Raw genomic sequence first — 126,515 nt, forward strand, 5'->3', positions numbered from 1 at the left:
ATTACGCCTAATTTAGCGCGTATCGGGCGCGTGTATAAGAAATGTCCAATTGCGCGCTTTTGTCACAATGCGCCAAATTGACGCCTGTTACCATGGTTATCTACGCTATTTTATTCATGAGTCCACTCTTTGAAGAGTGGACTCATGAATAAAAACAGTGGACTAATGAATAAAATAGCGTAGATAACCACGGCAACAGGCGTCAATTTAGCGCACTGTGACAAAAGCGCGCATCAGCATTGGACATTTTTTTATACACGCGCCCCATACGCGCTAAATTAGGCGTAATTTATACAAGAAATCTGCATAAGCCATGGACTCAACCGTGGGTTTTCAAAACTATCTTTGTGAATTCGGGCCCAAAGGTTCCAAATTCGGGACATAAGGTTATCTGATTTTTAAGAGTGTATGGAAATGTGTTTATTTTCAGGCTTTCTCCTTATGCTTTTATCGTTAATGTTTGCTGTATCTGCAATGGTGTATAGGTAATAAAAAAAGAAAAAATGGGCTCCAGGAGCTAGGTCAAATTTGCCTCTACCATTCTTTCCTGTAATGCCAGGGTAGGGTCAATAGTTATGTTAGTTGAATAAATACAGATAAAAGTAATGAAATCGTCGTTAGTTTCATTCTTTTAGGTAAAGAGACGAGAAAATATCGAAATCGATGTAAGCTCTGTTAGTTTGCAATTAAATATTCATATGAATGATTTGACATTATATCTTTGATAGCTAGGATGTGTTTTTATGATTTTTTGAATGCAAGAAAGACTGCCGACGAGGGCTCCAGCTTGATGGCATTTCATTTAACATTTATTAAAGGAGGTGTGATAGCTCAGTCGGTAGAGCTGTCGGTAAGGCATTTATCCTCATTACCAGGTCCCTCGGAGAGGACCTTAAGCCGTTGGTCCCCTGGTTGCTTGCTCACAGGCATTCGTGCTTTCTTAGCAGTCGGGTAAAAACCCTCGGTATATTTAACATTATCGTCGTTGTCATTAGAAAGACTGAATCCGAATGCGAGTCAGACCAACATGACCAATGCAGGTGCAACCACTGCTCTACTCCACTGCGAGGACATCAAAACATAATACTGTGTCCTAGGTAACTAATTGAATGTATTGGTGATTGCGGTTGATACATTATTACCCAGTGACTCGGGTGATTGAACTACAGCCTGGCATTTGCACATCTCATTTTACATTTAATCTAATTAAGTTTCTTCCCTCCAAACATGGAGGCAAAAAGAATGGAGAGACAGCGATATGCAAATAGATTCCAATTTCTAAAGACGTGCAAAAGAATACACAGGTGCAGTGTAGAATTTGGTCGCGACCTATGATACCGCCAGCTCCATACGAAAACTGAAAAGTGATTTGTGTCGAAAATAGATAACTGGGGTATTTCCATTTTCCTTTGAGAATAAAACATAGATATTGAACACATGGCGAAATATACATCAAAGGCTTACTGTGTCATGAATTTAGGCGAAACATTGAATGAGAACAGTTTTGAAAAGTAATAAAACCTCATAATTTGACATTTTTAGAATAAAAATTTCACAAAATCCCGCAAAATTCCACACTATAAAAATATTATGAATATAGCTTGTGGATTATATTGATTTTTTTATGTGTGTCAGAACAGCGGCCAGTCGAGTTATTTCAAATCATATTTCAGGAAATATTGCAACATTTATTTTAGCTGTTCCATGTAGAAGTGGACAAGGTGTCTGCTTATATTGTCCGACCAGAGGCAGCGAAAAGTAAACCCCTCAAAAAAAGTTTGAAAATCTGAGTTTGGCAATTACTTTCTCCTATAACTCCCAATTTTACACAATGCATATTTGATATCATTAAAAAGATCATTTTATTCTCTTTAAAATGATACCATGCTCGTTATGATCATTCCATCACGAAAAGAGCAAGATTCAAGTGTTGGATGAGGTCTGAATTGAAAAGCTATACAGAACGAGCAGAAATAGCCATGGACGGTCAATAAAGAACATGATTCTTTGTGTCAATAGGCAAGAGATGAAAATCCATTTAAATCAAGCCCCTGGCCATTTCTGATGTTTTGTTGTGATTTATGTAGTGAAGGTTCTGTGAGATAACACGGTTTGAGTCATGGTTTGAAATTCCTGCATATTTGTTTGTTGTTAAGTGTTTGCTTGTGCAGAAGTGTGTTTGATTCCATGTTAAGTTGATGTTAAGGTGCATGAAAACAAAAGAAACCGCTGAAAAACTAATACCATTGTCACATTTGTTCTACAGCGGCCTTACGGGCTGTTTTCGACTCGCCGTACGGCCGCCGTAGAACAAATGTGACCATGGTATTACTCATCACCACGGATAAAAAGAATAGTGACTTTAAATATTGTGTCATTTTGCAACTTTTGAATTTTGACCTTGCTCCACATTTTAAGTCACTTTACCTCCATGTGGACCAAAATCATATCATGTAGGGTATCATAATAAAGAGAACTAAATGATCTATTCATTGATATCAATTGCACATTAATATTCACTAAAACCGAGGAGAGATTATCGATCAAAGTCAGATTTCCAAACTTTTTTTGAGGAGTTCAGTTATCATTACAAAAGCATGTTTCCTTTTGTAATTCACCTGTAAATCTGTAGTTTTGCATGAATCTTTTGTCTACAATCTGCAAGAAACATGCAATGAAACACATGTAACATGTTTTATCATTGCGGCATCAAAGTGGCTATAAAGGGAAAGTGTTTGGAGGTTCTCCGTGTATTAAAACTCCTTGCTCCAAACTATGTTGGAAAGGAGAGAAGGGGACAATGAAATGTGTACAATGGGCAATCCATTAAACAAATATATGGTTGGGTTTTGTTGGGAAATTCAGAGGAGGTAATTGGTAAGATACTCTTAAGGTCAGTATTGAAAAGAAAATACGAGAAAATCACTATGCATCTCGGATTTTTTATTATTATTATTTTTTTTTTTGGGGGGGAGGAGTATTTATTTGAAGAGACAAATATTAATTTTAATCTGTTTGTATTTTTTTTTAAATCTTGATACCCCTCCGACGACACAGTTGAAATTTGATCAAGGCACAATCCCATGATCCTACACATCCCCTCCGCCTATAAAATTACAAAGTATGTATTTCTAAGGGATGTGGGCAAGATATACCACCCCCATAAAAAAAAATTGAAAAATAATAATGATAATAAATAATCGTTCTCAGAATAAAAATAGCGGTATTGCATGCAGTTGTATTGGCTAATTTTCTTCCTCTCCGTATCCCTTGCTCCTTTTTATTTCTTGCTCACTTCTAATCACTTCCAAATTTTCAGGAGGGGTTCGCCCCCAGGAAGCCCGGAGCACCGCCACTGCATCACTAAAATTCAAAAGCAAACTCCAGCATCTAATCTCCATCAATCCCAATGCTGATATATGTATTTGGAAAGGTAGAAATTTCATATTGATTTCTGAAAACTGAGGCATCCGAAATACACTTTTGTTGAAACCGCCTACTTACGTCAGAGAAATTTGGCATGGTAGGCAATTTGGAACACCTCATTTTTTTTCACGATATAGTAGAAAAGTATCTATTTTGTCTGTCCTATATTTTCACACCATGCATTTTATACCATCGTGATAAGCCCATGTTACGGTGACTCGTTGGAGAATAAAAATCGGCATAATATCGATTTTTTTTTACTACCAGCAACCATTCTTTTGTAGTTTAAACATTACAAAGCGTGGCGATATTCAAAAAGTGAGAATATGGAAGAAAATGACAAGAAAAGAAAGGAGTGTAAAAGAGAAGAAATGCACCGTAAGACCTATGTATTTATTAAGAGCTTTTCTACTCTGAATAGATTCTTTGGTTTTCTTCCGCCAATGATCCCCTTTCTCCATCTCCCTGTCTGTCTTTCTCTCTCCCATGTTTTTTTCCTCTCCCAACCCCTTCTCTCTCACATTCTCATGCACACGCCTTTGTCTCTGTTTTTCTGTTCTGTATTTAGCTTCTACTGTAGATCTCTCTCTCTCTCCTCCACACACACCCACGCACACACTCTCCCTCGACTTTGTCTGTCTGTGTTTCTGTATTTCGCTGCCCTCGATCTAGATCTCTCTCACCCACACACCCAAATGCTTCGCTGCCCTCGATCTAGATCTCCCTCACCCACACACCCAAATGCTTCGCTGCCCTCGATCTAGATCTCCCTCACCCACACACCCAAATGCTTCGCTGCCCTCGATCTAGATCTCCCTAACCCACACACACAAATGCTTCGCTGCCCTCGATCTAGATCTCCCTCACCCACATACACACCCAAATGCTTCACTTCCCTCGATCTAGATCTCCCTCACCCACACACCCAAATGCTTCGCTTCCCTCGATCTAGATCTCCCTCACCCACACACCCAAATGCTTCGCTGCCCTCGATCTAGATCTCCCTCACCCACACACCCAAATGCTTCGCTGCCCTCGATCTAGATCTCCCTCACCCACACACCCAAATGCTTCGCTGCCCTCGATCTAGATCTCCCTCACCCACACACCCAAATGCTTCGCTTCCCTCGATCTAGATCTCCCTCACCCACACACCCAAATGCTTCGCTTCCCTCGATCTAGATCTCCCTCACCCACACACCCAAATGCTTCGCTGCCCTCGATCTAGATCTCCCTCACCCACACACCCAAATGCTTCGCTGCCCTCGATCTAGATCTCCCTCACCCACATGCACACCCAGATGCTTCACTTTCCTCGATCTAGATCTCCCTAACCCACACACACAAATGCTTCGCTTCCCTCGATCTAGATCTCCCTCACCCACACACCCAAATGCTTCGCTTCCCTCGATCTAGATCTCCCTCACCCACACACCCAAATGCTTCGCTGCCCTCGATCTAGATCTCCCTCACCCACACACCCAAATGCTTCGCTGCCCTCGATCTAGATCTCCCTCACCCACATGCACACCCTAATGCTTCGCTGCCCTCGATCTAGATCTCCCTCACCCACATGCACAAATGCTTCGCTGCCCTCGATCTAGATCTCCCTAACCCACACACACAAATGCTTCGCTGCCCTCGATCTAGATCTCCCTCACCCACATGCACACCCTAATGCTTCGCTGCCCTCGATCTAGATCTCCCTCACCCACACACCCAAATGCTTCGCTTCCCTCGATCTAGATCTCCCTCACCCACACACCCAAATGCTTCGCTGCCCTCGATCTAGATCTCCCTCACCCACACACCCAAATGCTTCGCTGCCCTCGATCTAGATCTCCCTCACCCACACACCCAAATGCTTCGCTGCCCTCGATCTAGATCTCCCTCACCCACACACCCAAATGCTTCGCTGCCCTCGATCTAGATCTCCCTCACCCACATACCCAAATGCTTCGCTTCCCTCGATCTAGATCTCCCTCACCCACACACCCAAATGCTTCACTTCCCTCGATCTAGATCTCCCTCACCCCACACCCAAATGCTTCGCTTCCCTCGATCTAGATCTCCCTCACCCACACACCCAAATGCTTCGCTTCCCTCGATCTAGATCTCCCACACCCACTCACCCAAATGCATCCTTGCTCACCATCCACGCTCCTTTTTTCAACTGCCACTCCAATCGTTTTATCATTATAATTATCCTCGCAGTATTGAGAGATAGAGCACCTATCAATTTCGAATGGTCATTCATGTTTTCGAAGCTCCAACCTCCCCAAAACCCGGCCCCTGTAGACGACTATGAATTAACACAATGCATAAAAAGGTTTCATTAGAGTTAGAAATAATGAGCTGCCAACACGAAAAATACTAAATCCAGAAAGAAAAACAACCACGAAGCGGGAAGGCGAATTAAACGCCCCATTTCCCCCCCCAAAAAAAAAAAGAAACCTTCCCGAGGAAAACGGACAATCACTATTATTGAACCTCGATAGCAGCCGCGTATTTCGCGAAAAGAAGGGGGCACGTGAATCTCGGAGTATTCATAAACATAAAACTGCGTCCTCACATTTTGTAATCACACTTCTTTTTACACAATCTTCCGAGAAAAGTGGGAAAGAGATTCAAGAGAATAGGAAAGTCATTTCATAGAAGCATGACATAATTAAAATAATTAAAATTTTGGGCAGGATAGAAAAGACAGTGATAAAATCGCACCCATCTCATACCACTTCTTTAAATTAACCATTTCATGCATACTCAACATATTTTTTTTCAGCGTTGAAGTCCTGCTCTTATTATCTTTATTTCTTTCCTTTTTGTTTCATATCCTTCGTGTTTGTTTCCCTTGTCATTTGCTCTTGTTCTTTGTTTATTATTATCGTGCTGTCCTATGTCCTGTTACCTCTGTGTCCGTCTTCGTAGGCAATTCTACAATAATTATTTAGAAAGGTCCACACACTACAAGCATATGCTTTTTACTGGATCCCGCCATTTTCTCAGATCTTTACATTGTGAATTATAATTTGCTTTTATATAATAATTGTTTTACTGATGATTGTATACCTTCCTCAATTTATATTGTTTGTATAAGTTTCATTTGCAAATGTCATGGCAGTCATTTACGACCATTTTATTTTGTTCTGTGAAAATGATATAAAGCAAATTCGAATTTGAAAAAAAAAGAGATAGGACGTTGGATCGGAAGGTCATCACTAATGGGTGATCATAATGTGCACCCCAAACCTAATTAATTGTATCGCAATTATAATCATTTGAGAAGGAAAGTGCAAAAAAAGATATCGTAAATCGATTTCTATTGAAAGTGCATGAGAGGATCCATTTACCCTTTTGAAATCCTGGGAACGGGCATTATAAATCAATCGTACGACTGCCAATAAAAAGTTGATAGATAAATGCAATAAATCTTGCGTGTCGGCTGTACATGGTGAAAGGAACGCATGACTAGTTTCATGTTTCACATCATTCGGTGTTTGTGATGATGGTGATTTTATTTGTTTGACCTGATTGCTAGGTAAGCTTGCTTGTATATATAAAAAAAAAAAACCAGAGAACCGAAGGCTTGAGGTCCTCTGCGATGATCCTGGTATGAGGATAAATACTTTGTCGCAGCTTAAAGGGGAATGAAACCTTTGGAACAAATAGGCTTGTGTAGAAACAGAAAAATCAAAAAATAAGAATAAAGAAAGTTTGAGAAAAATCGGACAAATAGTGAGAAAGTTATGAGCATTTGAATATTGCAATCGCTAATGCTATGGAGATCCTTATATTGGCAATGCGACAAGGATGTGTGATGTCACTGATGAACAACTTTCCCTTTGGTGGACTATAAAATACCCTCAAAATGTCTCTTTTTGCTTTTTCTTATGATGATACAAACTCTTTATCCATGATGTATTCTTAAAAAAATATGTATTACATGCCCTCATGTAGACAGAACACATGATTTATGGATAAATGTGATAAAAGAGGCAATTCTAGTGAAATATATACTAAAGTAATGGGGAGAGTTGTTCACAAGTGACATCACACATCTTTGTCGCATTGCCAATTTGCTATCTCCATAGCATTAGTGATCGCAATATTCAAATGCTCATAACTTTCTCATTATTTGTCCGATTTTTCTCAAACTTTCGTTGATCTGTTTCTTTGATTTTTCTGTTTTCACACAAGCTATCTTGTTCCAATGGTTTCATTCTCCTTTAAGGGCACTAACGCACCAAGTGGGAATCGAACACGTATCACTAGATTGACAACGATAGACGATAAGCCAAAGATCGACAGACGTTCCTATGTTTCAAATTCAGCTGCTGCTATCAAATCGGTTGAGCATGCAGCCTGCATATATGTGACTTTAGTACGGGGAAACACTCTACAACGCACAAATTCCTTTGAAAATGCACGTCAAATCACAATGGAGAGCTGAGAGGCTTTTGTGGAAAGTTGGTGGACCGGGACAGCATCGGAGTCTCTTGACTCTGGACAACGACATACTTATTTGCAATTGTTCGTCAGGTGCAAATGTCCTGATGATCTGCTAACGTCCCAGTCCACTTACTTTCGACAAAGGCCTCTCAGCTCCCCATAGTGATTTTAATTGCATTTTCAAAGGAATCAATGCGTTGTAGAGAGTTTCCCCGTAGTAAATGCGAAAACTAAATTTACGCGCGTATGACGTTACGTAATATGACACGCATCTTTATTACACCCCACCCCTCCCCCTTGACAATCAGTTTAGTCATGACCTTTGACATGGAAGGAAGACAATATACTTTGAAGTTTAATTAGGTATTAGTTTATATTTGCATGTCTTGATTCTTATTCGACTTCATAGAATAAGAAGACAAGTGCTCTAAAAAACCACCTCCGTGCGTAACAAAAACGAAAAGGTACATGCCTTTTATTTCGGTGATTATCTTATGATTATCTGATGGTATAAAAATAACATATTTACATCATTCTATAAGTCATGCTATGAAATTATGAGGTCTATGCTATTCCAGATCATCATGGCAACACGGATTCCGAGTAGGCTAATATTATTAAATTTTTTCATGAGTCTCTGGCGCAGTATGCCATATCATGAAAATAAAAATATATTTCGTTATAGTTCTCTTGCATGATTGGCGGGAATGATTATGTTCCTAGAGTAAGATTTCACTTATTACGTCAATTTCGATTTTATTCTAGCCTTTTTTGCAACAAACTTGAAAGACCGTTGTGATCTACACGAGTATCTCGTGGGATGTTGCCTTCCTCAAGTCTGCGAGTGAACACCTCAGACATCCTTTCAGTAGATTCCGCGCCAAAGTTCTGTAAGAACGTTTCGTAACCGAGTAGATGATCACATTGCAGAGTGGATTCAGAAGGAGGGGCCAACACACTAACGCTCGGATGATGATCGAAACATCATCGGTCACCATGGCAATGTATATTTGGCAAATTGTAAAGGGTGCCCAAGCCACGACATAGGTTCCTGTGACCATGAGGGTCATACGTATCGCTCGGTGGTTGACCGCCGTCTTCTTGTTTGGCGCCTGGGCTGTTCTGCAGTCCTGTAAGCCCGCTTCGTCGCTTCCGTCAATCTTAGAGATTGGTCTTTGATTGGTGAGTTCCTGGACCTGAATGCGCCTCACGTGTCTCCTACTGATGCAGATTATCCTGGCGTACATGATGGCCAGGATCGGGCCAAACGACCAGATGCACACAGAAAAGATAAGCAGCGAATACACAACGAATTTCGGCTCGTTGAAGGACATGATGCACGCCCCGAGTCGCGAATAATCCACGATCCCCACGCCGAATGGGTTGACGAACATTATAATGAGTAGGAACACGAACTCGGCGAGGCACAGACTTGCTGCGATGATGGCCGCTTTTTGCCGGTCCATGATCGCCATGTAGCGGAGTGGGGAGGCTATGCTGAAGAAGCGATCCAGATTGAGGAGCAGCAAACTGGCAGAGGATAGACCAGCAACGAGGGTCATACCGAACCCGAAGATCTTGCAGACGACATCCCCGAAAGGCCACCCGTCTAGGATGGCAGATGGCAAGGCGGGTAGGAGAACGACGCCGAGGATGAGGTCGGCGACGGACAGGCAGTTGTAGAAGACTTTGCTGGCTTCGTTGATGTCGGGGAGGCGAGGGATAACGATCAGGTTCAGGATGTTGGTAGCAATGATCAGGGTGGCAAAGACAAAGATGACGAGGCCTTGAAGAACGAAGATGAGACTGGAACCACTGTCTTCCTCGCCTGGGCTTTGCGTGATGTTCAGTGTCTCCATGACAAATGTTGACCTGCAAAACAAAACAGATCGCATGACATTATATTACTATAGAGTTTATGTAAAAGCACCTTAGGAGAAAATTATAAAAATGTCACACCTTATCATGTAAATACCCGTACGTCATGTACGTCGATGGTATATATTTGCTAAAATTTCCTGGGTCCCGTAACACAAAGGTTAGCGAAGAATCGTAGGGGAAGGCGGGGTAAGTTGTGACAGTTTTTGCTTTTTGCATGTTAGAATTGATATGATTAATAATCTTGTCGAAATAAGTACCTTGCCTTGAAATTTAATTCTTCTGAAATATTTTCCACCTATATATAACTTTCTATCCCCACACTGAAAGTCATCTTGACCTTTGAAAAAACGATGTCAAATGGCTCAACTTGCCCCATATATGGGGTAAGTTTGAGCCACCTTCTGGGGTAAGTTGAGCCACAAAAACTATGTACAAAATGTATGAGGGGAGAACCAGCATGTCAAATTTTTGTTTTAAGTCTTTTCACTTGCTAATTCTCTATGAATACTAACATCCTTTTAAAGGAAAAGAGCATTCATGTAAATTTGCTCCTTTCAGCCAGCATTTCAATCGATTTTTATGGTTTGTTTGTTTTTTAAGATACATTACCATAGGAATTATCATGGCTCAACTTGCCCCATGCTGTTTGGCTCAACTTACCCCAGTCCGAACTTAGTGCGATAATTTTGTATCCACACATTTATCATGCATCCATCATATAAAAGACTATGACAAGAATGAAGATCCATACCTGGACTAATAATGTTGTTATCATGTCTTTATTATATTTAAAGACGTGTGTGTTTATAAAGCACTTATCTATTTCACACTCTTTTTTACTTTTTTGGCTGAAATTCATATTTTTCCCTCTAAAAAACTACTTTTTGTTTCAAAGTTGAAAACAATATGGTGGGGTTAGGGGTTATTCTATGGGTCATCAATACATGACACCACCACAATGTCTGACTCATTCATTATTGGCCTGGGGCTGGTGGCTCAACTTGCCCCTATGCTCAACTTACCCCGCCTTCCCCTACGCATGATTTTCAGGATTGATTGTACATTGCAGTCAATGCAATCAATCGTTAAACAAAAATGTTTGATGATGATTGCTAAACTTTGTGTTACGGGGCCCATGATGGATGTTTCATAAAGCTCTTCTTAAAGTTACGAGCGACTTTTACGATGGACGATCTGGTGACCCATTCTTAAGCAGGGTTTCCACTTTGGCGAGTTAACATCGCGAGTTATGGCGAGTTATAGCGAGTTGCCAAAATGAGGCACTCGCGATAACTCGCATAAAGCTCACCATGAAGCTCGGGATAACTCGCGACAACTCGGCATGACTCGGCGGAGCTCGTTCAAGCTCGGGACAACTCTCCTTGAAGTCGTGAGCAGTTTCAAAATTTTTGAACATGTTCAAAAATTTTGCTAACTCGCTGTAACTCGTGCTGAACTCACCTAAACTCGTTGTATACTCGCAGTACTCGTAATAACTCGTAAGAAGCTCGAGATAACCTCACAATAACTCGTAATAACTCGCCACATCTGAGTATACGCGAGTGCGTTCCGAGTTTTCAAGAGCGAGATACGAGCATTGCGATCGTTTTACGAGTCAAGTGGAGGTGCCCACGAGATTAGCGCGACTTTAGATCGAGCACCCCGAGTTACAGCGAGTTTCGAATGAGTTTATTCCGAGTGCGTGGCAAGGGCTCAGAGGCATGCCGACTGAATGATAAATGTCCAGTGATCTATATTTTCCCCACATATAAACCCTTAAAAAAAGTTTGGAAATCTGAGTTTGGCCATTAATTTCTCCCAACTCCAAAATTTACACATTGCATATTTAACATCATTTAAAAGGTCATTTGATTTTCTTTACAATGATACCATGCTTGTTATGATCATGTCATAAAAAAAGAGCGAAATTGAAAAGTGTTGGATGAGGTCTGAAGTAAAAAGCTGCAAAACGAGCAGAAATAATCATGGAGGGTCAATACAGAACATGATTCTTTTGTCTGTGTCAATACAGATGAAAATCCATTGGCCCTGCTTTTTCATTTCATAATGTTTTCTTGTGGTTTATGTTTGTTTGTTGTGTGTTTGCTTGCGCAGAGGTATGTTTGATTCCATTTGAATGTTGATGTTAAGGTGCATGAAAACAATTGCTGAGAATCTCACTCATCATCATGGATGAAAAGAACAGTGACTTTCAATATTATGTCATTTTGCAAATTTGAATTTTGACCTTGCCCCACATTTCAAGGCACTGCACCTCCATGTGAGCCAAAATCACATCATGGAAAGTATCATTTTAAAGAAAATTAAATGAACTATTCATTGATATTAATTTAACATTGATATTTACTAAAACCGAGGCGGGATTACCGATCAAACTCAAAAGAAACCGCTTAAAAAACTCACTCATCACCACGGAAAAAGGAACAGTGACTTTCATTATTGTGTCACTTTGCAACTTAATTTTGTATTTTGACCTTGCCCCACATTTCAAGGCACTGCACCTCCATGTGAACCATAATCATATCATGAAGGGTATCATTTTAAAGAAAATTAGATGATCTAATCATTGATAGTAATTACAATTGATATTTATTAAAACCGAGAAGGGAGTTTATTTTAAAGTGAACATTTTAACTGACCCACGCAATGTACAATTACTTTTCAAAAGGCTGCATTGTTACAACTTTCAACAAAATAAGGAGAGAAATATGCCTCGATCCAAAAGACCCAAGAGTTGTAGCCATTCAGGTAGGGAAACAGCGAATGAAGATGACATTCAAACAAGGGTAGAAGAAGTGCAGGAATAGACAATTGAAACGGAAGAAAAGTTCAATGACGAGCAGGGGAGCAGAGCCACGGTGAAAGAACAAGACATCAAACTAGACAAGGTCCAAGTGGAGCGCCTCTGGCAGTCTAACCTGCATCACGCTATCCAATATAGTAGCAGTGCTGACTTTGAAAACTACTATAAAATAATTATTCACAAAACACCATTCATACAATGATACAATACTACGTTCATTGACAATAAATGACATTTGACCTTTATCATGTGACCTAAGACTTCAGTTGTCAGTGATACTTGATTACCCTATATCCACATTTTATAAACTGTATCTAAACTTTGAAAGTTATGACAGCAATATAGTATTAATCTCCAAAATGGCCAAAGTTCAATAACCTTAAATGACCTTTGACTTTGGTCATGTGACCTGAAACTGGCATGAGATGTTCGGTGATACTTGACTACTCTAATATCCAAGTGGATGAATCATATCCATAAGCTTTCAAAGTTATGATGGTAATTCCACAAATACCCCCAACATGGCCAAAGTTCGTTGACCTTAAATGACCTTTGACCTTCGTCGTGTGACCTGAAACTCTCACAGGATGTTCAGTAATACTTGATTACTCTTATATCCAAGTTCAACAAATTTGCTACAGAGCAAAGAATCATAATGGATAATTCTGAAATCGAGAGAGTAGATCATTATATCTACCTTGGGCAACATGTCAGAATGGATCATGAACAACTGGAAGAAGTTAAAAGGAGGACAAGAGCTGGATGGATCGCTTTTGGGAATTTCAATGACATTATGAAGAGCAATATGCCAATTTGCCTTAAAAGAAAAGTCTTTAATCAATGTGTTATACCGGCAATGACCTATGGTTCCGAAACCTGGTCTGTAACAAAGAAAATGGAACAGAAATTAAAAACCACTCAACACAGTATGGAACGTATAATGCTAGGGATATCAAAACGCGATAGGAAAACCATACAATGGATTAGGAACCAGACTAAAGTAATAGACATAATCAAAGCAATTAAATCAATGAAATGGAGATGGGCTGGCCACCTTGCAAGATCACATGATAATAGGTGGACCAAACGCATCACAGAATGGAGACCATGGCTAGGATCACGAAATCGGGGTAGACAGAAATTGAGATGGAGTGACGAGCTCACAAAATTCATTGGTATAAATTGGATTGCGTCAGCACAAGACAAGCACCTTTGGCACCAACTTGAGGAGGCCTTCGCCCTGCAGTGGGCTGAACATGGCTGATATGATGATGATGATATCCAAGTTTTATGAATCAGATCTATAAACTTTCTAAGTTATGATGGTAATTCAACAGATCACCCTAACATCACTAAAGTTCATTGACCTTTAACCTTGGACATGTGACCTGAAATTCGCACAGGATGTTTAGTGATACCTGATTACTCTTATGTTCAAGTTTCATGAATCAGATTCATAAACGTTCAAAGTTATAATGTTAATTTAACAAATACCCCAATTAGCCAAAGTCCATTGACCCTAATTGACCTTTGACCTTAGTCATGTGACTTGAAACTCAAGCAGGATGTTTATATATTCTTTAATAACCTTATGTCCATGTTTCATAAACTAGGTTCATATATTTTCTAAGTTATGATGACATTTCAAAAATTGAACCGTAGGTTAAGATTTTGATGTTGATTCCCTCAGTAAACATGGTCTAAGTTCATTGACCGCAAATGACCTCTGACCTTGGTCTTGTGACCTGAAACTCAAGAAGGATGTTCAGTAATGCTTGATAAACCTTATGGTCAAGTTTTATGAACTAGGTCCATATACTTTCTAAGTTATGATGCCATTTAATTTCAAAAACTTAACCTTCGGTGTTGACGCCACCGCCGCCGGAATCCATCTTTGAGTGCCCAAAATGTGCATATCTCGTCCCTTGGTCGTATGAAACTCTTATCACTCGTAACAAAATCTTGATAACTCGTTCATAGCTCGCTTTAAGTCGTATAAAGGTCACCGCAACTCATACTAAGCTCGGCCTGACTCGTTTCGCGCTCGGTTCACTCGTACAGCGAGCGTAGTGAACTCGATGTTGAGTCTTTTGTCACTGAAGCAAATTCCAGGAAAAAATGTAAATTTCACGCGAGCTTGTGCGAGCTATGGCGAGTTAGAGCTCGCGCAGCTCGCGTATGACTCGCAACTCCAACTCGCCAAAGTGGAAACCTTGCTTTAGGAAATTCATCAACAGCAATGAAAATCTGATTTACCGAGAGAAAGGATCACCAGTTGCTCGCAACGGAATGGGAAGGATGATCTTGGGGGCCCATCCATGAACTCACATCATTCTGTGATTTATTTTCCGTTTTAAAATGGAAAGATCTCTATTTCAGACGGCGCCGGATGTGTGAATTATTAAAATGTGTTGGCTGTATTGCTCCCCCATATTTTAGTGAACGATTTATTAATTACCTAATTATGATATAAGTCGACTAGATCAATGTCCACTGCCTGAGCCACAGCCTCCCTTCAGGTAAACAGTGCTCCTCTGGCACGATGACTTTTCAGTACATCGGGACTGACCACGGAGTAGAATAATCTTAGGAAAGATCATCGCCAGACAATGTCCCTCAACTCATCCCATGCCTCTTTTAACGAATGAAAAAATCATAAGCCTTGCAATGCAAGAGGTGCAACATATTATAGTAGTTGATAGATTTATATTCTAATTTAAAACAACATTATAATCTCTACTTACATTATTTCTTAATCAATTGAACAATACTCTGTTACCAGTCATCCTCCCTTTTACTGTTAAATCGTTTTTGGCGGTTTCCAATTGCCTTAACCTTTCTTTTTGTCTTAACTTCCTCGTATTTTCTCCACCTACGTTTCTTTTAGGGACGGTACAAGACACAGTAACCTTTTCTTGTAAGTGATTGTATTTCAATGTTTATGATATCAATCTGTTTTTTAGTAATACTGTAATACCTGTATATGCCATTTTCATTTATTTATTCTTTCTTAATAGTGTACATAATGATTTTTGTTTATCTCGGTGTTCTCAAGGACAACAGTTTTTCAATTTGACAAGCAGAAAAAAAGGTGTCACTAAAAATGGAAAGTCATTTGGCCCGCGTAAAATTTCAAATATTTGCTTGGACTCTCGAAGGGGGGGGCACACTTGTGCATTTACGACATAAATCACATTAAAAATATTGACTTTGACTTTCAAAAAGGAGGAGGCGAGGGCCGGAAATACACCATAGATCAATTTATTTTCATTTGGTCCAATACCATTTCGTCCAATCGCCAACTCGTTTACTATCATTTCGTCCAATAACCACATGGTCTAGTTGCCATTTCGTCTAATAACTAGCTGGCCTGATAGGAATTTAGTCCATAGACCATTTGGTCTAATTAGACTTAGTGTTAACTGGGCAAAATGAATGAAAATAGAACGAGTAGTAGACCACAACTGGTTATGAGACGAAACGGTCACTGGTGATTAGACGAAGTGATGATTGGACCAAATTATTATTGGATCAAGTGGTTGTTAGACGAAATGTTGATGGACGGACTGGCATTAGACTAAATGAATGTAGACCATGTGATGAGTGGACGAATTGGCAATTTACCCCTGGATTCACCACTGGTCACCTGACATGATAAAAATCGCAATATCTTAATGATATGCAATAGCGTGTTTCATCTTAAAGATTATGACCAATGTCGTGATACATTGTATACCGCACGCAACAGGGAATTAAGTGCGACTCTAAGTAAGACTTAAGTCTTTGTGAAACCACCCCGGTGTGACAGCACCTACACGGTTCCATCATTCATTCATCATAGTGTAATTAATGTAAATAGCACTGCAACAAGTAGTACAGTTTTCCATGTCATTATCCAAATAGGCTTAAGTCATGACCTGCGTTTATGTTAAATTAAGCAGGAGCATGTTAAGCTTTCACGTGAAGCTGGAGGCCTACCGTTGGGAAGTACCGTTTGAATTAAACCACTGATCATGATATCCTCTTAATGTACTTGATTAGATTTACGATTAAACTCTATCGTCAATATTGCAAATTTTCATTAAATATTCAATGCCAACGTGTCCATGGTCACGGTTTCCTAGTAGATAGGAAAAATAAAAAAACAAACTATACTCATGCGTTTATTTAGAGTGTAGATATCTTTGCATAATGACATGAATGAGAGCAACCATTTTTTCTTAAATTTCATTTTAAGGAAATCATAATAGCGAACAATGCTCAACAATACTATAGCCTCAAAACACGTGAGATGTGAAAAACAACACCTATGTTGTTCAACAATGCAAATTAACAAAACGCAATAAAAAAACGAAAATGTTTAACATTATGAAAAAGAAGAAATTAAAAACTCGCAAAAAATGCAGGTTTTCAATGGAGATGTGTATTTAAGACGTTCATGATGATGAGTTTTGTGAAGTCCATTTAGTGCATAACTGATAATAAAAAAAATGCGTAAGGATTATTTTTACGTAGAATACAAGTCATCAATTATATTACTTGACAGCGTACTTTCAAAATGACCAATATCTAAATACCAAATACATATAAATGAATGTTGGCATAGACCGAAAGACATTTGACCTCTATCGATAATATCAAGTTGTGGCAGTAATTACGTCGGGAATAATATCACCCTCCCCCTTCCTCAACTCTCTCATTACATCTTTCTTTCTTCTACACTCTTTCTCCTCTTCTCTCTCTTTTTTTCTCTCTCTCTCCCTCTCTCTGACTCTCTTCCACCCCCATCTCACTATCTCCCACTTTAAAAAAATGAAGTGCACGGGGACTTACGGGAAATCCCCCTCTTTAGTTCTTTTGTTTATCTATCTTTATTTCCATCTTTATCTTAAACACTATTCCCAACAATATTTGTTCTAAACCTCTTCCGAGCGATTTTCCTCATTCGATTTATTCATATCACTTTGCTGTATCAGTTTTGCTTATTCTCTTTTTATTTCCATCTCTGAGCGCTTTCATGATGCTCTCAATGATCTATGGCTTGTATAATTGTCCAATCTCAAATATAAAAGGCTAATATTGATTCACCCTTTCGATTTGGCTTTGCTTTGAAATCAATCTTACTTGAGTATGTCAATAAAAAAGTAATGAAGCAGTCTATACTATAGACATTCCATTTGCAAACATTATTTAATGAAACTTTGCTGAAGAGCATTATCATCATTGCTATATACGAAACAACATGAATAAATTAACCAAACGGCAATAAACCAATTTGATTTAAATCATTAATATTGTTTCAAACATTTACATTATTGAAAGACAGACATTAGCGTAAACGAATCCTTTGTTCGTAATGCTATTACTGTCAGGAAATAGGCTTGTTATATCTATCATTTTCACATTGCTAGATTTTCAGCCCAATGGCCAGTCACGGGCTACAGGTTTACCAATAAACTTGACACCTTAAAACTATCAGCAAAACGTGTAAATTAGATGGATGGGTGGATAATGATATAGCCAAAAGTATTGATGAAATTTTTAGAATTGTTTTACTTAATTGATTGATATTTTATCGTACTATATATATATATAAAACCCTACTATTTGAAGGTGGCATTTACATCTTAATGGTTCGATTACATTCTGACGTTGGCCACATCCAAATCAAACAAAATGCTTGAAATGTCACGTCTAAAAAAACACTTTCTGTGGTAAGAAAACGAATCCTCTCAATCACGTATCTATTAGCGTGAGGTCTTGATCAAATAGCCAACAGTCCAGAGGATCACATTCAATTATTACTCATTAACAAGCTCGGAACCAGAGGGGGATGGAGAGGGGGAGTGATGTTACCAGCTTTTCTCTATTGTTAAAATCCAGTGGCGTATATAATGAATTTTAAAAAAAACTGAGGGGGCCATGTAAGGCTCGGGTTAAAACATAGAGAGCAAAAGCTCTAAAAAGTCGCGAGATAAGTCAAAAATTTGCCTCTCTTACACTCTAAAAAACGAAGAGCTAATTTAGCTCTTAAAGAGCGTGTATAGTAACTGCACTTCGAAGTGCTGATTTGTCTAGTTCAAATTTCAACCAGAAAAATCAGCACTCTGAAGTGCAGTCACTATAAACGCTCTTTAAGAGCTAAATTAGCTCTTCGTTTTTTTAGAGTGTACTACGAAAGCGAATTTTGTGATAAATTTCGACAATTACATTTAGAAAGTAATAAGATCACCCTTTTTCCCTCTTTTCATTTTTGTTTCTTGGTGGAACTTTTGGGGGTACATAATGGTTGCCCCCCAAAAATTTACGTCAAGAATGTACGTAATCGCTATCTACTCCGTCCCGTATTCTGAACTCGGGTTTGACGTAGACCATGGTCCAACTCTGTGTTCAATTGAAGGCAAAACATGTCAAAATTTGTTCACATGGTATGTTTTTGAACATGTTTACTGTATTCTTTCATATTTCTTAATGGCGAAAACCATTATCTTATTTGTCCTTCCCAGACAGTTAAGAATAATTTGGGAGTCATATGAGCTAATTAAGTCGTCTCTCCCCCTATCAAAAATCCTGGCACCGCCCCTGGTGTTTGAGCAGGGTCGGATCCAGCACTCGGGGGTTTCATCGACTCACCATGATGAAATTTATTAAACTTTTTATAAGTCGACTTGGCAAGATAATACATCTCGCCATGTCGACGCAAAATTAACATTTTTAACGAGTTTTCGCACAGCGACGCGGAAGGAATCCTACATCACAGCAAATTCATGCAAGTCAGATCACAATGAAGTCTTTGTCGATAGTCGGTGAATCGGAAAAGCAGATTCACCCGACGTTTCAGAAATGACAAAAAAAAATCGCAAATGTGTCGTTTTTCCGACGAAACTATACTGTTTCGATTCACCGACCGTCGACAAAGTCTTCATTGTCATGAAGGGCTTTTGACAATAGATCTTCTACGTTCCAGAAAACGTCTGCACAGTGATTGCGAAAACTCTCTACGCTGTAAAAAGAAAACGCTATTCAAATTTCTAAGCACGTTGTTTAAGCCCGCTGGTGTTAAAACTGACACCAATTGGTGTTAATAGAGGACCACACCCTGAGGTGTTAAAGTTACACCCTAAAGATTGAACATAACACCAAAGAGTGTACATGTAACAACCAAAGGTGTTGTAATAACACCTATAGGTGTAAAACTAACACCAACAGTTTAACACCTGTGTAAAATAACTGGTGTGGTCATCTATGTACACCGGTTAACACCACAATTTTTGCTGTTCGTCACTCTAACAACTACTGTTGAAATTTTTTGAACAAGACAGTGTTTACAGGTTTTTAAACAATTCATTTAAAAAGGTATAAACGATTACAAAAAGTTTAAACAACTTGTTAGAGTGACAGGCTTATACAACGTGCTATTTTTTGTGTGACGTAACTAGTCATGACGAAAAAAAAATCTTATGATTCGACATGGCAAGATGATTTATCTCACCATTTTGACACAATAAGTCGATTTGGAAAAATAACATTTCTTGCCATGTTGATATGCTAATACTAGTAAATCGAAATGGTAAGATAATAAATATTTCGCTATCTCAAGTAGAAAGCACTGGTAGGCCCTGGATCTTGCAATGAACCAGGCAGGGATGAAATTGACCTTCCGGTGTGGTTTTCATATTCACCCGAAATCCTTTAAGTTCTTTAACCCTCTCCTAATGATCACTGAATTCATGTTTCGTTGCATTCAATCAATACATGACGTCATGGAGCAGAATACCGCGACTGATCGTTCGTTTCACGTATCCCTGACAACGCTCTCATCATAATTGATTCCTATTCCTAATTCCTTGCTGTTTGACATAAAAATCATCGGAGCATTCCTCATCCATCTTTAGCTACAATTTTATTCGAAAATTAGACAGCCATCCCAACTTTTATCAATTCAAGCCCCGATTTTTTTTTCTACATATTACTTCCCCCGTATAATATTAATAAATTCTCTTATGCATGAAGCTTCAACTGATGTACTGCATTTACAAAGGACTTTTGTAAAGGGATTAGTTTTAAGTAAGCATTGATTATTTTCTTAAACCGCTTACAGTCCGTAATTTCATTACGCACACCCTTGATCTCATAATACAAAAATAATTCTTTGCTCTTGCTGTATTGACTCTTGAGTGATAACTTCTCTATTACATTCATTTTAATCAAAATGTATTTCTAAAATGAATTCAAGGAATCTAAAAAAAAACATCTACCTTACACCAGTATTAGCAGGAACGTAATGATAACAACTTGCACTTTAATGGATAATAGATAATGGCGAAGTTATAACGTGGAAAGTAAAAAATAATATTGAATTATCTTTTCCTTCAAGTCAAATTATTCTAAGTTATTAAATGGAAATGTGTTTTGTATATACATTGTAGAATATGTTTCAATCAGGGGTGGATCCAGGTTTTCCCCAAAGGGGGAAGCACATTTTTTTCGAGGACAAAATTCGACAAGCAAAAAAAAATTTTAACAAAATTGAGGAGATTTCGTCCCAGAAAAATGTAACAAGCAAGAAAAAAAATCACCCTTATTTTCAAAAGTAGGGGGAGGCACACTCCTGTTTCAACGGCATATTTACATCACAAATTTTAATTTTGCTTCTCAAAAGGGGAGGGGGCACAGGCCGGCTAGGCCCTTTCCTAGATCCGTCAGTGGTTTTAATATATTATGAACTTGAAAAGATTGAAAACGAGTAAAGTTTTATATAATTATAAATTTCATTCTTCTGTTCCATTTCACTTCCGTATTTTTTCAAATCATTTCTTTTGATGCCGTCCGCGGTTTTCCTGTTGGCCTATGTGCCCATTCGCGCCTAAAATTTGACCTAAAGGAAGGATGTATTTTCTGAGCCATCCTTTGAATAAAGTCGCTTTTCATGATTTCTTGACCAATATTTACTATCATCATCATTGAAACTATTACTAAGATTATTCGCTACTGATATTTGTTGCCATGGTAACTTTGTGATTTTATTTTTTATAGCAGCAGCAGAAATCCAATAACCTGTCTGAATATTCATATTCATTTTGCAAACCTTTTTTTTTATCAGCTCAATATATCTTTGCAGGTTAAAAAGCATGTTAGAGCGCAAGCATTTCTGAAAATTCTGCCAAACGTAGACAATAAAATCTACGATTCATTTCCCTTTCACAAATATATATCTAACAACTAACTTGTTGATTATGAATAAATGAATGAATAAATAACCAACTAAATGAATAAATAAATAAATAATTTCATAATACGTCAACACATCTAATATCTAGCAAGAAATCTAAAACTCTTTCAATTTTTTGAGGGGTTATATTTTCTTGAATGTCAAACTTAGTTAAGACACTCCGAAATGCCAAGAGGCAAAATGTCTTTTCTGTTATAGGTTTTGACTAGAAAGATTAAGGGGGGGGGGCACTTTTGGTAACCGATTTTTGAAAAAAGATTACTCGCGTAATTTTTATGCCTCTAATAGAATCTGTGCCTTAAATAAGAGACTAGAAATAACATTGGAAAGGAAACTTAATAATTCAAAATATTTTCAACCGGACATGTGAATTTCCTTAAGGATACCATCTGCAGGCTTCAATACCGGCAGATGTTTTAAAAAGACACGACCAGATATATTGATCACTTTGAACTTTTTATTTGACAAACCGCTAAGCTTGAACAGTAAATTGATTAATATTAGACGAATGCGCACAGTTCAGCTTTTATTCAAAAACCAAAATTATCAAACTAGAAAATCCTTAAACGTCCTTGCTGTGGCTGGAAAGAACACAGATTCACAAAGTGTGATCACAGTGTGTTCACATGGCGGACTATGTGAAAATACTATTGTTCACACTGGTCAAATGCTCAAACTCAACAGTGTGAAGATATTTTCACACTGTGGACACCTTGACAGTGTGGCTGTTCACAGACGGTGTGCACATGGTCCACTATATCATGCTGTACACTCGTTCGACTATATATGTGAATATGCGATTCACACTGTTGAAATGCTCAAACTCAACAGTGTGAGGATTTTTTTCATACTGTGGACACCTTGACAGTGTGACTGTTCACAGACGGTGTGCACATGGTCCACTATATTTGTGAATATGTGATATACACTGTTGAAAAGCTGAAATTCAACAGTGTGAAGATATTATCACACTGTGGACACTTTGACAGTGTGACTGTTCACAGCGTGTTCACATGGCTGACTATGTGAATGTGTGATTCACACTGTTGACATGCTCAAAATTAACAGTGTGAAGGTGATTTCACATTGCGTTCCACACTGTGAACACACTGTGGCACACACCGTGGGACACTATGTTCTGTCCAATAGGGATAAGTGTATGGAATGAATGTGTGTTGAAATGCTCAAATTTAACAGTGTGAAGGGTATACATTGTGTTCCACACTGTGAACACACTGTGGCCCACACTGTGGCCCACACTGTGGGACACTGTGTTCTGTCCAATAGTGATAAGTGTATGGAGTGAATGTGTGTTGAAATGCTCAAATTTAACAGTGTGAATGTGATTTCACATTCTGTTCCACACTGTGAACACACTGTGTCCTTTCAAGTAGGTGTTGCCGAAAGAGTTGCAATCAAATGCAATTAAAAAAAGCATACGTCATTTCATTTTCGACCAATCCGAATTGCGCTTGAATTTTGACTTGAATTCATAAAAAGAAAATAACTAAAATCGAATAAAATATTGTTTTCAGCTTATTAAACCACAGATTATCACTGAAATATTTGTTAGTCAAAGAAATGCCTACTTGTAAGTATAGGGTCCCGGTCCCAACGCGTCAAGCTGCATTTTAGCGTATAACTGAAAAATCAAAATGCAAGTCAGAAATGCCTGATTGGGTCAACACCAACTTTCGTTTGATTCAGTCCGTTGAGTTACTAATAACCTTCAAAAAACATTGCCCACGTGGTCCAAGTACCCATCAGAAAATAAGGAGTTAAAATATTTTTTCTGTGCTTTTTTTTAGATTAAAATCTAATTTAAAAAATGTTCTATTTTTGAATGGAACTTTCTCGGCAATAGATAGTAGGTCAAACTGTATGCTTGCATGTCAACCCCGATAACCATTCCTGTAGAAAAGGAGAAAAACATAGTTTGTGATAAAAAAAGGAGACAAAAACAAACAAAAAACCTGCCTTGTAGCATGTCAACCCCGATAGAAAGTATTTCAAACTGTCCGCTTGCGTGTTAATCCTGATAATGTATTCTTGTACGGAGAAAAATGTGCAATTTTGGAATACGAGGAAAAGAAAATTATCTGGAAGCATGCAAACCCGATAAAACATTCTTGAGAAAAAAAGTTTGCATTTATCAAGAAAGAGAGACAGAGAGAAAAATGTATATTTGCTCTTTAGATTTGCAAGAAAGATGATGTCCATGATGTTTGAGTAAATATTCAAAATGAATATATACATCTGGACGGCTAACATCGGATAATGTAAAATTGTATGTTCTGGATTTTTTTGGGGGGATTTCGTCTTGATTTTGAAAGGTTTTCCAATTTTCCAAAGTATGCCAGCATTGACATCGTAGCCTCTTTGAAGAGAAAATTCAAACACCTCACATCTATATTCAGATGTTGTAGTTGTAAAGAGTGTCCCATAAAAATATGTTAATGGCACTTTTTATTGGTATGATATTAAAGTTACAATATTATATTATTTGTATCGTTCATAAATTTTGTTCATGTTTTATTAAAGATATTTGTCAATTTTCCTAAATCTCATTCTTTTCATTTAAAGGACAAATCCACCCAAACAAAAACTTGATTTGAATAAAAAGAGGAAAAATCAGACAAGCACAATGCTGAAAATTTCATCAAAATCGGATGTAAATAAGAAAGTTATGACATTTCAAAGTTCCGCTTATTTTTAACAAATTAGTTATATGAACGAGCCAGTTACAGCCAAATGAGAGAGTCGATGACATCACTCACTCACTATTTCTTTTGTATTTTATTGTATGAAATATGAAATATTTTTATTTTATCGTCATTGTCATGTGAAATGAAGTTTCATTCCTCCTTGAATACTTGGAATTCCATTATTTTAACATTTTGTGCTTCAGGCAAGGAGGTCCTAATCGTCAAATTCGTAAGAATTGAAATAGTGTATAATTCAAACAATAAAAAACAAAAGAAATTGTGAGTGAGTGACATCATCGACTCTCTCATTTGGATGTACCTGGCTCGTTCACATAACTATTTTGTTGAAAATAAGTGGAAATTTGAAATGTCATAACTTTCTTATTTGACATCCGATTTTGATGAAATTTTCATTATTGTGCTTGTCTGATTTTTCTCTATTGATTCGAATCAACATTTTTCTGAGGTGGACTTGACCCTTAAGCATGGGCCCGCACGATGTGGGCCCAAACTCTCATAAAATAAAATAAGAGTGAATGAAGTCATAATTGGACTACTTACTTTATTCAACGTAATAACTAAATTTGGACTGAGAGGTGATGAGTTCTGAAAGAAGGCTCACATCTTTGTGTTCAATAAACAATATCGCATGAAATTTATGCCAGTTGTATAAAACAAAAATCATATACAAAATGATTTGGTAAATTTTACTTGTTATTATTTCCGTCATAAAAGAATACATACCCATATATATACATGTAAAGAGATCCAAGGAGTAACATATTGAAATAAATTCTAAACATTGATTTAAAAAAAAGAAGTTAACAGATTAAAAAAATCAAACTTAAGACAAAAGACGGTTGGATAAACCATATTCAGCTGCACCAATTATATGTGCGGCTGGTCTTCCGTGGGGACCAAATAAAAGAGAGAGAGAGAGTCATAGGGGGAGGAACGTGAGAACAGAAAAAAAAGACAAAAAAGGGGAAAGGAAGGAAGAAAGAAAAGAAAAGGTAGAAAAAAAGAAAGAAGGAAAGGAGAAAGAAAAAAATCACTATCAGTTTGCTTACTCCCACCCAACTACCTCCTCCCCGAAAAGAAAAAAAGTTTCAGCATTTTGTGGGACACGCTGTACAACATGCATCCAAGCGATGAAACTAGGGAACTGTTCCTCTTTTCTGATTTCCAAGGCTAAGGGAATTCTTAAGTTTACATGAGTATACAACAATATATCCATAATTAAGAATGGCCAGACAAAAAGGGGGTTTGAAAGGGTTTTCGTTACCAATAAATTAAATCATTGTCGACGACATGACTCCCAAAACGATTAGGCATATATCACACAAAAAAAATTGTCGCGTATATCTCACCCCACCCCACCCCCCGAAATAAGGAAAAGGTCATCATGAAGTCCAGGGGACATGAGCCCCCCCCCCCTCCCCGTGGATCCTAACATGTGATTACGATATACTGCATGTTGAAAGAACCATCTCATTCTGAAGATTACATCTGTATCTTTGTAACTCGGTGAAAATGAAAAAAAAAGTATAGTGAAACGCGTTTTCATTCATACATTTCAAAGTCCCGTCATTAGCAACAACAACAAAAAAAAAGGAACGAGTCAACTTCGCCAAAAGGTCGTCAGAAATATTAATTATTATTTTTCAGGGACAGTCAATAATCATGAGTCAGTTACTCCGAACGCCATTAAGACTTTGCTACGAAATAATTATTGGATATTCTTGTGATTGAGTGGCGTTTACAAATTGAAAATCTATATTGCGCTGGTTCTGACTCTCTGATCAAACGAAGAAATCGATTTGCTACAAGAGAAGGGCAATTAATTGTTTGTTTAATGACAATATTAATCAAAGAAACGAGCTGAAGATATGAGGTCAGAGAAATTCAGGTTATGGTAAGGTCAAGGTAAGGCTTTATTGACATGTCTTTTCGTTGTCGTTGTTTCAAATTCTGAACATTTATTCATGAGCCTTTTAGACCGGAGTAGGATCCGGGATTCTGTAAAACAAAATAAGCATAAGAAACATGTAGAGCCTTCAATAATCAAAGAGTAGAACACTGCCCAAAATTGGCTGGACACATAAGTACCCTCGTGCTGTTAAAAATTTTACTCCCTATTTTTTTTTACAGTGTTGTCAGGAATATTTTCCCCCGCGCAACAAGTTTTCCCCTATAAGCCACTGCTCTCCTCCCACAACCACCCCTTAGGGACTCACCATTATCCGGGGGGGGGGGAGGAGTCTCCCTCCCCCCCCAAAAAAAAATAATAATAAAATAAAAAATAAAAATTGGTACACTGACAAACCGTCTGAAAGGTGCAATAAAAATTGTCTCAATGGACTAAGGAAAAAAAATTACTCTAAGAAGAAAGGAAAAGAATTGCATCAACCCAAACTTCCAGCCCCCCCCCGGGTACATTATGGTGCGTCCCTTACTCAACACCCCAACCACCCCTTTCTTATCCCCCGACTGTCCCTTCCCATTCCGCAATCACCGCCTTATTCCTCCCTAATCCCCAAACCACCTCATCCTCATCCCGCACTTATCAATACAAACCACGATATCGCAATTATAAGTGCTACAGTTGACGCCTAAATCAATTTTCCTTTCAACACATTGTGTTTGAAAGAGGGAAATTATTAATCAAACAAATTTGAAGCTGAGAGTTTGTTTACAGAAGATCTTGTATCGTTAGTAATTCTTCACCTGATATAGAGAAAAAATAACGCTCACCGGCGTCACGTAATGATATTATAATGAATATTGCCTGCTACGTTGTGAAGGAGCTGTCACATCAGGGCTCCGTAAACACAAAGGTATAGGATGAATTGCAAATATGAAAGAGCCGCACTGATTGGCTCCCGGTCAGTATTTTAAATAGAGTGCGCATGCAACGATGATCTTGATTGGTCATTGGTATTTGTGTTACAGAGCCCAGAACTTTGATAGACACCGTTGTTATTTTAGTTTACACAACGCATATCATTCAGCAGTGAATGTTTTCGCCAAATTGTCGACGCTCGTAGATGTCAAGCCATTTTGTTAAATGAAATCCTATTTCTTCATATCAAGAAATGCCTTTTGTTTACAACACAAAAGTGATTTTGTCACATCTAGAATTTTTATTGATGCTTTGTGTTAACGAAGTGCATTAATTGACTTCAAGAAAGAAATGCTTGATATCAGGAAATCGGATTAAAGGAGAAAACGACTGGCCACACTTATACACTACGTCGGCGTCATCGACATCAAAAGGCTATCGATCATGTGTGACATCTCCAGTAGATTACCCAAGTGACATTTATTATGTACTATCTTGCAAAAAGGGCCGTTCATCAGAACTAGAAGTACTTTCTCGGTTGCTGTTTCCATGGTTACATCTTTCATTTATTGAAAATTGAATAATGGGTAAGATTAAATCACCAACGCATATTGGGGTCCCAACTTGTTGGTATAAAAACTTAATGGATAAATGAGGTGTGAAAGATCGCGCGACGCATGCAAAGCTGAAACTAAAATGGAAAAGTCTTTTCCCCAAGCGTTTTGAGGCCACCATCCAGTGGGTTACAAAATGAGAAATAAATAAAGACTGAACTCGGGACATGCAAATAAGAAATGTTTTCAGTCAAGTGTATAAAATATCCCTATCTATATATCGCAAAAAATAAAGATCTTAAAAGCGGTGTGTATTACACGGTATACAGGTTCTTACTTCTCAAAGAATAAGCGATTAATGCTTAAAATGTAAAGAGTTGTAGAACACTGACGCATAGTCCAAAAATATGATTCTGAAAATAATCTTACATAAATGACCCTCATATCAAAATTATCCTGCTGAAAATAATCTTAAATACGGGTAAATTATTTTCGAAACAGCTTTAACTCTTTAGCTTTGAAACATTTTCCTGAAACTTCAGGAAATGAGTTATTAATTAGTATACCAATGTATACGTTATATGTATACGCTGTGGCCTGCTTGAATCAATCGCGAACTCTGTCGGGAAAGCGATCGAATTGACTCATCCAAATCCCAGTTTAGAACCGAACTATGCTCCCTCCAATCAATCAAAACATGGAGATGAAATTCTAAATTTGATTTTCATGGCCAAAATCTGTCGTTTGGAAAGACACCTTGGCCGAGATAATTATCATGCCATGTTCGATGAGAAATACAGGTCGGTGCCTGAAGATTACTGACCACAATTTATTCCCACCAATATTTTTATATCTATGCGAATGTGGATATTAATTTTGATGAATGGGGATATCAACTTTGCTTCATCGAGTTCCTTCTCCTTTTTTCACTTTAGATAACAGAGCTCATCACTTCCTTAAAGCAAATATGAACCAGGCGCCACCTCAAGTCCTTAGCTACTCATATCTGACCAGGATAAAAACCCATAATGCATCTTTCTCAGCAGTATAGTCTTGTAACATATACCCACTTGAATGATAATGCACCAATGCATTATTTATTACACTCATATCGCAATAATTATGTTACCAGTTATCTATTAACACCACTTTTACTGTAGAGAAATTTTATTTTCTTTATACAAAATGAAATTATCGGCTAAATTATTCTCTGAATGTCTGAAAGGTACATTTTAAGACTAACTATTCACACTTAATGACAGTCCGCACACAGTTCGTTCCCCTTCTCCTCTGCAACTCCGTTTGAATCAATAGAGAAAAATAGAGCAAATTTATTCTTGATTTTATTTTCTAAAAGTTTGATACAAAAAAATAATCACGATTTTTTAAAAACAAACTTTTTTTTAGCTTCATCAGACATGTAAGAATCAGCAGGCGGTTACATCGGCGCTAGATGTGTGTGAGGGTGTGTGTGTGGGTGTGTGTGCGGGTGTGACATTGAAAATATATATTATTCAGTATAACATAAAGATTGATTGTCTTTCTTATACATTGTTTGGCATAGGCTGGCAGTTACACTCTTGATTTTTACAATAAATTGCATCTTTTGTGGGCGCGTATAATTTAAATTAGTGGCGGTATAGTATCAATATTATTTAGCGCAGATTCTACTGCGACATGATTCCCCGAGTTTTGACCTGATATTTTCAGAACCAAGGTGTATGTCCGCCTCGACAATTATTGAGCAGTTCGGCATGAAATCATAAATACGGGTCGATTACGGGTTTTAATTGCTTGCAGCGAATTGCTTCTTCCCCAGTTTATTTTCGAAGCTGCAGCCTTATACTGGCCAACTTTAGGGGGGGATATATGCTTCTTCTTGTTTTTTTTTTCCATTCATTTTCAATGTTTTTATATTTTGGGTACGTAGTTTAAACTTCAAGAGAATATTCAGCAAACATTTAGCCTTTCATAATAATAATCATTGGCCTTTTATTATATTCCGTTCGTTCGAGAAGACATGCATGTTTTGCCAACCATAATAATGAAAAAACATCCCAGAACGATTTATAATTTTAGTAATTTTGATTTAAGTCTGGAACGGATACAAAGGAAACACATGAACATGTGCCCTATATTGTTGTACACCAATTATAACTCGGCAAGTACAGGTGCGCCCATTTCCCCTCTCCTCAAAAGTAAGGTTTATGTTCCTTTTTTGGAGTGATGACAAATTTAGTAACATCCGTCTCATCCCTGACATTTTCATGACCATCATCATCGTCACCATCATAATCTTTTACATAATCACCATCATCATCGTATCTTTCACCATTTTTATCATCACCATCATTGTCGTCACCGTCATCATCGTCGTCATCTTCATCGTCATCATCATCATCATCACCACCATATCCATCATCGTCGTCACCTTCACAATCATCATTGTCATCACCTTATCATCGTCGTCGTCATTATTAACTTCATCATCACCGTAATTATCATCATCTTCATCATCATTGTTGTAATCATCGCCCCCCCCCCCTCTCTCTCTCTCTTTGCTCTTTTTAAGGTTCTTAGGATATTATTCTACCGAAACTGGTGTAGACCTATTTATCGTCCTCGATGGACAGTTAGTAAAACTCTATATTCACTTATCTATATTTGTTAGGGCGGGGGGGGGGGGCTTGCAATACTCCCATTAAAACATATCATACATAGAATGATTATACAGTGGGTAAAATCATTGGAAAGCGGGCATTTCGATTGTTTTTTCACAAGATGGACTTCCTCCTATTTATTTTAGAGGTCTTTTATGAAAATGAAAAACATCTCACATTGTTTGTTGTGGCGCACCGTAAATGAACATACATTATTAAAGAGAGATCAATCACTCTGTTGGCCGAAGCTCTTGGGACCCCAGTAAAACGAAGCTTTGCAATTGATTGTACATTTTTATGTCTTCGATTTTTTCCCATTATGATCAGCATAATGCATTGTACAAATAAATCCTAAGATTAATCGCATTGCTTTGTGTAAACGGCTCCATGTAGCTGATTGTCTGGGTGAAAATAAAAAAAAGTAAACATAATTTCTGCAATCTGGAGCTTGTCTGGAGGAGGGTCTCGGGTCTCATTTTCAAAAAATCACTATAGTAAGAAATTACGATAATTGTTATAAGCTACTGAAATGACGACCTTTGATTGGCTAATTTTAAATTTGTCATATAAATACTGCATTTACTGTGACGAAAAGATTTATGAAAACGAGGTTAGGAGGCGCGATAGCAAATCTTCGGCGGTGGATAGTGCATGCCTAGGCTACATTCACATGGAAACCCGTCATCACATAGGCCTATCAAACTGATGCGTAATCTTCTAAGTTCCCGCGCTTCTTTGAGTACAATTAGTGACTATGGTTTCGAAATGTCCATATTGTCCGTATCATCATCATCATATCAGCCATGTTCAGCCCACTGCAGGGCGAAGGCCTCCTCAAGTTGGTGCCAAAGGTGCTTGTCTTGTGCTGACGCAATCCAATTTATACCAATGAATTTTGTGAGCTCGTCACTCCATCTCAATTTCTGTCTCCCCGATTTCGTGATCCTAGCCATGGTCTCCATTCTGTGATGCGTTTGGTCCACCTATTATCATGTGATCTTGCAAGGTGGCCAGCCCATCTCCATTTCATTGATTTAATTGCTTTGATTATGTCTATTACTTTAGTCTGGCTCCTAATCCATTGTATGGTTTTCCTATCGCGTTTTGATATCCCTAGCATTATACGTTCCATACTGTGTTGAGTGGTTTTTAATTTCTGTTCCATTTTCTTTGTTACAGACCAGGTTTCGGAACCATAGGTCATTGCCGGTATAACACATTGATTAAAGACTTTTCTTTTAAGGCAAATTGGCATATTGCTCTTCATAATGTCATTGAAATTCCCAAAAGCGATCCATCCAGCTCTTGTCCTCCTTTTAACTTCTTCTAGTTGTTCATGATCCATTCTGACATGTTGCCCAAGGTAGATATAATGATCTACTCTCTCGATTTCAGAATTATCCATTATGATTCTTTGCTCCGTAGCAAATTTGTTGAACATTACTTTTGTCTTTTTCATGTTGATCTTCAGCCCTACTTTGTTACTTTCAGTGTTGAGATCGTTAAGCATATTTTCTAGCTTGAGGCCATCATCAGTGATTAGAATGATATCATCGGCAAACCTTAGGTGATGGAGACACTCGCCATCAATATTTAGCCCTGTACTTTCCCAGTCTATTTTACGTATTATTTCCTCCAGTGCAGCGTTGAACAGTTTGGGTGAAATGGTATCTCCCTGTCGCACTCCTCTGTTAATGGGGAATTCATCACTGTCTTTGTGCAGGTGAATGGTTGCAGTTGCTTGGCTATACATTTCCTGAATTAGTTTAATGTAGCTATGGTGCACACCTTGTACCTGTAAGGCTGTTATTACTGCCTGAAATTCTACACTATCAAAAGCTTGTGCAAAGTCTACAAATGCCACACACAAGGGTTGTCTGTATTCGTAAGTCTTCTCTAATAATTGGTTTAGTGTGTGGAGATGGTCTGTAGTAGAGAAACCACTTCTGAATCCGGCTTGTTCCCTCGGTTGATTAAAATCTAGAGTTCCAGTGATTCTGTTTGTTAGAACTTTTGTAAATAATTTGTAGGTGTTTGAAAGTAAGCTAATTGGCCTATATTTTTTAATATCCTTTATGTCTTCTTTCTTGTGGATGAGGATTATGATTGCATTGTTCCAGCTGTCTGGTGTTTGTGTTTTTACTAAACAGAGTGTAAACAGCTTGGCCAGCTGTTCTAAGATGACATCGCCTCCATCTTTAAGGACATCCACCAGCACCTCATCGCTGCCTGGTGCTTTACCACGCTTCATTTCTTGTAAGGCTTTAGCCTTACATTTCTTGTAAGGCTTCTTGTAAGGCTTTAGCCTTACAAGAAAATTGTCCGTATAAGAACCTGAAATATATGGGGGTTTGAAACGAAGTCAATACACAGGTGACTTTTGGTACATGCTTACCACTATAGGTCCCTCGGAAAGGACCTTAAGACATCGGAATTCAGGAGAACTTGTCGTCTAACAATTAAGCTGACAGATCTGGGGAGCATTTTGATCAAATTTGTGGTCTGACAACTTTCCTTGATTTCAATTGGCTGAAAAGGACTGTTACTATGGTTAAGTTATACAGATAAAATAGGACTTGACGAATAAAACGTCCCTTCATGAAATGCTCTCTTTCGTGACTTTCCTTAATTTCCTTAATACTTTTGATTGGATGAGCACAGGTGTCTGACTATTACTATGGAAGTTATCTGATAAAACTTCCGATCCGTCATTTCATTTCCCTCGTTGGTATACTCATTAACTAATTATCCAGTTTTCAGTTGATAATGCACACCACTTATCTGCAAAGTTTTGTCCCCATTCATATTTTAAATTAACTCTTAATCTACTATAGATATTAACCTACTATGAAGAGAATTATTCCTTACCGCTGACAGTCCCTCGAAGAGAAGCTATAATGGCCATCTGTCCATTGGCAGTTTACTAATCAACAGTCACGTTTTCATAGCATATAAGTACTAAACAGCTTACGACTGAACCAAAAAATTCTTAACCGATTTAGTTTAAGGAATTGTCAATCTACTTCAGATGTCTACATAGCGGATTAAACATGCATTGATCCTTACCGCTGTCAGTCTCTCGGAGAGAAGATAATATCATCTGTCCATTAGCAGATTACTAATCAGCAGTCATGTTTTCATAGCATGATAATTACAAAACATTTTTTTCCGATTATTCAGTCAAAGAAAACATCAATCTACTGTAGATATTAACACACAATGTACGTCAGAGATTCATCAGAAATTTTCTTTACTACACATCTTAATAGGTCCTTCGGATAAAGCCTTAGGTCATCGGTCGGGGGGGGGGTTCCTGTTACATTTTTATAATATCATTAAGAATAAAAACCCCACCAAACTACACATTCCTTTATACCGATCAAAATGTCAATCTACCACTGATAGTAACATACTTTGTAGATCAGAGGTTCATAGGGAATGCTTTTTTCTTACAAACGGTAGCTCCCTCGGTCCTCTTTTTGTCTAATTTTCAGTCATATTTCAATATCAGTAAGATGAAACATGTTATTAAATTATTTTTTTTACCAATTAATTCATAGGAAACATCAATCTACCATAGATATTAACATACTATATACGTCGGAGATTTATTGGGAATTCTTTTGTTTCACTGCAGGTCCCGCGGATAGAGCCTATATAGCTATCGGTCAGCTGGCTGCCTAACTGCACTAATTCTCTAATTTTCAGTCAAACAAAAATAAAACTCTAAGCTACACATTTCCTTACCAAGTCGAATGGAATCTCTATCTACTATAGATAATAAAAAGGGTCTCCTATGCAGGTCCTTACGAAAAATATATGGCATTCACCATTATCATCAAGGTCCCTCGCAGAATAACTCTAGCCAGATCCTTTGTTGATTAACAAAGCGTATCCATTCTTCTTGTACATGCCACTTTATTAAAAAAATTAAATACTTCATAATTTTTAAAAATTTTCACGACTCTGTTGAATTGAAGAGGCAATCTTTATTAGATATGAACATATTGGATATTAACATATTAGATATTAACATATTGAAATAGTTTGAGTGGATTTTTTTTCCACTACTGTTTTATCTTAAGAGAACCATAATTATTATATGGAGAAGAGAGTCAGCTAAAGTAATTGATAATTATTAAGGCTTGTTTTACCTGCCTGCCGTAAGAAAGTATGAAAAAGTATGATAATAATATACACAGCAAAAACTGTGGTGTTAACCGGTGTACATAGAGGACCACACCAGTTATTTTACGCCGGTGTTAAATTGATGGTGTTAGTTTTACACCTATAGGTGTTAATGCAACACTTTTGTTGTTACATTTACATTCTTTAGTGTTATGTTTAATATTTAGGGTGTAATTTTAACACCTCAGGATGTGGTCCTCTATTAACACCAATTGGTGTCAGTTTTAACACCGCAGTTTTTACAGTGTAGGCTTATATAGGGGCACTGCCATGGCTTTATGTAATACGAATTGAAGTACGAAGCACAAGCCATAATAATGATATGATGGTGATGAAAGTGATGGTACCGTTAGGAATTCTGTCAACAATTATTGAAGTGTGACATGTCACCCCAAGACCAACAATAGGTCGACCATAATGAATATTGAGATTTTTATTGAGCTTGTAATTCATTTCATAACCTTTAAAATTACATAAAATATGTCAAAATTGACCAACAATAACCATTACAAGTTCTTGGTTTGATGCAGAGGAAATTCAGCAAGAGCTTAAAAAATGAGGGGAAAACAAGGTTTGAAGTTTGGGGTTCACTCAAGCATGAGATGTGCATATATACTGTGTAATCTTATACTTCCAAGCAGTCCGAAAAAGTAGTGTCCAAGAAACTCTTGTATCATTTCTTTTATTCAACTTCACGACTTCAAAATTTTACAGTATGAAGAGGAAGAATTGTTCTTTTCGATAATTTTTTTTTAATCTTCGGTTTTTGGAGACTAAATTACTATTTTGGCTATTTACGGAGAACCTTACCTGGCGACTTATTGGTGATTTTGGGGTGGTAGGTTACAAATTATGTAATGATAAATACAATAATAGTAATGATACTAGAAAGAAAATTAACAGATTAAGGAAGATAATAACAAGTGTAACAATGGTACTTACAGCGATGACAATAGTTTAGATAACAATGATAAAAGTAATAATACCGATAATAATGATGAAAAAGACAGTATAATAAAACTAACGATAACATAATGATGACGACGATGAAATAATGATGAGGAAGAAAATGGTGTTTAATTTATAATCATCACTAATATCATATTCATAAAAAAACTAAATTGACAATAATAATGATGTCTATTCCTTGCAATACACGGGAAGAGAAGACGTTCTCCCCTCTATAAATCTTTAACTTAATATTTCCGCGGAAAATTCTCGGCCTATGAATAATACATTAAAAATAATCCATTATAATGTAGGCCCAATCTATCAAAGGATGTTTTTCGTACTTATATTGCTATACTTCTTACCAATTCCATGCGATACTTTGATCATCTATTATTAATCTGTAATTCCGCCACTCGTCATTACCTATTCATCAATATTTTATCAGAGAAAAACATCCGAATGCAACATTGATATGATTTCGCAGTAATGTTAGTCGACCTTAAAATTAAAATTGCATTGATCATAGTATATATACTTATTTGCTATGATATGGAGGGAGTCGGGAGAATATTAATTTCCTTTAAGTTTAGTTTTTGTTTCATTTTTTATATTTACAACAAAATTTAAAAACATAATTCATACAAAGATCATGAAAATAAACTGTCAAAGTAAAACACTTGCAATTGATTTTTTTTTAATTTGAATCTAAGATTAATCGATGTTCATTCTTATGTTGCATTCCAGAAACTATTTTGAATTAATAGCAACTTTTAGAGGCTTTTTTAAATGTATTTAATAGTGTTATTTTTTTTTCAGTCATCATGGTCATTATGTCATAGATTTCCCTTCACTGTGATTTTATACTTTAAAAACAGGAATGTTAATCATGAGTTAATTAGGGACAATGATTTATTGGTTTCTGTTTTCAAACTTTTGTAATAATGTTTCCATGCATGTTTCATCTATATCTACGTCGAAATTTATGTTGTTGTTTTTTCAACATTAGTATTTATAGGCATGTACGGTCGTATAAAGATGGGAGACTTTGGGGCCTCTACCCTCTGCAGTAAAATGCCACGACCAAGAAAAAAGGGGAGAAAGTAAAATACTCAAACGTGATTGTTTTCCTTGAAATATTATGTAAAATTTTGTCAAAATATTACGTCTCTTTTTTTATAATGGTCTTCTGAATCGACTTGCTCAGAAAATGTTTTTTTTAGTTATAAAATCAAATGGGAATCATTACCTTTAGGTGAACTTATATACCAGATGTCATCCAATACAGAATTCTACTCCGATTCAGCAAGGTCAGTTTCATGTGCTGAAAATCACGGTTATATTTAAAGTTAAAAAAATGTTTCACATTCGATGTCAAGATGGGAAAAGCGCCGATGAAACGTGAGAAATAAACATGTTACCGTTCAGATATTTCCTTGTCCGATAAGATATTTTAATTGAAATTTAACTTTACAAAATTTATAAAGCAGAGCGATGGTCTAAACTCAGACATCCTGATTTCAGTAAATGTAAAAATGAACTCCATTCTGGCATACTGCCTTGAAAGTTCCGTCGCCGAATATTGTGAAAAGTCGTATATAGATGATTTTCCGTCAGTGAAGTTACGCTGACTGTGTATTTCATCCGTTCGTTCTATCGTGATCGAAAGTTACAGCGTCCACAACGAATTGCTACACACGGCACTTTGATCACGTTTCGCGTCGAGATTGGAAATGTTGTCATTTCGAAATTCTCGAGTTGGCATGAAATTAATTGGGTTTCCATTGTCGCCGCTCTGTTCAAACTTGGTTCGCGTTTTATTAGCTATCAAGAAGGGCGGCCGTTCAAATTAGAGCATAGATTCAATCATCCCAGTCATCTCTCCCCGAGAGTCCGTTCAGTATCGATCAGCATCTGAAGAAATAGGACATAATCAGCGAAAACACGAAATTTCTATCAGTTCTTTTCGATTTTAATGAACGGCGGAAAGGTGCGAATGATATAAGTTGATTGATGCCCGCGTCACACGGATGAAACGGACTCTAGTTTGGAGCCGGTTACGTTGGTGTGACTGTAACACAATGCGATATATCAAACTGATTCGAGATTTCTATATTTCGTTCATCAGAATCTATTCAGTATCGAATAGAAATGGTAGCAATAGACAATTTCTGCAAAAAAACCCAACAATTTTCGTTTGTTATAGGCCCGTATTCTGAAGTCAGGTTTAACTTAGACCACTGCCTAAATCTGTGTTTAAGTTATGGGGAGCCCAAAATTCTAAATTTCTGTCTATATTGTATATTTGTTATGTTTACTATTTTGTTTCCTTTTGCTTTCATAACGAAGAATAATACTTCAAAATACTTCAGTTATCATTCCCAGGCAATATTATGAGCAACTTGAGCGTCAAATGAGTTGATAAATTTGACGTGTACTGTTAGTAATTTGCTCTCGAATCGGCTATCCATAGACAAACCAAAACTTTAAACCAGGGTATAATTTAAACCTGAGTTCATAATACGGGCCATAGAGTCTTATCAATAGTAAACAACTAAACATGTGTCTATTTATATAATTATGTTTCATTGTTAATCTCTGCGGTACAAAACTGAAAGTATATAGCTGAAAATGTAGTATAATTTGCAAAGTGGAGTCTTTACAGTGGTGTACCTAGGATTTTTCACAGGGGGGGGGGGGGGGCAAATTCGTCCGCCCCAAAATTTTGGGATTAAAGAAAAGGAACATGATGCAAAGACAACAAGTCTTGACCAAGGTTTCCTCTCTATATCCACTAAGACAGAGAATCACCCGTCCCGATGAACTTCTTGTTGCACGCCAAGATAAAAATAAACTGGAAAACCAAGAATTAAAAAAAGGGTAAATGAGCAAAGGCGACCTGTTACGCAATTGTGGATCACGTCATCATTTAAGTATGGTAATAATCTGAAGAAAAAAAATCTGGATGTGACTTTCAAAGAAACTCTCATCGTATAGAAGATGAGTAGAAAAAAAAGAAAGTAAGGACGTATAGGCGTGTCGTGGTCCAGTGGTCAACCGAAGAATATACATAGTCTCCCGCTTTCAAACAGAGGGTCGCGGGATCGAATCCTATAGCCATGGCGTGTTTTCCTTCAGCAAGACATTTTATCCACACTGTGCCGCACTCGACCCAGGTGAGGTGAATGGGTACCCGGTAGGAAGAAATTCATCTAATGCTCGAGCGCACGATGAAGGTAACCGTGCTAAATAAAGCCGGGGTAATAATACCATTATCATGTTAAGCAGTGCCCGCTGGGAGAACAGTTTTCAGAACTGAAGTGGCTTCGATCCTGGGTAAAATATGACATTATTATCATTATTAACATGATTAAAGGATCGATAGTGATATAGAGAAGGGGATGGACGAAGTAAGAGATAGGAAATGGAGAGAGGGAGGAGAGGGGGATATTGTGGTGAATGTTTTTTTTTCAGATGGGTTGCATCTCTTTGAAGTCATAATTCACTGCATATTCATCTGACCATGAAATTAAATTGCCCCTGTATTGTGTATGTGATGCTGCTTTGCAATTAGTGTGCTCAATGTTGTACTTTTATGATAAAGATGATGTGATATGATGAACTAGTGTCACAGAGCATACAAGAACGGCTTGTGTACACAATCAGTAAATTAATTACATTCGTTTACCTGTTTAATAGCATATTACAAGGCATGGCATATAGGTCAGTCATACACACAACGTGTATAAGAGGGTAGTGGGCTCTTTCCCTCGAAAAGATCTAACGAAAATTGCATGGCCAGGATTCGATCGATTCGTAGATCATTCTGGCGTTGTGACCGGGTTGTGCATAGTTTAGATAAGAAATTAGGAATTAATTCAACTAATCATTCGGATGGTGCGGGAGCATCACCATTATCACGCGCTGGTGGAAATTATGAAGTGGACCAAGTGGTACGTCTATTAGCCAAATGACGTGTTAAATGCCCCCTGAGTACGTCTAATCGATCCGTATCGTAATTTTCTAGCTCTCTTGTAATAACATAATTTGGGGAAAATAAACTAATCAATGAATCGAGTTAAGGTCAGTGTGCGATATTCTAATAGTGTGGATTAAATATTCAGTATACAGCTCGTTGATTCAATAATGACCCGCAATTCTTGACTACTCGTCATTAAGTGGTCATTTGCCTGGAAATTGTGGTCAAATTGGTCACTAAACCGCCCTAAGAGCTACATGCATGATAGGGTTACTGTGAAGTAAAGTACTCTTAGGCGAAGTAACATACACCTGTAATCCATTTCAAGCTATGTAAGAAAGTTATGAATTGATGCCGAGGTCTAAGGTTCGAGCCATGTTCACGTCTTTCGGATGGTGACGTTAAAGGTCGGTCATAGACGTAAATAATCATATCTGATTGATACACGTCTGAACATAAAATTCGATTACACGCATGCATCCTCGCACCAACACGCACCCCCACACACGCACACACACACACTGCTCTTTGACGTCAACGATAGTCTTCTTGTCTTATCATCTGTGACTGCTAGTTGTATTATAATTAGCCCATCTTATATTACTCATTTTCCAACCTCGCCACCCTTTCTCCCCCCTCTCTCTCTCACTCCCTCTCTGTCTCTCTCTCTCCCTTCCTCCTACCTTTTTGTTAAAAATTAACAAAATATTAACCATACTATGAACATGGTGAATATGACTTGATAAAATTGTTTTATTGAAATGTACAAAAATATAATCTCCTTAATTTGTAGTACCATAAGAACAAGAGGTGATTATTTAATGATGGTATACAAGATGCATTGAGCATGATAATTATCTGTCATAATGCAACCCGAATCGTCAACTTCCGGGTGTTTTTTTAACTATTAAGTAGGTGTGGAAATATGAAGATAAATTGAAATACGATCGAATATTTTGCTTTCGGGACGTCAACAGAGTTTCAATCTTTGAATCGTTGACTTGTAATCAAATTTGCAATTTATTGTTGTTTGGATATTTAAGTATGCAGCGCTTAGAAACATTATGTTAAGCGCTAAAGTAATGTTGCATAGTATTATTTTCCTTTTTTAATATTTTGTGGCTCACTCGTGATTTTCAAGTAGGGATGTTTCGCAAAGCTGGTCTATGAAGTGCTAAATGTGATCCGGGTTTTTAATCCAGTTCCAACAAATTACGACAGTGTAGATTATTCTTACTGCTCTCATCCAGGCAACTTATGGCAAATAACATACGAGTGTGAGTGATAGAATAATGACACCACGCTGCAACTTGTGATTAAATTTTAGTCAAATTGAGTGAGAAATGGATTCTGGCGTCTCATATTCCAGTCGGTCGTAAAACCATGCCTAACTTTACGAACGGCTTTGTAGAACAGCCCTCAGGCTTGATTAATGATCCGCGCGCTTCATTGATAATTAACACGCTCCCATCGCGTTCCATCGGCATGCTCGTAATGATAACGTATTTTAGCATCCAATTCGCAGATGTTTTCTGCAACGAAGAATATCTATTGAAAATGCCTGTCATATCACAATGGACAGAATATGGCCCGTGTTCTGAAGTCAGGTTTAACTTAGACCATGGTCTAACTCTGTGCTAAAATTATGGGAAGCCGAAAGTGTCAAAATATTTATTAAGTTGCATGTTTCTGATGTTTACTGTGCTCTTCCCTGATTCATTGACGGTGAAGACAATCATCTATTTATACTTCCCACACAATTATGAATGATTTAAGAGCCAAATGAGCTGAAATGTGATATCTCTACTGTTAGTGATTTATGTAACAATTGGTTATCCATACTTCAACCGCAACTTTGAAGCTGAGTCTAAGTTAAACCCGACTTCAGAATACGGGCCATATGGGTCATTGTCGAATGTCGGTGGGCTGGGACAGCACATCGCCTGAAGATTCGGACCGGACGAAAAAGTAATAAAATGTGTCGTTTACCAGGATGACACTTCTGGTTTGATTCTCCGATTTTCGACAAAGACTGCTTTGTTATGAATGGCTTTCGACAAAAGATTATCAGCGTTATAGAAAGCGTCTACGAAGTAATTGCTAAAATGCCTACGAAGTACTAGTAATCCGTGCCGCTCTGCGTCGCGCGATCACTTTTCGAGGGCCGAGTCGTCTGAAGTACTACGGCGCATAGGGGTCGAAGTGAGCTATGTTGTGGACGAGTTGGAGTGAGGTGAGCTGGGAGAAGAAGACTTCAAACGTATCTAAGGAAACCGTTGCTATGATGTTGGCCCTGGAGTCGGCTACACGGAAGTTGTAAAAGAGGAGGCCGTGGGTTTGGTCTATGTTGACTATGGCACCTCCATAATAAGGAGCGAACATACCTTAAGGAAAAAATAGAGAATAAGAACAAATCAAGTGTGAGGAAGGCAGTTTTTAACAGTTGTTTTTAAACCAGCGGTTTTGATTAAAAGTTTTAGAAATAAAGTGAAATGAGATTTGAGATGATTTTCCTGGTCCCTGACTTGTAAACATGCATTTGACTTTAAATTTCCTTCACGATTTGCCATAGACAAACAATTGCAATAAACCCATTAACTGTTTGTTCAGGGTCTGAATAGTTAAGAAATCGAAAATCTATATAATTTGCATAAATCAGATGTGTTAAGTCTTACAGACACTTTTAAAGCGATTTCATCAGATGTCAACGAGTTTCCTGATTTAACGAGTTGCAGTATTACATGGAGTGATGTAGAAAATGTCGAAATTTGAATTTCTGAACATGTCGACAAACAATTTTCTTTCATAGGTCGACTTGACAGTATATCTCGCCATGTCGACATGCAAATGTTTGTTCTATAATGGAATACATAATATGTTAAAAAATAAAATTAGTCGACATGTCGACATACAACTATACAGATGACATGATGACGTATCCCACATTGTCGACATATTATTACAAATCGACTTGGCTAGATAGCGTATCTCGCCTTCTCAACATAATAAAGTGTTATTAAGTCGACATAGGAAGATAAAATATCGCGCCATCTCGTCAAGTAGATGTCAGTTTAAGGCTTCCGTAGATTGACGCTTACCCGATGTTGCAATCTGGGCGACCGGTTTGACGCTGCCGGTTACCGGATTGACTTCAACCAAATACCAAGGCGGATACTCTTGAGGAAAGAGTCCGGGTGAAACTGCAAACAGCTGTCCTGTAAAAGGAATGAAAGGGAAGAAGATAGAAAAGAAGAAATAGAGAGAGAGAGAGAGGAGGGGGGGGGATAGAGAGTGTGACGTGTGGCGGCATTATAGTTTTCTTAAAAATCTTTAACTTTAAAAATCTAACATGTTCTATCATTAGACACTCCAGTTATTATTGGAAAATTTTTAATGTGAACTATTGAAACATTCAGTATCAATGATTGAAATTGAAGGAAAAGAAGATATTGCCGCGATTTTTTTTATGAAATTGGAATAATACGAGCTTGAATGCTATTGTGCTTGGGTGCCAATGCTTTCTAAATCATTCCATCCAAGCAAGGAACCACGTGACACAATTAATCGCCACTCTAATTGGAGATTGGTTAAGAACAAGAAAGGAAAGCAAATATCGAAAGGCTAGCTCGGTGTCCCCATGAAGCGTTTTAAGCATTTATGTTCCCTACTACCTGTTATGATGGATGGCGCTTTTTCTTTTAGTTACCTGTTTTTTCATATGTGTGGATTGCATTGATGGTGTACTGAGATACATCTACTTCAGTAATACAAGTGATATTCCTGGAAGAAAAAATTAAGTAATTATAGAACACGTGATCAAGACAATTTAAACGATCTTACCCTTTTGACGTTATTATCCAAACAAAGTGGAATGGTCGATGGACTAACAAGATGATGACCTTGAAAATCAATATTCTTTTTGCATTTATGGTATCAACGTCATAAGATGCCATTCAGTTAATTTCTACATATTTTCTTGTTTTGAACAAAATGTTGGCAATTGCCGTTGACGTTCTGTAATAAATTCAATTCAATTCATATTTGGCACTATGAAATGCGTAGTATTTAGAAAAAAATATCTTTCAACTTCAACTGATGGAAGTAACTTGGTTTGAAGACCGATATCGCCCCTAGGATGTTCACATTGTTACTTAAATTATGCTTAATGTCAAATCAAATAATGTATGATGCCGTAAAGTAAATATATCTGTTGTTTGTGGGAACACTCACCTCGATGTGATGTTGAAGCTGTGTATCCTTGAGTTAAGTTTGACAGGTGCGTTCTCATTGCCCATCAAAACGTAGTACATCTGACGCTTGAGGTCGACAGTTGCCCAGAGAAAATTAACGTAGAGGTTTTCGGGCGACGGCTCGGTGAAGAGGTGGATGTGATTGCCCATGTAATCCAGGGTGCCGAACATCAATGTGAAATTACCTGATTGGATATTTAAAAAAAAAATGTTTCTCTAAGTAATGGATGGATGTTCTATAAGATGCTCGTGGCCCGTATTCTGAAGCATGGTGTAATTTACACTCAGGTTTTAAAGTTGTGGTTTAACTATGGATAGCCAATTGTTACATAATTCACTAACAGCAGAGATACAATTTATCCTCCCAAATGACTCGACTCGCAAATCATTCTCAATTGTCAAGAAAATGTGAATAAGAAAATTGATTTCACCATTAAAGAATCGGAAACTGGCACAGTACACATACTATGTAATACAAATTTCGACACTGTTGGCTTCCCATAACTTTAGCACAAGTTACACCATGGTCTATGTTAAATCCGACATCAGAATACGGGCCCAAGTTTAAATGGATTGTCACAGTCGTGAAGATATGTTGCAAAAAGTTGTTTGTGAGTAATACCTTGGTCACATTTGCTCTACGGCGGTCGTACGGCGAGTTGAAAAGAGTCGTTTCAATTTTTTTGTACCAGCTGCATATAGGTGGTTTTAATTGAAATTAACAAAACGGCTGTTTCTTACTCCCCGTACGGCCGCCGCCGTAGATCAAATGTGACCAAGGTATGGAACATTTTCTTAGATGCTTTTTTCAGCTATATATACATGTATAATATCCAAATCCCCCTGACATTTTGAATAGAGTAAGCCGACATGCCGTTTTCTCACTATTTAATGTCAATTATTCCCTTATTGATATCACGAAAACAAAATTGTTAACAACAAAATATCGAGACACCAGATCCATTCTTGATGTTAAGAAATCATTAGGTTGTTAACAAGAGCAAATTCTTGATATAAATAAATAAAAAAAAAGATGAAGTGAGAAAACGGTTGGCATGTACAGCGGCACACACCGGCTTAAATATACAGGTGTGACGACCCAATCAGGACGACTTTACGAGCGATTTTCTAACTGATTTTGTTGTTGTCATTATTATTATCATTATCATCATCATCATTATTATTATCATCGTTAGCATCACCATTATTATTGTTATCATTATTGTTATTATTATTATTCTATGATTTTATTTCTTTAAACCTTTTGGTTATCACGATAGTTTCTGATTTTTTTTCCGTCAGATTGTAATGCCAACTTTTGCTAAAGTGAAATCCGATCTGTCCTGACTAAAATTCTTGTTTCTAACCAGCATCTGAAATCAAACTTGGTTATCAATTTTGTCAAAATCTGAGTTATGGTTATCATTATGAAATCCCGGGGGGGCCACTTACATTGACGAGTGGATACCATGCGCGACCAAAAAACACGTAAAAAGGATGTCTTTTTCACGATTGGGCACGTTACGTACGTAACGTGATAAGGGTGTCAAAAACACAAAAATAATGAAAAAAGGGTATCTATTTCGCTTGGACAATTACGTGTTTAGGGTCGAATTTGCGGGGATGATAAAACAAAATTCAAATGTTTTATAAAGGATGTCCTTTTCGCCCCAACACTACGTGTTTAGAGTCCGATTTGCGTGAGGTGTAGAAGGTGGGGTTGTACTAAACCAAATAAGGTAAAGCCGACGACCGAAGGACCCGTAACAATAAAACATTCCTGTACTTGTTTAGGGGTTCATTTCAGGGAATATTTGCCAAGATTATTGTTTTGTTTCCATTACTTGTTAAGGGTAGGGTTTGACACACCAATACTTGTTAAGGGGTGCATTTTCATAATATGGAAATTACGTGTTTAGGGTGCTTTTCGAGACCCCATGGTCGCGCATGGTATCCACTCGTGAATGGAAGTGGCCCCCCCCGGGTATGAAATCGACTCCTATATGGGGAACTGTGGTATTGCTGCACGCGTATACAAAACTCAACATTCGAACTACTTTGTTATCGAGTAATGCTTGGAATCAATCAATATGAACTCTAACTGATCTCAAATTTAAAGCATATCTGCTCACGACGGAAATCGTACTAAAAGCTGTCATTTTCCATATTTCTGTTTAGCTTTTATTCTGTCATAACTTATTTAAGGAGGTAATAAACACCTGGACTGTTTTTCGTTGGTTGTATTTCAAATGTCAAGAAAGTCGTCCTTTGGTACGAATTCAACGCGGCAATGTGGATGTCGGACTCTAACCCCTCGATCTCGTACTCGCCCGCGAGTGCCATGGCAGACATGTCGATCCACAGAATTTTGTTTGGACGAGCGTCTAGGTTCCCGTTGCGATGTTCGAGAAGGAAAAGATAGGGGATTTCCCGAGAGTAACACGCGATCTGATCCATGACGAATTTGTCGGAAGGTGCGCTGAAAGAAAATGCAATTATGAAAAATGGTGAACTGAAGCTTTCAAATCTTTTTGAGCAGTCTTAATATAGCAACAAAAATGACACAAATTTACCGCCATAGCTAGGGTGACGAAATGACTGTAGAGAGGAAAAGTGCGAAAAGTGAAGACAACGAGGGAAATAGTGAGGTATATTAGGATGGTGATGACGCCCGGTGATGACGACGATGAAGATGATGTAGATAATGATGATGACGGTGCTGATAACGATGACTACTACTACGACGACGATGATGATGGTGAAGATGATGATGATGGTAATGATGATTAACATTATGACGATGACGAAAGCCTAGTCAGAAGATATGACGTTTTTAGAATAAAAGAAAAATAGGATATGAAATTTGAACTCTACAATAAAAACGATTGGTGGGGATGAAATGAAGATTGGGATTTGCCTGTTCAAAAAGAGAATTCTAAACATTTTTTTTTTCTTTAATAGATAAAATATATCTGATTCAAACTTACGTCGGTGACACTGTCCCATACTGTACGTTGGGGCCCATGCCGAAGTACAGCCCCATTCTCGATTCGATAGCTCCGGTATTAAAATCGATATTCACCAGCTTGCTCCCTGTCGTCTGCAAAGGGTCCCACGTGATGCCGTACAGCGAATTAGAAGGCGCTTTCGGTCTGATGGGGGTGACACCGGCTTCGTTCGTGTTGGTCCTTTTTACAGTGATGGGTCTCCGATGCAAGTTCATAGCCCTTTTGATGCTGACTGGAATACTATCCCTTATCTCGTTATCCAGATCCTGATATCCAGCGAAATAAATCAATTATCTTAGGCATTTTTGTAAGAAGAAACGAATTTTGTCTTTATCGAAAATACATTGCTGAATCATGATCTGATAGATGCACACTGCCAGTTTATTTTGCTAGTGTCATGAAAAACAAAACAACAACGGAAGACAAGGGGTTGGGCTAAAAATTGGGGAGGAAGAAAATATGTTTTATGTTGAATTCATAATATTTGATTAAGTATTAGTGAAAATAGATAAAACATTCCTTCCAATGTCTCAGTGAATACAACTGTCATAGTGCCCTTTCCTGTATTAAGAATCGTATCGTTGGGAAAATGTCTTTAAATCTTTCTTACCTCGTCGTCGAGGAGCGATGTCGATTTGGCAGCCTTGATTGCGATGTCGGAACATTGGTAGAATATCTCCTCCCCTGCCTTGTGGCTTACATAGCGCATGCGTAGTACGCAGTGGTCACATGACACATTCGGCATCACCTTCGTATTGAGAATTGAGAAATGATTCAACATCTTCAGAAGATCAGGAGGTAAACGAGGGGGGGGGGGCGTTTCATGAAAGGACTTGTCAGACGTTTTATCCGACAGTTACCATGGTAAAGGTGCCTCTGAGCCAATCAAAATCAAGGAAAGTTGTCAGATCTGACAACTTGTTGGGTCGAAAACTTTGATGAAAAGCTCCCCAAGTGCCCAAAGGGAGCTATTCTTATTTCATATTCACGTGTGCGTTTCCTTAACGTTATTATTCACGTAATTACGGGTCGTGTGGTCCAGTGGCTGGAGCATTGGACTCATAATCGCAAGGTTGTCAGTTCGAATCCCAACTCTGCCATTGTCTCCACTTTGAAAAAATGCCCGAGAGTGATATCTGTCGTCTATAACATCAGCCACTATGACTGATTAACCTAGACGTAAAATGTTTCATAGATAATTGGTTGTATACCAGCTTGGCGTTTACCAGCAAAATGCTGTCCTGCCGAGTTCCTAAGGGAGTTACCACAAACAGAAACAGTAATGGCATACTTAATAATTCTCTTTGCGTTTCCGTATAGTATATCGATCTTTCTAACAGTAAGTGTCCTTTCCACCCAAAATGCCATTTTCCTTTGACAACAACATATTCTAAAATCATCTGCTACTCATAACCCGCCATCGGATGCAATAATAAGCTTCTTCTTAAGCAGTTGCAATCAACGTTGCGAATTAGATTTGTTTTAGTTTCGATGAATTTCATGTTTAAATCCATTCATATTGTTTAATCCAGCATCAGTGGCGTAGCTACGGGGGGCCTGGGGGGCACGTGCCCCCCTGAGATTTGGTGTGCCCCCCCCCCCAGGTGCCCCCCCAGAAAAAATTGGCAGAGCAAAAAAAAAGAAAAGAAAAAAGGAGAAAGAAGAAAGAAAAAGGAAAAGAAGAAGAAAGACAGAAGAAAAAAGAAGAGGAAAATAAGAGGAGGAAGACGAGTGAATGAAATAATGTGAGGGGAAGACTTGCAATTAAAAAAATTCTTTTCATGTTACTATATAAAATTTTTGCTGGCGCTTCGCGCCATAATTGCCTGTTCGATGGGATTCATATCTTGCTCAATAGGCTGATGTGGAGCAAGTTTTGAAGTCAATATGCAAAACATATTTGAGCTCGGACATCGAGCTTTCATTATTTTTTTTTCATTTACAAATTTAAGAGCTCTGTAAAATGTCCGTTTTATGGTCTACATCAGCATTTTAAGCTCACGCTGCGTGGTCACATTGTTCATGTTGTTTGATTTGCCAAGTTTATATTGTCTACGTGTATTCCATAATGTATTCAGAATGCCCAGATTTTAGGTCTAAATATAAAACATGCGCGATAGCCTGCATGTTCTTTATATTATCCAGTTTTACATCAGAATATCAATAATTGTCTGCTCACGCTTCACGATCGCATTATTAATGATACCCAATTGACTATATCCTATTTATAACTTGCAAAATATGAATAGAGTGTCCCGCTTTTAGGTCTAAAATCTCAATTTTCTTCCTCTTGCGCTTCGCGCTCGCATCAATTGATTAGTTACATACCTATCCCATTAATTAATACAAAAAGTGCTTAGAATGACCATTTTATTTTAGGTCGGAATGTCAAAAAATTTGCTCGCGCTTCGCGCTCGCATTGTTAAAATATATACCGTCTTCGTGGGTAACTGTAAGCAGTCCTTAACAGGTCCCTTTTCGATAATGCTAGAACAGTTGATAAAAATTTCTGTTCGCGCTTGGGGGTACATACGAATCTTGTTCAGGATCACACATAACATTGCCCAGAAAATTTTCAGGAAAAAATACATTAAAGTAAAAAAAAAAATCGCTCGCGCTTCGCGCTCGCACGTTTTATAAGGCTTATGAGATTATTTTATGTTTATGTTGTTTTGTAAGAATAAAACTAAGAAGTGACTGATATAGGTGAAGATAATTTCGGGCCCCGTCCCCTATTGGCGAAAGTCGGATCTGCCCTTGTGGACACATACACACACACCGGAAAAATGGCCGGTGCCCCCCCCCCCCTGAAAAAGCAAGGACCCCCCAGTGCCCCCCGGGAAAAAAATCCTAGCTTCGCCACTGTCCAGCATTCTCATGAACGTGATAAAGTGGAAACAGTGGTAAAATCAACCATCGCATTTTTTATTAGTAATATAACTCACCACGGGAACCGTGTAATTTCGTTGATGTCGTTGAAGGTGTTCGTTTGTATCACCAAGAAGGGTAAGCGTTTGGAAATCCGTGGAGTTCACATTTTGGGCCAGCGAAATATCCATATAACCTAGAAGAAATGGTAAAAATACATATTTTTCCTTGAGTCGTGACTAAATTTACATCGCATGTCCACCGTTTACATTTAGTGTCCAGTGAAAATTCATTGAATATGAAAACTACTTCGCCTTTAGATTCTTCATTGAATTGATAACAGTCATATCTCTTGTGATTCTGTTAAGGACCCCGTTTTATAAAGGCTTGTTATGATATCAAATTGACAATTTTTACAAAAAGTTAACTGTCAGCGAATCAAATTGATTGATTTCAGTAGCTCTAAACTATTATTGTAAATTTGTTTTTAAAGCAAGTTCAATGAAAGAGGCCCCACGTCCAAAATGGGCGGTTCTGTGGGGCTGAAAATCGGATTGCATCTGATATTTGTTTTGTTGTTGAATTTGAATGCAACTTTTTTTCTGCTACACTTTGAGTTCTACATTTCGGATATGGGAATCCGTTTTACCAATGGCAATTCTGTCACCGTGGCAACATTAACGAAAACTTTGGATTTGGTTGCCCAGTCACATTACCATGACTAAAAAAAATATTTAAAAAATATTTCTATAGTAAATTAGGTTCTTCATATTTTAACATAAAAATTTAACGACATGATCTCAAAAGAATTAGCAATTTTGTCAGAGGGCTTTATGGTTGGTTCTATGCCATTTGCTCCGGCGACTATTGCTCTGCTCTCAAACCTAGGTATTACTCTATACCCTATCCTAAACCTAACACTAAACCTAACATACGCCCCTATTGCATCCCTAATCCTAGATCTTAGACGAAAGTAGGCCCAGAGCAATTGTCGCGGGAGCCAGTGGCGGACCGTGACCCGGAGGAGACAAAGCATTGGGGGGCACAGCATTGTTCACAAACAATGCAGTGCCCCCAATGCTTTGTCTACTCCGGGTCACGGTCCGCTACTGGCGGGAGCAAATGTCGTGATTTGGGTTGTCACGGAATTTCGGATGAGAAAGTTTTCCTCTTATATTTGCCTCCCCCTGGTCAAACCCCGGATCCGCCACTATCCTGTTCAAGATCAGTCCTGAAAGGTGGTCCCAATGCAATAAAGTCTTCTGTCAGAGTGTCCTGTGATGGGTATTTTGTGGTCATTTTTGCATTTCGCGCTATTAGCCCCCAAGGCTTGATTCATTCTTACCTGGCAACCCAACTTCGTAATGGTTGAAATTTTGTTGGAATCTGATGAGGGCTGTTTTCCCGCCCATGTACGTCATCTTTGGCGCTTCGGCGGGCTGACCTCCACAAGGGCTCTGGTGCCGGGTACAGGTTCTACTTCCGGGCTAAATGGAATACGATTCCATTGGTTAGTATGTAATGATATTAAATGAAAATAACAAATTGTATTCACCGTGGGTAGCCACTTATACGGCGCGAGCGCCTGACTCAATGACTGAAGGTCGTCTTCGGCCATCATGACCAGGGTATCGAACTCGTCATTTCTGACTAGAATACAGTAAATTTATGACTAGAGCAGAGGCCGTGGAACGGTTTTAAAAGTGTGGTGGGGGGGGGGGCTGAGCCAAATGTGGGGGCCGACCATGCAAAAAAAAAACACAATGTTAATTTTAACGTTTTTGTACACGGTTTTGGAAAAAAAAGTGGGGGCTGAACCCTACGGGGGGGGGGGGGGCGACCATGCAAAAAATCACACAATGTGATGTTCCTTTTTACGTTTTTTTACACGGTTGTGAAAAAGTGGGGGCTGAAGCCTACACAGCCCCCCCCCCCCGTTTCCGTGGCCCATGCAGGGAAAACAGTTGTACCCGACTGATCTGACTAATGGTGGCTGATTTGTTTTAATGTGTGTAACTTACAGTCGATATATCGAAATCTCCTCTTTGCCGTGGAGTTATAATGCAGAGATGGCCATCAGAATCAGTTACAAGCACCATCAAGGCAATTGCTAAAACATGGCTCAGTCTCCGCGACATGGTATCCATTTTGTTTTATCAAAGTACTTCCATCAGAGAGTTCGTTCCAGAAGAAGTTTTGAACTTATAACCTGCTAAAAAGTAAAAACAGTACAGAAATGCCACTGTATTCCGCCGAGTATAATTATATTATGCAAAACACACAATGCCAATTTTTCTTGGCAAATCGGTCCCGCGTGGTGTTGACGAAATTCGTCGAGATACGAAGTCGAAATCAAGGCTAATTTGGATTAATGAGAGATTAAACCGGTATATCACGCAACAAAACATACATTGACCTGTTGATTGTCTTGTCAGTTCCTATATCAGACTGCACGTGATGTGCATAGCTCTGTAAATTTTCAAGCCTATTCCCTAGTATTGCATGGGCCTATAGTAATGCGTGCTGAACTGTTAAATAGTGCCGCACAGAACAAAGTAAATATTCCAAAGTTCTAATAATCATTGTATTTTTTCTATTGATGGTGGAATTTGACTGAACGAATAAACGGTAATGCTTTGTTTACACCCGTCGTTGATCCAGAAATTATGAAGATTTTCTCTTCATAGAAATTGTTTGATAAAGTATATGTGAGATAGGGAGAGGTCGGTGGAAATATTTAGAGCGAAAGAATATTGATACAGTGTCGGAGACAAAGTTACAGTATATTTACAAAAGGAAAGGAAATTAAGGTTAGCGGTGAGAAGAAAAAAATTGAAAGAATCACTGAAAGAGGAGGGGGAGGAGGGGAAGAAGAAGGAGGAGGAGGAGAAGGATCGAGTAGATCTGGACCTGAGGCCCGTTTCAGAAAGGATTTACAACTGTTTTAACTGCCATTATGGCAACTACCATGGAAACCTTGATTCTGATTTGTTGCTGAGCACTGTGACCATGCATGGTAGTTGCCATACTATGGCAAAATTACAGCAGTTGTAAGTGCTTTATAAAATTGGCCCCAGAGGAGCAGAAGGATAAAAAAGAAGAAAATGATTGAGGGGAGGAGAAATCGATTATCTGGAGAAAAAATATACCTTTCACTCTTAATCGAATTTTCTTCTGTGTACATATAGACTTTTTCATGAAAATAACATTTGTTTCTTAATTTTCTCAAAACAATGTCAACATAAATGTAGAGGTGCTGTGGCTCAGTGGATAACTCTTCGGACTTTGAACCATAAGGTCCGGGGTTCAAATCCCACCGCAGCACTATAGCGTCCTTTGGCAAGGCGTTTATCTACATTTGCCACTCTTGACCCAGGTTTTGTAAATGGGTACCCGATAGGAAGAAATTCCTTGAATGCTCGATGCGCTCGATCAGGGTATAGCCGTAGAGCCGGGTAATAGTATGCAGGGCTTAGAAACATTCGTACTCGCTTTAGAAATGTTGCTTATTATTATTAAATTGCTCGTCGCATCCCACTATGACACGCCCACATATACGCCCACTTTTATAATTTGTCACGTGTATATATATTGGTCTCGTGACAGCGAGGGATCTTTGTTACCGATCGCAAAATGAAGCACTTGAATGCCATTACCACCATCCCTTATATTAGCTTGGGCTCAGAGTTCACGATGACAGAGGCACAAGTGAATTATTTTAATATTCATGATGCAAATGTCTAACCATGAGAGGGCGACGTCATTATTGTTCAAACGGTGTACTGATAGGATCTGCCCGCAGTGGTGTAATCAGTCAAATAAAAAAAATATATATAATAAAAGAGCGAATCGAGAGAGCAAAAATTAGATCTTTACCCCCCCCCCCAAAAAAAAAAAGAAGAAATATAATTTTGTGTGGGTATACATTAATGTTATTATATAAAGTCGATCCATTCCATTTATTCACGGATTTTGTTTCCAATATCACCATCATCACCATTGTCGTCGTCGTGGTCATCATCATTTATGATCATTTTCATCATTATCATCATCATCATCACCATGGGCGGAAATCCAACTCAAAATAGTAGGGGGACACAATATCAAATGTCCCCCTACTATTTTTGGTCTTTTATGATGGTAAGAAATACATCATTCAAAAATCGAAATAAAACGTGTATTTTGGGACGAGATTGGGTGAAAACCTTTTTTTTTTGCTTGTCTAATTTTTTTTTCGTCGAAATGACCTTAAATATAAACTTTTTTTTTCGCTTGTCAAATTTTTTCCAGCCCCTTGTCCCCCTACCTTTTGGGAGATATTTCCGCCCTTGATCATCACCACCATCATCATCATAATTATCTTCATCACAATCATTATCGTCAACATTATCATCATCGCCACCACCACCACCATCCTCATCATCACCATCATTATCATCATCGTCGTCATCATTTTATTACCATTTCCAAATAACCATTTTCTTGCAAGTTGTAGGCCTATTTGTGACCGCACCCTTCATCAAAATCATAGATAATCTTCTTCTTTTTTCCATAAACACGGAAATCGTCATAATATCTCTTTCATCCACCCTATTTTCATTATGTAAACAGTTTCAAATAAATAAAATCATTTATAGATCAACCGCATACAAATCTAAGATTGGAATGGCATCAGTAGCTTGAATAATTTTACCTCTTTAAAGGACAAGGACCCAGCAAAAGTTGATTGAATAATGAGAGAAAAATTTAACAAGCACAACATTGAAAATTTCATCAAACTCGGATGTAAAATAAGAAAGTTATGACATTCTACAAATTTTGCTTAATTTCACAAAACAGTTGTATGCACATCCCGGTCGGTATGCAAATGGGGGCACCGATGACATCACTCACTCACTATTTCCTTTGTATTTCAGTATATAAAATATTACGATTTTAATTTTCTCCTCAGTGTCTCGCGAAACAAAAGTTTTATTTTGCCCTGAACAAGTGGAATTACCATTGTTTATCATTTTATGGTTCAGTCAAGTTGGTCCTTGTCAAATCTGCCATTGAAATGTTGTATAATTTAAATAATAAAAAACAAAAGAAATAATGAGTGAGGAACATCATCAATTCTCTCGTTTGCATGTGACAGCATTGTGCATAACTATTTTGTGAAAAATAAGCGAAACTTATCATAACTTTCGTACTGTACATCCGATTTTGATGAAATTTTCAGCAATTTGCTTGTCTGATTTTTCTCTTTTGTTAATCAACATTTTTTCTGAGGTGGACTTGACCTCAATTTAGGGGAATGGTTTATATCCTGTATCATGTAGACATAAGTCCTATTTTGTTTGAAGTCAAAGCAGCAATATTATCATTATGGAGGCGCGGTAGCTCAGTCGGTAGAGTGGGGGTTTCGGGTTCGATACCCAAGTGGTGCGCTAGTGCCCTTTGGTAAGGCAATCAATCTTCATTACCCGGTCCCTCGGAAAGGACCATTGGTCCCCAGGTTGCTTGCTCACAGGCATTCGTACTTTCTTAGCGGTCAGGTAAAAAAGTATCATGCGTATCAAAAAACGGGACAGATTTGAAAAGCCTATAAAATTTTAGTTTCAAATTATGATCTCTATATTTTGGTGTCAATGAGGTCTCATCCTTCAAATGCCATTAAAATAATTTAATTTCGTTCATGCTTGAGCGAACACGGAATGTTTTTGTCTGGGGCTAAAAAGGTAAAAAAAGAGGCTTGCGCCAAAATGGCATTAAATAATGAATATGATGATCGGACATCTTGCTAAGCAGCAGACTTCCTCTTAACCTTTTCATTATCTATGCCATAATATTTTCCAATTATGTCAAATTTCATTTCCAAACTTACTTATTTGCTTGAATATTTCGGTTATTCCTGCCATTGAAAGACACGAATCCTTTCCTGTTTGTCCTGTCAAGTACATACTTGGTGAAGGATTCAACTTACCCCTTGAAAATAGGATTCATGCCTTTTTATAGGTACCATAACATAATTTGTTTCACATGATAAACTGATTTGAATAATTACAAATTCTCCCAATTGATAATGCAAATCTTCTTACTTGGGTTGAAAAAAAGTCTTCTTTTCTTACTTATGAAAAAAAATCAAAGCCTTTTAAATGAAAAACAAAATAATTCAGGTAAATAAATAAATTTGTAAATGAAATTTGACAGCATAATTCGAAAATTATGGCAAAGATAATGAAAAGATTAAGAGGAAGTCTGCTGATCAGCCAAAAGTCTAATCATCGAATTTCTCATTTCTGCCATTTTGGCGCAAGCCTCTTTTTGAACCTCTGACAAAAACGTCCCTTGTTCGCTCAACGGCTCAAGCATGAACAAAATTTATTTTCTTAAATGGCATTTCAAAGAGAAGATCTAAAAGCATCTATTAACATCAAAATATAGATATAATAATTTGAAACAATTTTTTTATAGACTTTTCAAAACTGTACCGTTTTTTATACGCACTGTATATATATTCATGATTGAAAATGTTTATTATGCTTAAATTGTGCGGATATATAGGCCTATACACCAAGCGATATTTTCATGATCATCATCGGTGGATCCAGGGGGGGTGCGCAGGGTGCGCGCGCCCCCCCTAATATTTGAGCGGCGCCGAAGGCGCCGCTCAAAATAAAAATGAAATAAAAGTAAAAGAAAGAAAAGGCGCCGCTTGAAAAAAAAAGGAAAGAAAAGGAAAGAAAAGAAAAGAAAAGGCGCCGCTTAAAAAAATATACACTGATATAACATTAGCAACAGTAAAGGAAAGACTATATCCCCAGCAAAGCGCAATCTTATCATCTTCCTTATCTTTTCTTTTAACTACCTTTTTCCCAACAACTTCGCCGGTAGCAGTGCCCTGCCTGCATATAACTGGCGCCAATCAAGAATAATTAGCGCCACCTTAATCTAAATCTGCGCCGGACAAGAATAATCAGCGCTATTAAATCGGCGCCAGTCAAGAACAATCGGCACTGCCAGAGTCTTAACCGGCGCCGATCAAGGATAATTAGCGCCACCTAAATCTAAATCGACGCTGGACAAGAATAATCGGCGCCATCTGGTTATAAATCGGCGCCGGTAAAGAAAAATCGGCGCTGCCTAAGTTCTTAACCGGCGCCGATTAAGAATAATCAGCGCCACCTATATCTAAATCGGGGCTGGTCAAGAATAATCAGCACCACCTGGTTAAAAATCGGCGCCAGTCAAGAATAATCGGCGCCTCCTGGTTCTAAATCGGCGCCAGTCGATAATGAATTGCCGCTGCCTGAATCTTACGTGACGTCGGTAAAATAATCAGCACTACTTGTTTAAATCGGCGCCGGTCAAGACAAATCGGCGCTTCCTTTGTCTTAACCGGCGCCACCTAAATTTAAATCGGCGCCGGTCAAGAATGATCAGCGGCCCTGATTCCAATAAATAGTCGCCGGTAGAATAATGAATAAGGGCCTATTGCCAACCAAATCTAGATCGACGCCGGTCAAGAATGATCAGCGGCACCTAGTTATACATTTTATTGTTGAATGGTCATAACGAATAACAAAGCTTATCGCATGCCCTTACAGAGTGGACTTGTTCGGGACAGTTGCCCACAGATGTCATGAAATCTTTAATTTGTTATTCAAAAAATCCCAGAATCATTCAAAAGTGTAGAGCAAATCCTTTATTTTGATATTATTTTCCAATGCTTTAGTAAGAAAAAGTCAGTCACCTTTCTCCTTTACACATTCCACATCACATTGTGCAACCTCTTTGGCCTTTAGTGTAAGACAGCTACTATAGTGTTTTATAAAGATGATTCGATATTTTAGTCCAAAACTTTGCTAAAACCCGTTGCTTATACCGGGAGTGTATATTACGCAACCAGACGTATATTCGTTAGACCTTAAACCACTAATATGATTTTCAATGTATAAATACAGTTTGTCAATACCTTTGTTTTAACGTTTAAATGTTTACGCCATAAAATTTGATTTATTTTCATCTTCCATGAAGTTAAAAGTTATTCATCTGATCACTCTGGAAGAAGTTTAAAACAAAGATAACGATACCTGTAAAACTGGAGAAATATTTACAAAGCTCTGTCTTGAAGGATCTCTTTCTGAATTCAGGTCATAAGCATTATATCCAGTTTCATCAAATAATTAGATAAAAATTAATCATCATTACAAATTGCATTAGATTTAGTGAAAAGCATCACAATAATATATATAAATACCAAATTCTGTATATAGGCCTATACCTCATGTACATGAAATTTGAATGATGATATATAAACCTGGATTGGTGATGTATTCCAAATGATTCATGATGTAGTATCATTGTATATGCAGAGGCGTCGATCCGGGGGGGGGCGATCGCCCCACCAATGAAAATATTGGGGGGCAAACATATCGTTTTGCCCTCCCCCAATAATTCCGCATGTGCAAAAATACAATAAGATGGTAATGTTACGCAGAAATCAGCAAGCGAGATTGAGCTACACTACTCGTTCTTTATTTGCTCAAATTGTCCGCTTTTCAGATTGGAATATAAAAATTTTCAGCTCGCGCTTCGCGCTCGCATCATTTCTGTAGCAAAACCCCATACTTTTCATGATTAAATAGGTGAATAGAATGTCCCGTTTTCAGTTCTGAACCTCAAAAGAACTCCCGCTTCGATTTGCAATAATCTTTTGTTGGATATAATCTTGTTCTTTTTTAAAAACGCCCAAGTTAAACTGTCATTTTTTTGTCAGATCGAAATATCAAAATATTAAGCTCGCCCCCCCAATCTGAAAAAAGGATCGACGCCCCTGTGTGTGTATATATATATATATATAGTAACAAAATAGTATCTCAATTAATATACAAAAGATATGGCCTCATCGCAATAAAAGGGTTTGTACACGATTTTGAAATCGCACATAACATGCATAATTTGGGCTTATTTCGAAAGGGTGGGTGCTGTCGCGTTAGGGTGCGTCAACGCGAACGCGAAGATTCGTCCAAAGCCCCCCCCGGTTTGGCCGAAAGGGTGCGTTGGGAGCGCCACGTCGCGTCGCGTTCACTGGAACGCGCCCTTTCGTCCAAAGCCCCCCCGGTTTGGACGAAAGGGTGTGTTTAATAATAATGAATAAATAAATACAAATATTTATAAGAAAGCTGAACAAACAAAAAAGACGAGTGATATGTGAAATTTGCATTGGAACATAAATCATCATATGGCACAAACATTCTTTTTAAGGTAAAAAAAACAATGACGGCATGCTGCATGAGGATTTTTCGGTGGAAATGTTTTATGGTGTAAAATTGATACATGTAAAAATTATGACTGATTTCAAGGTTCTTTCAAATAAAAAAAAGTAACTTACCTTCAATTTTATACTTTGCAGGTGTGTATTTATTACAAAGGAAAACATTCGTATACCTGGAGATATTAGGTGTCCCCCAAATTATAAAACTTACAGCAGATGTGTCCTGGAAGGGCAAGGCCAAAATTGATGTCGGGTCAGCATTCACAACGTTTAACTCTTCAGACCCTACCTTACTATATTTTACACTTGAGACCCTGCCTCAGTATATTTTGTGAGATGTATCTGTTGTGTATGTGTGCGTGTTGTGTGTATAATAATAATAATAATAATAATAATAATATGTGCGTGTTGTTTGTATAATAATAATGATAATAATACTTATAATAATAAAAATAATAACAATAATAATAATAATAATTATAATAATGATAATAATAATAATTTTCACCCCAAAGAGTGAATTTATGGAAATGAATTTGGAGTGAAAAATTGGCGCCAAGTGGCTTATTGCAAGGGTGGGTATCTGATGTTATTATCATTATTATTATTATCATTATTATTATTATCATAATTATTATCATTATTATCATTATTATTCTTAGTTGAACTTTTCTTTCTTTTCCTCAAATTGTCAATGCTTTAAATGATTGAAAATCCACTATTTTACGTGCAAATTGGCAATGTTTGACGAAATACCTTATATTCAGCTTTCTTATAAATATTTGTATTTATTTATTCATTATTATTAAACACACCCTTTCGTCCAAACCGGGGGGGCTTTGGACGAAAGGGCGCGTTCCAGTGAACGCGACGCGACGTGGCGCTACCAACGCACCCTTTCGGCCAAACCGGGGGGGCTTTGGACGAATCTTCGCGTTCGCGTTGACGCACCCTAACGCGACAGCACCCACCCTTTCGACATAAGCCTATAATTTGTGTTATATTTGCTTGACTTTCTTTCTTGAATAAGTTTTTCAATCTCTCTATATACATTGTATATGTTTTAGAAAGATTGATGTATATTTTTGTTGTATAAGTGGACTTCAGGGAATGGTTGTATACAGGAAGGGGGGGGGGGGCAAATTCCCGATCAGCTGTTGTGAAAACACATTTTTTCCTTAACATTTCATGAAAACTATGAAAAATTTGCAAATGTGAGCTTGGTCCGTTATTTTTTTTCAAAAATATGTTTGAGTCTTGCACCCCCCCGGAGATATTATCCTACACTTTGAAAGGAATATTTGACAGGGTCAGACTTTACCCCTTTTTCAATATTTTCTTTTATGGCGCCGGTGAAGTGCAAAAATATGTGCGCCGCTCGGCAGTGCGCACCCCCTTTCGCCAAAAGCTGGATCCGCCTATGATCATTGTATCAAATTACAATGGACCCAGTTGTCCTGATACACCCTTCTGATCGACTAGCAATTATAATTTGTTCGCTTTGACAAACACATTTTTGTGTGAGATTTTGTTGTTATTTACTTCAAAGATTCAAAGTTCGAAAGGAAGAAAGCCAGAATAAACATCTTTGTGACTCATCCGGGACTTGTTCTGACGTCACCGACAATATGGCTGCCATCAGTGATGCGAAAGGAACGAAAAGGAGGGTGTGATTACCCATCAATTTCTAGGTTTTCGTGATATTTACATCAGGTTTTACAGATTTCCAGCCTCTCTCTTGATTTCAAATTCTTTCGGCCCTGATTTCGAATCTTAATATCAGCCATGGAGGGTTCTTTCTTGAGTCCCGCAGAGCAGCAATATTACCCCGAGCTCTTCAGCAAATCCGACAAGGAAAGCTCCGGGCGAGTTGCGGCCCAGAGAGCGATGAGTTTATTCAGGTTGAGTCCGCAGCTCTCGGACGACGTAATTCAGAGGGTAGGTCGGAAACCCGGTCCCGGATTAGTCATTTATCTTTAAGTTTGTCTAGTTTTGACTGTTTTGTTAATGTTAAATGAATATATTCTGATGCATATTATTTTCAAAATTAGTAACCATGTTAATAATCAAACTGAATTTGTCAATGATAAAACTTAAAGTTAAAAGTGAAGTGATGTTGACGACTGATGTCTGAACGAAGCTAGAAAATGTGGAGATCAATTATTATGAATCAAACTAGCATGAATCATGTCATGTGATGTGACTGTATGAAATCAGTTCTAGTGGTTCGTTTTTCAGTTTTATTTTCATGTGTAATTACTTCAACATATAAACATATTTCTACATGAAGCAGGTTAAATTAATTTAGAATTCCAAAAATGGCAAAATGCCCATTTTTTACCCCCCCTTTTTTTAGCAAACCAATTTGGCTGCCACTAGTTGCAATTAGCGCTCCTTTTTTAGTATGTATAACTGAGGAAAAAGAAAGAGACGAAAGGTTTATTTCGAAACTAATATCAAATCCAATTTGTGGAAATCTTTATTTCAAGAAAAGAGAAATTAAACCCAGATAAGAAAGGCTTGCTAGACCCTATTTAATGCTCAATGAGATACCTCAAAGTCTTGGTTAAAAGCAATGGGACTTTTGCATTTCAAGATATTGAATTATGTGTAGGAATATATAAATTATCAATGATAAAGCTACATGGATGCACCACTCATTTGCATATCAATTTCAATGGCTAAATGTGCACTTGCAATTTATGGAACTGTGACTGCACTGTGACAAAGAATTCCCATTCAGACTTACTACAGAGGCAGCAATAAATCACAAAAATTCATAAAAAAACGGGCGACTATTTCCAGTTTTGCAGAGCCCTCTTGAATTTCTTATTTTCTTTCAACAATATGGCCGTGTTTGAAGCACAGGAAATGCAATTTCCTTTACCCCTTCCAATTCCAACAGTAAAGTCAGGGCCCTGTTGTACAAAGAGTTACTATTGATCCAATCAATCGTAACTCTATGGAAATCCATCACTCATAATTTTTTCCACAGAAAATTTGCACAATGTCCTCTGTTACAAACTAAAAGGAAGCACAGTGAATTTTCAAGAAAACAATGAATGCATGAATATACATCACAGCTAGAATTTGCCTAGAAAATATTTTGAACAAACATGCATAATAGATGTTGACGTTGCTGGCCGTCCATAGTTGCGATTGATCAGATCAATCGTAACTCTTTGTACAACAGGGCCCAGGTCTTCAGAAACACACCTGGATTTTCATTTTTAAAGCTTTAGATTATTTACCATAAATTAGAGTAAAAAGCCTGTTCAAATATTAATATTGCCATAATTTTTATCTTTTGTAGACCTAAACGAAGAATGTAGCTTTAGGTCCCTCCATTATGTACAAGAGATTGGAAATCATCATTAGCTGGTGATATTCTGAGTTAGCACCTGACTGATTGTCTCCATTCTTGCATTGTGCATACAATATTATACAAATGACAAATAAAATACCACCTCAGAAGCCAACCTGGCAAGCACATGATATCTTCAGAGTTTTCATGTCATGTCATTCTTATGTGGGAAATCTGGGAACCAATTGGATAGTAGGCCTATTCTGATTATTAATCCTATGTTTAACGGTTAACACTAGTCTACACAATACATGTAGGCCTAATTTGAGTCCCCACTTCCATGGGAGATTCCATACATGGAGTATGTCTGTTAAAGATAATTTGTTTGACATAAGTCATTAATTTTTTTCCCTTGTTTTTCCATTCTCTTATCACAACAATACTAATGTCAAACATTTTTGCTGGAGGATTAACATAATTGTATTTTTTAATGAATGAGGGTTAATAAACCGTGGCTATCAGAGTACACCCAATGTATTGGTAAGTGGGGGTACCAATGCCAGAGGGTTAAACCATGTAAAACATGAATTTAATGGTTTGAATTGTATATTTTTCAATACAGATTAATGAGCTGTGTGGAGCTGGGAGATTAGGGTACTACGGTAGGAGTCAGTTTTATTGCGCTCTCAAGATGATTGCAATGGTGCAGAATGGTCTACCTCTCCCTAATTCTGTGGATTTTGTTATGCAAGGTGAGTAAACTTGTTGGCTTTTGGAACCAGATGGTCCCTAGTGAAATTGGAGTTACAGAATTCAGAAGTCCAGGACCTGTATTCTAAAACCCAATTCAACTTGGATCAAGGTCTAACTCTGTGCTGAAATTATGTGAAGCTGAAAAGTGTCAAAATTTAGTTTAAATCATATTTCCTTGTTTACTCTGTTGTTATTATTCCCAGACATAAATATAGCTGAGAGATTGAGCCAGTAATTATATATAAAAAAAGATTTGTGTAATATCTGGCTCTCCTTATTCAAACTACAACTTTATACCAGAGAAAAAGTAATCTCATAACCTCTTTAAGAAATTCTCAGAAGTCCAAAGAAAATGAAAAATAGAGAGAAAAATTCGCCCTTTTTCAAAAGAAATTTCTGAGTCTGTTTCGGCAACTCCCCTTTTACTTAGGCTAGGTTTGTGGCATGAAAAACACTTGGACAGTTGAAATGCTTTCATAATTATATTATAGCATTATATTCATTGATTCCTATAAAAGAAATTTCAAGCTTCATGGAAGCACCATGGTGTTGTGGTTTTTGTACTTTTTTGGCTGGTATGTTCACGTGCTTTCTGATGATCATAAAGCAATGTACATGTATGCAGTCCAAATTCATTGCTCATGAATTCCTGTAATTTAGAGCTTTGCATCAAAAGGACAGTAAATTGCCAAATTTTGTCTATTGCCAACTTGTCACTCATCACATGGTCTACCTTCATTTAGTCTAATGCCATTCCGTCCATCAACACTTTTGGTCCAAAAACCATGTGGTCCAATAATCACGTCGTCTGATCACCAGTTCGTCTATGACCATTTGGTCTCATAACCAGTTGGTCTAATAGGCCTACCAATTTCATTTTCATGCTTCTCACCCAATTAACACTTAATCAAATTAGGCCAAATGGTATATGGACTAAATGGCAATTGGACCAACTGGTTATTATACAAAATGGTGAGTGGATGAATTGGCAATTAGACTCTGTGGATTGTGGACAAACTGATGGTAGACCAAATGATAGTAGACGAGTCGGTGATTGGATGAATTGGCACTGATTAGACCAATTGAAAATGAGACTAGGATGACGTCTTAGAAAATGTTTCTGACTGTACTGGCTTATTAGTCAGAGGATCATTAATCCCACTAGTCATGTGCACAATTGCGGTGAGCAACTGTGTTTTTCAAACTTTGCCATAACTTTCTGGAGGTGTTTTCATACTGAAGGCGAAGTGGAGTTAATACTCCGGAGCAACTTCGGATTGAGTTGATATGCTTGCACTGCGGACCGACATAACACCCCCTCTCAAACTGGCAAGCTCTGCAGCGGTGTATCCGCAGTCATTTTCATGGTTTCCAAGCGGAAACTCCCCATGTGTAAATGAATGAAGTTACATGTACGCGAGAGATAGGATCATTAATCCCACTCATATGCACAATTGGGGTGAGCAACTGTGTTTTTTCGAACTTCTTCATAACTTTCTGGAGGTGTTTTCATACTGAAGACGAAGTTGCGTTACTCCGGAGTAACTACGGATTGAGTTGATATGCTTGAGTTGATACGCGAGAGATAGGCGATACCGCACTTCCAGTGTGGGCTAACTCTGTAACCCTCTTCTCAAAGTGGGTTCTGCTTTGAGTCCGGATCGAAGTAATCCTAGAATTTTCATACTGCCCTCCAAAGTGGAGTAACTCCTTCTGGGCTCCAGAGTAACTCCACTTCGGCTGTCAGTATGAAAGGGGTATAATTAAAAGATGCATCGATTTCTTTGAAATATTGTACAGTGTACCGCGGTATGTTAATTATGCCGATATAAATATGTTGATGTACCCAGGCCACAAATTTAATGAGAAAGAGACTATGATAATTACTGATTAATTAATGATGATTACCGAAATTGTTGGAAAATAGCATGTACATGTAATACATGATTTACTTTCATAAAAAGATTGAAAAGTTAAGTTTTTAAGGTCTGAAACTCAAGACTACCTGTATGGGATGTATAAATCATCAGATTGCAGTTTTTTCATGGGCATTCCAATGATGCCGATTATAGAGCAACTACTTGGTAGCCTTGAATATAAGAAAGATGTACATACATGTATATGTATGCAGCCAAAAATGAGATGAAGCTATTAATTTCATCTATATTCATACAGTATCAATATCAAAGAAATTATGAACAGTATAGGCAATTTCCTCACTTTGGGCATACTGTACATCAATACATGTATGTACATGTAGTGAAAGAAAAGAAATCACTGAAACCACTTCAATGTTCATTGATGTCATTAGCCCCTGGGACTTTGATCCCAATACATATGTGAAATTTGTGTGTCCTACAGAGTATAAATTGAAACAGACATTATTTATGTTCATGTTCCTTTGTGTACATGATAGAGAACATTGTACTCAAGTCAATGCCACTTCTTGTGTGATAAGATGTACATTACAATACATTTTCTTGTGAAGCTTTTTGGGTATTGTAGCCCAATCCTCATTTTTACTATGATTTTTTAAAAATAAAATTGTGCTTTGCCTCAATTTTTAAAAATAATTTTAAGTATTTTTTTTGTGTGTGTGTGGGGGGGGGGGGGGGGGTGGGTAGTCCATCTACATGTATAATCTGATTTTCTTCTGAATGAATTATCAAAATCAATCATAAATCAATCATTGATTGATTGATGACTATGAAATGAGCGAATGAATTGATTAATTAATAAAAAAATATTATTGGAATTGAATTGATGAATGAATGAATGAATAAGGAATGTATATTCAAATGCAGCCCAAATAAATAAAATCATTGAAAAATAAATTACTAATTTAATATAAATTGATAAATGAATTTAATATGAACAATCAAATTCTAAACTAATGAACGAATGAATTAATACCCCTTTTATAAACCCAATTATGCGGCTAATAGCAGCATAATTTGGTTGTAAAATTGGAGGAGGACCAGAGTTATCCGCATTATTTTGATGCTGCTATTATCCGCATAATAGCAGCATTGGGACAAGATTTTGAGTTTATGAACGCATTTCCAAATAATGCGGATAATTGCCATGGTGCGGTCACAAGGTCACCCTTTTCCAACACACCAGCATCGGAGGGGGCGTGTCCAGTTGTCATGACGATTATCCGCCTTTTTCAGGACGGGCGCTCGTAAAAATAATGCGGCTTATTTTCGGAGTTTGTGAACGCAATTTTTATTGAATTATCCGCATTACTCTTAGGCGGCTAATTGGAGGATAGGTTTATGAAAAGGGTATAAGTAATCAGTAGACCAAATGTAAATTTGAAGTTCATGTTTTAGTGTGATACACTGTACACATGAATGGATAAAAGGTCAAGTCCACCCCCACAAAAAGTGGATTTGCATTCTGTTACATGTACATGTAGATGTACAGGACCTTCATTCAGATTGCTTTGAAATTAAGAATTGAATTAAGGTATACACGTAAAACAAATTAATATACAGTACATCCCTGTGTGATCAATAATTCTGAGTGCATCATAAAATGAATTCGCAGAAGGGATAGGGCTCAGGATCTGTGGTAAGGCCAAGGCTGCATGTATGTGTTTCCTCTACGCTCCTCCTTGCCTATTTTCAGCTGCAGAGATTACACCAAGCTCCAAGAGTTGGATTAAAGGCTTGTTGGTGAAGATCTTGTTATAAATTACCTTCTCGTGTGCATTGAACTTCATTTTATTTTTGTACAGGCCGAATGTGTTGTACAGATGATGCGATGTAAATGATAATTAAAAATATATTCAGACAATCTTACATACTTCAATATGCATTTTGTTATCATCACTGTCTTCTTCTTTCTTTTCGTACTCAGCCTCCTTCTCCTTACCTTCCCATCCTCATCCTCCTTTTTCTTTTTTTATTTCTTCTTCTTTTTTCTTCTTCTTTTTCATCTTCTCCTTCCTATTCTTCAGTCATTCATCCAATTTCTTTTTCCTTCTTCTGTTTTTCGATGAGCACTGCGATGAACACGAATATTTGTTTTTTTCATTTAAAACTCTTTATACACATGACAAAGCTTTTTTTTCAAATAATAACATTTTCAGCTCATTTCATCATCTATTGCTCGTCAATGCTCCCTGCGTGTACTGGTGTACATGTACATGTACTTGTATTGAGTTTAAGTTTGCCATGCTCAGTGCCTCTTATTCTTGTTCGTGTTTTTGTTGTTCTCCTCTTCCTTCACCCCTCCTCCTCCCCCTCTCCCTCCTCCTTTTTCTATCTCCTCCTCCCTCTCCTTTCTCCTTCCCCCTCCTTGTATTTTTTCTTCATTGTTCCGTGTGTGATATGTTTCAACTATTAGACAAGGTTGGAGATTTTTTCCTGTTTGTTCAAGCTGTCACCACAATATTTACCTGTATTTGGTCTCATTTTAATATTGGAGGCGTTTGATTAATACATGTAGGTCTAATCTGTCTGCGTGTTCTTCTACAGTAGAGTCATTGGATCAAAGTCACATGGTTTTTAGAAAGATCGTCTCATATAGATTTCTTCCTAAGTCCATGGATAGATTGAGGATTGTCAAATGTTTACAGCAAATAATTTTCAACTGACATTGTAGACATGTACGCATACAGTGTACATGTACATATAGTGTTAATATCGGCCTCGAATCCAGGAGCTACAGATCGAAGCTCCTTGCTTGAATATCAATTTGTGTGGGAGATCATGTTGTTGCTTATTTTACCGATGATTTAAGGAATTTTTCATTGTTTTTGAAATTGGAGTACTTTACAACCATCGCTTTTGACTTTACGCTTTATAGGAAATCAACCTATCAAGCCCAATTACGATTGTATAGACTTGTGATTGCTGAGGGTATTTTTACCTGTCTAATACTCTGGACTCTGGATAATATGTAGATATCATTACAGGTTTGGCCTGTTTTCGTCTGTTGTTTGTTTGCTAATTCTACTACCGGTACTCACCAGCTAAAATTTTTTTAATTTCTTTAATTCCAAAGCTGGACTTCATCTCGATAAAAAGAATATGGTCTCGTACATGTATACACGCAAAGCTTTGAATGTAGATCATACATACATTTTCTAGATTTACTTTTGTATTGATTGAAGAAGCAGTTTGGATTTTATACCAATATGCATACTGCACATGTACTGTACATATGATTTATATTAAAAGGGGAAGTTCACCCTGAAAAAAAGTTTTCTTGTAAAAATAGCAGAAAAAAATCATGTAAAATAGTGGTGAAGGTTTGAGAAAAATCCTTACCTTACCTTACCGCAAATACTGGAAGAATGCTGAATTAGCAGTCAAGCTTCCAGGTCTATCTTCTAATTTTGTCACCTTCCTTCATGCTTCAATAAATTTAAGGAGGCAGTGGGGCAAGTTGGTGAAAATTGACTTCTCATATCTAATTAAGAGTAGTGGGAATCATAATGCTTACTAATTAAAGATGATATTATAATTTTGGGGATTTGTGACGTCATATTATTTAAAGGAGCAGCTGCCTCATACTGTAAGTTATGTAATATAAAATGCATAAATTTCAATTTTTGATGGTTTTTAATGACATTTTTTTGTTTTCTTTTTAGGAATGGGTTTGTCTGTGAAATTATTTGCGTATTGATATACCGATGGACAGTAAAATTCCTTGATTTTCAATATTCTGAGAAAATGACATTTCATTGATTTTTACCATGTGATGTATGTAGAAGAGTCAGTTGCATATGACGTCATACATGAAAATCAAATGATTAAAATTCTAATAACTTTTTATTCTGTGATGTATTTTTCTCAAACCTATGACAATATTTGTTTTCTGCTTTTTTTTAAAAACATACTTTTTGTCAGGGTGAACTTCCCCTTTAAGGTGAATTACAATGTGAAACTTGTGATCGTTTGTAGAGCATACGACACATGTTCAAAGTGTATACAGCAATAAATACATAATTTCCCATTTCTTTATAGCCTCATTTTTCAATGTTATTCCAATATACATGTACAATATGTAATATAATATCCGTATGTTTACACTGTACAATGTAAACCCTAAGGCGGCTGAAGTGTCAAAACCTAATTATTGGAAGCGAAATTACGCCCTGCACTTGATGGTAATTTGACGTTGAGCCCAGAGCGTGTTTATTTTTGTCTTTTGGATGATACATGCATTGAATGGAAAGTTGGGGGCAAGAGGAGTGTTCATAAAAATTTTCATCTACTTCTTATTCTGTGAGTTGGCTTTCTGGTGATTAGGTAATCAATCAATGCTGTGTCCAGAGCCTGTTGTGTAGGCCTATATGTTGCGACTCAACTTTTTCTCTGAAGGTACATGTACATGTATGTGTGATACTTCTAGGGTTAGGGTTTATATTTGTGGTTATATCTGTGACAGATTGTTATGTTGAAAATGACTTGAGGATTTGCTATTTGGCCGTCGGCTTCTAGGAACAAACGTTCACGTTTCAGAGTATACAGTGTATTTTGTAATGTGCAGATTTTCCAGTATACTTACATGTACATGTACATGTACATGTAGGAGCAGTTGTCGTCAGAGTAAATGTTGTAAATATCTGATTCTCTATTTGCTTTATGATAATATATGTTCCCCCCAAAATTGTGGAATTTAAAATATTTTTGGTACAAAGATTTCGGGGCCCCCTTTCTTCATTATGTAGTCATATTTATTCATTTTTTTTCTTTCTCTTTGCCAGCTCGAATAGAGGTTCCACTTCCAGAGTTTGGAGATGAAGTAGCTACACCAAGACAACAAAGTGAATCAGGTGAGTATTGTATGTACTTTTCACACTGCACATATTTTCCTTAACCACGGAAATTGGTGGGGCCAAGCATTAACCAATCACAGAATTCGAAATTGCATGTTAATCATGCGCTGTGTGGCAAATTCATCAATATTCTTGAGCTGTGCGATAGTACGGGGTTAAGAAAGACAGTGTAAAACCAAAAAAAAAATAGTATGGGGTGAAGGATAGTATGGGGTTAAGGAAAATGCAGTGTGAAACGCATAATGCCAAAGTTTATTAAAACAGCATGTAAAAATGACGATGATAAAAATGTTGCTTTATAAAGTGCTCCAAGCACTATGTATTAAAGTATAGGGCTTATAAGATGTAATATAAACAATCAGGAACCCCCCCCACACTAAAAAAAGTAATAATTTAATTTAATCATTAGATTAATAACAAACAAAGAAATATATGATTAAGTATAATATATGAACATATAGATAGATAGATGTAGATATGTAGATACATGTAGATAGATAGATAGATTAGTAAATAAATAAGTGAATATAAAATAAGGTCATTTTCTCCCCCAAATCTTCATATTTTAGACAAAAAAATAAAAACTTGACAAAAACATTTTATATTTGTGCTAGTTACTTCTCAACACAAACATTTTTTTATTACACTTTTTTTTCATTGGTGACATATCATGATAGAAAATGTAACATAAATCATAGATTTGACATTTTTGTCTCACCTGCGAAGCAAAGTGAGACTATAGGCGCCGCTTTTCCGACGGCGGCGGCGGCGTCAACATCAAATCTTAACCTGAGGTTAAGTTTTTGAAATGACGTCATAACTTAGAAAGTATATGGACCTAGTTCATGAAACTTGGACATAAGGTTAATCAAGTATCACTGAACATCCTGCAAGAGTTTCACGTCACATGACCAAGGTCAAAGGTCATTTAGGGTCAATGAACTTTGGCCGAATTGGGGATATCTGTTGAATTCCCATCATAACTTTGAAAGCTTATGGATCTGATTCATGAAACTTGGACATAATAGTAATCATGCATCACTGAAAATTTTGTGCAAGTTTCAGGTCTCATGATTAAGGTCAAAGGTCATTTAGGGTCAATGAACTTTGGCCGAATCGGGGGTATCTGTTGAATTACCATCATAACTTTGAAAGTTTATGGATCTGATTCATGAAACTTGTACATAAGAGTAATCAAGTATCACTGAACATCCTGTGCGAGTTTCATGTCACATGATCAAGGTCAAAGGTCATGTAAGGTCAATGAACTTTGGCCATGTTGGGTTTTTTTGTTGAATAACCATCATATCTCTGTAAGTTTATTGGTCTAGTTCATAAAAAGTGGACATAAGAGTAACCATGTACATGTATCACTGAACATCTTGTGCGAGTTAGAGTAGTATTCAAAGTCAGCACTGCTGCTATATTGAACCGCGTGATGCAGGTGAGACGGCCAGAGGCATTCCACTTGTTATATTTTTAAGAAACGATATTTGAAAATATAATAAACATATAGAATACATTTGGCACGAATATTACTTTTTTATTCAAAGAAAGTTCCATCTCAAATATACTTTAATCACGATAGCATCCCAATAATGTGAAAGAGCTTGACATGCTCTTTCATTTGATACCAAATTTGTCATGGTCGTATTTATATTTCTGAACATACAGTAAATTTTACGATGTTGGCAAGTGAACAATTTCCACTAAATTCCATGGATGTATGTAAACTTTTGGCCTCAACTGTATATACACTGTATATGTATTAATTGATTAAAATTACTTTCAGTTAGATACACATGTATGTAATAAAAAAGTTGAAAAAAAAGAAAAGAAAAATGAAGATCAAACATATAAAAAACAATTTAAAAAAGGATTAAAAAATAAAAATATGTAAAGGATTCCATTTCATTAAAAAATAAAAATTGTGATGAATTTGCTATCGGCTCAGACCATTTTCAGTAGCTTTTTACAAAATTCTGATACGACAGATTGCATTTTTTTTTCATTGTTTTTTTTCACATATCTAGCATAAGTATGTGTCAATGCATTTCCTGAACTTGTTTTTTGTGGTAACACACCGCACTGCACTTTCAAATGATAACTGTCAAACGTCATCTCATTTTTCATCAGGCAGTGTTGAGTGCCAGCAAGTTTAACTTTAATATCTTCAATGTCTAACAGGCCAAGTGCTGTTTGTTTGTGTTTGCCTGCATGTGCGCACGTAGGTCCAACTGATGAATAATTGAAAATCAAGCAAATTAAATGCCCTATTTAAGATATGATGTAAGAAAGCTCAGCAACATTTTTTGTGGTATTCAGTTATTCAGATATGGTGAGAAAAATCAACCCAACTGTTGAGATTGAACTAAAAAGAAAAACTGTGGAAAAAGTAGCATTAAACATAATGTAATCTTGTATGAAGTCTGTCTCATTCACATCCTTTCACTTGTACATGTATCTATGTAATTTTAAGGTGTCCCTTTTCTCCAGGGGGGATAAAGACAGTTTCTTCAGATTTGATTGACGGTCCTGCTGAAATCAAGCAAACTTGCTGAAGTTAATGAATCCAAATAGTTCTCTACCAGGCCCTACCACAGTACATACATGTACATGCTATTTGATCTATATTTTGATCAAGTCTGAAACAGTTGTTAAAAGTGCGCAAAATACATTGTACCTCTATTCTCATAACCTTAAAAAAATCCTTACATGACGTAAAATGTCACAAATTTTTTTAATGATGTCATTTGTGAAGTTATGTTGAATGATAGCATGATTTTGTCCGTGCAACTCTGAACATATCATTTTGAGCTAATTTGAATTTTTATGAGTTGCAAAAGAAATTTGATTGTTTCACAGATTTGACTGCCCTGCAACAGATTTTTAAAAATACAGGGGCAAGTGACTTTAAAAAGTTTGTTGCCTATATGACATGTGCCTCTGCAACATTTTTTTTCATCGGATTTAATAGCAAAATTGCACAAATAATCTTGCTGATGTTTTTGCAAAGCTTTTTTTTGCCATTTTTGAATGAACATTTATCATCATTATCATCATCATCATTGTCACCATAATCATCATCATCATCCTCATCGTCACCATCATCGTTATCATTATCATCATCATCATTGTCACCATCATCATCACTATCATCATCATCCTCATCATTGCCATCGTTATCATTCGTCATCATCCTCATCGTCATCATGATGATGATGATGATCATCATCATCATCATCATGATCATGATCATGATGATCATGATCATCATGATCATCATATTGCTCTGTGATTTTCCCCGTAGGCCCAAAGCATTGTTTATACAGGGTCATACATGTACTTCATCCTTGCACGCTCATGATACACACAAAAGACATTAATGATTCTCTCATTATGGAGCAGTAAAGAGTTCTCCACATACAGTACCTCTCCAATACAAGTTGCATCATCATCGTGGAGAAAGAGAAGCGAGAAAAGCAGTCCATTTGTACATGTATCTCTTATGCTTTCTCTGTGTAATATTTTCTGCATTGTAATAGTGTGCAAGTCCAGCATTCACTTAAAAGAATGTTTTAGAATGTAAGATCTCTGTTTTCTTTGTTGGCCCATGTACAGGTGAATATGTAGGCATGGTAATTGATATTTCCCTTGCAACTGCAAGGCAAGTGCATTGTGTAATCATCCAGGGGGCCGTTTCCTAAAGCTGTTTATAAGTTAAGAGTGACTTTAAAAACGACTGGTGATCCTTTCCCTACGCGCTAAACCATCGCCAATGAATATTCCATTTTAATACCACAAGAAAAATCACCAGTCATTCTTGAAGTCGCCCTTAACTTACGAACAGCTTTATGAAACTCCCACCAGGCCTTTCTAGGGATTATTAAAATAATATAAGGTTTGAGTTAGGATTTTTATTTGCAGAATAAAATGAAACCTTTGTTCATTTTATACATGCAATTATGTAATCATGTGTGATCAAAGTACAATGCATTAATAATTCAAGGTAAAGGTACACTGTAGGTTTATATGTTCAGTTGTGATAGATAAGATTCTAACTGGAAAGCTTTTATTTCCCTCCCTCCCTGACAGACCCTAACAGTCAGATGGAGTTTATCAATCCAGCCTTCAACATCACAGACACAGAATTCACTCTCGGGGACAGGTAAGGTAGCCTTTAGTTTTAGGGCTGTTCAGATTGAACACATTAAGAAAACGTAAAAGAAAACATATATACAGTCATGTAGTTATTAACTTTTTCTTGAGCTAGAATCACAAACATGAATCATGAGTCAAAACAGAATGTATATGTACATGTATGTAGTAGCAAATCTAATGTAGCAATGCTTTCCCTCACTTATTAAAGATAAAAAAAAGGAGTTGCAGCAAACAATTATTTCCTGAGAAAGTCTTTTTCGATCAAGCCAAGGTTAATTGTCATCATATTTAGATCTGGTACATGTACATTAATGTAAACTTATATTTGTGTAATCATGAAATCTTAGCTCAAAACAGGGGTGGTATTCTGAGGTCATTTTATCTTTAAAATATTTTATTTTATCTCTTAAAATGAAATTGGTATTCTGAGATGAGATTTTATCTCTCAGATAAATTTTAGATTTTATCTTGCGTATAAATTTTATCTTGCGTATCTACATATGATACGCAACAGAACAATGCCTGCGTACACATACCCATCGCGTATCTGGCCATTGCAACGCAGATGATGTGCTTGCGCCCATGTTACTTTGAAGAAAAAATAAAATAAACTTAAAAGAGGGTAGAGGCTATTTTATCTCTGCGACGTTGATTTCACCAATATTTCTAGGTGAATTAACACCAAATGGTGACATGAAAATGAAGAAAAATTATATATTTATTGAGAATAACACCTTAACGTTGTTCCTGTACAATCAGAGAGTATTTCATAAGACTTTTCTTGACTAATATTGTCTTTGAAATGATGCTTGAAAAGATGCGATAAAGACTTCGAAAAAAGATGAGAGTATTGTCCTTTTTGTTAAAAAGAAATCTCCGTAAAGACGCGTAAGCGTATAGTGCAAGCGTATTTTAAGTCAATAAATTGACGCAATCTCACCCCTTTGCCACACCTCCTGGCGGAATGGATTTTAATTGGTTGAGTGATATGAGAGAGCTATAAAAGCGCGTTTCTAATTGGATATTGATGAAAAGATTGATAAAACAGAGATAAAATGAAGATAAAATGGTTCTCAGAATACCAATTCGGAGAGATTTTAAGGGTATTTTATCTCACTGATTTTAACGGAGATAAAATATTTTATTTTATCTGAGATAAAATGGATCTCAGAATACCACCCGAGATCATTCTGATGATCACTAACTCAGAAAAGCATATATGTGTGACACTGCATAAATATTGCTTGGAAAAATACCCGACATTTGATTGAATTCCGTGCTTATTTTGCCCAATTCTCATCAACTATGCATTTCAAAATTTTTTTATATACAAACACTTGGGTGGTAATTGCATTGGATTCTTTTCAAACTCATTTTGAAATGGTTTAATACCGCAACTGGTATTTATCTACCGCACCATACCTGGTAATGGAAATTCAATCTTGAAATGTGCAGCATATGTCAAAACTAGTAGAAGGCTTATTGTAGAATCATGATCAAGATTTTTGTTTTATTGTAATGGAACTTTTGTGTCTATGGTGTCTGCCGAATCGCCCATCAAAATGTATCTTTTTAGTGATTTATTTAACTTCCATCATTTATTTTCAAAGGATTTTGATATTTTTTATATGACAAATGAAAAATTTATCAAACACTCTTTTGAGTTTCTTTTAACACTTGAAAAAAAGATATATTTTTTGATATTGTGTCCTCCTTTATATGTAAATAATGCTTTCGTTTAGTACATTTTAATTAACTGGATTTTTTTTAATGATATTGCACATGTTTTTCCTATTTTTCCTTTCATTGGTACCGTTTCTGTATATCCTTTTTAATAATTGATTGCTTTAATATTCACATGCACATACATCATGTAAAGTTAGAATGGCAGGTTATGGTCTGAATGATATATGCAGGTACCTGTATGTTGGTGTGAAAATGAACTTGTAAAAGTAGCCTACAGGTCTATGAGGCTTTGGTAAATAAAGGTTCAACAATGTATAGAAGCACCATCTCTTGCAATTTACAAAAGTGTATTGTCAATTCCATTGCATTTTTAAAAAATTATTTGTGAAAATATAGATATTTTCCTTTCATGTTATTCAACCCCCTTTCCCTGTAAATATTTTTTTTTTAGGAAAATGGTCCTTTGAACATATTGATTTTCATACCATGCTTCAGGAATATTTTGGTACAAAAAAAAATGAAATTATTACACTAATGTACTGGAATAGTGCCATCACATTTTATTTAGTCAATTTATTTATTTATTCATTTGTTTGTTTGTTTGTTTATTTATTTATTTATTTATTCATTTGTTTGTTTATGTATTCATTTATTAATTATTTGTATATTCATTTTTTATTTATTTATATATTTATTTGTATATTCACTGTATATACTTATATTTATTTATTTATATATTCTTTATATATTTATTTATTCATTCATTTACAATGTACTTATTTACCTCTCTGTTATTATAATCAATTTTTGTTATGGGGGAGAGTTGTTTATTAAAACCTAGCTGAGGGGGTGAAGAGAGACTTATTAGATACTTGTACCTTTATAAAGCAGTTCATGATTTTTACCACTATATCATGGATGCCAGTTCGTAGTCATAGCCACTCCTAATAAACTTTGAACCAGGAATCAACAGAATTGTACATGTACAGTTTTTATGACGGAAATGAAACAAAGTACAAAGTAATTTTACAGTATCACTATGTGGGAATTTTCCACTCTATACTTGTTTGATTCCTCCCTTTAAGACCCACTTTCCATGATTCATTGATCATTTGCTTGGGCTATTTTTACAACTTCCTTTGCTACTGCTAGGCAGCTCTGTTTCAAATAAGCATTCAGTAGTCCTGTGTTTGATACTGTACATCTTTTAATGAGAGGGGTTCTCTTGCTGTTGCCTTTCTTGAGGATGCCTTTGACCCCATTCAGCTCTTGGGCCCAGTAACATTAGGACCGTCTGCACCAGCCAGAGTTATCAAATTAGCGCGCCATTTCTGATCTTGCAAATTATCCTGATTTGAACAATCTCGAGATTGTTTGTTATGAAGATGTGATTATCGTGCTAGTTTGCAGGATTAATCTTGAGATTGCAATCCCAAGTCAACTTGGGATTATTTGCAAAATAGCATGCTATTTTACGCATTATCCCGCTAAATCGCAGGTGCAGGCGCGCTCGGGATTATTGCATTGATGCCTCGCTCGAGCAGGAATTGCTCTTCTCACGATGGTGGAGACGGGGGTTTCTTGAATCTCGAGATTGATCACGAAGAGGAGCAATCGGTCTAATATCTTGAGATTTAGCAAACTTGGGCTGGTGCAGCACTGCCTATAGAGCCTAGTGATTGATCTTGAGGCTGAGTTATACGATTGATCATTTTATAGAATGTTCAATGCATTTAATAAATCACAGAAATCAATCGCTATGCTTTACATAAAGGGCCCTGGCAGTGACGAATCCAATGTTCAGATGATTATCTGAGGGGACAAGAAGTCCTTACCCTCTCCCCTCTCAAATGAAGGGTTCTGGGGAGTGTTTCATCAACATTTTCATCCGACAAGTTGTCAGATCTGACATCTCTCTCCGATGTTGATTGGCTGAGAGGTACTGTTACTATGGTAACTGTCAGATAAAATGGGACTTGTCGGATAAAACGTCCGACAAGTCCTTTCATGAAACGCTCCCCAGATCTATGCAAAATTTGGAGGAGAGAGCAACTGTGGGTGCAAATTGGCGGGTTGCAGTGGTTTTCATTGAATATGTGCATGTACAAAACAAAGTGTTGTGGACGGATGGCTTGTGCAGTAATTTCATGGTTATTGCAGTGCCCCCTGTCTCCTATTCAAACTTTTTGCATACTCTCTCTGAGGCTAATAGATAGTCTGTTACAGGGCCACGGCAGGTTTTCCCACTCTAAAATACATGTAATAAAAGTGACAGGCTCACTGCTTACGAGTTCATTGAATAACGTCTCAAAGTACCATGTTAAATGATTTGAGCACATTCTACCTGTCTTAACCTCTATAAATAGAACCATGTTGCAAATTGAGGAAGAAATCAGATACTTGGTGTCTGTTTTATGTACAATGTATATCATGTACATACGGGGGGGGGGGGGGTACAACTGAATTTGCAGCTGTGATGCTCTTCTTCTGTAATTTATAAGTTTTAACACGTACCATAATTTACAGGGGGTTTGAGGTATGAGATATGAATTATATAGTTGTTTATACTTTGGAGGTACTCAGTGCCCTTCAGCATGTTTACCTGTATTATGGTGCATACATGGGGATGAGTACACATATGACACCCCACATCGTGGGACGCCTTGCCGGATCGAGAGGGCTCTTCCCCCATTTCATATTGATCGGCTGTTCATCCCTTGTTATGAACACAGATTTGAGCAAGCCATGTTAGCCAAGATAAGATCCGCCCAGGGTTGCAATTAAATGAACCATGGATGTGCCGGCTATATGTGGTATCATTATTATGTTTTTTTCTTCCCTTGTGGAATTTGGAAGCCCCGATGAATTAGGCTATATTGGAAGGATGGAGCGTGATCTTGGGTTCAAGTTTAAAGGCACTGCATACAGTGTGGTCATTCAATATTATTGTGCACTCCTACATGTACATGTAGAGTATATGACATCACTGCAACCTCAACTGATTCAAACTTAAGTTTTGAAATAAGACAAAAATTAGATATTTTGTTGAATATCCATTTAAGAAAATTTTGTGAAGATTACGTATTTTCTATAGCATGACCAGTAGCTTACATGCTGTGGACAAAGATATTGATTGTTTTGATGATGGATATACATGTACCGATGATGATGATTAATACAATTTCTCTGCAAAAAAGTATTGTTTAAAATTGGAATTGTGGTCAATGTTTGTAATGGATTGAACAAAAAAATAGGATTTACAAACATGGGTTGGGCAAAAATTGTATTTTTGACCAACTGGCTCTGGCCAAATTTGTTGATTAAAACACAAATTCAGATGGTCAAAATTTTGACAAAATGATTGGGGAAAGTCACATTTCTTGATAATGTATTACTATTGAGCATACATGTACATGTATCATGCAGCAGAGAATTTTTTTTTGTACAAGGTCATTTTATTTCCCATTTCAGGAGTGTGTTGCAGTAAAAGTTATTTATAAAACACAACTGAAAAATTAATAGACAATGTAAGTCCCAAATTTTGGCTTCTGATTATTGGTCAATCGCCAAGTTGCAATTGATTCATGGCGAACCGTGTGTTTGATAGTATATGTAACTTGCCCCTGTTCATTCAATGTCACAAATGCAGAGTTAATTTTTATCCACATTTACATGAATGTATTTGTAACAGAATATCAATTTTAAACACATGGTTAATTTTATTAATTTATATATATATATATATATATATATATATATATATATATATATATATATATAAATGTGTGAAGCTGTTGTACATGTATAGCTTCACACATTTGTATACTTTCTCACATACGTGTACTGTATCGAAGCAATAGCTTTGATCCAGATGAGGCATGACGGCTTGTCATTGTTCAAAACCCACCTTCACCCGACAAAGGTAATTGGTATAGTGTCGAAAATCTGTCTTTCTGACGGTCAATCGGATCTCGGTCGGCCTAGCCACTAGCCCGTCTCTGTGGTCTAGTGGTTAAGGCACCGGCGTTCAAAGCTGGGGGCCCGGGTTCGATTCCCGGCAGAGACATTTTTTCGGCATAACCAATTTTTCCAAAGGGTAGATAGCTCTGGGGAACCTTGATTTAAGCTACGTCTACCATTGTTCTCTTGTTGCCACAGCTGTTGTACATGTATAGCTTCACACATTTGTATACTTTCTCACATACGTGTACTGTATCGAAGCAATAGCTTTGATCCAGATGAGGCATGACGGCTTGTCATTGTTCAAAACCCACCTTCACCCGACAAAGGTAATTGGTATAGTGTCGAAAATCTGTCTTTCTGACGGTCAATCGGATCTCGGTCGGCCTAGCCACTAGCCCGTCTCTGTGGTCTAGTGGTTAAGGCACCGGCGTTCAAAGCTGGGGGCCCGGGTTCGATTCCCGGCAGAGACATTTTTTCGGCATAACCAATTTTTCCAAAGGGTAGATAGCTCTGGGGAACCTTGATTTAAGCTACGTCTACCATTGTTCTCTTCATCCATTTCTTTACTATATATATATATATATATATAATTTATTTATTTGTTTATTCATTCATATATTTATTTATTTATTTTCATTCATTATTCTTTAGTTTGTTTTATTTATTTAGTTATTCATTTGTTCATTAATTAATTAATTTGTTTATTTTATTCAGCATTTTTGTCCTGTGAAATCTAAGCTTCTTTTCACCATTTTCTCCTCTCATTCTTTTTGTTTGAATATAGGAAAGGAAGTACTCTTGCCAGTGTGCCGCCCCTCAAACCTACCAGACCAGACAATAGTAATCAATTCATTCAACAAAGTTCATCTCCGACCAATATTACTAAGGTAAATTTTAGCACCATGTGTCTTAAAGGTATTGTTTAACTTTGTGAGCAGCCGATTTAAAAAATTCTCTAACCAAGATGAAACATGTGTACAAGTGCATGTATTACAACTAATAAACCCTGAAAACAACCATTATTGAGAATGAAAAGCGAAAAAAGAACAAGGCACACCCCGATTTTGTAAATAGGTGTCTTATAGACACCTAAATAGTAAACAAGTGTATGGGATGAAGTTAAGATGGTGTTTGCGGTCACTTTATATTTCAATTTTTGAAGCACTAAATAAAAATTTTTGAGCGCAAATTTTTCTGGGCTTCATTTTTCTAAGATATCACAGACACAGGTGACAAGTGTGACCTTCTAGCTCAGATTTTTTAAAAGTCAAACCAACGTTAACCAATCACTTTAACCACTGTAAACCCACCTGCTAAAGTTTAATCATTGGATGTCGATTATTTGGGCTGCATTCATGTGACTTTATATTCATTTCTTGCATTACTTGCAAAAGAGCAAAGGGGTGTTCACTCACAATCAAAGACTATTTATCTCTTCTGACAAGCAATGAAAAGTACTTTTTATTCAACAAAGTTTTAAATTCCTACTTTGCCACCTCAAAAATATGACAAGCCACCACCCCAACTAACTTTCCTGAAAGTAAAATAGGCTAGTATTATTATTTTCAAGAGGGGTTCCTCTTGTTTAAATATTCATTTGACCCATTCCCTGAATATGAAGAAAAAAGTTGTTTCCAATTTTAGAAATCAAAAGCTGGTTAATTTTTTAATTTTATGAAGCTATATGTATATAATATAGGGTATTTATATTGCGCACATATCCCACTTGGTAGGTGCTCAAGGCGCTCCTATATTACCTGGCAAAGCTAGGCGTTCATAGAACACACAGCTTTTTAAGGAATTACTTCCTACCGGTACCCATTTACCTCACCTGGGTTGAGTGCAGCACATTGTGGATCAGTTTCTTGCTGAAGAAAATTACGCCATGGCTGGGATTCGAACCCACGACCCTCTGTTTCAAAGTCCGAAGACTAATCCACTGGGCCACAACGATCCATGTTGATGTATATACATTGATTGCAATCTTTGCCATTCAAATATTTGTATAATAATTACTGAATGACTCAGAATGGATTTCCAGAGATATTCTTAGAGTTTGGGGTAATATTGCTTGATTCAAATAATTTCAATTTTCCCTTCATTCTAGGTTCCATCATCTCCCCCTGTGTCGCCGAACCGGAGTTCACCTTCTTTTCCGACCCTGCCAGTAGTCTCGCCAGCCAGGACCTCAGGTAGCTTAGAGCGTAACCAAAGCCTGCCAGCCACCATGGTCCTTGATACGGGAGATAGAGATGTTCCTATAAGCAGGCTGGAGAAACAGACTAGCGCACCTCCTGCTCCAACGTTGTCAAAAACAGAAGAGGGCTGGGCGTCATTCGAGAAGACAGTCGAAGAAGGTGGGTTGATTTGATTCAGTTCCATTTGATTGAAAGTTGGGATATTGATAATTATATATGAAGCGATGATCACTTACTTTAACAGAAGTCTCTAAACTGCTCTATAATAACGTAGCCTCGTAACCAGAGCTTAGTGGAGGAGCTGTTATATGCTTTTGTGTGTATCCTTTGATATAGAATACATTGGTTTTTTTAATGGCATTCATATTTCATGCGGGCATGTAAGTAAAGAAGTATGCCTCACTGATTTCATTGTGACATGTAGACATTTGTATAAATTTCAGAATTGAAACCATAGACTTCATAATCCCATGTGGCCTCTTTTTGGTGGTGATTATATCAGCATTTTTTGTATAAACAAAATATAGTGTTTTTGTGATTGGTTTGATATTATTCCTGATATATGGCATATTGATTTTAAATTTTTTTGTAATGTTTATGACTAAAAAAGGATGAAATTAATTTCAATTTAATTGTCGTCATTATAACCAGATAGCATGTGAGCATAATGAAAATATGTGGATGCTATTGAAGGCACTTCACCCCAAATTGCAATGATGATGGAGGTAGTCATGATGACATTAAATCTCTCAAAGTGTATGGGTGAACTGGCTAAGATTAAACAACAAACACGTAATGTTGAAAGAAAATTCAGTTTATAAATAAACATTTATGTAGCCATCGCATCCCCTTTAAACCAAACACTATTATCTTTACCGTGCTACAGATGAAGGTCCAGACACGTCATGGGCGCTGTACACCGGTGCTGTCAGTCCCTCATCCAGTTGCTCCTCCATCTCGGCCCCCGCATCCTCCCATCACACCTCGGAGTCTCCCATCGACAGCAGGAGCGGGGTGGCCGACAGCCAGGAAGGGGATGCGGAGGAGGAGGAAGAGGAGGACGATGAAGAGGAGGAGGCGGAGGAAGAAGAAGAAGCGGAGGAGGTAGAAAGGGGAGAGGAGGAAGCAGAGGAGGAAGACGTGTGGAGCATCAACAAGGAGCAGAGGGATTACTACGCAAAGCAGTTTAAGATGCTCCAGCCTGACCCCATGGGACTTCTTCCAGGTAGAGTATAGGGGATGATCTTGGGTGGGGTAGGATGAGGGGAGGGGAGGGGATAACAGAGATCAGAGAGAGTACCTTACAAAGCAGTTTTAAGATGCGCCAGCCCGACCCAATGAGGCTTCTTCCAGGTAGAGTACAATACAGAGAGATGATGTTTGATGGGGGTAGGAGGGGTAGGAGAAGGGAGGATGGGTGGGAATGTAGGAGAAGGGGTCGAAAGGGGGATAGTAATGAGCCAAATCAGTTGAAGATGCTGCAGCTTGATCCTACTGGTTTCCTTTCATTTAGACACCATTCTCACTATACTTTCTAAAACTAGTTTATTGCAAACCTTTTCAGGAAACAAGTTTTGTAGATCGCTTTGCTAGCGTTCCCATTTGATCACCCAAAAGTGGGTTTTAAAACCACTCCACATAAAGCCGTCTTGTTGCTACGGGAATGCTCTCTGTGGGGTGACGTGTTTTGTGTGAAATTTGAAACCTCAACGTAGACTTTCTGCATACAGTGTGTGGAGTAGTGCACTCAAAATGTGCAAAGATCACTTCCCATAGAACGGTTCTGTCCTCACGCGAAAGCCAGTTTAACAAGGCAAAGCGATCTTCAAAACTACATCGCGAGGTGGTTTTCTAAACCGGTTTGGAAGATCGTTTCAAGACCGCTTCAACCGTTCTCATTACATGTTAAACTAGTTTCTAGTAAACTAGTTTTAGGATGGTAGGGAGAATGGGGTCCTAGAGTACAAGGGACAATCTTTGATGGGGGTACTAGGATTAAGGGTGAGATGGGATTAACAGAGCAGAGAATGTACTACACAAATGATCTTAAGATGACCCTATCTTGACCCCAGAAGCTTTTGCCAGGCAAATTAAGGGGTGATCTTTGATTGGGACAGGAGGGTTGGCAAGGGGAATCACAAAGAGCAGGGAGGGTACTATGAAAACAAGTTTCAGGTGCTGCGTCCCGACCGTATGGGGCTCCTTCGATGTAAAGTAAAAAGGACCTTCTCGTTGAGAGTTGACTGAAGGATGGGATAGGGGAATGCCTGAGGTACCAACAAAATTGAACAGAGGGGTAGGATAGGTGTGGTCAAAGAACCTGTAGATTTCAAAGCTCATACATGTAGTTAGATAATTTGTTGTCCATTGTACTTTCCTGCATAGGTGACTGTGAGCAATGTACAATCTTGTCAATCTATTGAAATTAGCATAATACAATCCAACCAACTATTATTCCTAGAGAAAACCCCTTCTGAATTCGTTTTCATGACATTTTATCTCGCTTTCTTGTTCTTGTTTCAGGTGGAGATGCGAAAGGATTCTTCGAAAAATCAAAACTGGCGACGGAAGAACTGTCAAAAATCTGGTAAATATGATACTGTTTTGTACTGGATGGAGATAAAAAGGTCATATCCACTTCAGCGATGTATCACCATGCTAAAGTAATGGTATGGAATTGCGAGAAAATATGGTATTTTGATGACTGAAAAACAAATCTGCCTTTTTATCATATTAAGCAGTGTATTAAAAGATTTGATGGTGGGCTTAAGATATTCATAGGTGAAAAAGAAGGCCTGTTAGATGATGAATTTGCTTGCAATAACAGTTTTCATAATAATGATGGTGTTGACCATGAATATAACAATGATGATGAAGATAAGGGCTGTCTGCACCATCCCGAGTTTTCAAATTTGCGCGCTAATCTTGAGATTATTTGCAATTATCGCGTTAGTTCGTGGGATTAATCTCGAGATTGCAATCCCAAGTCAACCTGGGATTATTTGCAAAATAGGCTATTTTAGGCTATTTTACGAATTATCGCACTAATTCGTAGGTGCAGATGCACTCGGATTATTTATTCACTGCGTCAGACCATAATGCATCGATGCCTCGCTTGATGTACCCAAATCCATCTTTCCATTCCTTTCTCAATCTAGGTAACTCTTTAACATGAACAAACATGGCACTCCCGCGAGGAGTTCTGCGCTGCCATGCCCCTGGTAGTTCTCAGAAAACACAACATTCACATGAATTTGCTTCTCCACTTTGCATCCTTATAAAGTATACCGTAACTCTGATTGGGACACTGACGCACTGGCTGAACCTTCAAAGTTACGGTGCTGGTGGAGGTCACATGCTATGGTCAAATGTCACAAGAGGTTGTACATTACAGTTTACTTTGAGACGTACCCTAAAGTTAAACCTATCTGTCCGGTTCTTTCTCAATCTAGGAAACTTCTGACTTGAACAAAGATGGCACACTCTCCCTCAAGGAGATCTGCACTGCCATGCGCCTGGTCGCTCTCAGGAAATATGGCATTCACATAACTTCAGCTTGGACAAGGTCTCCACTATAAAGCTATTATGTACCCTAAAACCATCTTTCTGTTCCTATCTAGGCAACTCTCCGACGTGAACAAAGACGGCACTCTCTCCCTGGAGGAGTTCTGCACTGCCATGCACCTGGTGGTTCTAAGAAAACACAACATTCCGCTTCCAGATGAACTGCCACCATGCCTCATACCTAAGATGCCCACACTCAATGGCGATGGTGAGTGCCTGTCTGTATTTATTCTCCCTGGAACAGTTTCAGTGCCCCCCTCCTTTTATAAACCATGGGAGCTTTTCATTGGAGAGTTTTGTCACTGATCTTCAACAGATCTTATGAGCTACTTTAAACCCTTGTGCAAACTAAATAATTTTTCTAGACCTTGTTTATAAAGTACATGTAGCACCTTAAATCTGAGAGAATTTACACAGCAGTTCTTTCTTTAGACCTTTATTCCTTTGGATATCCTTCCTAAATATATATATATATAAGAAATAACTCACAGTTATAATAATATCTTTCCTGCAACTGTACATGTGATATAAAAAGTATGATTGACATATTTTTCCTGTCATCTTTCATCTTCTTGTATTTTTTCCTTCTTCACGCCATGCTTTATAATACCATTTCATTTGCACAGGTCCAGTCCCTGTCAAAAGTACAACACCCGTTTCCATTCCAGGTTCCCATGCCCAGCCCATCACCACGACAACCATCCATCCAATCCAGCCCCACGCCCACACGGGTCGGAGCGTGACCCCGCCCTCATCCGGGTCAGAGATGAAAAATGCTGATGATGTAAGTATCAACTGACTTCTAAATTTGGTGAACTAGAAATTGTGGTCTCTTCAGGAATTGAAAAGTTTTTTTTCTTGAGAGGCTTTTATATAAAGCAAAAGACAGTTTGACTATAGTAATAAAAAGTGATTTCTGTTTTATACAATAGTATTTAGTTAAAAACAGAACATGCTTTGTAAGAGAAATTATTTTGGAAACCGATACTATGAATGTTGGTAGAAGTATTACAATTACATGATAAATTTTTGTGATTAAGGAACAATACAATGGGGAACTACATGGATAATATAAAATGGTCAATTATGATGGTATAAAAAGAAGTGATCAAGAGACAATACAATAGCAAACTACATGGGTATAAAGCTGGCATTTGCAATGATATGCATGGGTGGAAAGAAGGAAACATAATCACATAGGTCTCAAAGGTCCATTGTTCAGACAGAGTTGCTTTCAACCGCAACTCAAAATATTCAAGTGCAATATGATTTTCGGCCAATTAGATGTGCTTATTTTGGACTTGCGCTTGATGTATGGAGTTGTGCACAAACCTACCTCTCTGTGCAATGGACCTCGTGATAGAAAGTAACATCCTTAGATTTCAGTAGCTTACATGTAGTCTCCATGTAGTTAGCAGGTCAATGGTGACGGTTCGATGACATTTGCTCTGGCGACAATTGCTCTGATGGAAAATCTGCTTATTAAAGCCAAACATGAAAACTAACCTCCAAAACTAAAATAACCCCTTGCTAATCCTTATCTTTACATTATTCTGAACCAAGAAAATCTATTACAATCCTAACTGTCACCCTATGCCCTCTGAGATATATTATTGTTAACTTTGTGGGCAGCCGATTTAAAAAATTCTCAAACCATGATGAAAAATGTGTACAAGTGCATGTATTAGAACTAATAAACCCTGAAAACAACCATAATGGAGAATGAAAAGCTAAAACTACAAGGCAAACCCCGATTTTGTAAATAGGCGTCTTATAGACACCTCAATAGTACACATAAGTGTATGGGATGAAATTAAGATGGTGTTTCCGGTCACTTAATATTTCAATTTTTGAAGCACTAAATAATTATTTTCGAACACAATTTTTTCTGGGCTTCATTTTTGTAACATATCACAGACACAGGTGACAAGTGTGACCTTCTAGCTCAGATTTTTAAAAAGTCAAACCAATGTTAACCAATCACTGGAGCAAATTACACAGGAGCAAATGTCGTGCCACCATCGTGACAATATACTTTGCTACAAAAGTTAGTAAATAATAACTAATCCATGAACATGTATCAATTTGCTCAGAAAGTAGTTTATAATTTACAAGTATTTTCATACATGAATATATCACACTGTCGGCTTTGATGGCCATCTGTCTATTGCTCTCCTCTTCTCCTCTTTCTTGTGTATTGAGATTGCGTGTTTACTTTTCTGCTTTAAGTATTGAGTATATCTATACGCCCTGTCACCTACTGCCATATTGCACAATGAATGGATCCAAACAGAGATTCAATTTTAGAGGCAGCAGATAACTTGGGTCGTGTGGTCCAGTGGTTAGAGCATTGGACTCATAATTGCAAGGTTGTGAGTTCAAATCCCCACTCTTCCATTGTCTCCACTTTGATAAAAAGGCCCAAGAGTAATATCTGTCATCTATAAGGTCAGCCGCTATGACTACTGCTTAACCTAGACGTAAAATGTTTCCGAGGTAATTGGTTACATACCAGCTTGGCGTTTACCAGCAAAATGCTGTCCTGCCGAGTTCCTACGGGAGTTACCACAAACAGAAACTGAAAACTTTGCCTAGGATTCGAAATCTAAATCTGTGATTCAGCTGATAATTTCAATCATAATTACAAGTCTTTAGGCCAGACAGGATTGGCAAGAATTTTTAAAGCTGATCAGTTGGTCAGTTTTTCAACGAGTTAGCTATGATTTTGAGGTAGCGGTACCACCATACAGTTCAAAGTTCTTTAGGAAGGCATGGTCTCCATGTGTCACATACTCCCGCACTGGGCCACCTACATGGTCTGTCTGTTTAAAAATAGTTAAAGGACTAGTCCACCCAAACAAAAAGTTGATTTGAATGAAAAGAGTAAAATCCAACAAGCATAACACTGAGAATTTAATCAAGTTTGGATGTAAAATAAGAAAGTTACGACATTTTAAAGTTTTGCTTAATTTCACAAAACAGTTATATGCACATCCTGGTCGGTATGAAAAAAGAGGAAACTGATGATTTCATCCACTCACTTACTTTTTCTTTTGTATTTTATTATACATGTATCAAATATGAAATGATCTTATTTTCTCATGTGTCAAGTGAAACAACAATTAATTTCTCCCTGAACCTGTGGAATTAGCATTGTTTATATGGTTCAGTCAAGTAAGTCCTTATTGTCAAATCTGTGAAAAATGAAATATTGTATAATTCAAACAATAAAAACAAAGGAAATAGTGAGTGAGGGACATCATCAACTCTCTCATTTGCATGCCGCTAAGCTGTGCATATAATTCTTTCATGAAAAATAAGCGAAATTTTAAAATGCCATTTAAGTTTTTTATTTTACATCTGATTTTGATGAAATTTTCAGTGTTTTACTAGCTTGTTTTTTCTCTATTTATTCAAATCAACATTTTTCCAGGGTGGACTAGACCTTTAAAGGTATTGTTTAACTTTGTTAGCAGCCAATTTAAAAATTTATCAAATCAAGATGAAACATGTGTACAAGTGCATGCATTAGAACTAATAAACCCTGAAAACAACCATTATTGAGAATGAAAAGCTAAAACTACAAGGCAAACCCAGATTCTGTAAATAGGCGTCTTATATACGCCCTAATAGTACACTTAAGTGTATGGGATGAAATTAAGATGGTGTTTCCGGTCACTTTACATTTCAATTTTTGAAGCACTTAATAATTATTTTTGAACGCAATTTTTTCTGGGCTTCATTTTTGTAGCATATCACAGACACAGGTGACAAGTGTGCCCTTCTAGCTCAGATTTTTAAAAAGTCAAACCAATTTTAACCAATCACGTGGCAGTGTGCGACAGGGTCTTTCCTCTTCAGTTTCTGTTAATTATTGAATGGCCTGTTGGAGCATTAGAGCATGCAGAATGCATGAAAGTTTTTCCACAAGTGCATATTACTGATTTGGTGAAGGCTTCACTGGACACCATGGCCCGTATTCTGAAGTCAGGTTTAACTTAGACCATGGTCTAACTCTGTGCTAAAATTATGGGAAGCCATAAGTTTCAAAATTTTCATTAAGTTGTATGTTTCTTATGTTTACTGTGCTCTTTCCTGATTCATCGATGGTGAAGTTAATCATCTATTTATACTTCCTAGACAATTATGAATGATTTGAGAGCCAAATGAGCTGAAATATTATATCTCTACTGTTAGAGATTTATGTAACAACTGGCTATCCATACTTAAACCACAACTTTAAACCTGAGTTTAAGTTAAACCTGACTTCAGAATATGGGCCCATGTATTCTTTTGTTAGCATGTGCTTGTTCCTAGAAAGGGACCACCTAAACTCTGGGTTTCCTTAGATATATTCTTACTGTCTTTGGGAGAACCCATTCCAGGCATGGATCCACGGAGGTGGTATAGTAGGCTTACTCCTGAAAATGTCAAAATATAATGGCGCTCCTCGTAGAATGTCTTCATTATGTGCCCCATACGAGTCTGACTCTGGATCCGTGCAGACCTGCCTTCTATCATAGCCGTAACCCCACGTTTTCTGAGAAATTATAATAGAGGAGCATTTTTTTGCATGAGCTAGTGTTGGGACAGCCCTTTGTCTGAAAGTAGAGGTTCAGTGGTACATGCTAACTGCAGTCGTGAATATGAAATATTTCTCTGCACAAATATGTCGCTTGTACAGAAAGTTGATCAAGTGTCACTTAAAAAAAATCATCTTAACTATAAAATTGCGTATTGATTATTGAGTGGTTCAAGTCAATCCTGCCTTAACTGTTCACTCTTAGGTTCTATTCTGGTCTTGTTGAAATCAAGCTCTTAAATGCATTTTGGAGCGTATACTGAATGCTACAAGCACCTGCACTACACCCCTCTGGCGCCATCTTTGGTCAGTCACAGTGAATGTTTCCCTGCATTCTTGTTCTGACAGAAATTGAGGTTGTAGTTCTGTCTATGCATTTCCAAACACTTTTTCTGGCCCTCAATAAAGGAGAAGATAGCTCTCTATTATGGGCAGTTCCACTGTTATGGAGTGACATACAGAAGCAACTTTATTGCATTCAAACAAAATGTCACCCATATTTGAATAGTTATTTGCAAAGAAATGGTACCTGACAGTAGTTGATGAACCCCACTTTTCAAAATGAAAAATTCATTATTTTGATCCACTGTATTAATGAGATATGAATATTCATAATCATGGTTACGGAGTGACGCAAAATGGACATGCATATTTGAGGAGAAAACATATTGCTCAAACTGTGAATTTTGAATTGCTATCCTAATTTTGATTTATTGATTGGATTCTATGTTCTTCTAGCTTTAATATTCTGCATTATATTAAGAAATTAGTGAATTATTTTATTAATTATGACTTAAAACGTAAACCCATTCCCAGTTACGGAGTGACATGAGAAATATCCACTCATAAAATAACATAAAATGAACCTATATTTTAAAATTTTTGTTTGACATGATGTAAAATGATGACCTTCAAATTATCCAAAAGAAAATTTTACAAAACAAGCAATAGTTTTCTGTTAAATTGAATTAAGTAAAAAACAATATATGTAGTCCCATGTATAGAAATTTTTGTATGGTTCTGATTCTCCTATAAGGAGATGCATAAGAGAAAAAAATTGTGGCTTATTATGCTCCCCTTTTGTATTTATGAAATTCCATATAATTTTTGATAGAAAAAATTTGATCCAGATTTGAAATAGAGCCAATACAATTTTTTGGAAAATGTCCACTTTTGCTTGAAATTGCCCTTATGGTCCTAACCCTAATTTTTTTCTAAGAGATTATAACGGAGGAGTATTTTTAGCACGAGTAAATGTCGGGTCAGCCTTTGTCTGCAAGTGTAGGTTCTGGGGTACACGTCAGTGTAGTCCTCTTAAATTGATCAAAGCTCATCAAAGAATAATCAAAGCTTCTGACTACTTAGTATATGGACATGAATTTGCAAAGTGGGTCAGGGTGTTCTCACAACGAGTTTTAAAGTCTGACTTAAAAGTCATGCTAAAGAATTAACCCTAATACTCCGGGGGGGGGGGCATAATGGCCCCCCTCGACAATTTTCACGATATATCTGCTGCGCAAAATTTTTTGACCTTTGCCGCTCACTGACTCTTTGCTTTCAAGTCTCGCACAAAATTTTGAGCCCAAATTTGTGACGCCCGGGTACGCGGTTACGACGTTACACAACATTATGTAAGTGCATGTCAGACCCGAAATTTCTCATAAACGTGATTTCATGTACAAATTGTGTACCGTATTTAGCCACAATTCATAAATGTATCATTATTTCTACTTTTACTGATTAAAATTAATTGATTTTGCCTTGTTTATGATCAGAATTAAGTCTGGAACAAGTTCCATCGAAAAAACAATTAAAAACAAAAAGTAAAAAAAACAAAGAAATTCATAAAACACTAAAATACATAAGAAACTGATTTCCAAACCAAAGTTTTTTTAATCGCTATTGTTAAGAATGCTACAAAGAATATTTTTACCAAAAATTAGCATTCTAGGAGCTTTATTTAGTGAATTAGAGCAAAAAGTATGATTTATGCATAAATTAGCATTATCATTTGGGGGCCAAGATCATAGGGGGTGGGGGCTTTTTGCCCCCCCCCCCCGGAATGACAAGAATAAAGATAGCCGGGAGATTTAGGGTTAACATGCACATGACTTTTTGACTGATATGCAGGAAAGCACTTCCCATTAGCATGTTCTGTCCAATTAGATTTAATGTTTTACAACATGCAACTTGACATTTTTTTTATGTTTTAGGCAGGATTAAATTTTTGTGAGACACCTCCACCTCCCCCCCCCCTGCAATTGTCGATCTCTGACAAGTACTCTAATGCACTTCTTTCAATATTCTTGTACAGGAACAACCTAAGAAAACTCTTGTAAATTGTTCAGGGTTTTGATTTATGTGGGCAATCTTTATGATGATAATAATAATACTAATAGGCATTTACAAAGCTTTGCGCAATCTATCTAGAAATAATCTATCCTGAGGTGCATTGTTTATTATTATAATTACCCAGGCTTTAGCTCGAGCTGCCATACAGCGCTGGCTGCATTAAAGGAATTAATCCTGCCGGGGACCCATCCACCTCACCTGGGTCAAGTGCAGCACAATGTAGATAAATTTCTTGCTGAAGGAAATTACGCCATGGCTGGGATTCGAACACATGACCCTCTGTTTCAAAGTCAGAAGACTAATCCACCGGGCCACAAGGCTCCCCAAAACAATACATGACTTTAATTACAACAAGCACTCTGCAGAGTGCTTGAGCACAGGAGAAAACAATGCAATTTATTATTAGCACTCTTACAATGAGTGAAGAATTATCAAATCATTAAGTACATGTACATATATACAAGAAGGGGAGAATTGAATTCTGTGAATAGGAAGGACTAACTTCTAATTTTCTGGCATAGACATGAGACTGGAGAATACATGTATATTGGAGAATGTGCAGTATGGCCATTTCATATGATAATTATAGTGAACCTGTATATAAACACCACCCAAGCAAGACAAGTTCTACAAGTAATCTTTATGGGCATATTGTTCCTATGTATTTCCATGGGAGATATTATTCAGGGAAATCAGACTTATGGTCTTTTTAGATAGGTGATCCTACCAACTCTTACTCTTGGTAGTTGGTAGATGATGTAGGATTGACTGTATTTTGTTGCATGGGTATGCAAAGTTGAGGGACTCACAGTGCATGTGCAAGTGTTCTCAGAAAATTGGATGAATTCATGTGTATCAGTTTGAAATGTTCAGCATGTTATCAGATAACTTTTCTGTTATTTTGTGATTAAGTACTATGATAGTATCTTCTCATATTAAAGATATCATTCTTTCACTGTCTTGAAACTTTTGAAAACTACAATGTTATTTGACGTATTGTATAGAGAGAACTCAATTCATGAAGAGTTTTTTTTTTCAAACTCTTGCCCTTTTTGTATGTAATTAATTTTCCAGAATTGGGCGACATTCGTGGACTCGCCTTTCCCCGGGCCGCCGTCCCCCTCGTCCCAGCCTCCAGTCAGCTTTGATTTTGCCTCCATCTCACCTGACCCAGTAAGTCACATGACCCTGCTGATAGACATCACCTGACTATTATATCATGCATTATTGCTTCAGTCACATGCCTTTGAAGTTCATTTTTGTCACCTCTCACCCGACCCTGTAACTTTGCATATCAATCCCATAATCACATGACCTCATTAATTAAACTTTAACTTATTAAAGAGCACATCATGTCTTATTTCTTTTATAGTAACATGTCCTTGAAGTTCCTTTTGTCACCTTGACCTATAGTATTAGCCCTCCATATCAGTCTTACAGTGAATTAATTATAATTTTGCCATTATGCCATGTTATTATTAACCTGATTAATAGTACAATTATACAAAATGTCATGTTTTATTGCTTTAATCACATGACTTTGAAGTTCCTTGCTCACCCGACCTGGTAACTTTGTATGTCAGTCCAAAATTAATGTTACTTGTCATAGTACACCAAGGACCCCTCTTACAAATGACAATTTGTGACCAGGGCCCCGTCTTACAAAGACTTGTGATTGATCCAATCGATCGCGACTATGGACGGCCAGCAATGTCGCCATCTATTGTGCATGTTTGTTCAAAATATTTTCTAGCTACAGTGTATGATGTATATTCATGCATTCATCGTTGTCTTGAAAATTCACTGTGCTACTCTTTGTTTACAAAGGACATTGTGCACATTTCCTGTAGAAAAAATTATGACACTGATGGATTTCAATAGAGTTATGATTGATTGGATCAATTGTAGCTCTTTGTAAGACGGGCCCCACAGGTCTTGCCACCTGTTAATTTTCCTTTCCTTCATTCTTAGTCATCTTTGAGCCCATTGAAGAAAAAGTTTCAGTTAAAGTTGCAGTCAAGCACAGCTCTAAAAATCAAATTTTACCAATCAGAAGTGTGTATTAGTAATTATCATTTTTTTAAAACTTGTTTTTCAACATATGATCTTTCGGTGTGCCCTAGGTATGCACATGCATTATAAGCACCTGATATACTGATTTGCCCCTTCTTTGTCACATGACACTCACCTTGTCACCTGACAATATCTTCAGTCACCTGACTGTAACCTGTTATTCCTTTGTCACATAATACTCACCTTGTCACCTGATTTTTTCTCTGTCCCCTATCAAACTAGTATGTAACCTCTCATAGTACCCCTACTTTATCACATAATACTTTGCCACACGATCCTGTTATGTACCTTATGATTCTCAATTTTTTTTTGTTGTATCCATTTCTTGTCACCTGACACTCACCCTATCACCTGACCCAGTAGGTTTATATTTCTCCCATTGTCACATGACGTTCTCAGTTTGCCACCTTGCTCATTATTGCAGTTACATTTTGTTCTGTCATGCTAACATTAGGTGATTTCAAGTTCAGCGTTGGTGTTGAGTGTGAGAATATGGCTGCCTGACCTATCACCAACACTGAATATGGCTTTACAAAATTATATCAATAATACTTTGTATACAGTTGATCCTAACCATGTTGTCTGATAAATAAACACTTTTTTTGCTATGTCTCATGATCCTTTACATTTGCTTGAGCATATCACCTGATTTTCTTGAAGTCATGTGATCTTATTTATACCACCTGACCAGTTTATAATCTCCTTACATAGTCCTTTACAGTTGTGAGATAATGTAACATGATCTTGAAATCTTGTAACTCCTATCTTCTCACCTGTCCAGTTTATAGTCTTCTTACAGAGACCTGTACACTTGTTAGGTAATGTCACATGATCTTCCTGAAGTCACGTGACTCTATATCCATCACCTGACCCTTTACATTTGTTGGATTGTGGCACTATCTTCCTCACCTGACCAGTTGATAGTCTTATCACACACTTGTAGTCAGTGTATTATCGCCATATGTTCTTAGACATCATGTCAGGTGTTATGTTCCAATGTCACATGACCTTCATCTCTGGCAGTGATTCATTCATCATATGAAAACATGCCAAGTTTCATTCAAAGTATGAGACTTCAGCACGGGAAGGGGTGTTCTTGCTCATACCCCATACACATAAAACCGAAATCTTATTTCTTCATCAAAGCCTATCCACATGCCTCATTCCAGTTCCCTACCTTAAAACCTCACATCATGCTAGCCTTAAAACTTTGTATCTCTGCATGTGAACAGTATAGGTTGTTGTTTTCCCTTTCTCAACATATATTTGTCTTTTGGGATTTTATATCTATAGACCATGATATAAGAAATTCAATAAAATGCATTTCTTGTTGTTAGTAATATCAACATGCAATCCATAATGAGAAATTGTGTTGGTGTATTGAAACATTTACAGAAGTATTTTTAGTATTAAAAATGGTAAAATAGAGGAATTATTTAATTCTATCGCATCCGTTAAGACCTAGCTCAAAAGTAAGAAATACCACAGAGGTGATGATACAGTCACATAAATTGCGGTAATATTGCTTAGAAATGTTTATTAAAAAGTAGAGAGAGAGAGAAAAGCCTTGAATTACGATCCTTCATTTGCTATCACTTTAATTAATGGTCATTAGTTTTGTCACTTTGCTTTCATATTAAATTGTAAATCAATTATTTAGAACATAACATGACATGACATGACATAGCGTGACATAAGGTAACAACATAACGAAACATAACATAATGGAACATTACATGACATAACAGAACATAACATAATGTAACATGACATGACGGAAAATCATATATTATAACGTAATGTAACACAACGTAACATAACATAGCATAACCTAACATAGCATAAGATATCATTTACATGTATAACCTAACAACAATAATACCTTTAACATAACAACATAAACGTAGCAACATTACAATATTACATAACATTACATAACATAACAAGACCACGTTCATTGCAGCATTTCTGCTATTTCCATTGTACATCTACACCCATCCTATTTCCTATGAAGCAACTACAATTTTCTGTTAGCTGTCAAGAAACATTGGCCCAAAATCCACAAAGGTGGCTTGGAATCTGTAAATCAATAGAAATCATGGTTCATACAGATTTCATACATTGATTATGTTTAATTTGATGCATTTATTGAGGAAGCGTTCAGTAATGAATGTGTGCTTTTATCACTGGGTGCTAAGTTGCCACTTGTCTTTCAGGAGACTGCATATAAAGTGAGACAGCTGTTTAAATGTATTTTTTAAAGCAAAGATAAACAATTAATGATCCATTTAGTTCATACAATCAATTGCAAGTAATCATTGATGTAATCAGTTACTAAGCTTAGGGCTATTGCACCCTCGGTTGGGGCTGTAAAATAAGGCAATGTTAAAAAAAAATTGTGACTGTGGCAATTAATTCTGAACAATCAATTGCAAATTCAACATAAAGCTTTAATAGCAATTAATCGTTGGTCTGAATTTTATGATGGGTCATTTACAATAAAACGGTCAATCATAGAGATCAACCTAAGAATAATCGCTACAAAGCTTTCTGTCACAGAGCCCTTATCTGCTTTCTACTACAGAGAAATTGAATTGATTTTCTGTAGGGGAAATTGTCACTCGTTTGCACTTTTGCGATTGAAATTTTTCAATTGATAATTTTTTTTACAATCTCCAAACTATAACATGGCCCTTATGCTTATCATTCTGTGTAGGATGCAAAGATCTTTCAGCCAATCGCGTTACATCTTTCACCCGACGGCAAACCAGTGCAGCCGGATCCCGATAACCCGGAGACAAGACCAAGAACGTTGTCAGGTAGAGTATGCTATAAGCAAAGGCTGTCAAAAATTTGCCCTCAGCCAATCAGATGAAGGCATTTCAGTAGCTTATAACAGCTGTCTCACCTTAAGAATGTACAGGCCCCGCTCCTGCGACCGCGATGATCTGACCCGTGAGCTTGTAGTGATATATCCTCCTCTTGACTCACACTGGAACAAAACGTTGCGATCAGTCTGGACCTGTGAAAACATTGCGGTCTTTTGGCCATGAGTACACTTGCACAAGCTTTGCAAAATGGCAATGCACGAAATTTAAACAGAACGTCTCAGAGTTTTGGATCATCGGATTCACATTCGCATCATCGCGAGTGAATTACTTGCGATATTAGAAAAAACGCAAGGTGGCTCGCGATGTTTCATGCAGTCTTCATCGCAGAGATTTGTACAGTTTTCTGTTCTCATTCAGAAAAAAATGCACAAATCATCGCGATGATTTACTGCCAGTGTGAATATCCCCTATGATGGCTCCTCTCTGTGTCGTCAGGCTGTGGCATTCATTCTTGTGATATCATCTCTTCTGCTATTTGGCTTAATAGCGGTCATGGATCCTGATGAGTGTTTCATAAAGCTGTTCGTAAGTTAAGAGCGACTTAAAGAACGACTGGCGATCCTTGTGGTAAATGGTATTGACAATTAAATGTTCGTTGGTGATTATTTAGAGTGTAAGAAAGGTTCAACAGTTGTTCTTAAAGCCGCTCTTAACTTACAAACAGCTTTATGAAACACCCACCAGGATTTTGAACTTGAGGGGGCTTAAGGAGCAGCAAAAAATAAAAAAGAGGTGCCGTTGGTGACTATTTTCTTGGATTTAGCTATATTTAGGCTACATCATAACAATAGCATTTATGAGGCACCGATTATCTGGTTGCCTATTCAATGGCGCACGATATATTCTATATAAGCACATGTAAGTCTTATGTTGTTGCAGCAAGTAACAACATTTTTAGTATTGAAAATTAGATGTTATAGTCACCATGTCATTATAGATCTAGATGTGGTTCATTAATGTAAACCTAACTCTGTGAAATCATCTATCACCTAAAAATGATCTATGTCTGTTTTCAACATGTTTTTCTATTTTGAATTAGGTGTTAAGTGTGTGTGTGTCTTTCTGGTGTCTGAAAGGTTTGGTGAAGTACATGTATATTAAAACTAACAATGTAATGCAAATATCATTTCATTTTGTGATATGTTAGTACATGTGGGTTTCTGATGTCCAAATGATTTTTTTTTCTAATACATGTACTTTGTGTAGGTGTTAATATTTGTGTGTTTCTGGTGTTAATACAACTTCTGAAGGTTTCCATGGCAAAGAGGAATAGTGTAGTAGCTTTCATGGTATACCATGGATCTTTCTTGGGCAAGTGTTGGTCCTGAAAAGGACCACCCAATCTCGACGTTTCGAAAAAAGTGTGTTCTTGTCGTCCGTGTTCTCCTGAGGACACTTGTCGAAACGTCAAGATTGGATGGTCCTTTTCAGGACCAGCACTTGCCCAAGAAAGATACATGGTGTACCGTGAAACCTACTACACTGTTACAAGATATGTTACATTTTCTTATGTACTTCACACGAAGAGTTACATATCCCTGAATTCAATCCCTTTAGATCCTGTCCACCAGGAAGAGATGGAACAGAGCAAGATAGTGGTCCCCTCCCCCATAAAGCCCCGCGCCATGACGATCACAAGTAGTAACAGCACAGACCACACCCCCGCCAAGATAGCCCCGCCTCCCGAGTGGGGCAAGGCCCGCCCCAAGTTTGGTTCAGGTACCTCTCCCCTGTCACATGACATGATAATGAAAACAAGATGATGCAATGAATATAATCTGTCACTGTTCATGGCTATATGTCACTGTAAAATGCATGGAAAATGTGTCTGGTTCTAGGCATATACTTGGTTTGAAAGCTCTTTATACATTTGGTCCCATGTTTCTATTGGGAAGTTGCAAGAAACTTACGTTCAATACCCAATCAAACATACATGTAATTAGAAAATCAAGTGCAATAGTTTTGAGTAAATGCAAATTTAATTTACATTCAATTCATTGATTTTGAGACTTGATTTACAATGGAATGTAAGTTTCTTGTAATACTCCATAAATTAAAATTATGTAGTAATGATAATGATAATAACAAAAATGAAATTACAGTAATGGTAATAATGATAGTTAAAATATTAATGAAAATAATGTTAACAAAAATGATAAAGTAAGGATAATAATGATAATATTGATGATGATGATAATGATAGTTATAATAATACTGATTACTTTAGACATCAAACATTAGGAATTATTATAATGATGATAATAGTACTGCTAATGATAATCATAGTGAACCATGATATGTCTCTCATTACACTAAAGATAAAATAAAATTTGCTTTATTTTTTATTCTTTACAAAAACTTAGACAGGTTTTAACAATAAAAAGTAACTAGAGGTAATAGTAAGTACAAAGTATGTGTATGAAGTCAAGAGTTCTGCAACTGCTTTTCACAATTTTATTCAGGTTCTTATATTAAAACACGTTAGGGAGAAAAATTCATCCCTTCTTTTTACTGTTATAAAGGGCTTTCAAATCAAGTATCGTGATCTAGCTCCCCACGCTGAATGCTTATTACACCAACATCAATCAGTGAAGCTTCTACTGCTGATACCCTCGCCATATTCCCCCATTTCAAATCCTTCCCGTACACGCAATCATGCCAAAAAACAAGCTGCTAAGATAAGACACCTACCAAGTCATGTGATAAAGAATCTCACCCATCACACCCCACCCCAAGCCAGTCCACCTACCCCACCCCACCCCAGCTCTCTCCACTTCATCTGCCATTCAAGCTGTAATTGTAGGGACAATTCCCCTGGGGTGATAACTTCCTAATGATTGGCAGGTTGCCCTTAAAATGGTTGCGACCCTGCATTACACCTTCACGTCATCTAGTGGTCCTGACTCTCGCCTTTCAAACAGGGGGTCATGGGTTCGAAGCCTAGCCATGGTGTGTTTACATCCAGCAAGAAATTTATCCACACTGTGCTGCACTCGACCCAGGTGAGGTGCATGGGCTACCGGGAATGATTAATTCCTTGCTTGCACCGTTCGCCGGTGATGGTAGCTCGAGCTAAAGCCTGGGTTATGGTAGCAGTGCTTTGTGTCCTCAGGCAAAAAGCACTTTATAAATCCAGCTATTATTATTGTTTATTAGCAACCATCTGCACAGAAGGACTACCTGCCCGCAAAGACCAGATTTTGTTTGTTCCCCAGGGCGATGGGAGGGGGGGAGGAGAAGGGGGTGATTTGCTCTACAGAATTTATCATGCAGAAATTGTATCAAGCGAAGTTGTCCTCTCTTGGGAGTTGCCCTGCGACTACATACACATTAATAAATACATGTATGTACATGAATATTCACAAGATTCGCAAATTATGAAAATCATTATTGGAAAATATTATTTCATTCATCTACGTTACATGTTAAGAAATATGTACATGAATATTCACAAGATTCACAAATCATGAAATTATTATTGGAAAATATTATTTCATTCATCCATCAAACACAAGTTGATTTCATTGGAGACCACACATTTTCTTTCAGACCCCAGCCTTAATCCAAAGTACATAGGGGAGACCGGGGTTCGTTGGAACATGGGGTAAGTTGAAACATTGTAATTTCTTTAATGCCTGTAAAATAAATTCATGCAATACTGCCCTCAATTTAATGCAATAATAATTCAACACTGTTGTATTATTAATAACAATAAATTGAGGGCAGTATTGCATGAATTTATTTTACAGGCATTAAAGAAAATTACAATGTTTCAACTCACCCCATGTTCCAACGAACCCCGGTCTCCCCTATATTTCACATTTGGGTCATCCAAGTAGATCATTAAAGGAGCAATATATTTAAAAATAATAACACACTTTGAACAGGAAAACTACATCTTAATGGTCCCCTGTTTGGATTGTGGAATGGGTTTTGTGTCAAAGTACCATTGTCAGTTTGTATTTAAAGGGATGGTCCAGGCTGGAGATATTTATATCTCAATAATTAGAGTAAAATTCACAAAGCAAAGTGCTGAAATTCGATCAAAATTGGATAACAAATAACGAAGGTATTGAATTTTAAAGATTTGCTTTATTCCGACAAAACAGTTCTTGGCATGTCTTTATGAATATTCATTAGATGGGCTGATGATGTCATATTCTTACTTGTTCTTTTGTATTTTACTATATGAAATTAGGTTTATTCAAAATCTTGTACCAAGAACTAAAACAATTGGATTGACCACTGATTGAGTGTTTTTGAATACTGCTGCAAATTATTTCTTCATAATTGAGACACGTCATTTACACATGTATAAAAAAAAAAACCATTTATGATTTCATATAACATGAAAAAAAGGAAAGGAGGGATGTGACATCATCAGCCCACCTAATGAATATTCATGAGGATGTGCATATAACTGTTTTCACGAAATATTGATAAACTTTAAAATTCAATTACTTCGTCATTTGTTATCCGATTTTGATGAAATTTTCAGCATTTTGCTTTGTGAATTTTACTCAATTTCTTGAAACATAAATATTTTCAGCCCTGACCATCCCTTTAAAAGAGCAAACAGTGCATTGTATTTAACAAATTTGTGCATAAATGTATATAATCCTGTATATCACCTTCACCTTTTCCTTGTAGTACCTTCCGCATGCAAGTAGTATTGTATCCTTCACCCCCTCATTCTGTTGTGTGTATGTGTACCCTACCGATATCACAAGGGCTCGTTCAGGAATCCATATGAATTCACCACGTCTTTATTATTATAATTATAAGTATCATGATTATTTTGTCTTGCAGATTACGGTCATATATTATTGAATAAACAAATGAAAATGGACTAAATTTCACAATCACACAAAAATGCTGAGACACTGCTTGCACAATAGAGCTGCAAAGAATTATGACACGAAACAATTATTGAACTAAATTATATGATTTACAAAAGTTTGTGTCATTTTCCTTTAACAGAGAATTCAGTAGTGCAAAGTTCCATATGGCACAGTTCCCCTATGTACAAAGATTTAAGAAATGTGACTGCTTTCTTGTCTGAACAACCATCACAAACATCTCGACCCAGACACACGTGATTCATAATGCGTTCACACACCCCGTTAATACCCTGCTTTTGGCTGTTATATGTAAATGTTATTTATTGTGTAAATGTACATTTATGTAATGTGAAAATGTGTTATATGAATAATTGTTCATGGAAATTGAATGGAAAAGGTAACAACTTTGAGTATATTTTAATACAAGGATCTTGAAAACAAGCGAAAACAACAAAAGTATTAATGTTATTCGTTACCATTCTTATGTTTACCAAAAATATACTTGGTACACGTACATGTACATTAAGATGTGAAGTTGCTTTTCATTTGAAATTTTTTCACAAACTGAAATATTTTGAAGATGAATTGAAACTTAAGTTTCAACGAAAAACTTGTGAAATGATACCAAAGTCTGCTAGCCATACTTGGAACACAAGATTAAGATTGATTTTCTTCTTTACATACATGTATGCTTTGGCAAGTTTTCTGCACGGGAGATGCCACTTTGTCAGTTGTCCTCCAGGGAAACTTGCCCTCCAGGAAGCCTTTTTCCAAGAGGACTAATAACTCTCTGGATACGGCAAGTTTTTTCACCGGAAAAGCCATTTGGGTCAGGTGTCGTTTGGGGACTCTTGCTCTCCATAAAGCCTTCAGCTCTAAGAGAGATGTGTTCTGGGAAAATTTTGATGTCATGTCTGAGTTGGTTCTCCTGCTATGAGAACAGTGCCCAGAACAGAAGTGCACCAAGTGTACCGCTCAAATCTCTGGGAGTATCAGCAGTGTTTGGCTTAGTGCATCCCTACCAGAAAAGTGGCTATATCTTCCATTGCACTTGTAATGTGAGGTTCAAGGAATGTTTTCTAGTAAGAGAATTTTGACTAGCGTTGCACCATTGGAAGATTCCAACAGGAATGGAATGTGTTATCCCTGTCTCTAGGAATGATTCCTGTAGCAACCTACATGTATTTGGAGATCTCTGCGGCAGTTCTCGTTGTTGACCAATATGACAAACGACCTATCTCGAGCAGCTATTTCACAGACACAAAATGTTCCAACATTGTGCTAAGAACTGGAAGTGTATTCCTGTATGTGGAAAAAGTGGTTGTCATACCATGCAACCTGGGAAGGAGACTAAGTTTGGATTTTATGAATTGAGAATGATACCATGTCGGGATTACATGATGGCCTCTGGAATATAGAGAACTAGTGAGGATTAGATGACTTTGGAATTCTATACAAGTCGGGAATTAATGTATGACCCTAGAATTTAACCAAATCGTGGTATTGTGATCTGAGATTTGATGGCTCAGGAATTAGGCTTAATCAGCATAAGATGCTCCAGGAATTAGACCAAATTGTATAAGACCAAATAGCTGTAACCACTGACTGATAGTAATAAGCATTTCTTTCTCCTTTCTATTTATTACTGTATCTGCATTTCTTTCTTTCAAACAATAGTGATACCATATACCATAATGCACTGCCTTTGCTTATCTTCAATTCATAACCCTTCTCATGACCCTAGTTTAACTTTGCATCTCATCTTTTTTGTTTTTTTAACTTCTTAGCCGCCCCTCCCTGCCAGACTGGGGAGGGGTCGATCGAGCAGGTTGCACCCTACCCTCGTGTCCCTAGAAATCGGTCAAGGTAATAGATTGTGTTGACTTCATAGAAATTTTAATAGCCCGTCAAACACTTTACTAACATAGCTCCAAGCCTCATTTCATCGTCATTGAGAAGTAGTTATCCAATGCACAAATTTTATTGTAATGCATGACACATATTAGGGTGGGGGGTCGGGTGTCCGGACACTATGTTTTTGTTGCCTTCTTTTTTGTCTTTGGATTACACTAAAAATGTGAATTCAATGGAAGTAATCATCTTATATTTTGTTCTCTATAATATTTCCTAACATTTTGTACTAAAAATTGATGAAACTTGGCTTGTAAATTTTTCCAAATGACTTTCTAAAATTGATCGTCCGGACACACAACAACTGGGTATACCGCATCAAGAACAGTTTAAAACAGTTATAGTTTTGTTGCTCTGAAAAATTGAATAAGCTGTAAATTTAGATTCAAACCAAAACAAGGATTTAAATACCAAGAACTTAACACATTTTTTTTTGTATTCACAAACCTTATTAATTATTTCAGAAATTTTGCTGTCAAATTGAGTTTGAAAAGAAGATTAAGAGACAGAGAAAAAAAATCATGCAGTTTAATGTTTAAACTTTGTAATGTTGGCATGGAGAACTGAACAGTAAACGAATGCAGTTTTACTTGAAATCAAGATTGATGTTCTTTTAATTCAGTAAACCATTTTATTAGCGAATCTAGAGTAATGCACTTTATCCCCCCCTGTGTTTTTATTAAGAACAAATGCATCTACATTGTATGCTACAGACATTACAGTATACATGTATTAAAGTCAGGATGCAAATTCTGTGCTTACTAGTTGCTTAATAGAAAGTAAATGTGCTTCGTGTATTCCTTTTTGACTGGGAAACCCGTTGAGAGATGACATAACAAGTGCATGCGATATTATCTTCAGCTAGTCATTTAAGAATTTGAATTACACATTTCGAAAATATTTTGAATGTAATCTATATTGCTTGGATGAATATAATCTTGAGATGAAATGAGGCTTCCTAAAGCTTACTGTTGATTAGAAGTCCAGTTATACTTTAAAAAATAGCAAACAAACAAAATAAGATCAGAATAAATCTTATTCCTATTCTGGAACATTTATTCTTGAATCTTTCTTTTGACCAATCAAAATAAAGATAGAATTTGTTTCCATATTCCTAATTTTTTAACAATCCAAACAAAAACTATATTAGCTGTCATAAATTTCTTAATGACCAATCAAAATGAGATAACATTAGTTTTTAAACTCTTCTTTTAGACCAATCAAAACAAGGTTTACATTTACATGTAAGCTGTTAAATCGTTCTGACCAATCAAAAGAAGGGTTAGATTAATAGCTGTCTGGTGTTTGAATTGGAAATCATTGTATGATCAACTGATTGAAAAGTTTAAGCTGGACATGACTTCAATTGTAGGTTTTAACCACAGAGCTAATGCCGAGTTTTGTGTGCGTTACTGAGTTGGTACTAAAAGTTGGGGGTTTAAAGGGGTTTTCTTTTCAATTTTGTGAAGGAGGGATTTCCTTTTGTTTGAAATTTTCAAGTTAAGGTTACTTGTCGTTTTCCTCTAGATTTCACTGCTTTATTTACTTTTTTTTTATAGTAAGTTAACATGAAATAATTGTTGCCTCTTAGTTTGGAAACATGGGTTATATTTATCAACCAATATTCAAGGACTGATTCATCTTTATACTTCAACCTGTTCAGAAGTTTAAGAATTCTCTACACTTATCTCCTGTCTTCTGTTTTATTTGAATGATTTGCATTTATTTTATTTTTTTACAAAAACATGCTGTACTATAATTCATGTTTGAAGACTTTTAATTTTTGTTTGATTTGTTTGCAGTTGTTTGTTATATTTTTTTAAATTGATCATGGTGTTCAATTTTGCAATTTTTCTTTTCTAATCTGATATTTTGCATCACTATTTTTATTTCACTTTTCTAGTGAATTGGAGGAAAATAGGTATGCTGTCTTTTTTTCTTCTCTTTTGAGCACTCTCACCTGTCAAACTTTCACCTATATTTTCAGCATGCCAATCTAATTTTTTGTTTCTTTGTTCTAATGAATTGCAGAATATACTTTTTTTTTCAACACACTTTTTAACACATGTGCTGTGCTAATATTATACCAAAATGTGATTTATTAGATTTAGGGAGGTATTAGGGCTTCAACGGTTGGTATTATTCTCAATTATCAAATGGTCTATGTTTGGGTTTCTATGAAATTGGGGTCCGTTTTGCTTTTATGGAAATTTCCATGTTAACATGGCTCAACATCCGATCAAAGTTAAGGTTTCTGTGGAATCATGACTTGTTAATTGAAAAAAATAGCACAACTGCAACAGTTTAATGAAATAGTGCCCTTTTCTTTTTTTTTCATTGGGAGGGGGACTTACATGTACTGGGGCCCATTGCAGAAAGAGTTGCAATCAATTGCAACTCTAAAAATCCTGCGTAACTTGATTTTCAACCAATCAACAGCGCGCATTTGGGACTTGCGATTGATTTTTATTAACTTGTGTTTAAACGCAACTCTTTCTGCAACAGGCTCCTGATGATAATTCTTTTGATTTTGATTTCAGTTAATTTATCATTTCTCACAATATCCAGAATACAGGTGCATTACACATTTAAAAGACGGTTTGCATGATTATGAACTTATGATGAAATAGGCCAATTAACCCAAAGGTTATTGTAGTAGGAGGAAGAAAACATCTAAATTATAAAATGTTACAGCGTCAGTTTTGAATTAAGCTTATTTTTTATTTCTAACAAACCTCCAGAATACAAATGAATTAAAGAAATTAAAAGACAACATGTATTAATATTAAATGTTGGATGAAATAGCCCCTTGTTCCTTCCCAATTTTATTTTCTTAGTATGGGGGGGAGAAGATCTGTGTTCGATTAATCAATTAGTGTCAAACTGTTTCAATTTCACATTATTTAACATTTCTCACAACATCAAACATAGATTAATTACACCTACAGGTGTATGAGTATTCATTAAACCTCAATTAACTGGGGAATGGTCAAATTGACTCCTCCCCCCTTCAACAATTTTTTTTACAGCACTGCTTGCAGACGTTTTACTTTTAAGTCTGCGCTTCTTTAAGACCTAATTTGCAATTACCAGATATGCAGTCACTAAATTACACGTCAGGCTCAAATATGCTTAAATACTTGATTTTGTGTACAAAGTTAATGCAAATTGTGTTTCAATTAAATTTAATTCAGTTCAACTCAATTTTTTATTTCTCCACTTTAGATTTCTATATTTACAATTATTTCAGTTTAGATAGTAACATATAATCACATTTGAAGTATTTACAAAAAAATGAACATAATCTTACAGTATACACTTATCAAAATGATAAATAATTTGAAAGGGAGGGAGGGCCAACTGAAAAGCAGAGCTTCTATAATTTAAGCCCCCTGAAAATGTAATTACGTGTATGTATGTTTTTTGGCATTTTTTTCATAGATATTTGGTAGACATGTAACAGTTAATATTTTCAGCAAAATTAGCAGTCTACTAGCTTTAAAAAGTGAGTTAAATGTAAAAGAAGTAATTTCACCCAATTATTGGCATTGTCACTTGAAATTCAATAAATTCATTTTTTTGAAAATTAACTATATAGTTCACATTTGGTCCTTTGCCTGTGCAAATTTTTCGCAGCGATCAGCAGGCGAGATCAGAAGAGGGGGGGGGGTCAAATGAAAATTCTGGCAGCAATTAAATTTCTGATATTGAAATAACATTAAAAAAACATTATGTCTGAGTGTGAAGATTCAAGTACTTGAAAACTTTTCCCGAATAATTCAATGTTTTACCAAATTAAATTCAAATGCCAAGTTCAGGTTTTCACCTTCTATTGTTGTAATATGACAACCTTGTCAGCATATTATTTGCTGATAGTGCTAATAAAGCTTACAAATGTAGATTTTTTAAAATCAATATCGAAAAACTTGACTTACTTTAATAATATATTTTAATAAATGCACACCCTCACACACATGCACACATAATTACCAACACACTTCATTTCACCAATGAGTTGCAGTTGGGTTTTTTTAATTATTATTTTGCATGATAATTCATACATGTACATTATTAGGTGGCTCTTCATAAGACTTCACTTTTTTTATTCTGGCATAATTAAGACATTTATTGGAATGAATCTTCCATCTGTAACAACTTACATGTGCATTTGATCAAAGTCTTATTTGGTCTCACTTTCATTTAAAATAAAGAGTGGAATGCCCTAGATTTTGACAATTTGAATAGAAATATTTGACAATTATAAGCCTGTTTCCTTTTTTGTGAACACTCTGTGTATCAAATCTAATACAAGGAGCCTATGAATAGGAGGATTGAATCTGAGTCCCCGAAAATGGCAACATATTGACAACTTTGAAAATTTAAAATAAACATATTTTCAATCAATGTTGACGATTGATTCAATATTTCACAATGATATTGTCTGTATGCATTGTTTTTTAGAATTCTCTTTCAAAGCATTGGGGGCATGAAGAAATGTAATATTCAATACTATCCAGTTTTATAGTATAGAATTTTTTCATTCAATCTCATGAATAGGCCTGTAAATGAGAAAAACATTTTGCATAGTTACTTTTCCAGTCTTGTTGATGGGAGGGGGTGGGTTATTTGCATAGATTCTTTTGTCACTCTTTTGGCTCCATCGGGGCACCTTGCATTATATCTAGGTCTCACACAGGTGCAACTATAAGTATGCACACCCCAGGGCGACTGCCCCTGTATAGACAAGGAGCGGTGACTGCAGAGACTGGAGGAGAGTCGCCCCGAGGCCACGCCCCTCCCCGCCCTCAACCTCAGAACGCGACTAAGGCCCATCATCATGGGTCAAAGGTCGATCAGGCTCTGCTTCCTCCTTCCAGCGGCAAGACCAAGAGGAAAGTGCCCCACCCGACGAAGACAATGACTCGAGATGCGGATCAACGGCGGTCAAGAGAGGGCAACGTTGATTCAAGCAGTGCCCTGGCGTACGCAGGTACCACCCTGCCTCGGCCGCGGCTGAGCAAGTCTCTGAACTCGGCCATGTTGAAAGGAGCCTTGCCTCCACCAGAGCCTACAGAGGGAGGGGCGGCTGCCCCGCCCCTACCCCCTCGGAAGCATCAACGTAATCATTCTCGTTCAAGCTCGCTCGATCTTAATCTTGTGTTCCAGGATGGTAAGACTGGTTGCTGTGAAAAAGAAATTTCTTCTGGGTTTTCTTTCCTTTTTGTCTGTCATGGGTAAAGTTGCTTAGTGAAAAATATATAAAGAAATTCATTTAAATAATTTTTCAAACATCACAGGGAGACAGGCAAATAGATGAAGTAATTCTCTTCCAATAGAGACTTTGCTCCAAGAGATGTACAATTCGATAGAAAGCAATTACATGTACATGTATTACTGAATTTACATGTACATGTAGCTTGTGCTAACTGACCTTTTTAGTATGATTTGAATGTATCAACTTTTCTCGATTTTGAAAAAAAAAATGAAGCAGCATTGATGTATGGAAGGTTACGATTTGCTCTGTTTGGATGGTTTACCATGAATGTGTGCTATTCCTTGGCACGATTCAGATTGTACAGACCTAATTGTACACAAAGTATTTCAGGAAAATTTGTTTTATTTCTGTACTGGAATGGGAGAGTGGGGCATTTCCCCTCTGTCCAATTCAAATTACATGTACATTGTGCAGTGGTGCTCAAAAGTTAACGAACCCCTCCAGAAAATGACCATGATTTAAAGCGTTAAAGCTCTGCCATGTTTGAGACATTTAATTGGGAATTCAGGTGAAAGAAAAGTAATAATGAAAAATGATTATATAGGATTTGTATAGGACACGTATCCAACTTGCTAGGTGCTCAAGGCCCTCCAGTATTATCCCGGTTTAGCTAGTCTCCCGATTCCAGTGCGCACAGCTTTTAGTACATTCAATAAAATTTGTTTCTCTTAGATCGCCGAACATTGTACATGTATAAATGTTTTCTACATTCAACAGTTTGCATGAAGGAGTGTTTTTTGTGGGGTTCGCTAACTTTTGAGAACTACTGTATATTCATGCAATAGCTGTTCACTGTGGCTGTCCTGTAACGTCCCAGTGGCCAAGTTTATAAAGATTTAAACAATGGTTAATTTGTTATTATTGTAACTATCATAGTAACCTTGATTGTGATTGGCTGCAGAGCCCTGTTACCATGGTAGTTACCATAATTGCAGTGTTACAATCGTAACTCTTTATGAAATGGGCTGCAGGGCTGTTCTTGATGATTCTATTGGCGTGATTCGCTCCTTGCCATGTGTATTTATTGTTGTTATATTTAGTGTTGTATATATGTACAAGATTGAACTTACCGTAATCATGTGCAATTTGATAGTGGTCGCACATCTTACCATCTGGGACCCATTGCATATAACTTTTTCCCTGAGAAAACTCTGGTAAAAACTGAAAAAATAAGGTTAGTCTTATTTCTGCCATTGACTTTAACACAGGGCAAAAACTCCAGTAAAAACAACCTGAGTTTTCTCAGGTAAAAAGTTTTATGCAACGGGCCCCAGGTGTACTGAAGAATATTGGTGTGTGTGTGTATGGACGATTTTAATCTTCTTTTCATGTTCTTCTTTGTAGAAAAATCCAGTAGTGTTTCATCACCACGTCCAGTAATACCACCAAGACCTACAGCTCAGCAAGTTCAGGTATTTATCTTTTTAGAAAGTGATGGTTGTGATGAGGGAGAGGAGGAAGATGTCGGCTATTTTGGTGGTAATGGTGGTGGAAGTGGTGGTGATAGTGGTGATGATGATGATGAGGATGAAGATGATAATGGTGATGATGGTGAGGAGGAGGATGATTCTGATGATGATGATGAGGAGAGAAGGAGGATGATGATGAGGTGGAGGAAGAGGAGGATGATGATGAGGAGGAGGAGGAGGATGAAGATGATAATGGTGGTGATGGTGATGATGATGAGGAGGAGGAGGAGGAGGATGATGATGGTGATGATATCACATTTCCCCACCTCAAGAAAGATATAATTACAACAAAGTAAAAAAAAAGTTTACAAAGTAATTCCCTGCCCCAAAGAAAAAATTATATTGATCAAATGAAAGCAGAAGGCCTGAGAGTATCATAAAGTTTATATGAATAGCAATCCTTGTCTTAAGTTTCATTTTCATTTTATGAATGAAAATTGTGAAGATTCATCCATAGAGTTCTGAGTAGGCAAAATCGTTTTATTCCATCAGCAATAAAAAGAAACTCAACTTGTGAATTAAAGTTTTGCTACAGTGTATATAGTTCAACCAAAGAGATAATGGTATTGTAATACTTGTAAACCCAGCGTCAGAATAGTTCTATAGGGTGTGTCAAAAAAAAGGAGCAGCATCATTCGTATATTTGTTAATGTAAAATTATCAGATTTGTGATGATAAAATTGCAAGTACATTGTATACTTAACAACTATTCCAAATATATGTACCTTCAGACCCATGCATTACTGTTTGTGCAGAATGAAGTGTTGCAAAATTTGTTCACCTGCACTGCAGATTGAATTGATAGATTAATGTTTACAAAGCTACATGTATATTAACATCTCAAGAAAGGAGCAATATTTCTTGGATTGACTTTGGATTCGATAAGTATTTTGAAAGCAGAAGGTTCTTAAATAATACCAAAAACACATGACAATCATTACTGAGGATTCTTAAAGTTTCACTTTTGAATTATCATTGTGTCCAAGATGTTCAGTAGATAATGGACTGACTAACTGCAATTAGGCATGCAATTTTTCAAAACCGTTTCGTGCAGTGATGCATGGTCAATGAAAACTCATAAAAATATTGTTCATATCTTAATAATGTTTACTTACTACAAAAGATATGACATTCTTTGCACTGATTCGATACTGTTCTCAGAAGAAGATGTGAAAGTTATTGTGCCTTTCTTTTGATACACCTTGTCTATCTTCTTTTGAACACTGACCTCACCAGTGTGAAACCAATACATCAAGGGGAGGGTTTCATGAAAGAAATAATCAATGATTTTCACTGACAACTTTGCTCTGAGCCAATCAGATGCAAGGATTTCCATAGCTTATAACAAGTCAGTGAGAACCATTGAGACTATTTGTTTCATGAAATGCTCCCCTGTCATCTATTCAGATTAGAAACTGCAGGACCTACATTTTATAGAGACAAAGTATTGTGGTTTGTAAGGATGGTTGTCATTTACTTCTGTGGGTGGCGGCTAGGTTTAGTATCGTCCTATAAAATGAAGAGTCTCTGTCGATGGTTTATACTTGGATAGACTGTTAAAGATTGCATTCTGTCGTGGTGTAGGATAAGGTGCACGAGGCAGGTGACAGGTTTGTGTAGAAGCAATATGGTTTCATTTTCAAAGTTGAGAGATTGTGCTACAAATATCCTGGATGGATAGATGGGAACAGTTGAATACTTTTTCTGCTACTAGAGTAGTTTGGTGGGCACTGCATTTCCGTTACGTGGTTGTAGAGACAATTTAGCCCATATAGAAAGATAAAAAAAATAATGAGCTAATAAGGTATGCATTACTAGTACCTTGGTAAAAAAAAATATGTATTTTTATGCCTGTTTTCGTTGTTTTCTTGGGTTATAAGGCGCGTACCACTCAGATATGAATATTTACACCTGATGCCAGATTGTTATCATGTAGTCTTGTCCACAGGCTCCACGATGATTCACTTCTTTTAAATGCTGGTAAACTAGTCTCAGTAGTAGATTTTTTTGTATTATTTGATATTGTCACCTCTCATCAAGACCTGCATGCAATTTATTTTCTCAACTTGCAGCAAAGTAAAACCCAAAGCATGGATATGTCGTCAACGGAACACGACTTTGCCGATTTCAGCAAGTTTGACGCGATGAAGGCCAAGTCGTCAAGTTTAAAGATGGACAGGAGAGGCGCGTCATTAGACTACACCAACAGAACGGTGAGTTAACCCTCGGGGGGGGGGGGGCGTTTCATGAAAAGTTTTGTCAATGATTTCCACTGAATGATGTTATAGGCCACTGCGAATTCTTGAACCTGATTAGAGCGAATTAGTCAGTGAAAAATCACGGACAACATTTTTATGAAATGCTTCAAAAATTGAGATATCTGTAGCAAATTGCTCTCATCCCTTCTCTCTACTTTACACAGTTAAGTACATCCTCCATCCTCGACCTAGCCCTCCTACTCTCCTCCACCACTTCTTTGATATCTTCTTTGTCCATTCCCCCCCTCCACTCGTCAAACCACCCACCTTCAACCAAATGGTCTGAGGGAGGCTTGATAGCTCAAAGTCAGTACACCAGTGGTTTGCAATCCTGTGACTCCGGTTTAGATTCCCTCTTTAGTGCTAGCACCCTCCGGAATGGCTTTTATCGTCTTAATCATGTCCCTCAGAGAGGATCTTAAGCCTTTGTTCTTCAGATGCTTGCGTCAATCATCCATGCCTTTCTAGCAATCTGGTAAAGTTGAAATTACCATTTATATTAAAAGTGAACAAAAAATGGTAAAGAAAAATCTCTTGTTTATTCAAAAGGGTAGATCCATTTCAGTTTGTTTGCAAAAGGGGCTAGATCTGTAATGGTAATTTTATGTTCACATGGTGGAGTAGTATATCGTGACAAGTTAGTTTCGTATAGAAATATTGCAATATTGGAGAATAAAAACAAACATAACTTGCTTGAAATGGACTAAAGTGGATCTAATCCCTTTTGCAACCAAACTCGTGAAATATGCCCATCATCCCTCAGCACAAACACATCTAAGTTACAAATTTTAATGAACTTATTGCCTTCTTTGCATTGTTGTTGTATCTGTAACAGATAGAGCAGTCAGTCCCTCCAGTGCCCCCTCCAAGGCCATCAGCCAGTGAAGAGGATCTAGTGGAAGAAGGAGAAGATGATGGAAAGGTAGAGGAGTCATGATTCACTTGCTTGCTCTATTTATTTATTTTTTATTTATTTATCTATTTATATGTTTGTTTATTTATTTAATATAATAATAATGTAGTTCTTTATCGTGCATTTCAGACCTAAAAGGACTCTCAATGCACTTTACAAAAATAAAAATTATACAGCATAAGGAATTACTTAGAATAACGATTAACAACATCTACATTAATCACTTACATACATGTATGGCATAAGTATTAGGAAATGCCTAGTTGACTGCTTCATTAAAAAGAAATGTTTTAAGTTGTGATTTGAAAAGTCCAGGATTATTTTGTGATCGGAGAGTACTTGGGAGAGAATTCCACAGGGTTGGGGCACTGTAGGAGAAGGACCTTTCACCATGTGTCTTAGTTCCTAGTCTGGGTACTTGATGGAGTAGTTGAGTTGATGATCTAAGTGTCCTAGAGGGGTGTATGGAGAAAATTTATTATTTGTTTATGTATGTATTTATTTATTATTTCTTTCTTTCTTTATTTATTAACTTATTTATTTATTTATTTATTCATTCATTTATTTATGAATGGCTGTCACATCCGGGGAGCGTTTCACATAAGGACCCGTCAGATGTTTATCCAACAATGTTTGTTTTATCAGAACATAGGAATTGTGTTCTCTTTCAATCAAAATCTAAGAAGAGTTTTAGGTCTAACAAATTGTCAGATGAAAATTTTTAATGGAATGCCCCAAGGACATCATAGACAGTGTGTACCGACATACATATGGCAAGACACTGTCTCGTAATCCTTTTTCTTAAGATCAGGAATTGCTTTATGTTAACAGCACAAAAATAATTTCCTGATATAAAGAATTTTCTTCGTCTATGTTTTGTCTTGCTAACAAAAGGCAATTCTTGATATCGAGCTACATGTAGAATGGAATGCCTGATATCAGGATATAGGATTAATTTTTTTTCTAAATGGCTCGCTAAATACACCTATGCAAATGCTGACTATAATATCCCGGGGCCCATCGCAGAAAGAGGTGCATTAAATGTAAGTAAAAATGAAAAAAATCAAGCGACAGTCCCTTTAATATACGCGTGCGTCATTGTTTGAAAATCAAGCTGCAGTTGATTTTGGATTTGTGATTGATTTTGGAGTTGCAATTGATCACAGCTCTTAAAGTGTTTGTCCAACTTGCTCTCATTTCTTTATTTCTTCACCAATTATTTTCACACTTGGTACCTATGATCCTTGGGTAATACCGCATGTGTGTCAATGAGGATGATGGTGTTCGTGAACCACATTGTTATATAATAGCCGTCTTATGAATGATTGGTTATCACGATTGACTGCAAATCATTGTCAATGCAATCAATCATACCAAATTAATTATGATCAATTGCTGAAGCTCTGTTTAAATCTCTGGTTACAGGTGTCACCTCGCAACCTAACGAACAAAGAGAGGCATCTCTCAGGGGACACGGAAGCTGAGAAGAGAAGAGAACAGTTCTCAAAAGAGAGAAAAAGACATTTATCAGCACCGGTCAATCTTGGAGTCGCAGAGTGAGTACATATAGAAGTAATTCATTTCTACGCCTCCGCCCACCTTCGGGAATTGTACGTGGCATCATGTTTTCGGGATGTCTGTTCGTCTGCCCCACTTCTGCGATAAGTAAAGACCATTTAATAGGGCAACTTCAAATGTGGTCCAATCTTCGGTCTTAGTTCATGTATGCATATTGGTGGGATAATGATCTGACTAGATTTGGAGGTCATCATAATGCCAAGGGTCACAATAGTCGTAACATACAGTATCTGAAAATATCTTGTTCTTACAAGGAACCACCTAAAGAACCAACTGGAGAACCACTTGAGTTATCAATTTTGAATTTGGCTCATGTATGCATATGAAGTGAGTGAGGATGATCTGATTTGATTTTGGGGTCACAGTGCCAAAAGTCACACGGGTCACTATTGGAAAATTTAAGAGATTTTATTGAAGATGAATTTCATAGAATCAGTGATCACGAAGACCATTAAGCACCACTGCACCCATTTTCACCTGCATTGAGAGTGACAATTGTAGATTAATGCTTCCTTTCCTTTCTTCTCTACTTTCAATGCAGGATCCGGACGGGTGACAGGAAGTCCGTCCAGGCGCGGATCCGCCAAGAGAAGGACGAGAACACGAAGCTCTCGCGGCACAACAGCGAGATGCAGCAGGAGCTGCGAACGCTAACCGACCAACGCCTTGCCTTGGAGATCAGTCTAGAGAGATTGCGTCCCTTCACAGCCAGCTAGTCCAGGCTTTATTCTTCTGTCTTTATTTAATAATTATTATTATCGTTGTACAGTAGAGGAAAACACATTTGGCATTTTATATATTTGAATGAACACATTGGAGATTTGTGCTGGTTCTGTTGCTTTAACTCATCAGCTATGTGAGCCAGGCAATATGTGCATTGATCCAATAGGATCTACAAATGCGGAAGCCAAGAGCATAATTTTTGCTTCTCTCTCACTACAAAACTACTTCTAAAAGGGGTATCATGCTTGGATGTGTTTTAGCCATTACATACCAATGTACTGAAAATTGTTCACAAAGGTGCATAGAGAGTTTACGAAGGGAATAATGGTGTATTGTGGGTCCATTATTATGCCGGCCTTTCCAAATCTTACCTTAGATGGCGCTATTCTAAAGGCTTTGGTCAGTGTCGTTTGTCCGGAGAGTCTGGTCCATTTTTTTTCAGATGCGTAACAGCATGGAAACTTGGTAGGATCTTTTGTTCTGTCTGCCAGATAAAGCAGAGAATTTGTGATTGTAGATGCTGAATTCTTATGGTACATAGATGGTTAACTGATGGGTATGTTAGAACATATTTCCAGATGTAAGCTTTCATTCAATTGAAATTTGGACCTGCGTGCATACAGCCTCCATACTAAATTCTTGACCCAAAATGATAATAGGCACTTATACAGTATTAAGACCAGGTCCCCATCTTACAAAGAGTCATGATTGATCCGATCAAATTCAACTACATATGGAAATCCATCGTTGTCATAATTTTTCCCACTCAGGAAGTTCGCTCATTGTCCTTTGTTACAAAGAGAAGCACACTGAATGTTCAAGAAAATGATGGATGTATGAATATACATGGTATCTGTATGAATATGGTATCTAGACAATATTTAGAAGAAACATGCAGTTTATACGTTGACATTGCTGGCCGTCCATAGTTGTGGTTGATCTGGTCAATCGTAACTCTTTGTAAGACAGGGCCCCCAGATTGCAGTCATTTATATGTAAGGTTGTATTCTGAGGCTTTCTTTGTTTGTTCATTTTCATTTGATTGTGTTCATTTTCAAATCTCAGTTGAAATATGAGATTTAACATCAAATGGATGAAATACTTTTAAAATGTCTAGAATTTGCTCTACCCAAGTTTTAGTCTCGTTAGAACATGCCCATTTTGTGAAGCAATAACGAATAAGAAAAAAAAATGTGGGGAAAAAAAATCTGTTAATGATGTGGATTGAAAAGTCAGTGCAATTGTAAAATATTTACAGACAGTGGTGATGGGCCAACCCTGACTGCATTTGACAGTAAATGAGCTCTCTCTCCATATCTCTCTGTCTTTCCCTTTCTCTCTTTATTATCTCCCCTCTCTCTTTCTTTTTCTCTGTCTCCCCCTCTCTCTGTCTTTCCCTTCCCCTCTTTCTTTCTCTCTGTCTCCCCCTCTCTCTGTCTTTCCCTTTCTCTCTTTATTATCTCCCCTCTCTCTTTCTTTCTCTCTGTCTCTCCCCTCTCAATCAAAATCAAGTTTTATATGGTAGTTTTCATTGATAGTCTTAAATTTTTTATGATACAGAACGAAGATCAATAATTATTTGAAAGAGGCTGGTATTTTTTTTTATGAATCGCTCTAAATATGATGCCCCAAGGCTTTAATTGTTTCAGCGTCTTTTAGGATTGTTAACCCCTCTCCTGTTATTTTGTTATATTTCAAGTGCTTGCATCCATTAGTGTAGGAAAGAAAGTCTTAGGTCTGTATATCAATCAAATTTATTCCTGTTGAAACAAACGTGAATAGGTTATATTGCTGTTCATATAGGATTTGCAAGAAAATATATCAGAGCGTATTTGAGATACTGTCACTCAGGGGTTGATCCAGGATTTTCCAGAAGGGGTGGGGGCACATTTTCCGATGAAAATTTGACAAGCCCCCCCCCCAAAAAAAAAGGTTTTCATCTGAAATTGAACGCCATTTTGTCCGCGGAAATTTTGACTAGCAAAAAAAAGTCCTCACTTTCAACGGCGTATTTACATAATTTTTTTTTTTATAATGGTCCTCGAAAGGGGGGTCATGAGCTGAATGTGTCCCCCCCCCAATCTGCCAGTGCTGTCACTCATTTCCTTTTTCACTTATCACCAAGCATCTCATCATCCAAATTACTTATAACGTAAGTAAAGTTAAAGCATGTATATTTCTTTTCATTTTCTTGGGCGATACTGTACTTTGATAGTGACAGAAATAAATGTTTTTGGAAGCAACATTTTATTGATAATTTATTATTTCTCCTTCAATTATTTTCGTTTTAAATGTTTGGGTTATGTTTACTTGTTTTTCTCATGAAACCAAAACCATTAAAACAACCATGCTTGCTTAGTTTTGTTTGCCAGTGCACAACAGGGCTTTAAGAAGTACTTCTCTATTAACCAACTATAATATCTGGGGTGCTCTTTTAAAAGTATGAACTTTATACTAACTTTCTGTTTTTCAAGATTATCTCTTTGCATGCATTTTTTTTTTTGCATAAAAATTAATTATCCATCAGCGTGTCATTTCATATATTTGCATATTATTTTGTGCTTCTCCCCCACCCTATCTGTGCATACTGATACATTTAATCCATCTTATCCCCCACAGCTATATTAATAAGCCAGTTCGTAGTTCCTTTCTGCGCATGATCAAAAGATTCTACGCATGATCAGAAGAAGGTCATTTGTACTAAAGTGACATGATGCTTTAAAATCTAATGAGATAAGCACCAACTTTGATGTCTTGATTATTCATATATTCTTTTGAATTGTCGTTTTCATTTACATCCACAAAAAAACAATGCTTCCACGAACGACTGGTATTTCACAGTTTGTCAAATACATTGTGCAACATGCTAAGATATGCATTCAAAGTAGTAGGAGTGCAACAAATACCTTCATTAAGTGTTCATTTGTGTGCTATTCTAGTCACCTGGTCTATTCAATTTCTTCATCCTGCTATGTAAGGCAAGCTTACGTAATATCATGCTTTGAAATCTGCCTATCATGATGAAAGAAATGAAAGGTCATTTGACCAAAATTGCCCATGAAGTAACTACGAACTGGTCTATTACATATCGCCATTTACTCAAATTTTGTTTATTTCTCATTTAACATTGTTTCATTAATTTTTCTTACATGGAATAAGGCTGACTCTGGACTGACCTGTATTTTACCTTAAAGGCATTGTTTAACTTTGTGAGCAGCCGATTTAAAAAATTCTCAAACCAAGATGAAACGTGTACAAGTGCATGTATTAGAACTAATAATCCCTGAAAAACAACCATTATTGAGAATGAAAAGCTAAAACTACAAGACAAACCCCGATTTTGTAAATAGGTGTCTTATAGACGCCTAAATAGTACACATAACTGTATGGGATGAAATTAAGATGGTGTTTCCGGTCACTTTATATTTCAATTTTTGAAGCACTAAATAATGATTTTCGAATGCAATTTTTTCAGGGCTTCATTTTTGTAACATATCACAGACACAGGTGACAAGTGTGACCTTCTAGCTCAGATTTTTTTAAAAGTCAAACCAATGTTAACCAATCACTTTAAGTTAGTGTTTGTATTTATACCTTATTTTGTGGCACATCTTGTTTCGTCAAAAGAAAACATATTTGTTGGCTCAGAATTTATCTGATTCCTACTAGAGTCCGGTAGTCCTTGTATAAAGCCTATGGAAATCACAGAATGCAGTAGTCAATGGCAGTGGCGTACCTAGGATTTTTCACAGGGGGGGGGGGGGGTAAATTTGTCTGCCCAAAATTTGACAAGCAAAAAAAAAAGGTCTTCAACCACAAATATAGGATTTCGTACCAGACAAAAAATTGACAAGCAAAAAAAAAGGTCTTTAACCACAAGTATAGGATTTCAAACCAGAAACATAAAATGACAAGCAAAAAAAATAAGGGTTCAACCCCAAATATAGGATTTCATACCAGAAGAAAATGGTCTTCAAGCTCATCAGGGGGGGGGGGGCAGGTATACATCCTTTGCATGGGTTGTGACTCGTCAAGGGGGGCAGACTGCCCATAGGTACCCTAGTGGTCAATGGGTTAACACAAGCTATTATTTAAAGTCATATAGGCATCTCAGGTTTCATGGGGAATGGATTATTATTCGCCGACCCCAGACTTTGTGAAAAAAAAGCATTAGAAATACATGTGATTAGAGACGTCTTTGGGGAAAAGCAAACTCAGTGTGCCAGCGAGAAATCCTTTGGCCAAGCCGCTTCCTCTGGGAAACTGTCAGTCCATTCTACCAGGGTGAAGGGAGATGGTGACGTTACCATATAAAGGTCATTTCCATTGGCATTACGTTTGCTGGGGCCAGTGGGACTCGGGTTATAAATTGAATTTCACTCTGGGCGGTTGATATTCAAATGGTGTCAAACTCCCCATGGAAACCGATGAGAATGTGCCTTGAAGCCCTGCTTACTCTATGTGTTTTGTTGCGATCTGAATTTCAAAGAAATTGTAATATTTGATATGAACGTTCGAACCAATAATATCTGAGCGTTCAGAGTTCAGAATAGTGGTAGGACTACGAAAATAGAAATTCAGCCTAGTTCAAACCTCCCTGTTGGAGTAAATCCAAATCGTAGTGATGTCATCATCGGCTGCGACTTGAAGCCCATTTTGACTTTACTCCGACCACAGGGCTTGCCGCAATGATTTTATTTTTCCTAACGTTATGCCAAACTTAAAATTATTGCTTCTTGGAACTTTCACATTTAATGCAAAATGCGATTTATTAAAAAATTGTGTTGCATCGGATCGCATAGTGTATGCTGGGCTTTAAATGCATTGGTCGTCTCTGGTTTCAAGCCACCTTGAGAGATAATAATGGAAGGGTCTTGAAAGAGACAAGACTGATGATGTTATTAATAGCTCCATGGTGGCTTCTCAAAGTCAGAGAGACAATGTTTGGCATGACAGGACCACAGGAAAAACAGTCATCTGGGGCAAGTGATGCAACATCTAACCCCACTGGAAAGTGCAAAATCCCTGCCCCCATTGCTGTCACTTAGTTTTTATCAATTATCAAAGTTTACTTAATTTATTTTTTTTTGTTTATTATTATTTCAAGTAGCCTTTCATTGCACCTTGATGTGGCACACAGGGCACTTGCCCCCCCCCCCCCCCCGATACGCCACTGCACAGGAAATTTGATTTTAATAAGGACACACATTTCAGTTAAAGTTCAACGGGGTCTACTGGCTGACTTCAAGAGTCACAGGAATGTGATTGGTGTGTACATGATTTAGGATGTATCAAACCATTGCTTACGTATACGGTGGTCCCTTTACAAAGCAATTTGGGATGGCTTACAGTGGCAGTGTTACGCAGATGTGAGCTCTACATGGTAATGTCAAAGGTTAGAGGTCATCTGGTTGACCTCATGAAATGGTAACTAACTAGCTAGGTGAGATAATACTCCTGTATGAACCTTTTTCAGTCAAAATGTGTATCTCTCTAAATCTGTTAACATACAAGGTCGATGGCAGCCGTTTATGTTAGTGGGCCAGTCAATGGGGTCTCTTTTGATAAAAAGCAAATCAAAATATTTTTTCTCAATACAAACAGATTAATATGTAAGTATTAAACATATCTTTTGTTTGCATTATTCTCTCTAGTTAAAAGCTTAATGGGGTAGAAAAGTTGTTTAATTGTCTCCTCTGTGATAATTGATCAAAGAAGTCGTCTTTTGGCGTGTGGTGATAGGCTAAACAGATAAATTTGGATTTCATCATTAAAAAGCAACGATGAACATGAAATCTTTTAACGACTCGTTTCAAGAGAGTAACTATATTTGATGAAAGTGTATATATTGTATATTGAAAGTCCACTCATTGTACATTTCAGATAACTATTGTTTATTTTCATGAAGCTTTAAGATAGATTGTGTACCAGTTGGTTTTTTATATTGAATCTTGAATTTGTGAAATCGTGAGGGGTTTTTTTTATGCTGAATTGTGATCAACTCTGTGCCAAAATTAAGGAGAAGGCTCTCCTCTTTCCTCACACATTTATGTTTTGTTAGTGCATTAAGTGCTGATCATCCTGAGTTGACTTTGATAATGAAAATTGGAAACAAATAGAAAGCAAATACGTTGAAATCAGGAATGGGTGCCAATTTATTAATTCATTGTTTTTATCATAAAGGGTTTGGCAGGATGACCTCTTGTATGATGGAAAGGCGACATACATATTTCTTCAATTGCATAACAGGGGTGGTAAAGACTTTAATACACTATGTTTCTCACTCTATTCAATATGCTTAATTTGTTTGTTCATTATACTTCCTCTTTCTTTTCCGTCTCCTCATTTTTTCACTCCTTAAAAAAATGATAGGGGCAGTTAACCGCCCCCTCTTGTAGCAGCGCCCCCGTTTGTACCAACTTTTGAACTGTGTTATTGCTTCATTTCATGCTTGTACGTGTCTAGGCAGGCAATTTAAATGCATATTTTTTTGCAACAATGGTGCGTGTTTAAAGGATACATTTGCTGTTGAATGGTACCATGTGCTGTGTTAACTGAGGCCAAGCCATCCTCATAGATGATTTAAACCAGCTTTCCAAAAGTTTGTAGAAGAGTAGCTAAAAATGATATAGATGAATCCTTCTTTCTAGATTAACTTTAAGATTGATAATGTTTAATTTGATTTTAAATCTTGATGTTTCTTTTTATTGTCTGTATCATCAAATAATGGAAATGTGTTCCAGAGACAAGTGCAATGTTGTAATTTGAGGTATACCGGTGGTTCAGTGAGTGTTAATAGTCCCACATATTCAAGGCTACTTGAAACCAATTTCTATGAAAATGGATAATTTTGATCACCCATTTCTGTAGTGTGTAACCGCCCCTTCACACTTTGAAAAAAAAATCATAAATTTCTTCTCATTATGACATCACAAGGCAAGCTGAATGATGTCATTAGCTTGCCAGCATGACTCTAGATATATTACTTTGTGCAAATTTGTTTTTGATTTGTGGGTTGTTGTTTTTTTGAAAGAAATTAATCTGTTCATGATTTTTTTTTGTCGCAATTTAACCTCCTGATATAGAAACAAGAATCTTCTTTCACCGACTCCAAAAAAGTAAATTTTTGCTATCAAGGAATACATTTTGGATTTTATGAATTGCATTTCTTGATATAAAGAATTGAACGCTTGATGACAAGAAATGTAATTTATTTATTAATGGCTTGCCTTACATAGCTCCGCATACACTGGCTAAATTGTGTTAATGTGACAGAGCCTTGATATTCAATACCTAGTTTTACATGCATACTTACCTGTTGTCATATTTGCTATTCTAATGAATATCAATGCATTTGATTTTAATATCTGTTTCTATTCAGCATTTATTCTCCCCCACCCCTCTCCCACCTTCGTGTACAATAGATAATTATAATATTAGTAATTATTAATGATGATGAAAATAGTGGCTGTGGAGGTTATAGAAATATAACCGAGTCGATTCTGCATTTACCGCTATGTGAGCAACTTGGATTTGTGATGAAATCGTGTGAAACCGATATACAAGGACTGCTCTGAGAACGAAAGTAAAGTGATTCCGCCACCTACACATATTCTTAGAAAGACTTGTTAAGATGGATACCTTAAAGATATCTTCTCATGCTTCATTTTATAAAGCTTTGCAATCAGTATAGTGAATTTGAAATGATTCTAATTTGTTTCTGGGTGTTGTTTCATAAAGCTGTTTGTAAGTTAAGAGTGAATATAAGAACGACTGGTGATCCTTTCTTGTGGTAAATGATAATCACCATTAAATGTTCATTGGTGATTATGTAGTGTGTAAGAAAGGTTCACTGGTCATTCATTAAGTCGCTCTGAACATAGGAACAGCTTTACAAAACACCAACATGGTCAGATTTTATAACCAAGCACACATACAGTATTGATCGTGATTGGTCATTGCAGGTTTTTGCTATGCGACAGAGCCCATATTAATAATGAGCAGAGTGGGACGGTAGGACCCTTTTTGCTTAATCTTTGATCTTGATCCAGGTTTTTTTTACAAATGCGGTTGAGATATACATAATGGTGTTATTTTGATCATTATTTGTGTACCTGTAAACTTACATTCTACTTTGTACATTCATGTAACTCTATTTATAATCTTTACAGTTATCTTTACAATCATAATATGTTGCTATATCTGTCTTCTACATTATCCATATTAAGTTTATGTGGAGAGAATGAATTAAAGAGAATAAAGATTCATGTGAAATATTCAACCTCTTTATTTGTTTGTGATTATTATTTTATTTGTTTGTGATGATATTATCCAGTAATTCTAATGATAATGTACAAATTAAGCTCAGGATGGAAACAGAGCAAATAATAATAATGAAAGGCATTTGTATAGTGTCATCTATCTAGAAATAATCTATTCCGAGTCGCATTGTTATTATTACCCTGGCTTTAGCAATTTTGGCACATTTTGAAAAAGGGCCCTTTGGATAGCATAATGATAGCCATTGTTTAAACTCTTTTTATTTAGAGTTCACTTTTATGGAGTGCCAATTGTCAACTCATTCACAAAGTGAAAATTATTCTAATCCTGTGGCATTAAGTTGACAAAAAATAAGTGTGTCGTGATTTGAGAACAACAGGAAAATACAAAAATATGATACTATCTTTGCCATGAATATTGAAGAAGTATTATGAAATCCACCATTCCATTGAGGTTTGATTTGAATGTTAGATACCATCCACCCTTTTAGTTGGCGTTATAGGAGGCGCGATAGCTCAGTCGGTAGAGCGGGGGGTTCGTATTCTGGTGACCCGGGTTCAATTCCCACTAGGTGCGCTAGTGCCCTTTGGTAAGGCATTAATCCTCAGTACCAGGTCCTTCGGAGGGGACTTTAAGCCGTTGGTCCTCTGGTTGCTTGCTTACAAGCATTGATGCTTTCTTAGCAATCAGGTAAAAAATGACCACATCCATATATTTGTATGCCAATAGTGCAACCTAAAGACTGCCGATAGAAGACAAGAAAAGTGGGTCTCTGAGCAGATAGTCTTTAGGAACGGCTTCCTGTAAGACAATTTCAAAGGGGAATACTTTTTGAAGGAAATCAAATTTAGGGTCTTTATAGGAAGGTGGTCCTTTGTGGTCTTTGAGCAGATATTCTTTAAGAACAGCGTCCTGTAATAAATATTTCAATGGCCGGGGAATACTTATCAAGGGAAATCAAATTCGTGGACTTTATAGAAAGGCGGTATTTGCTACATGTATCAGTAGGTTTGACTGCAGTTGGGGCAACCATTTTTCCAGCATTTGTGGTAAAATTGATGATGCTATTTTAAATCAGAAGTAAGAATTCTTCCATGTCTAACATATTTCAGCCTTTGTCCGGAGGCAAAATGACAAACATATAAAGTGGAATAACCAAAATATAGACCACAGACATTCAACAGCAATACTTGGTTTCTAGTGTTGCTGTTGAATATCTGTGGTCTATTTTATGGTTGTTCCACTTTATATGTTTGTCATTTTGCCTCCCACGAAGATTCTGCTAGGATCGAAAGCTTAGGCCCCTTTTGACTCTCTAATTTACTCCATTGGCTCTTTTTTTTAGATAAGCAGTTTCCAGCAGCTTCTTTTTGCCATATTTCAGCCTTCATAAGCACCCTCTTTATCAAAAGAGCCTGTAGATGACGGGGCTGCCAAGTCTCCCTGATTTTCGGACAGACTCTGAAAATTGAGCGAAAAACTGCAGATTTTTAACATCTCCTTCATGAGATAGATTTCTTTCATTGGATTGTGTGTCAATCAAGAAAGATTTCCCTCCAGCAGAAAACTCTCTCTGATATCTGAATATCAATTTTGGCAGCTCTGAGATGATATTGCTAAATTAATCCTTACCTTATAGTCTATGTTTACATCCCACTGCTGCCACCACACAGTTTAGCAATTTATTGCATTGCTGATTCCATCATTAATTGTGCATGATCATTCATAAAAAACAGTTCTAGAGTCTAGAGTCAATCGCTAAGCTTATAGTGAATGGGCATGGGGCTTATTTCTACAATTGGATTCTGATTATTTTACATGATATCAATCATAAATACCGGCTCCATAATCAATCGCTAAGCTCTAAATAACAA

At 37.0% G+C, this 126,515-nt stretch overlaps 3 protein-coding genes across 7 annotated transcripts; 1 reads left to right on the forward strand and 2 right to left on the reverse strand.

Annotated features, from left to right (window-relative positions):
- Positions 1-8,235: 8,235 nt before the first annotated feature.
- LOC121413932 (beta-4C adrenergic receptor-like) lies at positions 8,236-37,410 on the reverse strand. Its single transcript, XM_041606946.1, has 2 exons — positions 36,959-37,410; positions 8,236-9,747 (listed from the first exon to the last, which is right to left on the reverse strand). The coding sequence occupies exon 2, from the start codon at positions 9,732-9,734 to the stop codon at positions 8,676-8,678; it is 1,059 nt and encodes a 352-aa protein (XP_041462880.1). The 5' UTR covers positions 9,735-9,747; positions 36,959-37,410; the 3' UTR covers positions 8,236-8,675.
- Positions 37,411-41,496: 4,086 nt separating this feature from the next.
- Positions 41,497-52,068, reverse strand: LOC121412674. Its single transcript, XM_041605450.1, has 10 exons — positions 51,836-52,068; positions 51,160-51,301; positions 49,892-50,010; positions 47,557-47,694; positions 46,926-47,212; positions 46,158-46,417; positions 43,919-44,123; positions 43,395-43,468; positions 42,787-42,903; positions 41,497-42,072 (listed from the first exon to the last, which is right to left on the reverse strand). The coding sequence occupies exons 1-10, from the start codon at positions 51,959-51,961 to the stop codon at positions 41,870-41,872; spliced, it is 1,671 nt and encodes a 556-aa protein (XP_041461384.1). The 5' UTR covers positions 51,962-52,068; the 3' UTR covers positions 41,497-41,869.
- Positions 52,069-60,680: 8,612 nt separating this feature from the next.
- On the forward strand, positions 60,681-117,397 carry LOC121413933 (ralBP1-associated Eps domain-containing protein 2-like). 5 transcript variants are annotated; one of them, XM_041606947.1, is made up of 20 exons: positions 60,681-61,011; positions 63,000-63,129; positions 69,852-69,920; positions 74,019-74,091; positions 80,518-80,620; positions 81,841-82,090; positions 82,818-83,156; positions 84,455-84,518; positions 85,552-85,703; positions 86,122-86,279; positions 93,504-93,602; positions 97,219-97,321; positions 104,022-104,100; positions 106,049-106,066; positions 108,831-109,315; positions 110,765-110,832; positions 112,962-113,102; positions 113,983-114,069; positions 115,486-115,616; positions 116,180-117,397. In XM_041606947.1, the coding sequence occupies exons 1-20, from the start codon at positions 60,859-60,861 to the stop codon at positions 116,352-116,354; spliced, it is 2,877 nt and encodes a 958-aa protein (XP_041462881.1). In that variant the 5' UTR covers positions 60,681-60,858; the 3' UTR covers positions 116,355-117,397. The 5 variants fall into 5 exon arrangements, with proteins under 5 accessions (XP_041462881.1, XP_041462882.1, XP_041462883.1 ...); XM_041606948.1 differs by lacking the exon at positions 106,049-106,066; XM_041606949.1 differs by lacking the exon at positions 93,504-93,602.
- Positions 117,398-126,515: the final 9,118 nt, after the last annotated feature.

The sequence above is a fragment of the Lytechinus variegatus genome, chromosome 4 (assembly GCF_018143015.1).
Source record: "Lytechinus variegatus isolate NC3 chromosome 4, Lvar_3.0, whole genome shotgun sequence".
Classification (NCBI taxonomy): domain Eukaryota; kingdom Metazoa; phylum Echinodermata; class Echinoidea; order Temnopleuroida; family Toxopneustidae; genus Lytechinus; species Lytechinus variegatus.

Bases quoted from the DNA above. Each gene is read 5' to 3' on its own strand.
- LOC121413932 (XM_041606946.1), bottom strand. From the start codon at position 9,734: ATGGAGACACTGAACATCACGCAAAGCCCAGGCGAGGAAGACAGTGGT.
- LOC121413933 (XM_041606947.1), top strand. From the start codon at position 60,859: ATGGAGGGTTCTTTCTTGAGTCCCGCAGAGCAGCAATATTACCCCGAG. The intron at 63,130-69,851 runs GTGAGTAAACTT...TCTCTTTGCCAG, and splicing joins TGTGGATTTTGTTATGCAAG to CTCGAATAGAGGTTCCACTT. The intron at 109,316-110,764 runs GTAAGACTGGTT...TCTTCTTTGTAG, and splicing joins TAATCTTGTGTTCCAGGATG to AAAAATCCAGTAGTGTTTCA.
- LOC121412674 (XM_041605450.1), bottom strand. From the start codon at position 51,961: ATGGATACCATGTCGCGGAGACTGAGCCATGTTTTAGCAATTGCCTTG. The intron at 46,418-46,925 runs GTAAGTTTGAAT...ATTTTCTTTCAG, and splicing joins TATGGGACAGTGTCACCGAC to CGCACCTTCCGACAAATTCG. The intron at 44,124-46,157 runs GTGTTTATTACC...ATATCCAATCAG, and splicing joins ACCAACGAAAAACAGTCCAG to GTAATTTCACATTGATGTTC.